Genomic DNA, 144,179 nt, shown 5'->3' with positions numbered 1-144,179 from the left:
GTCTTTGAATGAGTTTTAAATTTTGATAAAATTTCTACTTCATGGTCAGTACTTTTGGGGTTAGAAAGAAAGAAATCTAATTAACCAATCAGATGGTTGATGCCTCTTTCCACTCACTTCGATGAATGGTTTTTATGATAAACCGAACCCGTTTTACCTGGGAAAAGGAAATGCAGAACATTTGATTATTTCCATTGCTTATTTATATAAAAAGGATTTGGGGAAGCGGGTCTGAGGAGGATGTACTGCAGAAATCATCTTCAGGAGTATTTTGCTGAAAACAGTAGTAAGGCCGTGAGAATCCTTAAGATTGAGACAATGTAGGAGGGCGAGTTCTGTAGGTGTGGCCCTGAACGAGTCACCTGGGGCGTTTGAGGAACCGATTGTTCTGTGGACAGGTGGGCGTGGAGGTGCCTTACCAGTCTGTTTGCAGGATCCGGATCTCATTCTCCTCGCGACTTTGTTAAACTCCACGGCTTTTCGAGTCAGTAGCGCGCTGTCTTTCCACAGGTGTTATTAAGCTCATTGCAGACTGAAGAAAATTTGGCAGAACATTCTCGAATAAGTTGGCAGTGCCCTCTCTTTTACCAGATACTAAGGGTTACCTAAATTAATCTAAGTGATGACTGTCCCCCAGAGGAAAAAAAAAACTTTAAATCCACCCATCATGCTTTCTGCCTGTGTGCTTAGGCTCCAGTGGAGAAGGTTTCTTGGATGCACTTTCATTATCTTAGGCAAATAAGCAGCAGGGGCTTCTGTGTAAATATGCAAATGAACAGGCTGAATTAAGGCGTATTGTTTGCTCAGTTAATATGTGGTTTGGAGGAGGCATTATTTGCTTATAAAGCTCTGCAACCCCTTTGTAGATCTATCATCGTGGCTGACAGCCCTGAGAGGTGGAAGGTGATGGAGTGCTCTCTGCAGCAGCCCCGCTTGAAGGGCCATGGGCACGGCTGGAGGAGAGGGGGCCGCTAATGGGAGATGCTTCTTTCTGTCACCCTGGCAATGGCACAACCAGAAATAGCAGACAGCAAGTGAGGAGATGATGACAGAGCATGAGGGGTGCGCGGAATGAAAATTACCCAGAATACGGCAGGCCTTCTGAATAACTGAGGCCTCGCCGGACAGCCACTCACAGAGAGGCACAGGGTGGGGATCTGTCCACGGGTGTGCTCACAGGATTACTCCCCATGTCCAGCAGAGAGGGAGTATGTGAAGGGGCATCGACTGCTTCCTGTGTGTTTCTACCCACCTCATGGTTTTGGAAGAATGACAGGGATGAGAGCTTCTTCTTTCCCTGAATTATGGCCATCTGGCTATGATAAGCATAGACAATTAGAGACAATCACTATTCCTTTTCTCCTGTCTTCCAGAAGTTGGCATGCGGAAATCTGGGCTTGTGGCCTGGTGTGCGGAAGCCCAGCAGGTGCATCTTGAGTCCCTCCATGGAAAGAAATATGGCCTCGTAAGAGCACTGTAGATATTCAGGCCAGATTAACGATCTCTAGGTGATCAAAACCTCGGTCCTATGTGGTTGAATGTCATCTTCACCTAAGTCAGGAGCACTAGGTTTTATTTTAATGGCGGGGAACTTGAAATCAAGAAGTGCTTGAACAAAAGCACTAGTGCGGGTTGTCCCCTACGGACGTTCACTTAAATGGCTGGCAGCTCCATTTAAGGGAACAGTGCACACACATCCTTTTTTTCTCAAGCTTCCTTTTACCTCTTCCTCTGGTGCATGTTCAAGAATACAGAGGTTGTTATAACAATGCAGAAGTAGTTTGAATAAAAAGTGAAGGGTAGAAAGAGCGAACCGACTCCCTTTGATGGATTTGCTGGGAAAAGTATAACCGACTGTGGCACAGTTCTTTTTCGGGCCAATTTGTTTGAGACAAAGTTATAGAGTCAAAAGTTTTGAAAAGTGTGACACACCAAGTGAATTCAGGAGCCAACTTTGTCTCCGAAACAAAGCTTCAAGGCACAAAAGCACAAAGCGCGGCTTCTGTGCCTGCCACGGGCTCACTCCCTTGAAGTTGTCCTGTTGCTTTTATAAGCTAAATTGCAGCCTAGCCAATGGGCAGATAGAAGCAGGGAGGGTCCCACTGTGGACATGTCTATCTGCAGGCCATTAGGGGTCTGCACCAGCCACCCTGTGTCCTTCTTATTAAACACTAATCAAAAGACTGAGGCTTTTTTTTTTGCAATGCTCCCTGCTTCTTTTAATGCACCTGCAAATAAAATGAAATGGGCCTAATAGACTGAGGCTTTGACTGATTTGTGGAGCTCTGCTGCATGGTCACTAGTTGCTTCTCTTGGTTATTTACAAGGTTTCCTGCTGTGTGATAAAACACAGGTGCCCGGGCTGTCATCCAGAGGCATGATTTATTAGCATGAGTGGTACCACAGACCTCTGGCAGCAGGCACTAAATCACGATAATATATACTGAAATAATACGTTTTCCAATGGTGACCCATGGCGACTCTTTAGCTGTTCATGCCCTTTACCCACTGCTGTTGGCTTTGCCATTCCTCCTCATTATTTTAAAGCCCACAGGATTCACTTCCTGTCTTAATTTCTCACCTGCCAGGATGGCCTCACCACCAGCGTTATTGCTATAGATTTCTGCTTGATCCCCCACACTACCAAAGAGATCCCGCTAATGAGGAGGGGAAAGGGAACCTTGGGATTTTTCAGGCTCAGACACACTTCGAATTCCTATTTTGGGCTTTCCTTTGATATGGTTGCCAGACAATAAAAGCTCACACTGTCCTTTTGAAAAACACTTCTTTGAGGTTAACTGTGTCTGGACATTCATTTGGAACATTTCATCAACTGAATATTGCTTCATGAAAATTTGTTAAGAAGTCCATCCTTCCCGTTTTTGTGACAGTGGCCATCAATCAAAGTGACTTCTTGTTGATTGTCAGAGAGCTCTATGAACAGATGAGGGGAATCTTTAATTACTATTAAATGCCTGCCAGACATGAGCAGAGGGAAGAACCACTCAGTCAATCAAAGCGAAGCCTGGAGTGGACTCTGAATTTTAATGAGAGGACAGATCAGAAGTGGAAAGGGAGTTCTATTAGGTAAGAGAGCAAATATAGGGAGCAAAATGTTCAAAATCACTCTGAAAACTGAAGAAGCAGAACACACAAAGCAGGACTAGAACAGAAAAGCCGATGATGGAAGATATTAAGTAAGATAACAAAAGTACACACTCATTATGTAGGATAGATTTTAAAAATCCAGAACTTCGCCCCACACAGGCCACACTAGGGAGCTCTGAAGCTCTGGCCAAAGCCGTGGGGAGGCGGTGGCCCCCGCCTGGCATGTGTAGCTGTGGGGTGACAGGTGCAGAGTGGGTGCCACAGGTCTGCGGGCGTCGCAGGGTGACGACGCTCACAGCTGAGCATCCTGGGATTTGCCAGCAGCCAAGTGAGTAGACAAGTGGTGAGGATGGTGAGGATGGTGAGGATGGCAGTGCCTTCCCAGGCCATGGCCACCCAACTGTGAAAGGGAAGAAGTGAAACCTATGAAGTCTGTTCAGAAGGTGTCCAGCCATGTAATTTGAAAAATAGGGACATTTGTTGAGGAGGATGCAAGATACAAGAAACATTGTACACAGGACAATGACACCTCAGTCCCCTTCAAAGTAGGCACCTTGGGAGCTCACACAGTTCTCCCAATTGTCACTAGCTGCCCCATTATATTTTCCTGAATCTCATCGACTCTCTGAGACAAATCTCTTCCACTTTCCTGACAAATCTCTTCCCTTTCAAAGGTGGTTTTAGTTTTGGGAAAAGCCAGAAGTCGCAGGGTATGAAATCTGGGGTGGAGGGAGCTACGTCACCTGGGTGATTGGAAGTTTCACTGAAAAACTCTGCGTGAGACGTGATGCGCGAGTGGTCGCCTTGTTGTGATGAAGCTGCCAGTCACCAGGTGCCCATAGTTGTGGCCTTCTGAGTCATGAAAATAGTTTCTGCAGAGGAATGTTCGAGCTTAACACAAAACTGAATGCAGATTTGTTGCTCTACATGCTCAGTCATTTTGAATGTGATGGCCACACAGTGCACATGCTCACTCAACAGCATCTACCGCTCCCACTGAACAGTACTGACCAACCAGTGAGGTTGTCATTGTTCACACATGCGCATTCCAGTCCACCCTGCTTGGCTGCCAGCTTACATCAAGTCATACAAACCGTTCTTGTTATATTTAAAATGGTTGGACTTTTTCTGGACAGACTTTGTATATGATTCCCCAAGGTGATATTCCAAATGCTCAGCATTGGTGAGGAATGGCCCGGGGCCCTTCAGAATGGGTGGCGGCCATGCCCAGGAGCAGGTTCTGGGTGTTAACCCAGGGTGGCTGAGTCATGGGAAGGCTGAGAGTCCTGGGTGAGGGCTGGGCAGTTGGGACTGTGAGGGGCTCTCAGGAGTCTCAAGGCCGGGCCCCCTGTCCACCGTAAAGAAAAGATCTCAACCTGTGGACATGTTTTCACCAGTGTGAGTTGCTTGACCTTTAGTGCTATCCAGTTTCTCTTTTATGAATGTGCATTCATGATATTACAGACAATCTCCCTTTCATCTTTTCCTCTTAAATATGTAATGATGAACGGAAATAACTTAGATGTTCTAAGGAGCAAATAAACACTGCAAGGCAATGACTTTCCTGTTCCAGCTCTCTAGATGCCCAACGCCAAAGCAACAGGAGGGCTGTGGTGCCCTCAGGACAGCCCTCGGGCATGCCCCACCGAATCCAAGCCCGATCTTTCCTGAAAAGCCCATGACTCTTCTTCGCTCTTTTCGGTTGGTTTTTAGGTTGAAGATGAATTCTCCTCTTATACCAGATATGTTAACTTTTCTTAAATGGTAGCAAACACCCATCTTCACTGAATTCAAGTAAGGAAATTGAATAAAAGAGCTGGAAGGGACCTTGAGAAGCTATTTTTATACTTTTCTAATGGCCATTGTACAGAACAGACACTGAGAAATACTTGTTGAGTAAGTAAATGGGTAACTTATTGCAGTGGAATTAGGTGTAAGTTACACAATCAGAGAGTAACTATCATCATCTATTTTATGTCATTTTTGTATCATGAAGTCAAACAAACAAGTGATAAGAAGTATAAGCAACACAGAGATACCCTATTTTCTTTACTGCATGGGCTTCCCATAAAGCAGAGAATTATGTTTTGTGTTAATATAACCTACTTCTTCTCATTGATAGACATTTGAATTATATCAGATTTTCAACTTTCTCAACAATGCTACAGTGTTCATTTTTTGGAACTTGTTCAAGTATTTCTGTAAATAAATTCTGGGAGGGTAATTGACATGAAAAGGTATAACACATTTAAAAGTGTAAACATATTATCAGATCAGTCTCAAAAAAGTAATACTAATTTATACCTTAACCGGAAGTTTATGAAAATACTTGTTTCTCCATATTATCAACAATAATACTCTTGTGATACTCTTTAAAAAAATTGCCAGTCCAGGAGGTGAACGAACAAGTGTAACTCTCTATTGTTTAGTTTAAATATTTCCAACTATTAGTGAAGTTGAAGGTCTTTGCCTGTGTTTAGTGACATTCATGCTTCTTCCAAGCATTTTTAGCTTATGGCTTATTTCTACCCGCCTTTGGCTTTGGATTAATGTGTTTCTGTTGTTAGGCATAGCTTTGAGAAGCACTGATGTGGTTCTTTGTGGTTTCCTTGGCTTAAGATTTCCCCTCACTCTTGAAAGTATTGTCCTTTTAAAATAAATTTCATTCTAATTTCTCCTGAAATCTCAGGATGGCTAATTTCTTTAGATAGTATTTCAAGTTTCTAGAAGTCATCTTGGTACCAAGTCAAAATGGTTCTTTTTGAATATATATGGCTCAGTCCCTCAGTCAGGGGCCCGCACGTTTGGCCCGCAAAATAATCTCCCAAGAGTCAGCGTCTCCTCTGCATCTTTCAGCAACTGGAGGGCCAGCCTTAAATTCTGCTTACACACCCTGTCTCTTGTCAGTTCTCATTTCATTCCTTTTTGAACCCACAGGTCCCTAAAGACTCTAGGTTTCCTTATAACGTGGCGTAGCGTTATCAATTTCTTAAATAAGACAAAGGATCAAAATTTCTGGGCATTCCAGCTGCTGAAAAAGCTGGGTGAGCCTGCTGCGTGGTGTCAAACACCTGAGCTGCGAGGTTTTCCTTTTCCTTCTGGGAAGCCATAGATAAGGTCGGCATGACTCACTAGCAGTGCTCTTGGAGTGGGATGTTTCCCCGGGGGAATTGTACGGGCAGGGCAGATAGGTGAAGAGTATTTGGCCCTTTGTTAGCGACTAGTGCAGAGGTGGGTAGGCCCGTGATGATTTGGACTGGGAAGATGGGTGAAGTGTGGTGGGGCTTTTGGAGAGAAGTGCCTCTTGCTGCTGTCAGATGGGAACGAGGAAGCATTTAGCCTTACTCACAGCACTGCTGCTGCCTCCGTCTTCCCGTGAAGGCTTAGCTCAGGAGAGCCCTGGCCTTCCTGCTGACGATGATGTGGACGGGTGGGATTTGGACCCACAGAGGTGCAGGGATTCTGTAGAACTAGGGGCAGAGGTGTGAGTGAGAAAGGTTGAAGTGTGTGTGCAGTCAGCCAGTAGTCCTCTCCAGACCCATCCATCCAGCATCTGAGATCCATGTGCGATAAATAATGTTTGTGAAGTGTTTAGCTCTCTTAACTTAAGGAGTGAGTTTATTATTCTTTCTGAGCTTTATAAATTTGAACATGGTAGGAGAAGTCAATTGTTTGTGGTTGATCACTATCTTTAATGGTTACTCAATTTGGAGATTTTAAGACATTGCTGTATTGGGAGTTATATTGGAGTTTCCATCACAGTCTCTAAGCCGACTGCTTTCTGCCACAGCCAGGTGTTGTGGGAGGAGCTTTGGGAAGAGTGACCTGTGGCTTTGAGTCCCACCTTTCGGTTATGTGGTAGGTGTGACAGCTAACTTCTGAATGGCATTTCCTTCTACTACCCCTAAACAGTCTTTTCTTTTGTTAAAATAAATGATATCTGTTCATGTAGTAATTTTCAAAGTCCCTTGAATCAAGATTTGACCTATTATTTTAGGTGTTTTCCTGGGACGTTGGACCCTTTTTTAGGGTTTTCAGGGAGAGATGGCTCTGAGAAAAGAGTTTATCATGTTACAGGATGGTGAGGTTTTTACTTTTGAGGATCTGGGCAAATTCCACTTGCTGTATTTGTACTCTGTCTTATTAAAATCTATACAATTAAAAAATTAACCACTCTCAGGTGTTTACATGTGATTTTTTTCTTATATTATACTCCTTGTTTTACTGAATGGTTTTCAGCTAGCAGGAATGTGAGCTAAATGAATAGAAGAATTTTTTCAGGGTTTTGTTCACTTTGGCATAACTAATACCCACAAGAGTGCCTGAAGCAGAGTTAGCTCAGTAAATGTTTGCTGTAGGAATAAATTAATTACTCAGCACTATTACACTCCACATGAGAGCTAGTTTATTTTCATGTTGGGAAGAATGACTTCTTCATCTCTATAATTTATTAATTGAACTTAATTGTTGTTTGAAATTTATTTTCTGGATGACAAACCATTATATAAAACACTTAAACTCTGTGAACATTTGTTTACTAAATTTCAAAATAAATATATATTTTGATAATAGCACTCTAACCCTCCCCCACACAGAGAGAATATCTCCTTTGTTAAGAAGCTGTAGTTGAACTAGAGTAATAGCTTAGTTTAAGTTAGACTGCCTAAAGCCCATTCTGATGTGCTTTCTGTTATAAAATTGGTTAATTCCACTTGCTAGTCCTTACCTAGATGTACTTAATCTCCTTGGCTGCTGTTGTCACCTCAATATTTAGATTCAAAAGTATTAAAGATGAGGAAAATGTCAGTTTAGCAGAACGAAGTCTCTTCTCTACTTGTCCTATCAATGGGAAAAAAAAACCAAGAAAAAAAAGAACAAAGAAAAAATAATGAATTCTCCAATGGCGCCTTAACTGAAACAGAAATACTTGAAAGAATAAACGTCTCCCGGTGCCTGGATGTCCCCTCTGCCTGCCTTGCTCTGAACCAGGGCCACTCTGAGTGCGCGCGGGGACAATGCCGTGGCTGCGCTGTGCGGATGGAGAAGGCAGACATCTCGACGGGAAACAAGGGACCGGGGACGTGGTAAGATCTCACTGAGGAATCTGGGACTTAACTCTTCTGCAGTTTGGAGTGAGACCAGATTCAGAGCCGAAGCAGGACTCCATAAGCATAGTTCCCTGAAATGAGAGAGTGAGACAAGGCTCTTTTTGTTGTCCTTTGCAGGGGTAAATTTTCCCCGAAGCTACAGCAATGTCCCTTTCCAGCATCTGATGAAGTGTGCTTGTGTAATAAGCATCCCCGTAACATCTGCTTCTTGAACCCAGACAGCTCCGCTAGGGGTCCCAGGCCAGGACATGCAGCTCCCACGCACCTTGGGAGCTCAGGTGATGGAGGGCCTGTCAGCGAGGAATCTCGTGGAACACGGGTCCTGGCAGGTGTTTGAGGAAATGGAATTGGTGTTGCGTTTAACACATATGTGTATACATATTTCTTTTAGATTCTGTGTAATTGAATTATATTGGCATATATGTGTCTCCTCTCCGTGTGGAAATCTCCTATTAGCGCTCCTGTTTGCTGCAACCTCATGGGGAAACCTGAGGAATTGGAATTGTTACAGGTAGGCACAGGTGTTTAAAGAAGTTCAAACTCTGGAAACTTGCAAAGAGGTTGGAGAAAACCTTGCTCCAAATCTTGGAATAGTCCTGAGTGGAAGGGGAAGCCAGTGACCCCCTTGTTGTGTGGCTGTGCTGCTTGGTTACTTTCTGTATTTCGATTCTGGAGGAAAGTGAACACCAGGCCTCTTGTAGGTTTGGTTGAGAAGATCTGGGCGTGGTGAGTCATGTGTGAGTAGCATCGTGTACTGGAAACTTTGGATAAGCTGCCAGCCTCACTCACCTGCACATCAGTGTTAGAAGCTACTTCCAGACTGTCATTCTAGCCTCTGTGTGGCACTATTGCAGTGTCATAAATAGCATCATGATTGCCTACCAAGTAACGCTCCAGTCTCTTAGACTGCCTTTCGTGACCTCTGGGACAGGTCTTAGTGTCCTTTGCCCCGCCTCACATTCAGACTCCCAGGCGTTTGTGTGTGCAGCGTGTGTGCCAGACCAGTGGCTGTCACGTGCCCCGTCTATTTATTTAGAGTTTACTTTCTTCCCCACAACTTCGTGCCTCCGACTCTCGTGACAAACCACCATCCTTATTGTGCTGTGTGTCTGCAGCTTCCTCCCGTCTTCCCCTCCGTGTCCTCCGTCCTGTGTGGCTCTGCTGCTCCAGCTGTTTTCTGGCCCTTCGGCTGTGGCCTCGAAGGTCGAGCTGGGAGGGTCCCCCCTGATGCCTGGCTCCCTTTGTTTTGGCCGCCCCTGTGACACATCCTTTTCTCCTGGTGTTACTGTTGTTCTGTACCTGTGTCCTCTCCCTTGAGGGCAGAGCTGGTGAGGGATGTTCTGTCAAGCTTGGTGCTCGTGCTGTATATTCAGTGCTGTTTCTCCACTTTTACTGAGCATATATGTAAACAGGCTCTGCTTTCTGAGAATGCTGGCAGTGGGTTTGGGATGTACTTACATACATACCATGTATACATACAATTCAAGTACCTAGAGGGATGTGGGAAGGAGGGCCTGGGTGATCACGAAGAGGATACAAAAGTACAGTGCCCCCTGTGGCGGAATAGGATCATAGCATCTTTGTGAAAAATTTGTGATTTCCGTCTTAGAAGAGTACTCTTATAGACTAAACAGAGAGAGAAGGTTCGGGGGAAAATCAAAGATAAAAAGATTAATTTTTAATGTCATGTGATGTCTCTGAAAGGAGATAGTTCAGATTTCAGCTACACCTTTTCTTTCCCGGTTTGGCTTATCAGCACAGTGTTGGGGGCGGGGTGGGAAAAAGCCTGAGTTCTCCGATGTTTCAATCACACAAGAGGCGGGGATGTTAGGGAATTCTTTATTTGCATTTCTAGTTGTTTGAAATGTGTCTGTAAAACTTCATTCAGAAAATCGGGACATATTTAAGGGGATACAGCGTGAGCTCTGGTGGCCGTTAGAAACACAAATAACTTGAGCGTGTTTGCAAATTGTGTGTCAGCCACAAGGAACAATATGAGGTTTAGTCCGGTGTGGATGGGCACGCTCAGTAAGCGGTCTCTTGCACCATATCGACAGCTCCTTTTACAATGTCGTTGTAAGGCAGACGGGTGCACAGCAGGTGTTGGTGACCCTTTATTCCGACAGAGCTTGCCGCCACCAGCTGCCCCTTGTTCTGTGAGCAGCGGCTGTCCCCTTGGTGGAGGGGTCCTGGAGGGTGGGTCACAGTCACCACACACTAGCATTCCTGCCAGGTTGAAGCAGTGTTGGCATTGCCTAATTTCACATGTGGTGTGCTTGCGGGGGAGAATTTGGATGAATACTGACTGGTGAGAAGCTGATGAATGTCACGATGACCAGTTTGTGTGTTCCCTTCCCTCGCTCTGTAACAATTGTCTTCCTGAGAAGCAGTAAATGAGATATGGAAATGTTGCAGTACTATGTGAGAAGCCTGACGCATACTCTCTTCTCTACCACAGAATGCATTCTGCTGCTGGTCAAAATTTCTCCTGTGCTCTGTGGTTCTATACTCACACATCACCGCAGCGCTTGCTTAGTGAGAGCACTGAGCTTGCACTTGGCCGTGATGAAAGCAATATTTGGAGACTTTTTGCATTGGATGTAAAAGCCAGTCAATTAGTCTGGTGATGAATCCGCCTGCCCTGTCCCCTTGCCGAGCCAGCATGGCACTCACCGAAGACAGTGCCTGAGCCTGCAGCAGCCCTTTTCCGGTGAGGCATGTCTTCACAGTCGCCGTTTTCTCTTTTCTGGGGTCACTTTTGTGCATGTACTCAACCGTCTTAATGGCTTTGTTTTTTACTGTAAAAATGTCAGTGACACTGTATTGGGAACATAATGTAAAAATTAACCCTATTTTAATGTGGCTGGCAGTCGTGGGGACAGTGCTTCATCCCACAGGAAAGATGCTGTACAGGGGTAATATCTTTCATGTGCAAGACACAAACAGAGATGCTGCTTTAATCAGTTGAGAGGGTGTTTGGCTGCAGATCATGGAAAACCCTACTGCTGGGTTTGCACATGCACTGTCATTCCCAGGCTGTAGAGTGACAGAAATTTCAGTTGCCAGCTGATTGCTGCACCCCCAGAATCCTGTCTGGGTCCCAGGCAGGAAGGACAAAGGAGGATCAGGGGGTGCTAGAATCTGCATGGGGAAGTCATAACTCCCTGGGATTCTCAGTTCTTGTCCCACTACCCAGTGGGCTAGCCCCAGCCACCATGGGACCTGGGGGGTACCACTCCAAGTCAGGTCTTGAGCCTGCATCCGATGAGAAGGGGGTAATGAGAATGAGTCAGTTAATAAATAGTATGTGCTATGGCTTAAATAGGATTTTAAAATAAAGGAGTGAGAGTCGTGTTGGCAGTTGCTCTTCGATGTTGTGGAATCTCACTCTGCTGGGCTGAATGTTTCTGAGAATGCACCGGGCAGGCAGGAGTTGGTGAGAACCACAGCAAAGAACAAGTGTTGGAGAGGTGGAGAAAAAAGAACCCTCGTGCACTGTTGGTGGGATTGCAGACTGGTACAACCACTATGGAAAACAGTATGGAATTTTTCCCAGAAAACTAAAAATGGATCTGCCTTTTGACCCAGCAATTCCACTGCTACAATTATATCCTAAGAACCCTGGAACACCAATCCAAAAGAACTTATGCACCCCAGTGTTCATAGCAGCACAATTTACAATAGCCAAATGCTGGAAGCAACCTAGGTGCCCATCAGTAAATGAATGGATCCAAAAACTATGGTACATTTACACAATGGAATTCTATGCTGCAGAAAGAAAGAAGGAGCTCCTACCATTTGTGGACAGCATAGATGGAACTGGAAAGCATTATGTTGAGTGAAATAAGCCAGGCGGTGAAAGACAAATACCATATGATCTCATCTTTAACAGGAACCTAAACAACAAAACAAACAAGCAAGCAAAATATAACCAAAGACTCTGAAATAGAGAATAGGCTGACAGTGTCCAAAGGGGAGAGGGGAGGGAATTTCAGGGGAAATAGGGGAGGGATTTAGAGGAACTGGTACAAAGGACATATGGACAAAAACAAGGGGCAGGGTGGAAATGGGAGGGAGGTGGGAGGAGCTGTGGGGCGGGGTGAGCTGGGATGGGAGTCAAAGTCAGAAAACTGTACTTGAACAGCAATTAAAATAAAATAAAATAAAAAAGAGTTGGTGAGAACTAGAAGTGGGCACAGATGGCTGCTGTTAGTTCCCAGGTTGTTTCGACCTAGAAACTAAGGAAACAGAAAGAATAACCCCTGGTGACCGAACCTGTGACTCCTTATTTTCACCCTTTTTCCCCTTGCATGCACTCCAGCCCTCTCCTTGATATAGGGAAGCTTACAAAGATCGCCACTTCATTTCTCATGACCTGCCTTATGAAGACAAATATTTTGAAAAGATAGACAGTGTTTAGATAAGAAAATCCTCAACTAACACCTCCTGGGTGAGAAAGAAAAGGAAAGGAGAATAAAAGGAGAAAAAACATGAATGCTGGCAAATATGACCTGCCAGGACATTTCTGTTTGTAAACTTTTGCCTGGTTTTATTTTCGATGTTTATGATTTTGTTATATTACAGAACCCTGGACGTTACCTCATTGTCATTCTGAGTAGTTTCCCGGTGAAAGGCAGGCGAGTGATGAACTGCTTTAGGGAAAAGTCATTCATTGGTGTCAAATCAGATTTTCACAGTTAATTTTATATTTTGACAATTACATAAATTAATCTGGTAAATCCAACAAGGCTTATCAGGATTTATCTGGATTTGTCATGAACATTAAAATGTCATCAGCATACATGGTAATTTGCGCTGCCTATGATGAACGGTAATCCTTCTGAGACTCGAAGCTCCCGAGCTAATGACTTTGCTGCTAAAACAAACGCAGAGGGTCTGAACAACCACTCTCCTTTGCAGCTTCAGAAAGTTGTCTGATGCGTGTATTTTCATCGTGCACATTTTTCTGAAGACTATCCACTACTTATTCCTATTCCAAGTAAAAGAGCTTTAATCCATCACAGAATACATGGCTTCATTAGGTGAGTTATACGGGTAGTGTTTTATATAGTGAATATCTAGAATGCGCACATTTCTTCAAGTGGATCCGTAACTGTAATCTTGACACATAATGTGTTAAGCCACTGTTAATGAAATTACTGGTTTTGTTACCTCCGCTGGTTATGGAGATAACAATAGTGAGAGGGTTGTGCTAGCTCTCGCAGCTCTTCCGTGCGAAACTGAAAACAAAGCACAAAACCGTTTCCCACATTTTCCAAGTTAGATGGAGCTTGTGGCAAACTGGCAGGCAAAACATGGGCCACCCTTTCACCCCTTACTGCCCTCAGCTCGGTGCCCTTGTGCAGAGCCCAGGTTGCTCACGCTTGGGAACTACCCCGACGGTAACAGTCTCTAGTAGGTGGCAGCACCACTGGATAACCACATTGGAGAGAGAATGTTGTGTTGCAAAAATCAGTACATGATCTGTCTATTTGCTGTGTAAAAACCATACAGATATTTTGATGTTGCAAAGGCTATGCAGCCTCTTTTTCTTTTTATTTATTTTATTCTTAGAGAGGGGACTGGAAGGAGAAAGAGTGGGAGAGAGACATCAGTGTGTGGATGCCTCTCATGTGTCCCCCACTGGGGACCTGGCCCTCAACCCAGGCATGTGCCCTGACTGGGAATCGAACCAGCAACCCCCCGCTTCACAGGCCCACACTCAATCCACTGAGCCACACCAGCCAGGGCTCTTTTTCTTTTTTTGAACTATACCCCACCCCAGATTCTTATGAGTCATATGTCAGAAACTTTCTATATACACAATCTCATTTACCATTTGCAATGAACCTCATTTTATAAATAACGGAACCTAGGCTTAGGAAAATCCGTGGGAAAGGGCTCCCCGGTGAGCCTGGGCTGCTGGAACCCTTCCTGTTTCCTCAGTCTTCCATCCTGCCTGCCGGATCCCGGGAGATGGCCTCTGAGCCTTGGGAGGGTCCTACCTACTGAGATAGTCTCTGCGGGCTTGTGACCTTAAGCCACAGCAGACAGTTCATGCCCACGTGCGGTGTTCGGCACATCCCTGTTTTCGTATGTCTGGAGATGTGGGCCACTTTGCCTCCACTCAGGAGGCTGTGGGGCTGTGGTCTGAGGAGCCCAGGTTAGTCACGAGGTGTCTGTTGTGACGCATTCTCTGTGACTGTCCCCTACTATAAGTCTCTGAACAGTAAGACCCTGACACACAGGTCACGTGACCCGTTTGGTCACGCAGATGACTGTGGCACACCGAGGAGTGAACAGCAACGAGATGGAGAGAGTGGGGCGTCACTTGAGACTCTGTAGCACGTCAGAGCACAATCGAGGGACGCCACGGACATCTTTATGCTGGCAGACTAAATAATCCGGGCAAAGAAAAAACACAAGGACTGAATCATCCAAGTAGAAATAGAGAATCTAAGTAGTCCCCCACCGATTAAATGTTAAATTCATAGAATATTTTCTACAAAAGAAAATGCAAGACTTAGATTTAAGAGAAATTCTATCAAATATCTAGAGAAGAAATAAAAGAAATCTTACACGGATTCAGAAAATAGAAGAGGAAATACCTCCTCATTCACTTTATGATACCAATATTGAACTGGCACAAAAAAACTAAACACATTTTTATAAGAAAATAAAGTTAAGGATCAATATTCCCAATGACTATAGATACAAAAGTGCCCAACCAGATAATAGTGAATCAAATGCAGCAACACAGAAAAGTGATGTGGAAGCAGCCGAGTGGGGTTTACACCAGCCCTGCAGCGGTTTGAAAAGGAGCCCGTCGGTGCCATTCACCGTATTAACAGACTGGGGGAGAAACCCCATGTGATGGTTTCGATAGATGTGGGAAAGGTATCTGGCATCCTTCAACCACCGCACATAATCGGAATCTCCCAGGACTCACAGCAGGAACTACAGCAATGGGTCCTTCCTCAAATGGATAAAGGGAACCCGTGGAAACCTACAGCAAACACAGTGCTTAGTGGAAAAAGGACAGACTGCTTTCCCACGGAAACAGAGGAACATGTCCATTCTTACTGCCCCTTTTGTATAACATTGTACTAGAGGATCTAGCCAGTGTATCAGTGTTAGAAAAAGCAGTTAAAGCCATAAAGATTGAACAGGAGCAATTGATACTCTCTGTATTGCTCTGTATTCACAGAGGGTATAAGAGTGAACTAGAAAAAATTTAAATAATCATAAAAGGGTAACAATAAATATATGAATTTAGGGTCTCAGGATGCAAGGCCAATATGAAACAGGCAGTTGTATTTTTAATATTTGTAACAACAAATTGGAAATGGAAATGAAAAATATCACTGCAATAGCTCTGACGTATGAAATATCTAAGGATGACCGTAACGTAATATGTGTAAGAACCGTACACTGAAAACCACAAGGCAAGGATGGCCACTGTCTACCACCGCTATTTAGCATTGTCCTGGAAATTTTAACCAGAGCAGTCAGGCAAGAAAAACCAGCAAAAGGCAACCAAGCAAAGTGGAAGAAACAAGTAAACATGCAGGTGTTAGCAGATGACATGACCCTATATTTAGAAGATCCTAACAACCTGCAAAAGTATGGCTAGAACTGGAGCGACTTCCGAAGAGTCACAGGGCACAGGATCAACGCACAGAAGTCAGTCGTATTTCCACACACTAACAATGGAAAATCTAGAAAGGAACTGAAGAAAACGACTCCATTTACACCTGCATGAAAAAAACAAAATGCTTAAAAGAATTTAACCAAAGAGGTGCAAGACCTCCACACTGGAAACGTCAAAACATTGCCGAAGTGAATTTTTAAAAAGGCCCCAAATGGAAAGGCAACTTTTGTTTGTGGATGGTGAGACTTAATATCGTTAACATTGAAGTTTTCCCCAAAGCAATTTCCATATTCAGTCCAATCCCCTATCAAAATCTCAATGGCCTTTTTAGCAGAAGTAGAAAAGCTGACTCTAAAATTTGTGTGGAATTCCAAGGGACCTCAACTAGCGTTCTTTAATAGTCTCATCCAAAGATTTGGTTCTTTCATAGCATGGCATGTAAGTCTGCTGCGTGGATGACATCATGCTGAGAAATAAGAAGCAAGAAATAACTTAAATGCCTCAGAAACCCTCATAAAATTGTAAGGAGCCTGTACACGGTTGGAGGTTCTCGAGTGTTAGTAGTCGGGGAAGACTGACAATTTCACTCAAGATGAAGGACAAATTGTTACATCTCCCACCCTCCACCACCAAGGAAAAGAGCAGACTCATTAGCTATGAGAAGACAGTGAGGGGTTAATGTAAGTGAATGACAAGAAGCAGCTCGTGTTTTATAAATACATTTATTGCTAAGGATATAGATTGGATTAGAGGTGACAGAAGAGATGGCAGGGAGTTGATTGCAGGTTATTGTAATAATCCAGCTAGGAGATAGTGGTGATGGCAGAGGAGTTGGAGGAAAGGCCAAACGGGTGGGTCGGAAATAGAGTCATGGATGGAATGAACAAGACTTGGTGATGGGCTCTGCGTTAGAAGTGAGGAAGAGGAGGAATCCATGACATTTCCCAGGCTTCTGGACGAAAACTGGGAAAATGGAAGGACCATTTACTGAGATGTGGGGACAGGAAGTCAAGCAGGTTCGAATTGGGTTAATTGAGGACTTGTTATTTTTGATATGCTTGGTGAGATATCAAGTAGAGATACCCAGCAGACATTTGGATTTGTGAATTCTAGTCTGGATCATGGATTCCTGGTAAAAAATACTTTTGGAATCGCTGAGGATAAAAGGGGTCCGCTGAGGAGACAGAAAAGTCAAAGGTGGTGAACAGACAGAGCCCCATGGAGCCCAACACTGTGAAGAGGAGAAGAGGCAAATGAAGTTCAACGGGGGAGAACACTTTCGCTAACTGAATCATAAATTGTAACTCCATACGTATGTCATATAGCTTATGTTAGTAAATAATGATTGTATAGCATATATCATCATAGTGTATAATGTATAATTACATAATTGCATAAAAGACCCCAGTGTTGACTCAGACTAATATACTGTGTGTGATAAGTATTTTTGCCAACATAATTGTTCCTTTAAGAGTTCAGCATTTTGATTTAGAGTGAGAAACTGGAGTGCACATTCTGCCTATGGTGCTTAGTAGCTCTGCGATCTTGCAAGCTGATTAACCTTTTGAGACCTCAGTTTTATTGTATGTAAAATAGACATACTAATATGTCATGTAAGCATTAGAAGAGTTACCATTTAGTTATAAATCGCATTGGCAGGTGCATCAGCAAGTACTTTGAAAACGGTTTCACTATTATTGTGTTGGCATTGTTGTGTTCCGGTTGTCACCTTCAGAATCGAGCGGTTGCCTGCTCCTCTGTGGTGACGGTGTCGTCTGGACTAAGGCAGCCACAGGCCTGCCGTGTTCCTGCTGGCTCCTTTTATTGCAACCTTCTTAAAATATGCACTGCATCACTTTAATACTCTCTTTAAACATTTCCAATGGCTTCTGTATTTACTTAGGACAAAACCCAAACTCCTGAATGAGGCCCAGAGGCCTTGTATTATGTAGATGCTGCATAATTCTCACACCACGTTGTATGCCACTGTCTCCCTTGCTCAGCACTCTTTAGCCACACTGTGTCTTCCAGAACACATCAAACTCCCCCTCGCACCAGGGCTTTTTAGCTTGCCCTTCTCTGTGTCTGGAACTTAGTGTCCCCTCGTGCGACAGGCTAGACCCCTTTCTAGTCCTTCAGTCTCAGCTCAGAAGTCATCCCTCGTAGTGAACTTGCCCAGTCTGAAGTATCCCCTCCCACCCCTTGAGTTACTCTCTCTCTTATCTTAATTACTAATAATATGCTGTTTTCCTGTCTCTTCACTCAACTGTGAGCTCCATTGGCCACTGCTGTATCTTTACCATAATGCCTGGCACATACTAGGAGCTTAATAAATGTGTGTTGCATATAGGGATGGTTATTGGGACCCCTTGGAATCCCCAAGGGCATGTAGTCATCTTTTTAACCACTGGATTGCTAACACCTAGCACATTGACCAGCACACAGTAACTACTCAGCACAGGACTGTTGAATGAAACAGTGCATGCATAAATGAATGAATGAATGAGTCAAGTGATTTTCCCGTCTCAGCATGTCCAATAGTTGAGACTGCCCCTTTCATCACAAATGATGACTACGTCAGCCAACCGGAAGAGGAGAAGCAACACCAGCAGTGTTTAAAATCACCGGGTAAAATATGAAGCGGGCGTGTCCCCACGATGAGCTCAGCTCTTTGATAACAAGAAAAGCTTTTCCCCTTGTCCATCACCCATTCCGGCTCTCGCCATACAGCCCCATGCAGCATCTCCCTCTCCAGCTGCCCTGTACACACAGAGGAAGTGTAGCTCTTATCACGGTGCAACTTTCGACATGTTTTCTCGGAAGTGCCTTTGAATGAGTGGCTTCTGCGCAATCAGGGAATATATTGACCCACATTTCTGGGCAGTGTCTTTATCACCTGGGACTGTCATTCAAACAATGTGATTCTTTCACAGACTGGAAACACCAAAAAGGGCAGAGAATCAAAAAACTCTCAGCCGGAACCTTTTATGTGCTACAGATATTTCTACAGCTAGTGCAGGGTAGGTTGTTTTAAAAATAAATTGCAGGTGTAAAAGAAAAAGTTCAAATTAAGAACACAGTCAGGTAGGCCTGGCTGGTGTAGCTCAGTGGATTGAGCAGGGGCCTGCAAACCACACAATCTCGGTTCGATTCCCAGTCAGGGCACATGCCTGGGTTGCAGGCCAGTTCCCAGCAGGGGACTCACGGGAGGCAACCGTACACTGATATTTCTCTCCTTCTCTCCTTCCCTTCCTCTCTAAAGACAAATAAATAAAATCTTACAAAAAAAAAAAAAGAACACAGTCAGGTATAGATCTAGATTAAATCCCTTACCAATTTGTACTTGCTGACGTTGATCGTGGCTATTGTGACCCGTGTTCCTTTGTTTGATTTAATAGAAAGGCAACATCTCGTGTGCAAGGAGTTGTATTACACTCCGGTCAGTGCACGGTTTAGAACCTCTCAAAGCCCGGTTCAGGTGTGCTCTGAAGTTTCTCTGACTTAAAAGGAATTCTTGACTTGATTGTGCTAAACTTTATAACTGCTGCTGGAATGGTATGATTTTCTCAGGTTTAATTCTCTGATTTTGGGCTCCGCCTCCAAGAATTTTCTCTTCATCAAGAACATCTAGCCTTAGACCTCTCTGCACTGACAGGTATGTTCTGAGAATTAAAGTTAATGTTTAAAAAACCCCGAAATTCCATAGAGAAAATATGGTTTTTGGGTTCAACACATTAGTGGTCCAGCTGAATCTTTCTGGTTATAAAAATTGAATCAAATGTGTTTACCGGATCAGTGCTTCCGGTGTGAATGCTACCCACACATTTTAATATATCGAGCATATGCATGACTTATTAAAATATCTTACAGATGCAGTTGGATGAAAATGTTACATTTGAAATTTAATAACATTTAATTTACCGAGTACTTCTTCACAGTCCTGGCATAAAAGACCTCACATTCTGTTTGGTAGATTTAGCAATAGAACTTCAGTAATAGAGCTAAATCTTCTAGATAATTTAGTCCTCTTATATCACTCTGTCCTCCTGGTAGAAACTGCATCTTTCGTTGGGAAACTTTTTTACTCAACTTTAAGACCAATCTATATGATAATAACAGTCTGCTGTTCTCAACGTGACACACTCTTTCTGTGCCTCACCTGTGTTCTTTTAATTTATTCTGCTGGTGTTTTCTGAGTTGATCCGATATTTTATTTCAAATGTGCCGCAGAAGATTGTGTTTCTTTAGACTCTGAAAATCAAGAGTAATTTTTTTTGATGTTTAGCACAGCATCATGTATGCAAACAGGGAAGTTATTAGCATCTTACAGATTACAAATTAGGCACAGCTGGAAACTGTATCCATTTCCTTAGGCTAATTAAAATAGAGAAGCAATAATTTGCTAATAGTGCTGAACTTTGCCCACTGTTGAATAGGCGTGGAGTAGAATGATCTAGATCCTTTTTCTTCTTATTCTGTGTGTTTCCTTTAGGACAGAGGAGGAGATTTTTAAGGCCTGAAGTAACTCACGTGCCTCTAAAACCATGAAACAGTTCAGGGTGGGAGAGTCAGGCTCTGTAGATTCTATTATGAGGGACATTTTAGTCATTAGGTAAGAAAATATACATGAATAAATATTAAAGGAATGTAAATATGCTCAAACAAGGAAGTACCTACTTAAAGATGTTGTCATCTTGAGTTGAAAAAAGCCTAAATAGAACTATTTCACTTCTTTGAAAAGATAGTCTGTAGTTGATTTGCTTTAGATGTTGAATTCACAGGGTCTTCTTTGGTTAGCCTTTAATAAAATGTTTGTATTGTACCTGTAAAATAGTCCATCTCATTGAATATTATTATCATGCATGTTAATAATATCAAACATTTATTTTCTTGCATAATGCTTGGCACATAGTAAGCATGAAACAAACAATGCATGAATTCATTGAATTATATTAAATAAAATCAATTTTTAATATAAAAGATAGCACTAAGGGTGTTTATAGCTAAATGCAAAGAATATATCTAACATTAAAATCTGGTTAGTCTGTTTATCTTAGAAAACATGCTTTTGAGAACAGTTGTATTTTGGACTCAAATATTACTCATTTTTCCTACTACTTCAGTGTTATAGGTCAACTTTGCACATGTTTGAAGAATGAATTTAGGAGCTTGAGTTAGGTTCCTGGGTTCATGAACAAAGCATCTGCCTTAACAGTTTAAGGAGCTGTTAAAACCTCAAAGGAATCATGAATTTTTTCAGAAAAAAAAAGATTCTATATCTAAATAATTTTGGGTCATGTTGTCTACCATAGCTATCGCCTAGTGAGTCATGATGCATTAGTATATTAAATCTCCAAGCACATGTATATTATATGTATATAATATATATATATATATTATATATATGTGTGTATATGTATTTATCCCAACATTCCTTAAAGTATATTTGACTACGCAAGCCTTTTTACAAGTAAGTCCCATTACTACCCCAAGGATCTCATGTTCTCTTCAGCATATTTTGGGCAATGCTGTCTTAAGGAGCTATTAATAATTCACAGCACTAGTGAAAGCAAGATGAAGGAGGAGTGAACTGGAAGACTTTTAACACTGGGAAAGATAGCAGGGCGTGCCCTTGAGGAGGCAAAGAGAAGCAAAGGTGTGTCTGTGGGCGTGACAGAGACCAGCTTCCCAGTTCATCAAGTGTCCGTCTGCCGAGACTTCGTAACTGTCGACCAGCACGATATTTCCACGTTGGGGATCTCCTATGATGCAGGAATTATTGTCCCTGGTGATTCAGAAATCAAATTAATTTGAACCAAAGGGCTAAGAAGTTTAGGACAGTTTAATTTGTAACATGAATAGAATCTAAATGGAGATGAGCACAGTAGACAGATAGTGTAAAAAAGACAGATAGTGTAGGTGGGGTTAGGGGTGGAGGGATCCAGCCAAAAGGAGGAAGGACTCATGGACACAGACAACAGTGTGGCAACGGGGGGGGGGGGGTATAAGGGGACTAAATGGTACTGGAAAAATCTACAGTAAAGATTGAAAATATCACAATGCTGGAGGAGGCCTTTTAAAGATTCTATTCCATCTCTGTGCTATTTTGGAAGTTATTTAAAACAAACACACCCAATTACTATGTTGATAAGTTCTCCCAATTTTCATAACTGTTATGCCACTAGATTCTTTATAATATCAAATCCAAATACTTTCTCTTACAACATAAGCCTGTTCCCTCATGTCTTCCCTTTGTGTGCGTATGGATTTACTGCCACTTCACGGAATTTTGTCGTTTTCTATCTGAAAATGTAAGCCTTCTTCATTCCTAAAAAAGGACTTATTGTAGAAAGTGTTCTGAAGCTAAATTTCCGTCCTAGAGAAATGGCAGCGGTGCCTTCTTCATCTCTGACTGGGGGGTGTTCAGAGCCTCCCACCCAAAACAGGAGACAATGATTCCTAAGTGCCCATGTGCCAGGAAGACGATAAAGAGGTTTGCAGTAATGTATTTAAGGAAGAGCTTGGATTTCTCTGTATTTGCACCTGGAAACGCAAAAGCAGTTTATGTGAGGGTGAGTTACTAACGTAATACCTGCCCAGGTGAATAAAGTTAGGCAGCACGCGGATTTTCAGTTCTCTTTCAAGTCAAGTCTCTGGTCGAAAAGGAGGGACCTTTGCTGGAGTCAGGGGTGTGACCAGGGCAGGGAAAGTGGGCACAGGTGCTCAGAAGGGTTTCTGGAGCGAGACTCTGCTCCCATAGCGCTCCTGAACGCCGGGAAGAATGCCTTCACTGCCTCCAGTTCAGTGATTACCATCAGTGCTCCTAGGACTTCTCTTAGGACAACACGTTCAGGCCACTGCAGACTCTCAAAGGATTCCATTTAAGGCATGTCAGTTCATGGCATACTTTGGTCTTGATGGGTATATTATGTCTAATAGTGACACGAAGTGGAGGTGGTTTTTGAAAAGTTAGGGGAATTTTTATGACCTCCACAAAATAAGAGACAGTGGTCTATCTGACACAGTATTTTACTTACATTTTTGTGAATCACGAAAAAGGAGATCAAAGCATTCAAATGACGGGCACAGACAGCACTACCGAACGAACGGGGCTCTAATCGGGAGCCAGGGGACCAGTTTGCACCTGACATGGAAGGTGGCTTTGCCTTCCGAACTCTGGAATGGCCTCTCCTGGAGGCAGCTGCCCTCAGAAGGGATTTCAGTCCAGAATCCCAACTGAATTCCAGGGAAATTCTGAAATGGAAGCCACCTCATGGGGAGGAGGAAGCACCCCTCTTCCCTGCAAGCAGCATGCTCCCCCTGTCGCCTTCACCAGGCCGTGAGGAGTGAGGTGCTGTGGCCGTGGCGGACAGAGCTCTGTCCCCTGGGGTTTTTCTCAGGGGTTCTGTTTCTGCAAATTTCTGCTTCAGAATCTTGCACGTGCTTCCCTTTGCATGTGAAGGCTGTTTTACTTAGTATATAAAGGGGACAGTCATCAGATGTGGTGTGTGCTGGATAGGGTTTTCCACCACTCATATTTTCCACCATATTTTCAAATTCATCTTTCATATTTTAGGTGTTAAAATTGATGTGAACAATATACTTACACTGGTAACTTGATTTTTTCTGTTTTTCATCCTGTCGTTCATAGATAGAGAAGGTGTTCATTCTGAAAGAGACCTCTGTGATCACGTGTCCAGGGCATTATTTTTAACCAGTGCGGTGAATTTATTTATTTGCCTCAGGTCGCGTGATAGCTCATTAAGAGAGCGGCAGTTAGAATGTGGATGGCTTGAAGTTATCTGCAGTCACAAACTGTTGGAATGCTTATTCTGAACTGAAGAAACAGTCTTAAAATTAGCTGCTTGTGATACTCCAGCAGTGTTGGCACGTGAGTTCTTACTCAATATTCGTAGACTGAATGAATACTTGACAGATATTGAATAATAGCTGACTTTAATCATGATTTTTGTGTACTTGTTTTCATTTAATATTCTAAACCATCCTTCAGCCATTTATTTTTCTGCATAAATTAATAAACTCACTTTCTGCAGAAATTCATATCTTTAACCTCTTCACAATCATAAAATTAAACTCTTTTGTATGGATACAAAAGGGCCAACCACAGTCTTTTCTTGATTTGAGTAAATTGCTTCTCGCATGTTCATCTTGTCTGTGCCGGCCGGCTTGGCAGCAAACACCCACTCACAAGCAGAGGAACCAGCCTTCCTTGGGGGGGAGGGTAATATCCTTCCCACACTGGGGAGAGTCTGTTTGCAAATGAGAAGATGAAGGGTGACCTCAGTGGCAGCTAGTTCTCCTTCGATACTTAAAATGTTGCCTAGGTTCATGTGAACCTTTATATGTATTTCAAATAAGAAAACAAGCTTTCAATGAGAACCTTATATATTTGGTTCAGAAGTTTATAAAGGCATTTTTCTTTCTGTTCCGCAATTACAGCCTGACGCTAATATGACAAAGTCACCAGGAGGAGAGCAATGGCATCCCTGGTGCAGACAGGCCTCCTGGGTAGTTAACGATGAGATGTTGTGGAAAAGGGAAAGGTTTGTAGTCCATTTGCATGATGTTCTATATATCCACTGGAGGTACAGCGTTTATTGTTCACGTGAAATATGTCTGACCTGACACAAGAGGTTAGAATCATCTATCTTTTCATGACTGTCTTTATGAAGACATTTATACATTCAGTAATAGAGGTGGGTAATTAAAGGTATATTGATTTCAGTAATATTTTATGGATTGCAACCAAGCTCCCGAACTTCATATCATTTCTGATTCTCAAAACCTTGGTTTGAAGTATTCAAGATTGTTCATGAAATGACCCACTTCTATTCCTCTTTGCTTTTATGTTTTGCAAGTGCCATCATTAACTTCTCTTTGAACTTCATGTGCTCTCTCAGACCTCTTCTTCGTGATGTCCTCAGCATCATCAATTTCAAAACTGAGATGCACCTTCTTGTGTTTAATTTGGTCTTACTCCGAGGTCATGAATGCTATTTTTGCTTTTAAGTCCTTTATACCTTACTGTGTGTTCTCTCATTCTCACATAAACTGGTGTGCGAACTGAAGTAGATCCTGTTGTGTGGAAAGAGTCAATTAATCCACGCTTGGATTTAATGAAATAGGCTCTGTCCCCAGGTAGGATTTATGGGCATGTCAGCAAATTCTCTCACTCTAGCCCAGTAAAGTCCTCCCAGTTCAAGCTATTGGGCATTTGAAAATCTCTTCCAGAGCCTGGCTTCCCAAACTTCCATGGTGTAAATGATCCCTTTTTAAATCTAAAATGTACTTGAGATAGTTCTGAAAAGTGTTCTCGATATAGACTGTGTTTAATTGAAGATGGTGCTGGAGTTCAAATGCATTCTCCTGAGTTGTCATCAGGGACCTGAAACAGCAGGCAGTAACCTGTCTCCTCTCAGCTCAGCACCTGTGAAAGCTACTGGCTGTGTTGGTTGTAAACCTAGCCCGTTGGAGAGAAGCCATTCCCGACTGACGCATCAATCATACATACCACCGTTTTGACCTACACTTTCCATGTAGTCATATCCTTGTAGTTTCCTTTGAAAAATGATCTAACCCATCTATTTTCAACTCCCCCTGTTTTGAACCTACCTAATGTACTTTGTGGACAAAAGTGTAGAACAACATACTTCCCTGTTTATAGAGACATCGTATTCTCAAAGGTCATTTGTAAGGGAGGGGTTTGAGATGATGTTGTTCCCCCCAAAACAAGGCTGTGCTATTGTTGCTAAGTCTCCCTCAGCCATCTTCAGGATTTTATCTTTGTAATTTACCATAACACCTGCTGGGTACATAGTAGGTACTAAAAAAATTTGCGGCATGAATGACCGAATGTAATGCTCATGCTGTGAAACTCAATCACAATGTAGAAAACCATTGCTACAAGAAAATGTTTTCAAAGTCCTACCTTGGGATGGTGCCTGTGAGACCCTGGACTTCAGAGCTCTCACTGATTTCCCGCACTAGAGAGCGGAAACGCCGTGGGCTCTGGTCCATCCGCCTGCCTGGGAGCCTCTCAGGCCCTGCGTGGCCCGCTCTCCTCCCTTTCCTTCGGCTGGCTCCGTCAGTCGGTGGACTTCCCTGCTTCCTGGCCCTTTACGTGGTTTTGCCTATTTTTATTTGAACTACTATTCCTGGAATAAGGGGACAAGTGTATTTCACGAGGGGTTGTCTTCTTCCCTCCTGTGTTAATGAGAAAGTAAAGTACATCAAATATTTAAAAATAAGAAAAACATCACAAAAAAGCCTCTACGCCCCCTTCTATATTTACTCTTTATATTTTCTTTTCTGGTTGTTTACAATAAGGACGTAGCATTCTACATAAGCTCTGCAAGGCGCAGGTATTTCCACTCTCCAAGGACCATTAAAAGCGTTTTCTGTTTAGAGTATCTGTGGTCAGGCTGCCCTGGGCCAGGGCCCAGCAGCTGAAGGTTGAGACGTTGTCGGTCTCAAAGTGTATCAGGTGACTCTGGCTAAACTGACACTGATTAAAAGCCACTCTGAAACTCAGTGACAGGCAACAAGGAACCATTTTTTCCCTTGTCCCTGCATCTGGGATTTGGCTGAGGCTCAGCTGATCGAGACTGGGCTTGGCAGCAGACTGCAGATGAGGTTTCGATCTGCCATACATGTGTCTCATTTTTCTAGGGCCCCTGGGCCACACCCGGCGTGTTGTTCTCATGCCCGGGGCAGAGCACAAGGGGACAAACCTAGACGCATAAGCACATCTCCAGCCTCTGCTTGTTGATATTCCACTGGCTAAAGGAAGTCACATGGCCCAGGCCCCAAGTCAGTGCTGGGAAGTAAACCCCTTCTCTTGCAAGAGGAACTGCAAAGTCAAAGGGCAAAGGGTGTGTACGGAGAAGGGAGCAGAATCGAGAACAGCAAAGCGATCTGGTCTCAGACTGGATGGCTCAGAGGTGCTTGCCTCAGGGAGGTTTGTGATCGGCACTGTTCAAACCTCATGTTCTTTAAATAGCTGTTTAGTATTATTTTAGTGGAGGGAGAGAGAAATGGATGTCTATTGGAACAAACTGTGCAAAGAAACATTTACTCAGAAATTTGCTTAGGCTTGCCAAACTAGTGTTGATATTTTGTAAAACAAAAAAAGACAAAAATAATGTCATAGTTAGGAGTGCATGTTCTGAGCCAAATTGCCCAGATTTAAACACCAGCTCTGCTCCTTACTAGTTGAGTTATGTGAGCAAAATCATTTAAACTCAGGTGAGATATAGTTATTATTAATATGGTTGCTGTTTTCTCTCTCTGACTTCCTTTTTCTATATGCCAAGCCAGATAACTTCTTAGAAGGCAGAGAATTTAAAATGTAGGCACTAAAAGAAATTGCACTTCAATAAACTTGCATCACTCCATTTTTGGAAGTTCAGCTGATGGCAACTGACTTTTTATCTGCCTATAACTTCAAATGTTCATTAAAAATATTCTCAGTAGATCGAGGTCTTCAGTAGAGAGGGTGTTTAACTTGAGGACATTATGTGCTTTCAATAGAGGATGGATTTAACATCTGACAATTTATCTCAGTGTTCTTTTAGCGCCCTTACAGATGGACCCCTCTTGCAGCTCTTGGTGTGACTTTCCTCTCAGTCTCGCTGTGATTCTCCTGGTCCCAGATGAGGGAAGAGAGCAGAGTTGGGTTAAGATACTGATCAGCCAGGGTGGATACTGACTGCCCACCCATGAGAGGTTTTGTGATATTGCTGGTCAGAGACGAAAGTGCACTCTTTTGAGCTGGAAGGTGCTTGGAGTGGGAGGCAAGATTACAAAAGACACATTTGAATGATGAAGCTGAATTCTCCTACAAGGAAAGAGAACTTGGTTATCCTGGGATTTTAATTTGTGTGTGTGTGTGAGAGACGTGGAGGTGGGAGACGAGGGCTGAATTGTGAGGGACAGTAGAGGCTGGACCCGCTTTCAGTGGAAGTCAGAGGAGGACCATGGAGACTGCAGCGTGCTCTCCTGTAAGAGGTGGTCACGTAGTTAAATGGAGTTTGTTGAAAGCCGCATCAATTTCTTAAGCCTTTTCCAGTCACCGGGTGTCTTTGTTCATCCCTGCTATGTGTCTTACTCTGCTCCTTTTCGTGGCCGTCCTGCTCATTTGACCGTGGGCCGAGGGGAGAATGATGCTGTGGAAAGTGTGGCAGCTGCACTATCAAACACCCACCAAACTGCTCTTGTGTTCTAGATATTCTTCAATACACTAAAGAGGAAAAATAAAAACAAACCATTCCTGTTTTCAGCAGACTAATAGTTTAATAGCAGAGTTTATCATGTAAGCCAGTTACTCCACACAAACTGACAAATTGGTCATTTACTGAAGACTTAGCTCCCGGCTGAAGTATTCGTCTCCATTGCCATTCCTGTGTCAAAGGCCATCAGGAAGATGCGATCCCAGCTTTGACCTGAGAGCTGGACCCGGGCACTGGGAGGCTCCCACCCCTCCTCTGTGCTTGGAATGTGTGCTCTGTGGGCCTTCTCTGCACCAGAAGCTGCCCAAGGACACGACCTTGAGATAGGAATGTGGTAATGAGACTGGAATGAGACTGAACCCTCTGGTAATGAGACTGAACCCTGTGAGGGCCTCTGCATAAACTTTCAAGGTACTGGCAGGTAGGTGTGGAAAAATGTCTCGTGGCCACCTAAGACAAGCTGGGTAAGTAAGTTCCCTTGCTTATGGAACCTGTCACCCACCAATCTGGGGTGGCCTGCCCTTTTCTTCAGTCTCTCCCCGTCCTCCACATGTTGGGGCTGGTTTCAGATTCTACCTGGGAAGCTTTCAAGGAGGTTGCAAAGCAACAACTTCTTTCAGATTCTGATAATTACCGCCTAGACAATCCAACCATACCTGGCCAGTCTGCCTTGACTTCTATGCCTCCTATGATCCTGTCCTCCTCATCACCCACTTTCAAGGTCACACCCTAAACCCTGTCCATGGCAGTAGTGGTCTCAATCCAAAATGTCGAGTTCAAGCATCCCATGCAGAGCCATCACTTCCTGCCTTTTAACTCACTTTTCTGAAGTATTCCCACTTCATCTGTCCTTGACCCTAGCAGGACCTTTAATCCGTCAACCATCCCCCACTTCTATTTCTGTTGGTTCTTTCTTCACACGCTCAGCCATGTCCTCACTTCTCTCCTTGTCTAGCTTCGAGTCGAAGTAACCTTTAACCACCCTCCTGCATGCACCCTCAGCTCCCCTGGTTTTCTCTTACCTGGCCAAACGCTCACCCTGTTAAACGTAACTCTACTTCATTTCATGACTGGAAGCAGATAGCTGACTGGGGCCGAGGGAAATACCCAGCTGGGCCTATGGGTCTCTGTAGATTTATGACCACAGGTCTCAGGTGAGCACTCCACCCTACACAACAAGCCCATGATGTTTCTCTAGTACATTCATTTTACCTTCTGGTACCTTCTCTCTGAGGTGATGGTTTCACACTTTGTTCTCTCTTTCTAAACATCTGGTGCTTCTTATCTCACCCTTATTTTGACAGAAGTGCTCCGTGAGCCCTGCCCCCTCTTCCCGTCAGAAAATCTGCCTACGTCTCTCCTCCTTTCTCATTTCTCTCCAGTGTCTGTGGATGAACTCTCCCTGCTCCCCCCGCCCCCCCGCAGCCAGCTCCGTCACGGTGGTGCTGGCTCCTCTGTTCCCTCTATTTCCTGGCATTCTCTGCCACTGCAGTAGCCCATTTGCTTCTTCAGTATTTTTTTCCTACTGTGCCATTCCTATCAGTTTGTAGGTGTGGTGTGACAATTTTCTTTTTTTTAAAATATATTTTATTTATTTTAGACAGAGGGGACAGGAAGGAGAAAGAGAGGGAGAGAAACATCAACATGTGGTTGCTTCTCCTGTGTCCCCTACTGGGGACTTGGCCTGCAACCCAGGCATGTGCCCTGACTGGGAATCGAACCAGCGACCTTTTACTTCATAGGCCCATGCTCAATCCACTGAGCTACACCAGCCAGGGCGACAATTTTCATCTTTAAGAGAAAAACCCTTTTATGACTTTCCCTTTCTGCTATCACTCCATTTCTGTGCCCCCTTGACAGTACAATTTCTTGAAAAAGTTGCCTGGACTTGGTGTATCTATTACTTTTCCTCTCATTTCCTCTCTCTCTCTTTTTTTTTTACATTCTTTTTTAAAAAAATTATTTAATTATTTTTCAAGTACAGTTTTCTGTCTATTACTCCCATCCATCCCACCCCCCATGCTCCCCCCTCCCTCTCATTTCCACCCTTCTCAGTTGTTGTCCATATATCCTTTATATATGTTCCTCTAAATCCCTCCCCTATTTCCCCTGAAATTCCTTCCCCTCTTCCTGCTGGTCACTGTCAGCCTGTTCTCTATTTCAGTGTCTTTGGTTATATTTTGCTTGCTTGTTTGTTTTGTTGTTTAGCTTCCTGTTAAAGGTGAGATCGTATGGTATTTGTCCTTCAACACCTGGCTTATTTCACTCAGCATAATGCTTTCCAGTTCCATCCATGTTGTTGCAAAAGGTAGGAGCTCCTTCTTTCTTTCTGTGGCATAGAATTCCATTGTGTGTATGTACCATCAGAGAGATGCAAATTAAAACCACAGTGAGATACGACTTTACACCAGTGAGAATGGCTATCATAAACAAAGCAATAAACAACAAATGTTGGAGAGGGTGTGGGGAAAAGGGGACTCTGGTCCACTGTTGGTGGGAGGGCAGACTGGTACAACCATTATGGAAAACAGTATGGAATTTTCCCAGAAAACTAAAATTGGACCTGCCTTTTGACCCAGCAATTCCACTGCTAGAATTGTATCCTAAGAGCCCTAAAACACCAATCCCAAAGAACATATGCACCCCAATGTTCATAGCAGCACAATTTACAATAGCCAAGAGTTGGAAGCAACCTAGGTGCCCATCAGTAAATGAATGGATTATTTCTCTTTTTAAAAATGTACTTTAATGACTATTTTCTTTTATATTTGAATTTATATTTGCAACTCACTTATATTTTATTTTTTAAAAATATTTTATTTATTTGTGTTTAGAGGGGAAGGGAAGGAGAGAGGGAGAGAAACATCAATGTACAGTTGCCTCTGGTGTGTCCCCTGCTGGGAACTGGCCTGCAACCCAGGCATGTGCCCTGACTGGGAATCGAACTGTGATCGTGTGGTTCTCAGGCCCGCGCTCAGTCCACTGAGCTACCCCAACCAGGGCTTGCATTTCACTTATATTTTAAATTATAATTATATGTTTGATGTTTGTATCTTAACTTTTATAAATCTTTTCTTACCACTATATATTTTTTACTAATCAAACATAGCTTAACTTAATGAGAAGAATTTCTATGTTACGTCTGTATTTCCAGCTTGCTTGGAGGGAGGGCGTGTCTCATCAAACCACTCGACCAGTCTCTTTGAAAAAGCTCCGTAATGTTTCATCCTGTGTGTGTTATGGATGTTATGAATGTCCTTGTGCAAATTTAAGTTCATAGGCATAATTACTGGGTCAAAGACTATCTGCATTACATTGTAAAGCCCTTCAATATATGGTCCTGGGGCTTTATTTAGAAGCCTCGCAGAAAAGGATTGGTTCCAGTTGAAGGGTCGGTATGAGAACAGGAAATTGGGCTGCTCGGTATCATCCTCTGGATGAGGCTTTCCTTGCCCTGCCCTGCATTCTCCCTCCTTCAGTACCAGTGCTTTTTGGAGAGAAGGCTGTGCTGTGATGAAGAATATTTCAAAGTTTTTTTGTGGGCTCCTGGGAGCAAAAGGGGTTCTACTTTGTAGTCTTATTACATGGTGATGTGAGGAAACTGTCCAGGCACAGTGAAGCAGGATGAGTCTGTGCGTTGATTCAGTGGCTAGAGTATCACCGGCTCCGTTTAGGATCGGCATTTGGGGTACAGAACGGGGGAGGGGAAAGTGGTTGGTGCCTGTCACCCGTGTGGAAGCCTGCACAGAACCCGGTGGGTTGTCTGGCCTTCCTCTGTTGAACAGAACTTGAGGACCTAATTGGTGAGAGGGGTGTCTGGGAGCCGAAGTTGGTCTGTACAGTAAAGAGCCTTTCTGGGTAGGGCGGTGGGGGGGAGGGTGGAGAGGAGAGCTGGACTGGAAAAGGCATGAGAGACCACGGGGAAGCTGTTGTGTTTGGGAAAGTTGCAGGAGAGATGGAGAAAGAAGATGGGTTTTCCCGCATCTCCTGAGTATTTCTAAGAGGCCACAACTAAACTGCTTTAATTGTTCATCAGTTGTTACACTCTCGTGTTTTGGGGTGGGGCATTCTGTGGCTGGCTTCCAAGTAGAGTAAACTGGCCTGGATTCATGTACCATTATGATCAGAAATATTTATCCTGGCGACTTTAAACAGGGTAGAAGTTCAAGCAGTGACTATTTTGGTTTTGTCTTTGGGACTTAATTGCACCTTCAGGTTGGTGAGATCTGGGGAAATGGTATACTCACAACCACTGACATTTACAACTGTTAAGAGAGATATGCATATTGTACCAATAAAAGAGTATATTCTGTGTTTTCAATTTATATTATACCATCGGCACACTATTTTTAAAAATTGCACATTTTATCCATTTTGATGAATACATGTGTTTATGAATGCCAAGAAAAATAGCCGTGATTTCATAACAAATTTTAATTAAAAGTCAGCTAATAGCACAATATTTAGAATTATGATCTACTTGGCCAGGTAGAGTTTTGAAAGCTTGAGGAAAAATTAATGGATTTAAAGAATAGTACTGAATAAACAGGCTGAGCCAAACACTTTATTAATTTACTGATGACAGTTATTATAATTATATTTTTAAAAAGAAGTATCTTGATAAATGCTTATTTAATTTGCCTTCATGGGAACAAGACTTTAAAGTAGGAATGAAGATATATTAAATAAAGGATATAGTGCATCACGATTTGGTAGCAAATTAACAATCAAAAGTGGGAATTTTTGGAATTTCATAAATATATCCTGTTTTTTGTACCTCAGTGACATTATCTGTATTTGAAATGATGTGATGCAGATAAACCCAAGGCATGATGAGCGTTTTGAGTCCTGAACTGCAGACCAGAGTGACTTGTTTTTTTTCTGAGATGCAAATAAGGAGAGCAAGCCCTTGGGCCCTCCATCACCTTGTACGTCCAGATCACCTGAGTGAGCTGGGGAGAGCCTGCGCTTAATACCTGGGAGCAGCCGGTTTCCGAAATGTCACGATTGGAGATTCCATGGTGTCACTTCATGTGAGATAAAACACAGAGGGCTTTCAGGGGAAGCCTGTCTGTCTGTGGACGTGACAGCAGGCCTCGCCCGGCTGTGCAGTAGGTGAAGGCCCAGGGCCTTCGTGGCCCACCTTGTCATGTTGTGCCTGTCAGCCACTCTCAACCGCTCCCTCCTCTGGTTCTCAGAAACGCCTGCTCCTGGACCCACCTTTGGTTCAACTCAGCAGGTATTTGTTATCGCTTTAAATTCTGCTGGGAAAGAGCATGAAACATATTTCACTCAAAAGTATACATGAGATTCTATGGAGGACTCTAATGAAATCGGGTACATGGGCCAGCCCTCCCAAGAATGCACGAATTAATTGGGAGACAAGATCTCGAAACATGAAAGAGTCAAATAATAAAAAAGTTTATGTGGTTGAGCGGGAAAATGATGTTATGTGTGAATGTTATTATAGGAGTGCAGCGTGGGGGAGAATGTGCTCTGGTCGGAGGTGGTTATGAAAGGTTGATGCGTATTTGACTCCAGGGCTAACGCTTGGGTGGGGTTTCTGTCGGAAGCGAGGTGGGGGAGTGGCTTTGTAGAGATGGGCGTAATGTGTGAACAGAGCTAGTAAGGCAGGTGTCTTTGGATGCGAGGTAGCGACAGCTAGTGATACAAATACATCTATGTTAATGTGCTTCTGAAATGATTCTGAAGAAGATGTGCTCTTGAGTTTGTTTTTATTCACTAGTGATCACAAGGGTGGAATGACATGCCAGATGGAAGGGCAGGTGACCCCAATAACGCGGAGAGCAGTTTTCTGGCAGTTTGGAGGTCTGAATGTTCATCCCCCCGCCTTTGCTTCACTTCCGTTGTAGTGACTTAAGACACGTCACTTTATTTCTCCTCATCTGTTAGATGATGTTGTTGGGCAGGATGCTTTCAAGGTCCCTTCGGGCTCTGGGATTTTATGACTTGGTTTATAGTGGGTGGTGGAAAGGGGTTTCTGGCCCAAAGAATCATTAGTCACCTTTTAATCTGTGCTGTTCAAGTGACCTCTTATTATGTGTGATCGAGAAAGAACTGTTCCTCTCGCCCCCCAGAAAGGTGGTAGATGTCCCAGAGGACGTTGCATTTTGCCCTTTCAGCCTAACTGGACTGTTAAGTTTAGCAAGCTGATGTAAGATTTCCCTTTCGGTTACTCTGCAAGAGGAATGAGGTTGCTTTTACTCTCTTTATAAGAGAACCCTTTGAGAATAAAACAGCTTTAATGTTTCATAGGGTCAACCAATTTTGAAAAGCCCGGAGTGCATTATTCTTATCACGGCTTAGCAGGTGTCCCAGAGTCAGAAGACTCTCTAAATGTTTAATGCGAAGCTGGAGAAGGCTGGTCTGTTTTCTCCTCTTGGACCAGTGACATCCTTAGTATTTATTAAGAAATGTATGTGTGTTCAGATTTATAAAGTTTTATTACCTAAATTTGGTTCTACTGTCAGCATCAGAAACATTTATTGATTGTCCACTGTTTCTCTGGCATTGCATTATGCATTAGGGATCCTGCGTATTAAGGTCTTTTTTTCCAAGGACTCTGAAATCATTCTTTTTAGGTTAGAAATAGGAACTAGAACGGTGGGATAATAGTAAAACCAATGACCCAATAGGGCATTGCAAGGTTTATATTCTTTTATCATTATTTGATATATTGTATTCATCCACATATATATAATTATCTCTTTGTATATTCAATTTATTCTCCTGTTATTTAAATGTGGCAGCTGTAACTAATTTGGATATCAGCCACCTGCTATGTTGTACACATCTCTAGAAAGCTTTATTCTACAATCTGGAATATATCTAAAAATATTCAGAAGTAACTATATCATCATTAACCTGTCATATACAGTGACAGCCTGACAGAAATGTAAAATGAAAGCAAAGTAATGAATTGTGAGGTAGCAGCCCTAAATGAGTCCCTAATTCTGCATCTGACCTAGGAGGTCTGCTAGGAGGCAGGCAGGCAGGCAGGCAGGCAGGAAGCTGGTCATAATCTCTCTTGCGTTAAGTCTCTGTGTAGCCACACAAGGTGCGGTGTTGTGATGACATTGTGTCTCATCAGTTAGTGGCTTCCATCAGAACGAGGACAAACACCGAGGGATGTGCTTCTTCCTTGGGGTGGGCGCAGTGCGGAAATGAACGAGTCGCATGTCCTCCGTCACGTGTACACAGGGGACCCAACTCCAAATATCAAGGTCCTCTTCGAAGCCAGTGATACTAGAATTAAAAGAAATCATTCTTCTATGGCCCAATGATGAGTATGCCACCAGCCAGATTCTATTGCCCTTTATTTTTTACAGTTCTTATGTCCTTATTGAAATCACTCGTTTTGAGGCTTTCAGCACTGTTGGCCATTCTTCTTTTTTTTTTAAACAAAATTTCTCCCTTAGAATAAACAAGTCCTCATTAATAACATTAGAAAATATGGCTGAAAAACTAAAATAAGATACTGGCCCATAATGTTACCACTCCCAGCAAGTGCCACTGTAGCAAGTATGGACAGAGACTTTCTCGTGATTTCTGCTGAAAGTGGTGACAGATGTGGAGTCCAGCAAAGGGGACTCTACCGAATTTGATGCAAACTCCTCATGACCAGGCAAAACTGATATTTTGTGAAAAGTTTTTGTGATTTTAAAGCATCATACTATGATAAACCTGATCTTTTGTCTTCTGAAGGATTTTCCTAGTGGGCCACAGAAGCAGTGTTACTGCTTAATTCAACTATGTAAGAAGGCTATTAAAATCTCAGTAGTTTTAATAAATAAGTGAAATGTAATATCTTTAATAAACATTTATTAAGGATGATGGTAGTTTACATTGAGAATTATGCAAGAATTAGATTTATGGTTGTTGTCTCTTTATCAATAACATTATGGTTATTTTATCACCATGGATTGGCACAGTGTTTTAGTAGGTATCATGGTCTTCATTTTATAGATGAAGGATCTAAGGTTCAGAGAAGTTCAGTGTTATCGTCAACCTTTGAAATTAACTGTGTTTTGGGTCCAGGCCCTTACAATAGGGCATGGGCTCATGGTTGTTTTCATACAAATGACCTCATTTGCATAGATAAAGATTTAGTTGAGTTTTATTACTACTTTTTAATAAAGATTTTATTTATTTATCTTTAGAGGGAAAGGGAAGGAGAGAGGGAGAGAAATACTGATGTATGGCTGCCTCTCGTGCATCCCCTGATGGGAACTGGCCTGCAACCCAGGCATGTGCCCTGATTGGGAATCACACAGCGATCCTCTGGTTCACAGGCCCGAGCTCAATCCACTGAGCTACACCAGCCAGGGCTATAATACTTCCTGAAGCTCTCAGAATGTCAAAATTCATTTCAGCCAACAAAACTCGCTGTAAACTTATGGTACAGTTGTTAGTATATCTCAGTGCTTCTCAGAATCCACATGTCCTGTTGTCCTGCAAATGAGCAGATTAAAGGAACATGAACTACAAAATCATTCCTAGGAAAGCAAACTGCGATGAAAACTTTATCAAAAGGAGCTTGAAATAAAGAATACAGTAAATAAACCTCTTTGGATTTTGGCATGTTTTTCTTAAGTTTACCTTGATTTTTTTGACTAAACATTTCCATATTTGATATGTGCAAAAAACATATGCAATGTGCATACAAACTATGTCAGCAAATTCTCAAAACCAGCCCGCTCCTCCGACCCTGAGCCTGATAAGGCTGAGGGCCACTGGGGACCCCCAGCCTGCCTCCTGCCTCCCACCCAGAGGAAGATGCCACTGTGAATTCGTGTTTATCTAACTTCCTAGCTTTACAGACAATGCATCCCTGAAAAAATAGTGTCTATTTCTTCATGTTTCTGAATGTTACAAAAATGGTAATATATAATATCTGGTTTTGTGTGTCCTGCTTTTCCTACATTATCTTTTATAGATTTGTTTGTGTTTCTTCCTTTTGTTAGTTTGTTTCAAACACGGTGGATAATTTGCCTCATACTTCCTTTATTTATTTGCTTATCTTTCTAGTCTATTTTATTTTTGTCACAGCTCATATGTATATGACAAATTTGTATATAATCTTCAGTATAAATGAAAAATGTGTATATATTTTAAGTGTACAGTATGATTAATATATGTACATGTTGTAAAGTGATTAATTAATGGGAAGATGTACATACTTTAGAAAGGAATATTTTTAATGTTTTTCCATTTAAACTGGTTTTTGCTCAAGTCACCCTTAATTGAATTAAGTGCCTTTTTAGTCCAAGTTTTTAAGATCGTATTTAAAAAAAATTCTGTGTAGTTTTGAATTTTATCAAATCATTTTCTGTGTCTATTGAGAAGACAATGATTTTTTTCCTTTTAATATGTAAATGTGATATCTTACATTTGTAGCTCTTCTAATGTTAAAATTCCTCCCATTTCTGGACAAAAACTAATTGGGGCTAATGTATTATTTTTGAAATACTAGTAGGTATTCAGCCTCCCTTTATTCTCCTTTGTAATTTTTCTACTGTGTTCATTTGTGAGGTTGGGCTAAAAATTTTCTCTTTCTGTCTGTGTCTGGCTTTGGTATTAGGGTTATACTAATCTTAACAAATGAGTTATCTAAGTATTACCTCTTTTTCTATTCTGTGGAAGAGTTCATAAAATTTTGGAATAGTTCTTTGAAAATTTAATATTATTCATTGGTTAAACTTTCTGGGCCTGCCAGGTTCTTTGTATAAAAGAAATTGAACTCCTGTTTCAATTTCTTTATAATTAGGAAACTATTAAGACTTTTAAAAATTTATTCTTGAGTCAGTTTTTGCTGTTAGTTTTTGCTTTAGTTTTTCTTGAAGTTTAGTCATTTTATGTGTTTTCACATTTATTAGGGTAATTTTTATAATGTTTTTATTCTTTCTATCATCGCTGTGGTCAATTCTTTTCATTTCTCATATTTTTGAAAATTTTTATGAATTGTGTCATTGAAATGTGTCTATTTTTATAGTCTATTCAAGTGATTAATTTTAAACTTTGTATTTGAAATAAGCACTTTTTAAAAAGTAGCTATAATAGCCCAGAGAACATTTGATTTATCGTTCATTATCCCCCGACACAAACACAATTACTTTTTTCAGAACCATTTGAAATAAGGTTGCATATACTGCATTTGTGTAGTTCTCAAAACATTGGTGTGGCTTTCCTAGGACCAAGGGTATTCTCTTCTGTGGCCACAGTGTAGTATCTGATTCAGGAGATTTCACAGAATTCTTTGATTTCATCTGTAGTCCACACTCCACCTGTAGAACCTGTAAAATTGGCTATGATATTTTTATTCTATAATTTCTATTTTTTTTGCAGTTTGGTCATGTTGCTTATTCATTTCTAAAAACAGCCTGTGGTTTAGATGCCATAAACTTCATCCCCTGCGCCTGTGCAGTGTGACGGTTTTTAGGAAATGCATCGTGTTGTGCGGTGGTGAGCCCAATCCAGGTTTAGAACATTTCCATCAACCCCAAAGGGTCCTGGCCTCTCTTGCCTCACCCTGGGCCTGGCTCTGCCAAAGACAGCTTCAACCCACTCTGGACTTCTCCACTGACCGTGGGCATCGGGCTCATCTTGCTTCTCATGCCAGTGGCCCCAAGGTGCAGTCTCCTGGGACTCCTTTAATTCCTTCCCAGGTTCCTGCCTTAGCGCAGGGTCTCCAGGTCACTTCTCTCACACAAGAGGCCTAAGAGCTCAGTTTCCCAATGTCAGTGACTTACAAGCATCTATATTCTTGTACAATGTGGCCTTCGGTTGCTTATAGCTCATTTCCATTCAGCCCATATTCTCTTTGTGGTTCTTTGTTTGAGAGTCCCCTTGTGTTCCCACAAATCATCAGTATGTTGAAAAATACATTATTTACCTAGGATTTAATTTTATTATAATGAGAGAAGCCCTCAAATATGTAGCCAATAGAATGTTTGTATTGGTGATACCTACCTTCCTCAAAGACTGTTATTTTTGTATTTCATTTAACTACAAAAATATACCTTAACATTTTAAAAACCAGAATTTATTTTTTTTCCAGAATGATTAGTAGATTAAAAATGTAGACAAAAGGTTGAGCAATAAATATTTGCCAAGTGATTGGTTTGACCTTAAATAATAGAACAAATTTTATTTGCACTCATTCATTGGTCCTCGAAATAGTCCTGTTAAGTGCTTGGTGATTTTCTTCCTTGCCTATGATTAAGTCCCTGCTAAGCAGGGGCACCTGGGCATGCTCACAGCATGCTGATTTGCTTTCTTAAGGTACTTTGCTCACAAGCAGGGTTTATGGATGTGGTATATGCTCTGAAACTCAAGAAAAATGAAATGTGAAGACTTGCTTATAAGGTAGAGCAGAGTTACAATTTCACCCTCAACCTATGGTGAATAAATACTCTAATTATTAAACGTTCTACTTCAGTGATAATACAAATGAAAAACCGTTGATTTAATTAAGAAACCAAAGTATTTTTGCTGAAATATCTAAACTTTGGTTAGGGAAAAACAGGAGAGAGAAACTTAAAATGACCTTTTATCATTTAAAGAACAAAAGCAGGCTCACTTAGCCCAAGTTCCATTTCCTTCTAATAACATTGACTGCCTGGGCCCCAGTGTCCCTCCTTTTAGAGAGAGGCTTTGGACTGGAGGGTGTCTAGGGTGACCTGTGAGGCGTCGTGATAGGGTGCTCATAGCCAGGGACAGGCAGGCCCAGCTGCAGACAGAGCTCCGCACCACCGGGTAAGTGAACTTGCACTAGTTACCTAGCGTGGCCAGCCCGAGCCTCGCCGTGAGACACTGCAGGCAGTAACAGCCTGACCTTAGTAGAGTGCTTTGAGAATTAAGTGGAATACCTCATGAAAAGTGCTGAGCGGAGTGGCTGATACAGTGTTGATGTCCAATAAATATTTATTCCATATTATCGTCGCTGTTCCCTTGGCTCAGGGAATTTACGCCAAGTCGGGTATAGGCCCGGAGTGTTGCAATCCCTGTGAGGCAGTGCTCTGCATCTCGTCACTGAATGGGAGAAATAAGACGCCTCATACACATTTTCTGGGGTAGCTGGCATTTGAATATTTCATTAACGACGTTATGTTGCAACCACCTTGTTGAAAAGCACTTTCCATAGCTCAACTGTTGTGAGTGTTACCTGCCGATAGAACTAAGCGAGTCCAATTATTGTGCTTCAGAGGGAAATGTAAACATTTTGGTCAGCATTGTTTGCTTATGCAGACAAAACTGGATGTTGATTTTAAGTGATTGAGATAACCAACTGTATTCTAATCATGTTCCTCATCTTACTGAAGTCAAAAAACCGTGCACCTCGTTATGCTCGTCTGAGTGTTTGGAGGACTATAACCAGCGTATTGCGAGAGCAGGCCTTCTGCTCATTTCCCAGCACCACTCAGGGGCCGAGAGAGAGCCATTGGTTCAGCTCAGTCACTGACATTCATTTCAGATCTCCGAGAAGCTTGATAGAAATGTTTCAGAAAAATGTGACAGGAAAAGGCTTAGAATACCAATTTTGATAACTTTGGGACCTGGATAGAGAGTGGTTCTCTCCTAAAAGGGTTGGTAAATGCAAAAAGATTTTTGTATGTAAAATTTATATATTATATATGTGAGGTCTATCCAAAAGGTATCCAGCTATGTACTATAAAAAATAGAGACATTTATTGAAGCTATAAGATAGAAAAACATTGTAAATAGGACAGTGATGCCTCATCCCCTTCAAAGTAGGCACTTTGGGACCTCACACAGTCCTCCCATTCGCCATCAGCCACCCTATTATATTTTCATGAATCTAATGAATGGTCTCAAATCTCTTCCCTTTCAAAGGTGATTTTTGTTTTGGGAAAAGCTAGAAGTTATAGGGCACCAAATCTGGGCTGTAGGGGTTGCTGAGTCACCTGAGTGATTTGATGTTTTGCCAAAAATCTCTGCATGAGACATGATGCATGAGTGGGTGCTTAGTTGTGATGGAGCTGCTGATCACCAGGTGGCCACAGCTGCAGCCTTTGGATCATCCAAATAGTTTCCGCAGAAGAATGGTCAAGCTTAATGCAAAATTTGATGCAGGTTCTTGCTCTACTTGCTCAGTCATTTTGAATGCGACGGCCACACAGTACACAGGCTCACTCAATAGCATCTACCACCCCCACTGACTAGTGCAGTAAAGTTATCATTCACATATGTGCATTCCAGTCCACTCTCTTTGGCTGCCGGGTTACACTGATGTCATGCAAACTGTCCTCATTATATTAATAGTGGCTGGACTTTTAGTGGCTGGACAGACCTCAATATATAAATATATGATATTAAGATGTATATTGAATATAAACATATAAAATATTTACATATAATTATATTACATAGTATTTTACATATGTCTGTATACATGTGTATGCATGTGTATATGTATATGTATATCTATATTTCTCCACTGGGCACAGGAAGCTGTTTTTCAAACAATCAGCTTTAAGTTGTTGGGAGCCTCGTGATCGCCAGGTAATTGACTTCACTTCTGGGCCAAGCCAAATTGCGTTAATTGAGTTGATCACAAATAATAGTCTCAAGCACCACTGCGTCATGTGAATAATTACTTCAGGTACACAATACTATAATTAAGATTCTAGTTTTAAGTCACACTTAACCAATTTGTTCTCGCTTCTTGCTAAGTGAGGCATCTCAAGTGGCTTAAACATGGCAGCTGATGCCGTGGGGTTGTCACTAGGGTGGAGAGGAAGAGCCATTTTGCTGGACGTAGGGGGATCCGTGGGCATAGCCCTGAAAGACAGGTGAAGCGCCTTAGTGAGGTGCAGGACGACCTGTCGGCAGGGGTGAAACCAAACCCTGCACCTGGGCAGTCTCCAAAGCCAGTTCCTGAAAAGTACCATGAGCTTCTATATCCGCCCCCAATTCCGATGGCTTTTAAAACCCCAGTCAGTCTTGGATATTTTCGCATACAGGCCCCAGTGGTTTTTTTGATGGTAACAGAGGCGTATTCCCTGGTGGGGGTCCCTGTCCTCCCCGCTTCAGCTTCTCTCCCCAAAGCTGCACAGCATGTGGTGGACTGGACGGAGCAGCTGGGGCTGTCATTGGGCTCCTGCACCCACCAGCTAGGGGGCGTGGCGGCGTGATGTAGCTCTTGTGAGTCTTGGTTCCTCAGGTGGAAAAGGGGATTATTAGGATAGTGGTTTTTTGTTTGTTTTTTTGAACAGTGAAGTAATTGGGACTAACATGAGAACAGTATAAAATAATGGGTGTGAAACCCTTTATGCAAATAATATCTTTTAAATGCTATACCATAATTTTGTCTGTTTGTCTAATTAGTTTACTTCTCTGCCCACTGCCAAGCTACCCACCCCTTTGACTTTGGCCCTCTGACCCTGATCCCGATTCAGTCCTGTCAGCCTGGGATGGACTCCCGACCCCGAGTTACATGTGGTGTGAGGAATGAGCCAAGGTTTTTGTTGGTTGGTTTGTTTTTAAAAGATGTACAGTTATTCCAGAACTCTGTACTGAAAATACTGTCCTTTTCCCATAGAGTATCCTTGGTAACTGTAAACAATCAATGGGTCGTATCGATCCGGGTCTATTGCTGCCCTCAGCATGTCCACCCTCACATCCACACCACACTGTCTTGACTCCTGTAGTTTAAGAAAGCCTTTGACTCAGATTGTATGTCCTCTAAATTTGTTTTTCTTTGATAACATTGTTTTAATCATTCCAGATCCTTTGGGTAATACATAGTTTGGAAGTGACTTGCTGATTTCTCCCAAACGCCTATTGAAATTTTTAATGCAATTGCATTTCATTATAGATCAATTTGGGGAAAAATTGTTATCTTAACAGTATTGAGTCTTTTAATCAATAAATATGGTATCTCCATTTTCAAAGGTGTTTTAAAACTTTTTCAGCAATGTTTTTAGTTTTTATTATACAGGTCTGAATATCATTTATTAATTATTTTACTTTTATTCCATTTTTAATATTACGTTTTATTATAGATGGAATTTTTAAGTTTCAATTTCAGGTTGTTGCTAATAAAACAGCTACTTTTTTGTGTATTGATTTATTATTCTGTGACCTTGAAAAATCCTCATTTTTAAAGCTTTTCTTATAGATTCCTTAATACTGTCTATGTGCAGCACCTTGTTGTCTGCAAAAAAATTTTTATTTAAAAATTGTGTCTTTTATGTACTTTTTTTCTGTTATTGCACTCACTAGGACCTTTAGTAAAATATTGAATATAAGTGGGGAAGCAGAGATGCCTGTTTTTTCTTCTGGTATTAGTCTAAATGCACTCTAGTTAAATGGAATATTAACTGTAGGTTTTTTCACAAATGCTCTTCATTGGGATGAGAAAGTTCCCTTTCATTTTCTGCTAAGAATTTTTAGTGAGAATGGATATTGCGTTGTGCTGGATTCAGTTTGCTAATACTTTTGTGAAAGATACTTGCATCCATTTTAATGAAGGATGTTGGGTTCTAGTTTTCTTCTGTTATCATGTCTTTGTCAAATTCATAATGGCCTGATTAGGTGAATTAGAATTTCTTTCTCCTTGTCTATTTTCCGAATCTTTTTTGGGTTGGGTTGGTATTATTTCTTGCTCACACGTTTGGTAGACTTCATGGGTGAAGTCATTTGGGCCTGATCCTTCCTGGCCACTCCCTGTGTTTCTCGTCAACCAGCTTTTCTCAGTTCCTGAAAGACATACCTTCCCGACTGCCTAGGACCACTCCATTATGTGCTTCCAAGCACGTCGTGTCTCTCCGTGGCTCNATGGCCTGATTAGGTGAATTAGAATTTCTTTCTCCTTGTCTATTTTCCGAATCTTTTTTGGGTTGGGTTGGTATTATTTCTTGCTCACACGTTTGGTAGACTTCATGGGTGAAGTCATTTGGGCCTGATCCTTCCTGGCCACTCCCTGTGTTTCTCGTCAACCAGCTTTTCTCAGTTCCTGAAAGACATACCTTCCCGACTGCCTACGACCACCCCATTATGTGCTTCCAAGCACGTCGTGTCTCTCCATGGCTCCTATCATGTTTATCCCCTAGTTATTTGTTGGATGGTTTCTCCCCTAGTGTGTGGGCTCCACCCCCGAGGACCTGTGTCTGTTTTGTGCACCATCCTATCAACAATCTCTTTCAGGACACGAAGCACACATTTGCTCTCCATAAAATTTCTGTATGAATGAATGCAAAACAAAAACATACCACGTTGGTACTTATTTGTCTCACTGCATTTATGTAGTGTTTCTGATTCACTATGCAATTACTAAGATTAGAGAAAATCGCAGTATTACACAACCAGGCTTGTCCGAAGGTTACCACTGTGCAACGTGGCAAACTCTACACTGCCACCTCCTGGTTGCAGACAGGTCTCCCCATCCCTAGCCCGGCTCTTGCACCTTTTCTGTTTCTTTCTGATGCTTTGTAACTCTCACTTGGGGTTGGCTGGGAAGGAAGTTTCCACTATGGAATAGTGGAAATAACTCCCACTATTTGCAGACTTGTTCTGGGTATTTATTTCTCAACAATTCTCCTTCATGTCTTTATTCTCTTTAGAAAATTCAATTTTAATTCTGTTCAATATGGAAATTTCTCCCTTTGAGGCTTAGCACATGCTACTATCTACTGAACAGCCAAAACACACAGACAGTGACACTAGCAAATTCCACTTATTAGTTGTGTGACCGTCAGCCAGTTTCCAAACCCTTGTACAGTCGCGTCACCTGTACGATGGTGGGAATGATGGCACCTACTACACAGAGTATGAAGTGCTTAGAAGAGTGTTGGACACTTACTGAATACTTCATAAGTGTGGGCTTACATTTAAAGTCTGGGTCTCTAGTTAGTTTCTCTTGCAATACCTTACGGTTCCTCTCCCCCACTCCCCAATTATAGGACCTAGTTGTCACTTCATTGAACAGAACCAGAAATCTTGGGGGACAGGAATCCATATCTTCATCCCTCGATTAGATTACATATTTTCTGAAAGTAGGGACCATGCCCTATCACAGTGCCTAGTATATAAAGAGAGAGAGAGAGAGAGAGTATAAAATTTGTTAATGGGTATCTATAGAAATATTATCTAATTTCTACTTTTCATTCAAACTTTCCCTCAATAACTTTAATGTAGTGTATTCTATCCCATCAGAAAACCCCAAATTAGTAGAAGTTAGAGTAGGCTAATGTCAGGGGGTCATACCTTTTTAATTAGCACTAATTATGGAGATTATTTGCCACTAATAAGCAAGGAAAACACGGGTTAACCTGTGGGCTCTTTAAATCTTCTTGCTGAAATTCCACTCATTAAAATGTTTAAAATACCAAGGATCATGAGACTGCCTTGTTTCGTTTGGCATCAAAGCAAGGCCGAACAAAACAAAAAGAGACATGGATAAAAGAGATTTCAGCTTCAAATAGAGTAACCAGCTGCTGTGAACCCCTTTCAGTCAGTCGGTGTTATGAACCAATCACACAGCACATAGCAGCTGAGTAGAGGTGAGCAAAAATCGGGTCAAGCAATTGAGCTACTTTAACAGAGTCGTTGGAGTGTAAGAGAAAAAAGAAAGAACTGAACTTGGTATTCTGGCATCTGTTGGACAGGAAGCTGAAGTCAAGTGTGCCTTTGTTGTCATTAAGTTGACGCACATTTGACAAATTTGGAAATTTTTCTGTGTCTCTAATTGGTTGGTGTTGTACCGCTAGGCCCTACCGTACTCTTATGGCCACTTTTCACTCCTCTCCCCAGTCGGAAGCACTCATAGCAGAAGCTGGAGAGAGGAATAATAGAGAGGCTTGGCTTGGTTTGCTCTGGTCTCTGAACTTTTAGTTCTCCATAGGGGAACAGCGCTGATCGAGAAAGAAAGGGACCTATGGAGCCAAAGAGAAGGACATTGGCATCTGTCGGAATCACACCTCCTTATGCTGCTTTAATCAGGGAAAAGAGCTTGTGGGGGAGGAAAAATTTTTCCCCTGCCTTTCCAGGTTCTTTCAGCTGGTCTAACAATGAAATCAATATGAGACAGATGAGTAAGAGAAAATATCCAAATTAATTACATGCATATGTTTGGGGATCCCACACACATGAGAGAGTCAGAGATCCCCACACATGTGAGAAGTTCAGAGACAGGAAGGGAAAGTAGAGTATATGCATCATCTTGAGCTATGGAATGAGGTAAAGTACCCGGGGGCTTCAGAGGAGTGGAGAGTAATTTGCAGAATTATAAGAGCAGATGTTCAGTAATTAGATGTTTGCCCTGCCATACAGATCGATCACAAAATGTTATTCCTGGTGATGACTCTTATTATGGGCAAGGACTCTAATTTAAATTCTTGAAGGGAGAGGCAAGGTCTCGGTTGCCTTCAGCTCAAAATAAGCCGCATTCGGAAGTGGGGAGGCTCCCTTTCAGCTCTTGGGAGGTGAGAGCAATTTTCCACCTTCTGTTTTCCCCTGTATGTTATTTATCATGTATTCTCCCTGAAATTAAGAAGAAAAATTCCATTTTCCCTTGTAACTCAAATCTAAAAAGTGACTTTTATTTTTTAAATTTTTCTTCAACTTTCTTTCTATGATTTACACGAGTTCTGTGCTTCTTTAAAAGAATAATTCTACATCCCCTCTCCATGGCCATTCAATTTTCCCTTCCACTCTATTTAAACACATTTTCTGAGAATGTGATAAGGATGGTCAAAAAGTAAAACTGTAATCGCTAACTTCAAGTAAATCATGGGAGATTAACTTTATCTTTCTGTAAAAAATGGAATAGTGTGCGAAATGGGCAATTTGAATATTTTCAGGAAAAGAAGACTCTTGCCTTACTTGATTGCTTTAAACCAATTGGAGAGAGAAAAAGCATCGAACACTGGACCCCCAGCTCTTCTCCCCCCAGGCACTCTCCTTTCTGAAGTATACACTGACAACATAATGAACACACCGCACAGCTGTCAAAGGAAATGCTTGAGCTCTTGTGAAATTACGGGCTGCTGCAGAAATGACTTAAGCATGCCATTACCTCTTGCTGCATTTAGAACAAATATGCAACCTGCCCTTAGGTGTTATCTGATCGTTTGAATAGACTGCTCGGTAGCCCCGCATAGAAGACTGCGAATGTTCGCTGGTACAATTCTGCTCCAACAAAAGGAGCTTCAGCACCTCGCAAACCCTCTCCTCAGTGCTTTCCTCTCTGACTCAGCCTTTGCCTATGTTATAGAGACAGTCACGGGTCTGTCCCCTGTGTGAAAAGAAGCCTGTTTTCGTGATTGTGGTTATCTGAATCCTTGTCCTGGGCTGCTGGGTCTATGAGCTGTGGTAGTTTGACTTTAAACTTGTGTGTCCTCTACCCCTAAGGCAAATTGTTTGGACTCTTCCACATCACGACTAAAAGCCCTTTGTTACCAGACATGGACTGAATCTCAGAAATGTCCTACAGTGGCATCAACAATCTGAAATGGGTAAATGAACCAGGGCACTGTGGTTGCATGGCCACAGCGAAGATCTCAGCAGGGAAGACCCCTTGAGGTCTGTGTCCTCAGGAGCACTGCCCCTGCCTTTCTGTGTTCTTGGCCAGCCCCCTGGTTCAAGGGCACGAAGTCCTGCTTGCCTCAGCCAGGGTCCCGGCAAGAAACCAAGGGCATGCTGAAAGGATGTAGATGGAGGGGAGTTTGAGAAAGCATTTTTTTTGCTAAGGCATGGGAAACCCTCAGCATCATGTGGTACCTTGGATACTGGGGTGGCTACTGTTACCACCCCTGGGACCAGAGGGGTAAGGAGAGGGAAGGTCCTGGACCTCAGAGGGAGGCAGATGGGTATGGGGCTGGGCTGTGGAAGGGGCAGGAGCTGTGATCTTCGAACAGGACAGGTCACGGACAGCCCGAGGTAGCCTTTCAGGGAGGGAGCTGAGGGAATACAGGGTGGGCAAAGGTAGATTTACAGCTATTTGTATGGAAATCATGACAATAATTAACAAGTGATAATACAAGGATAAACTGTTTCTGTGTGCTCACAGCAGCACACCTACTTTTGCTCCCCCTATATACTTCCCGCTCACTCTCTGGCTTCCCCCAGTTATCTGTGGGTCCCCCCTACTGGCTGAACTTAATCAGAAATCTGGCAGGCAAGGGGGTGGGCAGTGCGGCCCCTCTCAGATAAGTGCGCAGGAGGAGATGTGTGGAGAGTGGTCCCGAGGGCAAATGGAGGACACTCAGCTTGCTTCCTCGGAAGGTTAACTATATTGTACACGGTTCCATTGGTTCCCAATGATATGCTTCTTTGTCACCTCCCTTAATTTATCCTTTACACTGCAGCCAAAGTATTACTGTTGGAGCACAGCTGATTCCATTCCGTTCCTACCGAAAGGCCTTGGCATGGCTCATTCCTTAGGGCATTGAGTTCAAGTTCTTTATCATGAAATTTAAGGCCACACCAATCTTTCTAACCATGTTCAGAACCATTGCCAACCACCTCCCTTTTCTCCCAATCTATTTCTTTTACCTGCTAGTGTCCCACACTCCCCCATCCCATTCCTTGATTCACTCTATTCTGTTCATCTAGATACTCATGTTGCTCTTGATAGCTTCCTTCTACTGTAAGAAAATCACAAACATCAGATTTCCATGAATCCGCCTTCTGTCACCCTAGTCAGAAATAATCCTTCTCTCCAATATGCTACCATGTATTTTTGTTTGTTTGTTTTCTTATAACATTATAACACATTCTGTCTTATGATTAATTGTGGGTATGTCTGCACATGTCTCTTGGTAGACTGTGAACTCTGTACCACATTCACGTTGAGGCTGGGGTCTGATTAGAAAGAATTGCTGTTCACGTGGAAAGAATGGTACTGCCTGGAGAGATGGCAGGAGTGGCCAGAGACGGTGGAATTCATGGATGAAGCCAGGCCAGGACTGAGTACATGGAAAGAGGGAGTAGACGACCACGTTAGTCTGAGGAGGGAGCGGAGAACTGAATACGGGATGGTGGGCGGGGAAGCCAACAGGGAATCAGCTATTGGAGTAGCTCTGGAAACCAGGAGTGTTCGAGTCCGTGAAAGAACACAACTCCTGGGCACGGACAGTGCCGTGGTGTCTAAAACCACGCTCAGCATCGCCTCTCTGCCCACCTGAGATGAGAAGAGTGGGGTTGGCCCGTGAACCTGAGCTGTGTGAAGGCAGGGGCCATGTTTTATTCATCCTTGTAATTATCTGTCTCTCTCCCCGCCCCCCGCGCTCCCTTAACATAGTGTCTGGAGTTTAGCAGGTGCACTAACTATGTTTGTTGCATTGACAGGAAGTCAGCAGATTTTATTTATATAAAAATATTGTATGGAATGCGAAAAGATATGTGTGTACATAATGATGATATTTTAAGAACAGTGAAAAGATAGCCCAGTGTAAATAATTGTCAGAAGTGCATCTTTTGTATTTTCAGTGTAGGCTGTGGTACCTGCCTCAGGTAAACTTGGCTTCAGTGCGTCCGTGTAATCGAGGTGCGTTGGGTATCTGACATCCGTACCCATCAAGTCTCACGTGGAGTCAGAGTTACAGGGGGTGGGGAGGAAATGAGAAAGTGGGTTTTATCATTGTGGATTTGAACAGGTCGATGACGTGGGAAACCTCTGCCTGTTTCTCACATGTCTTCACCCCCTGGCGTGATGGTGTGAGGGGTGAGGGAATAAGAATTCCATGGGTCAATGCTGCCTGAATCAAAATTGCCCGGAATGGGCCCTGATGAAAATATTGGCCTCTGAACCCCAGGCTATGCTTCAGAATCAGAATTTAGGAAAATTTCTATGAACACTAAAGCTTATAAATCTTTGCCCAGGACCACTGGGGGCCCTGAGAACCACCCGAGGAGATTTAGACAATATCGGTGCCCAAGTCCTCCCTCTCTCCCTTCCACTGAGTCTCAGGTGGGGGCTCTGGGTGGATTTCCCAGCATGTGCAGTCCCCGAGCTGTCTGCAGTCACAGCATGTCTCATGTGGGTCTTGGAGGTCTGCCCCACTGCGCGCAGGCCCTAACCTCACAGGGATGTACAGGAAAGCGAACGAGGTGGGAGAAACAGAGCACAGCCGCGTGCATCACTGCGTTCGGGGCTCTGTGGTCCGGAGCCTGGGTCCCCATGTGGCTCTGCCTCTGAGCAGCTCTGGGGGGCAGGCATCTCTGTGCACCTCCTTGGGATCAGACTGATGTGCACTTCAGAGGTTGTTCTAAGGATTCATACACGTCGGTAGGAGTAATACGAATGCAGTACTCAGAGTCAGTCATATAGTAAGGGCTCCGTACATGCCCGCCGTTGTTATTGTCAGTAATTACAGGGCCGTTACAGTTTCTGAATGTGGTAACGCGAAGATCTGGCGTAGTAAAAGGATGTCAGAAGGGCTAGAGGTTGTGCATATTTTGGGAGACCGGTGGTCAGAAACAGGAGCAAAAAGCGGCCGCTGTGGGGAGTGGGATGCGGACTGTTGCACAGAGGAGCCCGACGCCCGCGGCCGTCTGCACTGGGGAGTGAGAGCTATGGGGGCCGGGAGGGCTCCGCGCGGAAACACCGGAGAACAAGTTGATCGACCAGTTCCTCGGAACTCTGCGGAGAAAAGTCACTTAACGGGTGGTGATTTGGACTATAAATGCCATTGCTAAGCCCTGAAAATGCTTTTGAAACTCTAAACGCGCTAAAGCCCAATTATTTATTATTACTGTCATAGTTACCTCTTGGATCTGGCTCTGAGAGTCCACAGTTCTGCGTTTTGCTCCTAGTTTTTGGAAATCGTTTTGGTTGCTTTTCTTCAAATCTTGTGGGAGGACGTGGAGGAGGAACATCCTAAGGGTGGGAATGTGTTGGCGGCTTTCCTGCTGCCGTCACTATGACACGTGACCACAGCTGGGTCCGAACAGGCGTAAGAGCGGATGCCGCATGTGCCAGAGGCTGCTCAGAAGAACAAAATTGAGTCATGTGGCAATGGACCACTCTGTCTGATTCTATTTACTTATTTATTTATTTTGTAAAGATTTTATTTATTCGTCTTTAGAGGGGAAGGGAGGAGAGAAGGAGAGAAATGTCAGTGTATGGTTGCTTTTCGTGAGTCCCCTGCTGGGAACTGGCCTGCAACCCAGGCATGTGCCCTGACTGGGAATCAAACCTTGATCCTGTGGTTCGCAGGCCCACGCTCAATCCACTGAGCTACGCCAGCCAGGGCTATGATTTTAATTAAATAGTGTATTAGATGCAGCTCCCCATGGGTCCCAGCTCTTAGAGCTGTGTCTTTCACCATAGTTCATTTATCTCAGATCCCAAACACAAGCAGAACTTCATTAGACCTCTCTTATTTGTTTGGAAGGGTGGATGGAGTAACAGGGGAAAGTAAATGGGAATGAAGTTGAGTGTAAGTGTGTGTGTGTGTGTGTGTGTGTGTGACTTTGTGCATACTGTGGATTGTGTTGTGTCTCCTGAAAATTCCTCTGTGGAAGCCCTAATTCCCAGTGTGATGGCATTGAGAGATGGGACCTTTGGGAGGTAATTAGGATTAGGCGATGTCTTGGGTGGGTGGCCCTTTCGTAGGACTAGTTAGTAGCTGTTGGTTTGTAAATTGGCCCCTGTACACAGAGAGCAAGGAGAGACCACAGGAAGAGGCAGACCACTCTAGGTTGGTAGGTTGTGACAGTTTACTAAGAATGGGACTTACATACAAGGTGGGCAAAAGTCGATTTATAGTTGTGAGTATGTGAAACACAGAGTTCATTCTGGTATTATTTTTAAAATTAATTATTGTATTATTTTCCATGCAAACAAGAGTAAACCTACTTTGCTCCACCCTGCATGGGGCAACAGGAGAAGAAGATCCATGCGCCGGCCCACCGGAAAGAATAGTAAAAGTTTACATAGAGGCCTTAACTGAGTTCAGTCCCATCTGCCATCCAGATGCTCTCAACCCCACGTTACTCTCTCAAGATTGCGTCCTTGAAACCAATTTCTACTCAGGGGACTGTGGGAAGAACCCAGTAGCTTCGGTTGGGAAGGTTGAAATATGCGTATGGCAAGCTGGTGTCAGAATGGAGGTTAAAAAAAAGGAGAGGAAAAATTCGTAAGAACAGAGCTGAGCTCTGTCAGACGTTTGTCGTATTCTCATGGCATCTTCTGCTGAGTCAGTTGTCCCTTTCCCTATACGCCCAAAGCAGTTTGTCATTGGAAGAAGGACAGCATGGTGCTTTCCCCGTGTTCTCTCTTTGCCTTGTCTGCTCCACCAGCTCTGTGAGCACCTCGACACTGGGACAGTAGTGCTCATTGTGTGCTTCTAGGGGACATGTGATGCCTGGAATATATGGCTTATTTCCTGTAATATTTGCCAAATGGGGAATAGAATGAATGATATGGAATACCCGAAATTTTGCAAAATAAAAAGGAGAGATCAATAATATAGGGTTGTTGAACAGAACTTGCGTGCAGTAGTAGTTCATTTGGGGACTTGAGAGAAGGCAGAACATGGTTGAAGGCTCCAGGGAAATATCACATTGACATGTATTTTTCAGAGCATAGAACACTTGCTGGGGGAAGGAGGAAGAGTCCTTGGCAAACAAGTGATCTCGGGGTCTAAGCAGGGAGCAAACAGGGTGAAAACAATGGGCGTGCAGTAAGCACTCGTCTCCGGTGCTTGATGAAATGTGATGGAGAGTCCTACTTAAGATAGAACTCTACAGTTTGAAGAGTGATTTCCATGGAAGAGTTGTTTCCATTGGAAAAAAAAATACTCCTACTAACTCGTGGACACCTGGAACATAGTTTTCTAATCAACTTACCATTTTCTTAATGAGTCACATGTGAGGATCAGGAGATGCTGTGAGGGTCAGGACCAGTGCTGAGAATCCAGGAAGTGCCCACTTAGGCACCGGCAGCTAGTTTTGCGAGGGGCTCCTGGGGGCCGTCCCCATTTGTATGTGTATTGCAGCCTTTCAGGGTTAGGGGTAGACTGCACTTGTGTTGCAACGAGAAGGGCTTGTTCTACTAAGTGATTGGCTTTATTCCATCAGCTGCCGCTGCATCGTATCCCATGCTGAAAACAATCTGCTTCTGTCCGTTGTCATTTCCCAATTACTTGCTAGCACTTTCTTCTGCTGTGTCTGTTGAGACAAAAATCAAAAATATGCAGAATTCATAGCTCCTAGTTAAAAAAAGGAGACTGAAATGTTGAGAAATCGAGGCTTTCATCTGGCAGGAAAAACCCTCCAATTCTAATTTGAATTAGGCCAGAGATACCCTGTGTAATTGGAGGAGCTGCTGGTTAATAAGCTCCGGTTTACTGGTTGGGCCTCCGCATGCTTCCTCGAGAGCGTGTTCGCTGTCTAAGTGGTATACTCTCATTATAACCTCAGCCCGAGGAGCAGCCCACTGGGAGGCGATGTAATGATGGGGTGTTATACATGGCCAAAGCGAGAGAGAGAACAGGAACTGGCAGTTCAGCTCGACTCTCCCCTGCCAGGGCAGGCTGGCTCCCCTCAATGTGTCTTTGAGTGCTTTGGTCCAGTCCTCTTTGAAATGACCCGGGACACGGAGCTCAGCCTCCCTTGAGGCCATTCGGCAGTCTAGGAGGCTTCGCTGTTAGCCAACTCCCCCTCCCCTGCGGCCTGAGTTTCCCTTTGCTCGATTCCATCTCGTGACTGCTGTGATTCTGCCGCTGTGCACCCCAAACCATCCCTCTCTGTCCTTCATGTTTACCAGGTTCCTTGGCTGGCGAATGTTTTCTCCATCCCTCTTAGTCATTGTCAGGCCACAGAATGTTTGCCACAGTCTTTTAAAACCTTCCACTCTTCCTCCATCCACATTTGCGACTCCCCCGTGAGTTCTTCCCTCTTTGTTCAAAACTTGGCCGATTTGTCAGGGCCAGGAGCAGCATACTGTATTTCATACGAGACGATGTTCCTCGGGGCGACATTGGGGCGTTCTTCCCCTTCTCTGTGATGGGTGCCTTATGGACACAGCCTGAAATTGCATGGCTTCTCTCAGCTGCCAAACCACACTAGGGAAGCAGAGGCCTGGTGCACCACAGGGGCGCACACTCTGTGAAACCAGAGGGAAGAGTTACGCACCCGGAAGTGGCGACTGGGCACGTGCATTCGGCCATTTTTCTTTTCAAAAGTCTGCTTTAGGCTCTTTGGCTTGATTACAGTTTGATTAAGGACCAAAGAGAAAAACAAATTGTCCAAATAACAACTTTGAAAACGTTGTTCTCTGACGCAGAGCATTTATTATTATTATTTAGCCTATAATTGCAGTGTGATGATGACAAAGTGAGTTAGCTCTAACTGTACCTGCTCTCCTTCCTTCCTGGAAGGAAGAAAGAAAGCGCAGTGTTGGAAAAGCTATTCTTTCCCTAAAAACGTCGCTGTTTCCCAGTTTGAAAAGACTGGCAAATCAGAGCAGAAGAGAAAGGAGAAGTTATTAAAACTCACCTTCCTTTTGCTGGTCAAAGATGACTTCATGAGTATGTCTAGGCCAGACTCCAACTGAAAATATTCTCAGAAGTATTTTGCTGAACTTAAATTTTATTTCATGGAGGGTAAATATGCATTTAATAAAATAACATATATTACAACATAATCTGACGGATATTACAGGGGTGTGTTAGTTATAAACAGTACTGCTTATACTCCAGGAACCATAATATAATGAAGCAAACGCTGTTTGTTATTTATTGCTGCTTGTGATTCTGCCTCTTTGCCTGAAGCACAGTTGGCCTCATTTGTTCGATGGAGTTCGCTTACTTTTGGGGTTTCGTCCTAGACTGATTTGTCTATAATTTCTAGTGATGTGGCATCACTTGAAACAATAGTCAGGATAAATCTCGTACTTACTTTTTTCAGATCTGCCTTAGCTTACCAGGCAGGCAGGTGAATGGGGGGTTGGGACTTAAACCCTTTGAGAGTTATTTTATAGCAAGAATAGCTGCAGCCCCGGAAGTCTGACGATGGAAGCTGACATCCGTGTGTCACCTCTGCTTAAAGTGACTGACAGATGATTGACAATGGGATTGAAGTACCACCTTGGGTTATGCTGCTCAGCGACCGGACATACGATATTGCAGTCCACTGGGACTGTGCTGGTCACTCTTGGGTCGTTCCGAGAAGGATAGGCTTTCAACTTGACCCCAAAGAGATTCAAATTTCTTGTTAAAGGCAAGGTCGATACATGGAAAACTTGAAAATGATAAATGATAGTAAACCTAATGTTCTAGAAGTTCACAGTCTTGTATAGTAAGCGGCACAGGAAAGCCTGAAAGTGTAGCTGCTGGTGAGGAGAGGGAGTGATCTTGGGACGTAGGCCTTCCAGCCGTATGAGTGTTTACTGAAGGCTTGCTGCTTGCTAAGAATGGTGCTAAGGACTGTAGATGGATCCTGTCTTTGAATCTTACAAAAAGAAAGTCGCATTTTTACTGATGCATCTCAGAGGAGAAGTCACTTGACTAAATTCATATAGGAATGAACAGTGAAGTGTAGGTTTATACGTGGGGCTTTTCCAGTGCAGAACTTATGCTACTAATTGCACTAAAAGAAGGATGGACATGGGCCTTCAAGTGCGACTATTACTAGTAATGCAAGTGAGGGCTTTATGGTAGCAACTGGCATCTGACCAAGGAATCTCATCGTCCGTGACGTCTTCCTCAAGCCTACAGCTCTGTCTTTTCTCGTGAGACCCCAAGGGAGAGACGTGAATGAGAAATAATGGAACACAGCAAGTGAGACCTCGTCCTGCCGGTGGCATGCAGCTCTGTGCACGTGGCATTTGTGCATGTGGCCCAGCACAAATGGAGCCCTTCCTCCATCTGCATCCAAATCTTTTTAAAAAAATACTTTATTTATTTGATTTTTAGACGAGGGGAAGGGAGGGAGAAAGGGAGGAAGAGAAATATCAATGTGTGTTTGTCTTTCATGGCCCCCTTCTGGGGACCTGGCTGCAGCCCGGGCATGTGCTCTGACTGGGAGTCAAACCAGGGACGCTTTCGTTTGCAGGACGGCAGTCAATCCACTGAGCCACACCAGCCAGGGCTGTTTCCAAATCTTAATCCCATCTGGACACAGATCAATTGCCAGGTGGGAAGAAGGAGGGAAGAAGAAGACAAAGATGGCTAGGTTTATCCCATGATCCAGGTCCTGGCTCAGGCAACCCTGTGGGGTGTGGGGTCTCAGAGAGTGCCAGAGAGAGAGGCAAGTCCCACCTATGGGAGCCATTAATGCCCTGTGGCCAGATAACCACTGTGGCCCAGCTAGGAACATGACGTCTGATTCCACTCAGAGGAACGTGTTCAGGAGAGAAAGGTGGGTAGAAGCAGTTCTCCTTCGCCTTAGACTTGTGATGACAGGGAGGAGGAGAGGGGACCAGGCATCCCCGGCTGGGGAACTGTGGATATCAGCTCTCTCAGACACGGGAGAGTCTCTGGTTTGAACACACAGAAGTCGAAGGCCACTGCGTCACCAGAGTGGAGACGTCATGGAGGTGGTGACTAGACCTACAGAGTTGTGGAGCCGGGGCTTGAGGTGCAGGTGAGGACGTCATTTGCACAGAGATGCCAGGGAGGAGCAGAGGGCAAATGGGCTCAGCTTTCGGGGGAATTGGCTGCCAAGGGCTCACTAGTGGGAAGACAGTCCAGCAGGAGGGATGTAGGAAAACGGTAGTAGATGTTGAAACTTAGCCCTAATGTGACGGTATTAAAAGGGGGGCCTTTGGGTCATGAGGAGGGAGGCCTCCTAAATGAGACTAGTGCCCTTATAAAAGAGACCTGAGGGTCCTTTGTGGCTCTTCCTGCCCCGTGAGGACACAGAGAGCACCCGGAAGTGGGTCCTCACCAGACTCCAAACCTGCCAAGGCCCTGACCTTTGACTTCCCATGCTATAGAACTGAGGAGCCAATGTTTGTTTTTAAGCCACCCAGTTTATGGCATTTTCTTTTCATAGCAGACCTAGTGGACGGAGACAGAGGGGTGTTAGAATATTGGGGATGGACAGTTGGACTCCCTGCCTTTTTTAATCTCCTCTAACACTTCCTCACACACATCCATGCTGAGTAAAGAGAAAGGAAACGCATTTGTCCAGTGGGGTGGAGAGCAATTTGTGAGCAACTTCTATCTGGGAAATTTGTGCCCAGTCTTTGATGGATTATCTTGCTTTCTATTCCACTGTTAATCCCCAACTTCTCTCTTCCTCCGCAAAGTTTGGGTCACACTTGGGCTGCCTTAGAGTGCGACCTTACCCTCCTGCTGTGTTATGCTTTCATAAACCTCCCAGGGTTTCCCAGAGAGGGTTAAGATGGTGAATTTCCCACTCTGGGCACTGTCTCCCCGAGAAGCCTCCCAAGCTGTTTTGTCTTGCTGGAAAGGCAGGGACCTGGATTCTCCCAGGGAGAGGGACCGGGTGATGGGAGGCAAGGAAGTGCTCGGAGGAGAGGGAGGAAGGGAGAGACGAGTGGGAGCATGGGCCAGCAGTGCAAGAAGGAAACGCACACAGCAAAAGTCTCCAGCTGGTAGACAAGGCTTAGGTGGGTGTTAGGGTGAGTGGCATGGCTGAGATTTGCTCCAAAAAGTTTTTGTGAGGAATAGTCGGAGGCGAGATGCTCTCTGATGGGCACTTCTTTGAACAGGTGAGCAAGATGGATGGGTAGGGTGCACTGAAGGAGTCAGGAGGGTGGAGCGAAGCTTGACCAGGTGCCTGCCATGTGGCAGACAGGTAGATATTGAGCATATTATCTAATCTTTTGCAGCATGGGTTAGTCGTGATTCCTATTTCACACATGAGGAAAATTAGATGCATAAAGTCAAATGACTTTATGCTTCGTGTTACGGAGCCGTAAATTGAGTTTCAACTAAAGCTGAGCTTATTCCAAGTCCCCTGTGTTTTTCTCTGCGCGTTGGTGCTTCCAGAGAATGAGGAAGCATTTGGAGGGCAAGGAAATTGGAGAGCGTGGTAAGAGATTTGTATGAGCGCTTGGGTGTAGGTCGGTATTACAGGCTGGGAAGTCTGCCCTAAAAGGCAGCCGAGGGGTCCCTGGAGGTAGTGTTGCCCCTCAGCTCTCCGGTCTGCCCTTGACCCTGCGAGACGTGGGCTGCTTCTGGGGTGGGAACAGCCGCGTCCCTGCACTGGAGGTCGCTCGTGTGACACAGGCCCTCTAAGCGGGGTGTCAGCAAGGCAACTGTGCTTCCCACGGGGTCTTGGCCTCCGGATGTCTTCGTTGTGGGGTCGACACCAGCTTCTAGGGTCACAGGAGCCTGAGCAGAGATGTCTCATCGAGAAGGATGTAGCGAAGCCTTCGGGCAGACAGAGGTCAGGAGAGGAGGGCGCCATTCCACGGAAACGGAAGTCACTGTCCGGAAGCACTTGAAAATGTTCACGTTAGGGCCTCCAGAGGAGACATATCCATTCACTGTTTCTGAAAAAACAAACAATTTAAATTTGGCTGTGAGGCTTTTTCCTCCTCTGATTAATTTTGCAGAAAAGAATAGTGTATTTCCAAAGTCAGAGTCTAATATTCCTTTGTTAATCCTCTATCAGGAAAGCAGATCTTAATAAAAAAATAAAAGGCCAGAAATGGTATTTTCATATATTTCATTTTTACTTTGAAATCAACATTAAAAAGTTGTGGAAATCAAAGTAAACATTTTGGGAATGGGGAATGTGTACCATGAGTCAAATTAGCAAGTCCAGTTTGTCAAACATGTTTCAGGTGATATCATTCATTCATCCATCCATTCATTCAGCCGAGTAAACACCAGTAGATACAATCTGGTATAACCACTAGAGTGAAACGTGAGTCCTGCACAGCTTTTTTGCACTTTTCTGTGATACGAGGACACACAGTTTCATACTGTCACGTGATCTTCAGTGTGTGTGCACGTGTGTATGTGAACTTTCCTTCAAATATCAACTTTTCTCCCCCACTAGAAGCTCTGGCAAACCTAACTATCACCAGGGCTAGAGTAAAGCAGGCTTCCTGCTTCTGTTTCTTCTCGGCTGAACATCTGGCTCCCCAGCGCATTTATCTTTCTTACGTGTTTGTTTGTTTATGTGTGTCCAATAACTAAAGGTATATAGAAAAGCAATAATTTTTGCTCTTTGCAATTTTTCTGGGATGCCAGGTTCTGTGAGAGACCTGGGTTATTAATGTACCTGACTTTTCCAGCATTTATCACAAATGTAAATGAACAGTCGCGGTGTAGCCTGTTTTCAGGATTGCTCTGATGATCTCGTTGCTATGGTGATAACAGAGCATACAGGTTTGTGAGACAGTATTAGTAACGCAGCAGCTTGAAACTTAATCAGCACACTGCGACTTCTCCCCCATATTTCAATATCACTTCAGCAAATTGAATTCCAGGCAGTTGTCAGTCCAATGTATTCCCTGTGGTTTCTCCTCTGCAAAATTGCCTCTTTATTCTATACACTGATGATCATGGAGTAATTGAAATCTGCAGCTGTTTGTCATGCTATTTATACAACTCTGTCTTGTAGCCAGCAACCTTTGTGTGGTGTGCACTGCAGGTGACAATTAGATCTAGAAGCCTTTTCTTGGCTGAACAAGAGAATGATTGTTTTCCCCCAATACCCCTGATTTTGGATACTTTATGTGATACCTTGTTTTGTGGGGGGAAGTTCAGCCAGGGTTTAATCACATTCTATTACGGCTGTGGGACAGGGCTCTGCGTTCTTTGCTTCCATGGATTGTGAGACACCTGGCATGTTGAGAAAAAGGGCTCCCTCCTCAGGGAAGGCACCCCCCTGGTCCCCCAACAATCTGCTCTCTAGCCGTGTCAGCAACCGGACTCTCCAGCCCCTAGTGGTCCTGAAAGATTTGCAACAATAGATGTGAAAGCGCAATTCAGTGTGGAGAAGAAAGCACCGACTGGGGTTGTGGCGAGGATCGGGGATGAACAATGCCTCCTCTTCCCACTGCTTTGTAAGTGGGAAACCTAGCCCTTTGCTCACCCCCAGCCAGTGGTTCCATTGTCAGGTCTTCCTGTGGCCGTTTGGGGTTGTTCTGAGGGTCACTACGTGAGGTTTTTTTTTCCTGAGTCTGAACTCCGAGGGAACATTAACTGGGCTTTATTTGGAATCCAGTGGGTAGAAAGTGTCCCTGCTCCTCTCTGTAATGCATGCTGACCTAAGTGGGAAGTCGTTGCCTCCGTCCCCTCCCAAGGAAGGTATATGATTTCATTTTATGTGTCCTTGCCATCAAAAAAGTGGGCAGGACAGCATGAGGTGGGGATGGAGGACTTCCTGTTTTTATAAAATAAAATAGGGACTGGAGCAAAGCTGGTCTTTAGAAACTCAGGAGGGATCTGCTCTTCTTGTCTCCCTGTGACCCATCAGTAGTCTTCCCCGCCACCCTCTGTCCTTTTCCTGCATTGACCGAGGACCACAGTGACCGCTTCCAGCTGAGCCCCTTCCTGGCTGAGGGCATTCTTCTCAGCTCTTCCTTCCAGCCGCCGCCCCTCCCCCTCCCATCTCCTCCCTCTTGCTGTTGGATTCAGACATTGACATTGTCTGGGGGTCCTTTGTACTGCTGAAAAGTTGCAGAAGGTCAGTCTGTGAACAATCTTCTTGTTGTTGTGGAATACCGACTCGGTATAGAGAAGAAAGGGAAGTTGTTAGAGGCTCTGAATGGAATAATCAGCCACAAACAGTGATGGCCCCTCTGCCCTGAACGGCCAGGGAAAATATGAGAGCTAAGTTCTGCACTGTTTTGAAAGATCAGGGTCTTTGTTCCCCCTGATTTATCGAGACAGTCGCCCAGCAACTTGACAGTGTCCTTACTTAGTTAGCTATTGCTGTCTGGCCAAGAGGTGTGCCATCCCATCCTTATCTCTTTACAACGTTCGGCTGTGGGCGCTCATAGGAGAGCTGATGATAAGCTGCAGTGTAGGGGGTTGGTGGTCGCTGGTGACCCGGGGAATCTCTCTTTAGCATCAGTTAAATTTGTCCTTTATTTCCTGAAAGAAAGTCTTCACAAGCATTGCCCCCTCCTCGATCCCTTGAATAACACTTTAGTGCCAATGCCAATGCAACAAATTCCAAGGGTGAAGCTATAATGAAGGCGGAAAGCACAAAAATTCAGAAGATACCCACGTTTAGAATAACGTTTAAGAAGATTACCACCTATGCATGCTTACAGCCTATGCACTTCCTCAGCATCTCGGGAGCAACAGATCTTAATACCTACTTAGCAAGGACAGTCGGCTGAAACGGGAAGCCAACAGATGGCCCGGCCTTGTTAATGATGCCCTTCTGACAGCTGCACCATGAATCACGGAGCTGGGGCTCCAGGTGGCAAAATTAAACATGAGGCTGTTTAAAGTTTTTATTTTTTAAAAATAAACAATTACCAACATGCCAAGTGGGGACATTCTTTTGTGTTGTATGCTCAGCGTTGCTCAGTTGCACGGATTTTGCTGACAGTCTCACCTGCGTTCCTGGGGCTGCAGCTCCCGAGATCGGGACAGTGTGCGACATGCACGACACTGGCACGTTCACCATGCATTTATTTGTTCGTTCATTCATTCCCTTGCTCACTCATTCGTTCACTGCACACACGTACTGTGCTGCGTCCTAGGCACTGGGAGTGCGTTAAGGGCAAAATTGTCCAAACCCCTGTCTCATGGCCCCTGTAGCCCGGTCAGAGGAGGCAGACAATACACAGCACAACTAAGTACCGTATATGTCATGTAATATGATGATAGTCAAGGAGGAAAATAAAGCAGGGGTGGAGATGTGAAGTAGGAGAGGATGGATAACATTAGAGCAAACTACAAGGAACAAGGACAAGTGTGGCTTCGGGAAATGTGTGTTTCAGTTGTATATTATATACGCTCATATAAATTACATACACATAGAGGTTCGTTTGTACTGGGTCAGAAGGTAAAATGCATTTCTTAATTTAGAGCAAGGTCAGAAAGTTTGGAAGACACCGTAGGGTTTATTGATGGGAGTGAATAGCTGAGGATTAGGTTCATTGGAGGTGTGTGCATGCCCCGAATAGTCTGGAGAAAGCCAGCTAATTCCTGAGCCAGTTGTGTGTGGTGGAAGTTAAAACCGCGGCACACCCATGCCCAACAGTGGTATACTCCTCAGGGACTCTGTTGTCAAGTGTGCAAGTCTTCTTCGAAACTAAATACCTTTAAAGTGATTCTTTTCTTTTTCTGTCTCTTACAAGTACAGATTTCTTTAAAAGTTAAATACAAAGCTAGTCCTTTGTATTATTATATTTTATAGTTTATGCTATTACAGTTGTATTGTATTGAAACTTCTACATTCCCTGAATGTATTCAGTGACTGCCACAGGCACACACACACACGCACACGCACACACACACCCCACTCTGATTTCCTTTTAGCCGAAACCAAATTTCCCAGTTGTGTGTTTCTTTTTATGGACAAATTAACATTATTTCTAAAACACATGAACTTTCTGAGATTGAAAATGAAGTGTTACTGGATGCCTCTATGACAAAACTTAATGACATATAAAAAACTGTACACCTTAGCCAGTGGGGTATATCCTATTTAAACAAGTAAAGTTTCTAAAATCAATTTTTATGGAAAGTATTTGAAATTTAACAGGTCTCCATGTTGTCATTTGATGGTTGACTTTTCAGGCCAGGCTGTGGGATCTGATACCCCTGTGATATGAGCAAAACAGACTCAGTTACTTCTGCGTCCCTTTGCTCCCTGGGAGGTGGAAGTGGGTGTGGGTGGCGGGGTGATTTTAGGCCAGGATCAGTAGGGGCTGGGAGTGTTTTAATTTCCTAGGCCTTCTGCAACAAGGTACATAAACTAGGATGGCTTAAAGCAATAGACGTGTATTCTGGCATCATCTAGAAGCTGGAAATCCAACACTGAGACATCAACAGGGTGCTGCCTCTGAGACTGAGGGGAAACATTCCTGTCTCTTCTTCACTTTTCGGGGCGGCTACTCGCACGGCTGTCATCTCCCACTGCACCTGTGTTGTGTAAGGATGCTCATCCTATTGGATTCAGGGCTCATTTCAATACAGGACGATCTAATATTAATGCATTGCATCTGTGATGATCCTATTTCCAAATAGGGTCACGTCCCGAGACCTGGGGAGTGAGGACTTTAACATAGCTTTTTGAGGAACACAGGTGAACCCCTAACAGTGAGCAGCTGGGGAGCCCTGCAGGCTCTGACGGGCAGAAACCCAGCGTGGAGGGTCTGGTGCATTGGAGGCAGGGCCCAGAGAGCATTAGCTGTTTGGATGTGTAGGTCACTCGTGAGCCCGCAAAGTCATGGATGCTTCTGTTGTAAAGGTCAGTCACACAGGTGGAAGTAAGTGAGAGAGTTATATGTTTAAAGGGGTTAAATTCACAGTCTATAAAGTCTTCATTTGAACTGTGTCCTCAAGGGTTTCGTTTCCCTTCCAAGGATCTAACAGTGTCCCCAGCAGAGTGAGCTGTGATGTTAGGGCAAGAAGACGATGGCTTCGGGGGGGGAGGTTATGAAAAAGTGAGGTCCTTATGTAGCACCTGGGGGGCTGCAGGGTGAGGGGAACATGACCGCTGACTGTGAGCCAAAGGCCACGCTTAGCGCGTGGCTGCTGGGCCGTGGACTGGAGGAGGCGTGGTAAGAGCAGGGGTAAGGCCTTTGAAGCAAATTTACTTCTCTGCAAACATTGTTTTCCTCCCAGGCTCACCTCACTGCAGATGGGTGTCCCGAGAAAGTGCATTTCAAGGCCTGATTTTTAATGTTGGACCCATTCTGTAGATGCTGCACTAATGGTCATTGTCAGCAGCAAATTTCGGGACCAAAAGACACTAAGGATTATGGTTCAGACAGGGGAACATGGACGTTAATGTTAAGGCAGCTTTTATTCTCCACTGGTGTCTTAGACAATTTTTATTTTTATTTTTTAATGTAACAGGACCCTGAGGTCCCGTGGTCACTTCCTGGTTCCTAGGCAGCAGGATCGGTTGCTTGGCCAGGAAAGGAGCATGATTCGCTGACAACCAGACTCTTTCTCCTCCAGTGGCCAATCCCAAGTGTTTAAAAGATGGCGGTCAGCAGGACCAGCGGAGAAAGCCAGGTGATGGGGCACCCCTGTGTTGGGCCTGGAGACTCCTGGGGAGCCACCTGTGGGAAGCACACCCAAACTGCAGTTAGCAAGGGAGAATTATCTGGGATTCGAGATTTATTTTTCTCATTAGAAAAAAGGAAGACTGGCCTGAGAGGTGATCCTTATATGGATAAGAACTTAAAAAGCCGGTGATGGAGAGAGTCCTCATTAAAATGCCCCCCTGAGTGCTTCGGTCCTCCTGGGGAAACCACCAACCCAGAGGCAGGGTCTGGCGTGCTCGGGAAATTCCAAACCACATCCATTACTCCCACAAAACCCAGAATCCAGTTTCTGGTTTAAAACGTTGAAACTCGAGCAGGGCTTTTTGCCCTGGCAGTGTGGACCCCAACGACAAGGTGTTATGAAAGGTTATTGCAGCCGGGCCTGTGAAAGCCCTCAAGATTGAGAGGGAGGAAAATGCAGGTAGACGTGATAAAAGATTGCTTTCTGTGCTCCTAATGAGCACTTTTGGTTTCGGTTTTCCTGAATGCTCAGGAAAGAACGCGAGCTCACAGGAAAGGGATTTGTTGTAAAAGAATAATTGCCTGGTACATTACGCCGCACAGTAGGGTTATAATGAGTATGGGAAAGTGCAGTATCCACTCAAGCCTTAGAGTTACTGCTACAGTTTGATTCAACTTCTGATACAGAATGCTGAGCGACCGGATAGTTTTGCCCAAAGGATAGGACTGCAATTGTTTTGAAAATTTCTTGGGGGAAATGCAATTAGAGGAAAGATTTAATAATGCCGGAACGGGTGAATGTGAGGAGATGAGCCAGCCATTCTTTTGCTCTTTCTATGTAATGTAAGAAAATAGCAAGAAAACGATTACATTATAACTAAATGAATTAAACAAAGCTCCAAAACATAAATTAGAATTTAACTACGCCATTAAAAACTAATTTAATTTGCAAGCCATCATTACTAGATAATAAAGGCCCATTGCAAAATGTACAACAATATCTTGTGAACATGTAAAAAAACCAAGTAATAAATCTCATTGAACAGATGAGTTTCTGTTACATTAGCAGATAAAAATGCTGAATGGAAGTTTCAGTCTATGATGAAAACCAGCAAGTAATGGAACAATTGGTTTGCCCATTTTTTGGTGGCCACACAGGGTGTTATAGTTAAAGGAAGTCCTCAGGGAACGTCAGAGAAGCACACGTAGTGTATAGATTTGGTAAAATAAATCCTGTTCTCAAACCAAGATAAAGAAGGCATTTCAACACTGTTTGCTCACATCTGAAATATGTTGTACTCGGCTTCGTTCAAGTGCCAACAGTACCTTGTTTCGCTAATTGAAAATCTGATGGCAAACACAGCCTTTTCCCTATAGTGTATCTGATTAAATTGTGATGAGAATAACAAGGTATACATAAAAAATTCAAGAGATACGAATGAAAAATGAGTTTAGTTCCAGGGTTACTATTTTGAAACTTACTAAGAAAATATCATTAACATTTCCTTATCTGATTAGGATGCAACACAAACAGGTTTCAGTGAACTCATTTTATTGAAAATGAGTTTTAAATGTATGTTCTTTAATGAAATAGCTCACCATAAGCATCCCGCCCTCCCCACCTGCGGTGCGGTTATTGCTTGCAGAGCCACGTGCGAGCCTGCAGGTAGAATCCAGCACCCTCACCGCCGGTCATGCTGAGNTCCAGGGTTACTATTTTGAAACTTACTAAGAAAATATCATTAACATTTCCTTATCTGATTAGGATGCAACACAAACAGGTTTCAGTGAACTCATTTTATTGAAAATGAGTTTTAAATGTATGTTCTTTAATGAAATAGCTCACCATAAGCATCCCGCCCTCCCCACCTGTGGTGCGGTTATTGCTTGCAGAGCCACGTGCTAGCCTGCAGGTAGAATCCAGCACCCTCACCGCCGGTCATGCTGAGTGCCGCCAGCAGATGGCAGTAAAACCCCGCCGTTCCGGCCCTGCCTGCTCCAGCATGGGCAGTTCTTACCATTTTTACAACATCACAGCATTAACATGGGGTGGAGATGAAAGGGATGGGTTTGCCCTGGTTCTCTCCTTCCCTCTGAGGCCGTGCAGCGACCCTGTCCAGGGTCTGCCTCAGAAGGAAGGGACTGACTCTTCCACGGACTGATGCTCCCATGTAGATTTTCACACATGGTCACATGCCCAATTCATGTGGTCACGATTTTATTAAACTGCTTGGTGACTTGACACAGTGGATGTGCTCGGTGATGTGGTCTGAGGCTCGTGTCTCTCCCACTTCACACTCCCTGCCCCCAGTCAGGTGTTTCCGCCCTGTTCTCAGTGGGGTGGTGTTGGGAGCTGAGGGCTGTGCGGAGGCCCATAGAGCCCTGGTGAGGGGTTTGTGCCCTGAGAAGGAGAGGAGCAGACGCCAGAGATCCTCTCTCTACCACGTGAGGGGGTAGCAAGGAGCTGGACATCTGCACCTTGATCTTGCACTTAGAGTCTCCAGAACTTGGGGAAACCAGTATCTGTGGTTTAAGCCCCTCCACCTACGGCATCTGGTTAGAGCACCCCAAACTGACCGAGATGTTCATCTGTGTCTTATGTTCCATTGTGAAGTCTCCACGTTAAGAAAGGCCAACTTTAGCCTGAGCATCACCTCCTCCAGACCACAGTCCCTGAACAACCCCCTGGGCTGGTGCCCCCGTCGTGTGCTTCCTCAAGATTTCCTGTGTGTGCACCTGCCTTCCCACTAGGCTAGGTTCTTCCCAAGGACAAGCCTTCCGTCTTAGTTCCCGAGTCCCTGGCACCCCCTCACAGGGCTTCGCAGTGTGCAGTCACCCAAAAATTCTTGTTGGACTGACTCGAGTCTGTGTGAAGGCTTGCAGGAAGTTAGTTTTTATACTAACTTTATGGTTTTTTATACATCGCTCCATTTGACAGAGCAGCCAAAGGGTGTCTTGCAGTAGAAGCCAGAAATTCTTTCTCTACAAAGAGAAGCCAGGAACTCCTACCTGTAATTTTGCTGAGCATACAAACAAGAAACTTTACTGATTATAGTAATTAATAAAAAAATGATATATTGAGTTGCATTGCCCGACTCTGAAATGGGGCCACTTTCCTACCATTCATTCCCAAGAATGAAAAGTTTTAAATCGAATGAAATGGCAGGGGAGACAGAAGGTCGATACTGAGGTGAAATGAACCTTTAAATGCAGAATTATCAATAAACGTGCTATTGATTTGGGGAGAGCAGTCATAGATACAGTCATTTATTTGTGAAGCCACTGACTTTTCGTTAATGATTTATCGCAGAAGAAGTGAGGAAGGACTCCATTTCATTTCACAATTCTGGATGCAAAGAGATGAAATAATTATCCAAATGACCCTACGTGCACTGCATTTCCTTTCTTTATATTACTTTTCATGTCGCACAGCATTCTTCATTACATGTGTACTAAATGATAGCTTAAAATGTCTAAGCCGAAAGACTCCATCTAGAAACCATTATTAACACGCAAGTGTTTACAGAGCCCGTGGGGACGTTCAGCTGGAGAACGTTTCCCCCCACAACTCACGCTGACTTGTCTCCACGACCAGATTTACTGGTTTCCTCGGGCACAGAGGGAGCTCCGCGCTGTGCTGGCCACATTTCTCACTGCAGCGGCATCTTGCTAGGTCTGGTCCCAGGACCCTCCTGTCTTCAGAGGAGACAGATTCTTCTGGCAGAGGATTTTGCTGTCAGCCTCCAGGCAGACCGGGGGTAGGGGCTGGGTTACAGGTCCCGGGCGCATCTGCGGGGCTGGGTGTGGGTATTCCACACTCAGGTGACACACTCATTCACGCAGCCTTAGGTTTTGTCTCGGTGGGTCTTCTCTTTGACATCATTCATTCAAATGAATGCATGAGAGAGGAGGGACAGACTGCCGCATTAGACACACCGACTTCGCCTTGTCCGTCTGCATCTGAAAAGCATCTGGCTGTTGATTTCTGCGACTGGGCTTCATCCAGGCCGGTGTTGTTAGTACGAGCGAAGGGTTTGGCAGGCCCTATTTCACGGAGGGGAAAGTGGTCGTTGGCGTTTTGTGTATCCTTGGTCTATCCGTAGTAGAAATGGGGGCGAAAATCACCCACCTCTCTCTCTTTTTCCCTAATGAGCAAGTACACAATGGAAATTAAAAAATGCTTCAGATACGAGTGGGAGGGTTCACAGTGTCACCGTGCTGTGACTCACTTTGAGGCCAAGCCCTGGGGGCAGATGAACCAAGTTCCATGTCCCAGGCCTCATGATGGAGGAGCAGGGACTCGGTGAGTCCCGACTCCTGCCACTGTGATGTGAAGGGGACACCATGCTCAGGTTCTACCACCTTTCCCAGGGGACAAGCTAGAGTGTACTTCAGTGACAGCCCACATGACAGGGCTGTTTTCAGAGCCCCGCTCCCAGTGCTGTGGATCTGCTGGGTGGGTGGGTGGGTGGGGGAGCTCTATTATGCTGGAAATAATTTTCTCTTGTTCTGGGCTTCTTAGTGACAAAGGTCATCAGCAGCAGGGAGTGCTTGGTAATCTAGAGGCCCCGGCTTATTTTTGTTACCACATTAATTTGCACTAAAGAAGCCAGCTTTACCTTCCTTTGTTCCTCACCGGGGGACTCTGCATTCAGGCGGTGTGTTCAGCAGCAGGTTCCGCTGTTTCTTCTTCGTGCTGGTGGTCCGTTGGTATTGCTCCTCACAGAGTTCAATTGCGGTAGAGAAATGCGAAAAGAAAGCTCAAAGATGCTGTCTTGCATGGAGCATAATGCACAGTTATAACAAACAGAGCTTGATAAAATACCAGCAGCAGGGGAGCGCAGTTATTTATTGCTTCAAGGGAAAATCAAGTAAAATAGCTATAAATTGTTTAAACTACATTTCTCCCCATCTTTCTTGAGTTTCAGTCTCTTTGGCTGGGAAACAGAAAAGACCTTTGTTATTTCCTGAGCCAGGGTTTTCAGTCCTTGGTGTGCAGTGCCTGCCTTGGCTTCCTGGGAAGGAATGAACCCAAGGCAGCCTCCGAGAGCATTGTCCGAGGACCGCTGCTCACCACATGCAGAGAGCGGGTGTGCGCTCCTGGCCAAACGCCCCGCAGCCTGGGCGTGTGAGCTGGGGTTTGGGAGTTACCTCATTACACCGTCCAGTCACCTTCGCGCTTTCCACCATGTCTTGGGACCCTTGGCCAGGATCCTGGAGATGGACAATGTCAAAGCAGAAGGAGAGTTGGGTGCCGAGTCAAGGGAACAAAACCTCTGGGGGAAGTGTCTGTAGCATGGGGAATCTCTGATGTCTGTCCTTCCCATCGCTTCTGATCCACATGGCATCACTACATTATTCTACAAGACAGCGACCGCCTTACACAGAGGCATGGCCCCTTCGCAGAGAACGTTGCATCCCAGAAATGTTCTAAGAATACTTGGTGCTTCACTGAGGCGGACGGCTTCAAAGATCTCTAGAACTAGGAGGAAGGGTGCCCCTATGTGTCTGAAGGCTCACCATCGTGGTGCGAGGGTGTGTGGTGATGCCCACAGTCAGTGACTGCGGCAGAGGACCACAGCTGGTGACTGCCGACAGCTTGGGTGATGTATTCTACCAGTCGCTTCACTTGGCCTTCTTCTCATAAAGTCAATTAGAGTGTGGTTATTAAAAGGAGAGAATAAAGGGAAATAGAGTTAATGATAGTGACTGGCAATGTATGGAGACCGGTAAAGTCACTGAACATTAAATTCGTATGTTTGCAGGCTGATGGGGAGTCTCTCAGGAAACATAGCATGCTGCCAATGCTGTACATTTGCAATTAATTCTCAAATAAATATGAAGGCTCAGAAAAGCAAAGATCCAGCCCTGGCTGGTGTGGCTCAGTGGATTGAGTGTCAGCTTGCAAACCAAAAGGTCATTGGTTTGATTCCCAGTCAGGGCACATGTCTGTGTTGTGGGGCCAGGTCCCCAGAAGGGGGTGTGCAAGAGGCAAGCACACAGTAACGTTTCTCTCCCTGTCGTTCTCCCTCCCTTTCCCTTTGTTTAAAGATAAATAAATAAATAAATAAACAAAATCTTTTTTTTTAAAAAAAGCAAAGATCCAGAGATACTGTTCTAGGCTGACTTCAGCGACCAGCTGCTACAAACTGCACTGGGCTGGATCCACCAGACAAGGCCGAGAAGTGTGGACCGACCTTCGGGGTGCACATGCTGCCGTTGCACAACATCAGTACCGCCGACCTCGGTTTGTCCAGCTTCCTGCAGTGGGAACAGGGTAAAGCTTTCTGCAGAAGTGAACGGGAAGGCGGTGACAGCCTTCTCAGAGCGTGGAGAGTGCCTGCCTGAGACAGCACAGCCAGCGAATGGCGGAGGAGTGGAGGCGAAGGCGGACACGGAGCATCACTCGGCGCAAGCCAGTCAGGGCTTCTCAGCGCGACACGGGTTCACGTGAAGTTACTGGCGGGACGCCGCGTCCATCTGGACAACCGCCATGCCTCGGCGTGGGGAAACGGTGTCTCTCTGAGGTGCTTATCTACCACCACAGATTACTGGTGGGGGTTGGGTCGGTGGGGTCCATCCAGGGTCCATTCCTGTAGGAATGGCTCACAGGTTATTCTTCCACAAGCATTGATTGAATTGCATGCTCGGGGCTGCTGGGATTACAAAAATGCTTAGCACTCGGTCCCTGTTCTTGAGGAACTTACAGCTTAGTAGAAATACAAAAACAAAGTGTCTGATGATGAATAATTCAAAGAAGTGTATCATTAGCAACTATAGGCAGACCCTGCAGGCTTTGGGCAGTCCTGTTTAGAACAAAAGCCACGGACGGATGGGTGATCAGCCACTGGCCTGTGGTTTGACCTTAGCAGGTTACGTAACTCTTTGTGGCCAAATTTTATATATTTGAAATGGATAGTATAATATTTTTGTGAGTATCAAATAATATGCCACATGAAAAAATGTTCTGTAGGCACTTTGCCATGCTCTGGACTACAGTTAGACTTCAGACGAGGGCAACGTTCATCTGATTGAGATTTCACTAAGGGGAATGCTTAATTGGCTGCCTCCAAATTAGTAGAGTCGTATAGTAGTTTGCCTTTTATGGCTGACTTGTTTTAGTTAGCATAATGTCTTCAAAGTCCATCCATGCTGTCCTGCATGTCAGAATGTCCTTACTTTTAAAGGCCAATTAATATCCCATTGCATGAGTATAGCACATTTTGTCTGTCCCCTACCTGTTGAGGGACACATGGGTTGCTCCCTTGTTTCAGCCATTGGGCGTAACGCTGCTGGGAGCAGGGCTGTATGAATGTCACTTTGAGATCCTGCTTTTGTACTTTTGAGTCGGCGGGGTTCCTTATGTACTCTGAATACTAAGCCCTGATCAGATGTATAATTTTCAAGTATTTCTCCCATTCTGTAGGTCACTTTTTACTCTGTTGATGGGGTCCTTTCTTACATAAAAAAATTAAAATTTGGTGCAATCCAATTTGTCTCTTTTCTTTGGTGGCCTGTGCTTTTGGTGTTATATCCAAAAAAATTGTCTAATCCATCATCAGGAAGGTGTTCCCTCTGTTTTCTTTTAATATTTCTTGTAGCTTTAGCTCTTAGTATTTAGATCTATGATCCATTTCGATTTAATTTTTGTGTATGCTGCAAGGTAAGGCTATAACTTTACTCATTAGCATGTGGGTGTATAGTTGTCACAACGAATGAAATGTTTTTGGAGAACGGAACATGCACAGAGTAATTAAGGATCAAGGCGAGGATCAAGTGTTGGGCCATATTCTAGGCTGAGTGTTGGGCTCGGTAGTTTGGACTTAACTTGGACGAGACTAAGGCATCATTAATCAGGGCTGTGACTTAGGGAAACAAGTCTGTTGGCCAACGTCTGATGAATTAGAGCGGATGGGAGTGTATGGTGTATGTTTGGAAGCACAAGAGCATATTGTAGAAATGTATTCTTTTCTTCGTTAACACCCATCACATCTAGTATAGAAACTCTTACAAATGTTATTGACTGAAACTTTCACACTTTTATGACCTATAAAGCACTTTAAATAAATGTTTTCACTTTGAATTATTTTTTTTTCATCAACAGCTTTATTGCTCATAATTTAGAACTTGGAAACTACAGCATGGCATGAAGAAAAAACCCAAATCGCCATCAATTGTACAATCCAGATGCTGGATTATTGAATCCAATATTACTGCTAATATTGGCTGCCTGCAATTCCCATTTCATAAACATATGCATTTTATATGACTAAGAGTAATATTGAATGTGAAGTTTTACATCCTTTCTTTTCCTTTTATTTTACTTGGCATTGTTCTGGAACACATTTCCTTGCCATTTTAATGAGTTTTAAAGTGTGCTTAAGTAGTAAGTGTTGCAAAGGGGGGCTGGAGAACTGGCTCTAATCTCCCTAATAGGCAGACTGGCTCTGTGACCTTTGCCAGTCGCAGCCTTACTTGTTCTGCCTGCAAAATTGGATAATACTTGCTCCCTATTCCCTGGGCACATGGTGAAGAGCAATGAGGTAATGCTTGGGGGTGGCTTTTCTTCCCTGTAAGCAAGGTGCTGTGCACGTAGAGATTGTTCTTTCACAGCAGGCCCTTGCTGAGCCTACGGAGGAGTGAGGGAGGAACCGCTTTCTTTCCTTCTCCACCATCAGCCCCTGCGTCCTATCTCTGTGAGCTTATGGGCCCGCCTTCTGTATGAAGGGCTTATCACATAAACACACAGCTGCATTGTGTTTCTGCAGCTACAGAAAATATTTATGGCTTAGAAAGCGGTCGTCCTCGGTGATGTGATTAGTGTGTTATGAACACACAGACAGTATCAGGAGCACCAGTAGCATCTCAGTATTCCAGTTTCATCTGTTCCTCTCGTCGTGTTTGTCACTGTTGCTTAAACCTGAGGTGGCTGCTGCCACCTCTGCTGACAGTGTTTCTGTAAGTGCGGCTGTGACCTGCCGTCCTTGCCTCACTCCCCGACGGTGTCATTTCTCTGCTCGTTGCAGGGCCAGCATCTGTTAGGGTGTCTTCCTCTTGCCACTTAACCGGGTGGACAAGATGATTGTTCACGCCTTTCTCCTATGACAGGATTCCAGGATGACCTTTCGCCATTGCCTGCATACCACGCCCGTAACGATACGGCTCTCACGTCTTCCTGGAGTGGATTTCTTTTGGGGAAGTTGACTCCATTACTCATTTTGTGAGACCAGGGTTTTTGGGTTCTCAGCAAACTTCTTTCCCCTCTGAATCCACGTATTGCTCTGTTTTCCATGGATGGTAACTCAATGATTTCTCTGTAGTCTTCATGAAATTGGAAGGCACTAGATAGCCAATCTCCTTCTAACAAGCCTCTTACACTGAGTGCTTGCAGTCGACAGCTTCTTTAGAATCCTTTTCTGTCACCCTCTAAACAGCCTGTGGCAGAGGGTCACAGAAGAGTGTTTTAAAGATGAGGGCACGTAGGTCTCCAAAACGGAAGACTTGCTTTGTGTAAGTGGCTGAATGAGAATGCCTACTCAGGGCTCCCAGCTCCAGCCCAGTTCTCTTCCCACTGTGGAGAGAGAGGATATACATGATATTCTAAGCCGGGCAATTAGAAATAAGGAATCAAAACGAGAATGTTGGGTGGCTGTATGCTCATGCAGCACTTCCGTCTTTCCCCTAGTTTGTGTGATGTCAGTCAGCAGCGGGTCTTGCCTGCTCACTTGGTATATCTTAGAGCATCTGAAGCAACACTCGAGGTGGTCTGCAAGGGCTTAAGGTATTATTCTGTCCTCCAGATGAAGCAGTGAGCTGTTTGTTTTTGCTACAGAGGCCTTTGAAAACCCCACACATGTGAACAAAGCCTCCAGCATCTACAGAAATCGGCCCAAGTATCAAGAACACTTGAAAGAGCATTTCTGAATAGCAGTCTTTATGCTTTCTACCTGTATTCTTCATCTGTGCATGTTGAAATGCCTTCGCAGCCCAGTTTTGTTAGTCCTCCCCCATCAAACGTGGGGAAGGGAACCCCCCCCTTTGTCTCCATTCCACAGGTGTGCAGCCTGAGACCTTAGGCATCTGCTGTACAGTGTCTAATGCTGACACCCCTCCTGCTCAAGGCGACCTTCAGTTTGCTTTCTCCGCCAGAAGAAGACATTTCCATTTTTTATTTTTGGATGATAGTTTCAAGTTTCATTTGCACTGTCAGTCTCATAAATTTGTTCGTTCTGTAGGTCGAAGTGGCCTCTCTTTTCCGGTATGTGGGGTGGCAGGTAGGGGGATAATCTGGTAGATAGCAAGACCTGCACAAAAACGAATAATTTTCATTGCTTTTAACTGCACTTAGTTTATCATATGCTGTGGGCTTATATTTAGATTTAAAACAACTGACAATGATATTCGTGATAATGGCATTTTAAGGTATAATGTAATACCTAAGTTATTTTTATCTCCCAGTGCTGCTTATAAACATCTAAGTATAAATACACCGATCTTAAAAAATTAACTGGAAATTAGAAAATATATTCACTAAGGTTTTTCTTTTCTTTTCTTTTAGTTGTGCTCAAACAGCTAACAACTATTTTTCATTACAAATCTACAATGAATTAGTTTTGCAAACTGGCTCTTGCTGGCCCTTATGCTATAAAATGGGTGTTTTGTCTACTTTGATTTTTTCATGTGAAGCAAAACCACAGCTGAATAGCCACGATGTGGTTCGCAGGCCCGTGCTCAATCCACTGAGCTACAGCAGCCAGGCCCACGACGTGGCACGCTCGATGACCCAGCAGTCGAGCCATCCTGTCCGCAGCTCTGGGCCGTGTTCGGTCAACGCATGCTGCAGGGGCGAATGAATGACGGAGTCAGACGAAGAAAGCTGATAGAAATAGACTGGACATTGGAGGGCAGTTCCTGTGATACTTTTTAGAGATCAGCAGGGACAGCCACCAAGACTGTACTGACTGACAGAGGGAAGCCCAGTGGGAAAAGCTGTAAACCTGCAGGTGGCGTGTAAGAGTGAATTTCCACGGAGGGGTCATAATCTAGGGAAACGGCAAAGGCGTCAAGCCCAGGAGGGCAGGCACGGCTCCCCCGGGCTCGTTTACCTAGCGGCAAGCGTGCACCGGCTGTCTGTTCTGTGTAGCACCGTGGTTGCGCCTGCAAAAGTCAGTCCACTCGGGGCTTCTGTCCTGAGCTCAAATCCAACGGAATAAACAGACCTGAAATCGACCACTAGCAGTATAACATTATGATGGACACAGTAGAACTGTCTATAAGATTTGTTAAGTTATATAGAAAGGGACTGATCAATTTTGCTTGGCAGAGTTACAGAAGGTTTTACAGAGAAAGAACAGGAAGGCTTTTTGTTTTGTTTTGTTTTGTTTTTGTTTCCTTTGTAATTTTCTGTTTGTAGGCAGCCTACCTTGAGGACCCTGGATGGGTTCTGTACGGCCAGCCTCTTTAACCTCACCACTCCACAGTTCCCTCTTTGTGAACAAGACAGCCGAGGCCCCAGGAGCCAAGTAAGGCATCCAGGATTACCCAGCGAATGAGTGCATCCCACCCTGGGGTCAGCTGCAAAGCCCGGGTTCCTGCTACTCCGCCACTGGGGTCTGGAAGCACCAAGGGGGATCCGTCTGGCAGGTACAGAGCAGGAAGTGGGAATTCCCGGCAGTGGCACCTTCGAGTGAGGGAGGCAAGCACAATGAGAGCTCGGAGGGTCTGAGCCTTGGATTTGAAGGGAGGGAATGCATTCCATGCACAGCTGTCTGAGAAGTAGTAAAGGGGTTTTAATGCTCCTTCAGCCTGGAGGCCTTATCACAGGTAAGAAATTATCACTAACCTCAAAGGGCTTATTACAACCTTCACTAATTTGCCCAATATTATTAAGAACCTACTATTGGCCAGGCACTGCTCTAGGTGCTGGTGATACAGAAAAAGACCCTGCTCTTACGGAGCTTACACATAGAGGGAAACAGGGGCCAAACACAGGAGCAAACAAAGAAACAAGCATGGCTAGAGAGTGAGAATTACCGTGGAGCCAAAAAGCAGAGAAAGAGGATGAAAGCAAATGGTGTGGGTAACACAGGAAAGTCATGCAAGGCCTCCATAATTGACATTTGAGCGATATTATCTTGGAGAGGAGATTGGACATGTATATAAGTGACCACAGAATAAGACAGTATGTGATATGTGCTGAAAAGAACATACATCAAATTTATAGAAAAAAGTAACATTGGAATATGCAGTGTGTTGGAGAACACTCACAATATGCCTAAACGCCATCGTCTGTCCCAGTTTCACAGATTAAAAAAACCCTGATAATTGGAGAGGTGGGTAACTTCTCTCATGGCCCATGGCTGGATCCGAGCTGTTCGGTCTTGTCTGAGCCCAAAGCCTGAACTGCACCTTATTCAGGACGAAAGAGCCTTCTCCTGGGGTGAGGATGGGGGACTTAGAGGAAGGTTTCTTGGTATCGGGATGGCGTTAGGCCTCAGGGGATGAGTGGGACTTCGATATGAGAAAATGATGAAGGTGAATGGGAATGGAACACCCAAAGCAACAGATAACAGATGGCAAAAGTTCAGAGTTTATCTAAAAGCAAGTTGGTTGAACCCACAGGCTAAGCTGGTTGGACCCACAGGGAGAGAGAAGCTAGGAATGGGACCAGATTTCAGAACAAACCAGAAGTGGGAACAGATGCCTGGGACCCAGAGAGCACTTTGGAGGAGTCTCCGCTCTATTTAGGAGGCAGTGGGGAGCCGCTGCAGGTGTTTCTCAGGGGCAAGATGCTGCTCGATCGGGTGGATAAACCCGTTGGGGAAACTCTCGTAGTTCTGTTTCCCCGATTGTTTTACTAAACTCACCAGATGGAGCTGCTTGTCCTGAGTGTTATCCGCACTTGCTCACTTCAAGATTAGGTCCAGCTTTAACCTGATGCAATGTTACATCAGAGAAAGGTATTTGGACATAGCTTTGCGTGAAAAGCCTCAGGTGTGCCAATCCTCGAGAAACAGCATTGTCCCAGATGTCACATTGCTAGGTGTGAAGTTCTTGGATGAACTCCATTTGGCTGATGCAACCCCCCTCCCCCCCCCCCCGCCTTGATGAGATGCTGACAGATGGGGGGGCAGAGGCTGGAAGTGCTGGCATCACAGTGAGCCATCGGGGGATGTTATTCATGAGAGAAGAAAGAGCACCACTCAATTCACCTTTGCTCCCAGTTGGAGAGCGGATTACATTCTTCACAGCGAGGCCATGACTCTGGCCACCCGCAGAGGAGGGAAAACAGGCTGGGGCGAGCTCTTTATGGAAGAACTCAATGGTATCACGAGAATCCGATATATGCCAGCAGGATGCCAGGCAGGGTCAGAGCCCTAGAGTGTCCCCGGGGCATTTTGGGTGGCTATTAGTGGCCTGCCTGTTTTGTGCTTTCTGTTCAATTTTCCCCTGTGTATTGTACATCCCAGTCTCTGTATAGCAAGCTCCCATATGCCAAAGGCGACAGCCAATGTGTGTGCGAAAATCACCTTTCAGTTAGATTTTTTTATTCAGAGACTGGGATGCATTGTAATGCGTTGTAATACAAAGGTTCAGCCTATGAATAGGCTTTGGAGAGAGGTCTGCATACTCTTGTGATTATTTACAAATTTTTGTATTTATGTGTGTTTCCAGGTGAGTAGTCCTGAACCTTTCAAAGATGCTATTACCCTGTTAAGGTCAAACCCCTTCTCTTGGGGTTATCTTTCCCCCTTCCCTCCCTCCATTTTTCTTCCTTTCCCTTCAACTTGCTAACTGACTTACTAATTACTTTTTAGTTAACTTCTCAATTTTCTTTATTTCTTCTCTCAATTAATTCTTCAACTCCCTCTTTTTCCTTGTGGTACAGAGTGGGGATACTGGGGATTCAGAAAGGAAGGAGAGTAGAAGAAATGAGAGTAAGTAAAAGTTGTAGGAAGTCATGCAGTCATGGGTCAGATTTGAGCAACAAAATATTAGTTTTCACTTCGTTTCTCCAGTACTTTTCACCCTCACTTCCTTTGGTGAAGATAGGCTCTCAGAAGAGGGAGTGGAGGCCTAAATACTGCTCCGTAGATTGACAATGGATGAAAGGACACAGTGCGTTGTGATTTAGGGCTAGAAGTGGTAAGTTTTCTTATTTGACATAAGGGTTAGGATTTCAGGTGCGTCAAAAGAAATGATGTTTGAAACAGTTCTGAAAGAATCAATGGATAGAAGACAGAAATTGGGTGTAAGGAGGAAAAACCCGGGGAAAAAGAACTCTAGTTACTTGGGATTAAACATATCACAAAATACATTATTCTTACCAAAGAGACTGTATGTTCTCTCTTCCAGTCAAAATTCCTCTAGAATTGTTCTCTAATTTCAGGGATTATCATGTATTTCTCTGCTTACAAGATCTTGGTATGTTGATAATATTGTAAACTTGAAAACTCATATTATTTGTGTATTAAATGAGAATAATTAGAAATGGCTAAGGAGAAACTGGTTAGATTACACAGACCCAGTTTTGAGTCCCGGGGCTGACAGTCGCGCTCACCCTTGCTGTCGGAAAGAAGAGCGCCCCCCAGTGAAACCTTTCGGAAGCTGGACTGCTGCACAGTGGAGGCAGTTGCCATGGCTCTACGTGGAAAAACAGACCCACAAAGTAACCTACCAAAAACTACCAATTAACACCGAACCCCCCAAGTGACAGTCGTGTGCAGTCAAGTGGGGCCTCTCTCGCGGGTGTGTGGCTGCCTGTATCCTGCCTTCCTGCAAACCAGACACTGAACGCGATCATTGTTTTTGTCCTAAAGAGGAACATCCTGTTTGGTTTTATTTCAGTTCGCAGCCACAGGTACTGAGGTAGGTCTTCCGTAAACGTGGAGGGCCCTAACGCAAACTTCCAAAGAGTGGGGACACCTGTACTGTTGTTATGCTATGGACATTAAACTTTGCATACCTTGATTTCTTTACATATGAAACAGGACTAAGAATGTTGAATCCGCCAAGTTGGTGTGGAATTGAAATACAATGAGCTGCACAGGCGTGTGCCAATGATCCTTTACTGTTTGCTCATATGGCAGAGACAACCAGAAACAAGACGAACACACACACTTTAAAATAAGTCAACCCTCTTTTGTATGATCTGGTAGTTTTCTCAATAATCCAGAATTTTGACCTTGGCCACGTGTTTTAACACTAAAGGTATGCAATGGTGGATTAGGTTTTCCTTTCTGACTCGGGTTCAGAACGTCTCTAGGCTGCTTTAGCTATTCTTTTTCCCCAATTTTTCTCCGTCTCACTGTTTCAAAGAAGAGATAGTGAAGGGGATGTGAGTCGCAATCACAGAATGTCCACTCTCGGTCTCCTTTTTCTAGCGTTATTCACCCTACTTCCTGCCACATGGAGAGAGTTCAAAACACATTTGCTGTTATTATTATTGTTGTTATCGCTCCATTTTTCCATGCAGCAAAATTAGGAAGATAAGAAATATGCAAGTAATGCTATGGGGCTCGTGAGCAGGGTGGAGACCCTCCACCTGCTCTTCCTCCAGTTGGAAGGAGAGGGCGCTCCTGGGGCTCCAGGGCCAGGGGAGCCGCCCCTCCCATCCCTTTCTCTGACATGGGCCATTTTTTATGCAGTAGTTTGTATACACTTTACCCAGAACAAAATACTCTGAACAAAAATGTTAATGCACATTTTTGAACGAGGGTTTTAACTTCCTTTTTAATGGCTAAAGCACACGTGTGGCTTTAGATGCCCGGTTCCTTCGGAACGACTGTGAGACCCCTCTGATGCTGGGACATTTCTGAAAATACGGCTCTTCAGCCCAGAGCAGCTCCAAGAGCCTGTGTGAGGCTGCCCATCAGTCAAACCACAGCCCGTCTGGGATGCAGGTTTCAGGGGCCACGTGACAGAAGCCATCCATCCTCTCCCTCTCAGCCCGTTGTAGTTCGTATTTCTTCCCACACCTCTGACTCTTCTTTCGTCTTCCGAATCTCATTCTGGGAATAGGAACATTCAAATTTGCCACAGACTTCTCAATGGAGGTTTTTTTAGTTTTTGCTTTCAGCCTTTGTTTATAATTGTAAATGTGAGGAAAGTTGAAGTCTTTTTCTCCTCCATTCTACTTTCTGTCAGTGGAAATATTTTCCATGGCGTTACATGTTAATTGGATCCATAGTAGTAGTTTTATCATTCTGTGGAGTTCATCTAGCTGGCCTGACTCAAGCTTTTATATGGTTTCTTTTATATTTCTCAAGAGCATACACTCACCACAGAATCCCCCAAACGACCAATATTTCAGCCATTTGTCCCCTTGCACAGAATGACCGCCAGTGGTACGAGTGTTCTCTTTCTCAACATGTGGAAAACAAAATAAAAGATAGCTTCTTTTATTTTTCTGAGGAAAACAATTGGAAAACTATGGCCCATCAAAGTTTCAGTTTGTTTTTCTTCTCTGTTGCTCTTTAGATTAACTTTGTTTACTCTTTCCCAAAATCCAATAGCACAAGGCACTTTCTGGTCTCTAATTCTTGCCTACCTAAGTCACTGTTAGTTTTATTGTTTTCCTGACACGTATTGGCTAAATATCTCTACTTTGTATCATCAGCACATTTCAAAATGCTCACCATATTCTTCTTCTTTTAGGTCAGCAAAGTAACTAAAATCAATACTGATGCTGGTCCTCATGACATGCCATAGGTCATTGCCTTCCACTTGGCTCTGCGTCCACTCACAATACACCTTGGGCTTCTGTATCGTATTCAGGTCATTATCCACTTCAGCGACTTGTTTCTTCTCGTTCACAGTACGTCTGCCCACCGTGCGCATAGCTCAAAGGAGAGCAGGCTTCTTTTTAAAGAGACTCTCATGGCTAGAATCAGAGACCCTTTCAAACACAATATAAATACCTTTGAGAGAGCAATGGTCATACAAGAGCATGTTACTTCTCAAGGGAAAAAATAAAAAATCAATGATACTTCAATAAGATGGTGAATATTTATAGGGTAGAATTCAGGAATAGGAGACAAGTTATGTAGATGCCAGAATAGTTTCTGAATCTTCCTTCGCCACTGGTGAACTCAGGAAAGCCACTTAAATATTTATTTGTTTGATTTTATTCTGTTAAGATTGTGTTGGGTTGCTGTTCAATATCGATGCAATAATAATGCATTGAGAACAACACCTATAAGCAGAGGAATTGACTGCTCACCATCAGAGAGAGAAAGAACTGCCTTCCTCTTAGGGAAGGGGTTTCACAGGCCTTTATTATAAAATATTACTGTACCTGAAGTCTGGACAAGCCTACCCATTTAATGTAGACCCAGGAATTGTAAATAACAATTCTGAAGCTTTCTCAAGAATTCAGTGAATTCTCTCAGATGTCATAACTAATGAATAGAAACTTAAGGTATTTGCTGACTTTTCCTACTTTTGCAAATGTTTCCCAAGAGTTTAAAAATAAAATACCCAAGAGTTTCCAAGGCTGCATTTCTCACTCTCATGTCACTGATAATATTGTGGATTTTCAATACTCTGAGCAGTAGATTTTATGATTTTAAAAAATTCCATCTATTGTGATGTTTTGAATGTGGTTTATGATATATACAACCTGGCACACTTCATTTGCCATAAAGATCAATGTCCATTGTGCAAAATTCTATCATGTCTATAAATCACCACTTTGCTTCAATTTCATCAAGATCAAAGGGATGGATGACTGACTACTTCCGCATTAAAAAAATCACAGTGGTTGTGCGATTTAGCCTGCAGTCTTGTAGACAGAGGATTTTGTAGCATGTGTACCATATTGACTCAGTCAAACTCTTATTAGTGTAATTCTGATGAAAACAAAGGACAAAGCCCGAATTCTGAAGGCACCGGATCCGAAACCCAGAAGGAAAACAAGGGCCGGCGGGCGCAGAGGAGAGCGGAGGTGATCTGTATGTGACCGGCAGGGACAACACACTCCCCTTCCTCCCTCCGGTCAGGCACGGCTGGATTAGGGTCTGTCTGCCTCTAATCATTTCAGCTGTTGCTCTAATGAATGTCAAATTACAGCCGTCTCCTAAGAGTTCAGTTAGGAAGACCTTCCAATGAATCTTTTACCTTGTTTCCTTTGAGTGCGGCAGGAATTATAATGAAGGAATTAAATCATTCTTCCTAGACAATAGGAGTACGCTCCCAAAAGCTTTTATGATTTGATGTCCTCTGGCAGCAGCGTTTACTGAGTCTCGGATCTGTATTTTCTATTTTGAAAGATGGCTTTTTCAGGATAAAAATAAGTTTCTGAAATAACAATGTCCTTAACATGACTACAAATCCCCATGTTTCTGTATTACTCAATAATTGATGACTCAGTCCCATAGAGATACCCGGCATACATGATGCCTTTGTTTACAATGAAGAAAAAGCTAAAAGATACTTAATTTTTATATGGAAAATACTGGTTGAGTGTCATGTTACAGGGATTGTGGTAAGTGCCAAGTGTAGATGGAACAGGACAAATATATCTGCCTTTCAGAAGGCTGGGTTACAGTGGTGGGGGAGGAGTTGCAGAAACACAAACAGAATGACAGAAACTGTGAAAGGGAACTAGGTATAAGGCCCCCTGGGACTACCCAGGAAGGGCATGACTCAGCCTGGATTGGGGGCTTGGGGAAGGCTTTCTGCAGGTGGTGGCAGGTAAATCGAACCTGGAGGAAGACTTGGAGAGCAGTGCTCTCGCCACGAACCTGTGGGGAAGTTTAAGAGAGCATGCGGGGCAGAGAGAGTGAGTGTGACTCGGTGGGACTGAATGGGGGTGATAACGGTAGTGGTGTTGATGGCAGAGTGGGGAGGGTGGAGAGGTGGCCAACGTCGCCTCTGTCACAGGGCACGTCAGGGAGACCGAACTTCATCCTGCTGCAGGGGACTGATATGGAGAGGGTTATAGGGGAAGATGGCATACTTCTATTTATTTCAAAAGATCAGTAAAATCATTAAGCCATATGTAGCAAGAAGCAGAGTCGTAGAGCGGAATACATGGACTATAGATTTTTTGATTCTAGTTTTTTAACAGTCTTTTTTTTAAACAGTCCGTATAAATGAACTGTTTTTAGCAGTAAGGCAATTGAGGTTCGTTGACAGACCTTCTGGCTAAAAACAATGGAAAACCTGTATTATACTAAGAAGTTCTGGTAAGGAATTAAGAAATTCTCAGGCAAAAGCTAAGCAAAAATGAGAACTCAGGTAACTGGAACAACAGGGCCAACTTTCACTCTGAGAATATTGCTGAGTCGAGGTGGTCTAATTTTAGTTTTTATGTCCCCTCAGGGCACAGATAATGGGAGAAAAACTCTAAGGCCTACTAAACATTGGGATTTGAAAAAGGCGCCCCATATAAAAATGGGGCCCTAAAGCCCTGCATCCCCAGTGAAAGGATGAAGTAAAACTTCGAACCAATACTCCTCACCTTGCCACGCTTCCCACAGCCGTGAAGCTCTCCGAGTCTGGTTCGAAGGACAAGGAGTCTGTTTGAAACTTCTGGCCATAGGACGCTCCTAGGATAGGTTTGAAATAGTGCGAGTTTGATGTGCTTTAGGAGGAAGAAAATACAATAATCTCTGAAGGAAGTCAATAAATTCTCAAAGAATTCCTGTGGATATCCCAAGGAAATACGCGAGCTTACAGCCCAAGTCCCAGAGCACAAAGAACAAAATAAGAAAGTGAGAGCTATCAGGAACAGTAGACAGTAGGATCAGGTTCAAATGGCCTTCAGGTATCGATAGTGTTAGAGAACGCACAGAAAATAAGAATGTTTAATTGTTTATAGAAATAAAACATGTTAAAATGAATAATGAGCAAGATAATAAAAATTACTAAGCAAATATGAAAGAATAGACTTTCTAGAAATGGCAAATGCAATGGTTTGAGTTAAAAACTCAGTGAGCACATTCAGTACCAGATTGGACACAGTAAAAGAGAAAATCAGTGGTTTGGAAGACAGAGCTGAAGAAGTGATACAGGATGAGGTTCTAAGAGACGAAGCCATGAGAAACACGAGGCCTCGGGGTGTGGCATACAGAGTGAGAAGGGGCAGGAGATTGTCTAGTCAACACTCCAGAAGGAGAGAACTCAGAAGACGAGGAGATGCAATATATACGTCAAAAATGATGGCTGTAAATTCCTCAGAAGTGATAAGATACCAATGCTCAAATCATGGAAGGCTAGTGAATCCATTCAAGAGGGGTAAATAAAATCTGTATCTAGATTTGTCATTATAAAACTACAGAATAAAAATGTGAATATATTAATTCAATATAAAAAGTTTTTTAGGATAAATTTTATCCATATCAATGTTATAAATTATTATATATAGAGATTCCCCCATATTAACATAGTAATTAATTTTGACTAATTTTCTGATCAGAGAATGTCTTGGGTAAGACTTTGGCTCTACACCATTCATTTATTTATCCATATTTATTTATCATTTTATTTTAGATCATACCTAATTTTTAACCACATGATTATATGGTAATAGAACTAGGACTCCTAGAATGAAAAGAAATCATAAAGGTCATTTATTCTAATTCTTTTTTTTAAATGAGGTGCTAGCATTACTGCTTTCCTGTATTTCAGAGCCACTGAATAATTGCAGAAACATGTTTCAAATTAAAAGTAATTCTCAGTGATAATTACTGGTTGGTGCCATTTCCTTTCTTTGGTCTGATGGAGTCAATATGACACTGACAGGACTCATGTAATAGGTTATTATTCTTTGCTGAGACAGTGTTGGTGAAACTGAGGGAAAACTGGAGTCTTTTAAAATAGGAATTTTATGGACATAGTAGAAAGAAATATTGCTTTTTTGCTCCAAGTCACAGATTGAATTTTGACTAACCACTAAATAACGATATGAAGGGTGGGGACCGGAATTACAGTCCCCGGAAACTCCTGTCCTCAAGACTGAGGACAGGACAAAGGCATTTTGTCTCTCAATGTTCCATGTGGACTGCATTCTATTTCTAAATTAAACTTACATTCTAAATTAAACAGCTGCATGTCCAAAACCACCAATAACATACTGCAGTCATTCCTGTTTTCTGGCTGTACCTGGCTGTCCCTGGCCTCTGTATTGATGGAAACACCAACACCCTGTTTTTTTAAATCTTCCATCTCCATAAGTTCTAGGAGTCTCATACTTTCTCCACTTTTGGCTTTTTAAACAGCTATAATTATTTTTGTTTTCCTAATATTCTAGGCTATTTTAATTTTATATATGTGGAACATCATCATGACTTGAGTTAGGCAAACGGCAAAAACATTTTTTAAAGGAAATGTTAAATTATGCTGTAAGGAAGAAACATCATACACGTGTGGGAAGAAATAGGCGCGCCGATTCTAGGTTCAGAGGCCCAAAGGCGACCCGCCCGTGAGGCTGGCCGGGTCTGAGCAAGGGCGTTTCCCACGAGGCAGGCACCCACACCAGCTCCGGCGCACCTGCCAGGCAAGCATCTTGCTAGGAGATAACTACTTTTCGCAACGTCCCTTTGTCCCCACCAAGGCCAAGTTTCTGTTGGAACAAAGGGGAGGTGGAGGTGACCCTGCCCAGGGAACGCACAGGAAAATTACTGGCCAGGCTGGTTGAGCTCACAGCTGGCTACCATCACTTCTCCCGCTAGATGGCAGTGGCCCCCTTTCATTCTGAGGCTGTTTTGCCTTTTTTGAAATAAATCCGTCCTCACTCTCCTGGATAATTTTGTTCTCCGATCTGCTGGGCAATGATTTAAACAATGCTTTGATGCTGTAAGATGTTGCTGTTCACAAATCAGGTCTCTCTTTTTCTTTTGTCTAAAAAGATAATACACTGCCTTTTCAAAGTCAATTAACACGTAGGGCAAATGAAATGGGGGAGCATAGGCCACTTTCTAAAGGGTGGCCTTTGGATGTCATTCAGGTTTCGTCCAGGAATTGCAAAGCATTGGGAAAAGAAAGGAAATAATAATGAGTTCATTTTGTTTCTTGATAACACCCAATAAGATGACTCAATATGGCTTTTTTGCCTTATTTCCTAGCAATGCCAGGGGTGTGTGCAGAGTGCTAGATGGTAATTTCTCTGTGTCTTGTAGTCACGAAGGCAATCAGGATGCTTTGGGGACAACTTCTGCCTCGGGAGGGGGCTGAGGGAGAGATCCGCTGAAATTTCTGCAGTGCGCTGTAGTTCAGTATGTTTTTATACAAGAAAAAGGTCCAGATCGTGGCACGGCAGAAGGTAGGGAGGCGACAGTGGGAATGGCAAAAAATATAGGCCTCTCTTTCAACACAGCCGGCATCAACTCCTCCCCGAAAATGCCACGGACGGAGCTGAGGCGCCAGGGGGGGTGGCCACAGAGGAGGCCTCGCGGTTAGGTCAGAGGTGGACTCGCAGTCTTTGCTTCAGGATCGGGGCTTCTCCCATCAGCACCTCGGAATGTGATAGCTCAAGGTCGTAATAACTTATTTGAGTTTTATTCAGAAAACAAGCCTGGGCACCCAGAACAACAAGCAGATAATAAGAAATAACCAACCACGTTGCAAATGAGGTCATTAACAAATTGACTTTTATACCGACTGCTGGCAAGGTGCCAGTCAGGACAGGCCGAGGGAGCTGCGGGCCGCCCACACCCTGGCACTGCCCTCAGGCACAGGAGGCAGTCACGTTCCTTCTCTGTTTTTCTGTTTTTGTTTTTGTTTTTACTTTAGTACAGAAAAGACCTTCACTGGGTTTAATAACCTTTTCCTTCCTGAATAAGGAGTTTCTGTTTGCAATCACATGAATAGGAAAAGACCCGCTCAGGAAACTCCAGGAGATTATTTCATGCTTAGCTACAAAAACAAGGTTTTGAAAGAGTAGAAGGGATGGAATAATGACATAATGAGCAAATCCTTGTGAGGTGAATTATTACTCAAGGTGTTTGAACCGATCTTTTAAAAAAAGCAAATCATAATAATTACAGCGCTGCAAACCCCATTGCCCAGTGAGAGACCAGTGAGGCTTTGCTGGAAACACCACCCTGGCCTGCGCCTCGTCCTTCCTTCCCGGAGCCGAGCCGGAATCACTGCGGACCCAGGGAAAGACCTGTGGTCCCCCAGCCGGCACATTTTCTTACTTTGATTCTGCCTACATTTCTAGCTGCTCTGGACCACTCCCATTATGTGTTTCTTTCCCCTAGATGGGTCGGAGTCCTGTTTGAGGCTTCAGGTAAAGTAGGAGCCAGTAGAAGGGTCGGTCCAAAGATTTCTGACCGCCACGGTCTTACCAGCTGTCGGGTCATTGAAACCAGCTGCAGGGGCAGAGGACAGGGCCTGGCCCTCCTCCTTGGTCCGGTGTTCCCATTGGGGTTTCTGCTCCCCTGGCCTTGGGCCTTGGACCTTCCCACTGCTTCCTTTCACCTCTGCTGGGACCAGCGTGATCCCCACTCTGGAAACCTTTAATGATGACAAAAATCCCTCCTTGCATTCCGTGGAAGCTTTCAGCTGTTTTGGCAGAGAGCTGGTTCGGGCAGTTAGAAGGTCTGGTGGGAGGTGGGTGTGTGGGGGGAGGACGACTCTCTACCAGCAGCGAGGGAGGTGGCCGCTGACCTGAGGCAGCAGCTCGTGGGGCTCTCGACTCCTCCTGGCCCAACCACGCGCTCTCTCCCCGCCGTCACGAGAACTTCTGTGTCTGCCTTCCCCTCAGCTCCCACACAAAGCACATCCAGGACACGTGGCACGAGACTGTCATCAGAATCGGCCTGGCTTCCCCTTGGCCAAAGGACCATCAGACCCTGACCCCCTTTTCCTGAGGGACCCAGGCTCTGGCAGGGGTTACAAGTTCAAACTGAATTTTGTGGCAACTGCTCCTGGAACCTCTGAGACGGCCCCACGTGCCCGGGATGAGGGGGACAGCGAGAAAGCTGCCCGTCGTGGCCCTGTGCCGGCACCCACTCCTCTCTCTGGACATGGTCCATTTTGCGTACAAAAAAGTTGTTTTATCTTACGTGAAAAAAAAAGTTATTTTCTTCCTCTGGCTTTTTAATGCATTGTTCACCATTTTATAATCACGCAGCATCATCATTAAGGGGTAAACTTAAAACGTTACTCCTACTTATGTTTTCTCCAGGTACCAACACACCTCAGCAAGCTTGCAGACAACAGTCACCTAGCAACAGTGTGTTCATACATCAAGTGATTTCAAACTCTCACTGTTCCCTCCACGAGAGTTCTGAATTTCACCTTCTCTCTCTCTCTCTTTCTGAAAGGAGCAACCAAGGGGCGGGGGGTGGGGGGTGGGGGGGGGAGTATATTCCGTTTCATCCTGAAGTATCAGTTCTAAACGATTGCTTTTAACTGTGTAAATGTTTTCTGTCATAGTTTGCTAATCTGCTTGTGACTTTTTNGCCCTGTGCCGGCACCCACTCCTCTCTCTGGACATGGTCCATTTTGCGTACAAAAAAGTTGTTTTATCTTACGTGAAAAAAAAAGTTATTTTCTTCCTCTGGCTTTTTAATGCATTGTTCACCATTTTATAATCACGCAGCATCATCATTAAGGGGTAAACTTAAAACGTTACTCCTACTTATGTTTTCTCCAGGTACCAACATACCTCAGCAAGCTTGCAGACAACAGTCACCTAGCAACAGTGTGTTCATACATCAAGTGATTTCAAACTCTCACAGTTCCCTCCACGAGAGTTCTGAGTTTCACCTTCTCTCTCTCTCTCTTTCTGAAAGGAGCAACCAAGGGGCGGGGGGGGGGGGGGGGAGTATATTCCGTTTCATCCTGAAGTATCAGTTCTAAACGATTGCTTTTAACTGTGTAAATGTTTTCTGTCATAGTTCGCTAATCCACTGTGACTTTTTCTTTAAGTGGCCAGGTATTCTTTGGGATGAAGTCCCACTGCAAGAGATGGAAACACCCAGTGCAGTGAGTTCAGCCGGGAGGAATGGGGCTCAAGTCATCATGGGCTGCCCAGCCTCATTGTTTCTGATCCGTCTGCCATCCTCACCTGTTTCTTTGTGGCCGAGGTAGCTGTTGGGCGCCCAGTCATTGTACCCTCACTTCAGTTGTCAGGAACAGGAAAAGAGAAAAAGAAACACTTACTCCTGCAATTTAAGGTTACTTCCCAGGAATTTCACAAGTTGTTTCTGCATACGTTCATTCCGTTGGCCAGTGCGTCATCACAGGTCCCACGGAACCTCAGTGCGGTCTGGGTTTGGGGCCCTGTGCCACCAGCCACTATGCAGGGACTCTGTGCCTGGGAGGAAAGGGAGCGCGGATGTTGAAGAATGACTAATAGACTCTGCTACTGTCTGAATACTAAAATTAGGTACACTTCAGAATTTATGTTTATCACTAGGTCTTTCGTTCTTCTGGAAGAAATACTTTTTTTCATCCCTCGAGAGGAATAATGGCAGAGATGACAATGTAAATGTGAAATGAGTTGTAATGTGGTGGGTTTGGAAGACACCCCAGGGCTTTTCCAGGGGCCTGAACGATGCTGGAAGGATGTCGCGCCGATAAACAACATGAGCGCTTGACTGTGCCTCTTGTCACCCTGAGGAAGTCAGGGCGAGGTCTCGCTGGGTGCCCATCCGAGGGCATTTTCATGAACTATCTTACAAAAAGAATGTCCTGGGACCCACTGTCACAGTGTGGAGACAAGGTCAAAGAGTTCCGATTGTTAAAGAAAACTGATCTGGACGGAGGATGTGTGCTGACCACCACCTGGGGTTTTAAGGAAATGCTGAAGACGTTTAATAATACACTTGGGTTTAAAGACAGGAAGGGCTAAAGCTTACTTATGGAATGTGGCTTGGCACCTGGTTTTTACCAGCCAGCTGCCTGTTTCCTGGGCCAGCAGGACCATCCCTTCATTAGTTGAATCCTTTCCAGCGGTTAGATCTATACAATTAAAACATACATTAGTATACAGATGCCTAGTCCTCTCCCCAGAGATGCTGATTTATTGGTCTGGAATAGGTCCAAACAGGGCTATTTTTTTTTAGAAGTTCCCCAGATAATTCTGGCACTGAGCGAGGCTGGAGGTGGAATGGATTAAACGCCTCCAAACCAGAGTCCCACGAACTCAGACAGCATTCATGTAGGAAGTGCTATCAAACCAAACAGTGATGCCATGGATGACTTCCTTGTCTTTGAAAGGTGGCTCAGTCCATGCATTAAATAATTTATTATCATGTTTATGTCTTTGGAGATTCAGTAATAGTTGAAACAAAGACGTGGAGTCACATCTGTGTGTATCCAAAACTGAGTTCTACCAATCAGTAGCTGTGTGATTGGAAACAACCATTTAATGTTTGTATGGTTTCCTTTCCTTACCTGAAAAAATTGGGTTTTCTTACCTGAAATGGGGTTTGTGTGATAATTAAATAAATCATTTAAGCAAAATTGCTTAATGAACTGCCTGACATCATGCAAGAGCTATTCAAACAATGTTTAATTTTTCCATAATTATGTTTTATAGTATGTCTTTAAGATAACTAGGACAGCTATCATTAGTACACTGTGGTGACTAAATAAACACAGAAGTTAAATACCTTACTCTGGGTATTTGATTGATCGTATTGTTTCATCTCTCTAGTGTGAAAATCCTGACTGCTTTGGGCCCTATGAGAATATAAACTATGTTGTGCTCTCTGGTGCGGTCATGTGGGTAAGTCACGCATATGGGAGGGAGAGAGAAGTGTATACCTAGTGGAGATTGAACATTAACCACTAGGTCTATTTTCACTCTGTTCTATTTTGGAGCATAATGATGGAGTACTTCTAAGTTTCTCTTGTAGTTATTGTAGTCGGATGAGTTAATTCTTGCAATTGGAATGTGAGTAAAAGTGTCACATGTCACTTTTGGGTTCGGACCTTAATTTATTGGGTGCACCTTGCTGCTTTCACCTGGTGGAACCTACATGTGGCAGAGTCCCAGCTTTGACCATGTGGGAAATAGTGTCCTAAAGAGCAGTGGGACAACAGAATGGACACATTCTGTATCCTGCATGTGACAATCCTAATGTGAGATGCCCTGGGTCCTTGTACAAGAGAAAAAATTAGCGTTGTTCTCTAAGTGGCTGAACTATTGTGTTTCTTTGATAGGAATGTATAGCCTTACTCTGATGGGTAGTGTGTACGCAGCTCCTGATCACGTGGTCACACGTTCTACTCACAGTGATTCTGTAGAGCCGTGGTTCTCAAAGTGAGCTTCACGGGGCAGCAGGATCAGCGGCAGGATCAGCAGCACCTGTGAGTCTGTTAGAAATGTGACTTTGTTAGAATCTCAACCAGAAACTGGAGGGTGGGGTTCAGTAGTCAGTGTTTTGACACCCTCCAGGTCACTTTACAACATTACTAAAATTTGAAAACCACTGTCCTAGGAGACGGTAGGAGCGTAGAGGGCACAGAAGCACTTGAAGAAAATGGACATTGGAAATTGAATGCCTGGGTTTGAATGCGGGCTCTGCCAACCTACTCTCGGGATGACCTCGGGCAGGTCAGTCTCTCTGTTTCTCAGTTTCTTTGTCTGTAGGTGGGGTGATAACTGTATGAAGATGATAGAATTGTTGTGAGATTAAGTGGGTCAACATGCATAGCGCATTTAGAACAGAGCCGGGCATGTACCGAGTGTTAGCTATGATTGTTATTAAAGCAGTGGAGTTGTGTTGATGAGTGGAAAATCGGTATGAACAAAGGGGTAGAGGTAGGTCATGTAACTTGTCTGTGGAAAACAGTGGGTCTAAGATTATTTAATAATTTAATCTACATTTATTTCCCTTTTCGTACTTCAAGGGCATAACTCAGGAATTTCTTTGTTGTCGACTCTTCCTAACATTGATTGGAATGTCCATCCCTTATCTAGTCCTGATTCTTCAAAGTTTCAGGGAATAAATTTGATTCTTTCACATAGGCAATCATTCTTTTAGAATAATGGTGGTAGTAGTTAGTCCAAGAGAATCCATCTATTTATCATGACAATAGTCCAGTCTCATTTTTTAAAGAAATAGCTTCGCCCTCCCTCTCTACCAACCATTCCGCCACACCCAGTCAGCTTCTATATGGCTTCTTTCCTTCCAGGTCTCAAAGCCTGGTCACATTACCTTGATACATCCCAAATGCTGGCGCCTTGTGGGGGTCTCTAAGCAAGATTTAAGCATTAAGGTTCCGGGGAAGATGCACCACATTCCCACACTTACTTTTGGACTGTGTAACAGAGTTGTTAGGCTTCGGGGGTCACCTTGCCAAGCCCTTTGTCCCGTAGGTCTGCTGCCCTCTTGTGGATGGCTGGCAGGCCAGAGCCAAGCGCCCAGTGTGGACTCACTGCTTGGCATTCTCAGAGGCCCTACTACGCAACATTTTGGCGCTGCACTGGAAGTGAGTCATAGGGTGTTGTGTCATCAGTCTCTCAGAGGTCCCCTTCCACTCCCAAACAACAGTCTTACAAGTCCTCTTGTTTTCTCCTTCTTGTCACACCCAAGTCCTGGTTGGTTTCTTTCCATTTCGAGATGTCTCCCACCCACAAAAGAAAGAAAAAAAGCACCTTCCTTTGACCCCAATGCTTCCCTCAGCCACCACGTCCCCGTGTAGCAAAATTTCTTCAAAGAAACTTTTGTCCATGCTGTTTCTACTTCTCATCTCTTATTCTTTTGGTGTAAAAATACATTATTTGTTGAGCATTAGCTCTATGCAAGACACTGTGTAAGGTGCTGGGGTAAGTAAAGAGTAAAAATGAAAACAGATCAGATGTCAAGAGCTTTAAAAATGGCTTCTCTGACTCCTAACTCTGACTTAGATGCCACTGTCTTGAATGATCCAACATCTGTAATTCTAGCCAATTTCTAGTCAGTTTCAAAATGTGGTTGTCAATCATTCACGTATTCATCAGAAGACACACCAGGGGTCTAGAGTTACAAAGCACTAAGGTATTTAACTGCTTATCTATCTGATTTTAATGTTCTATAAAAGCTACTTTTTCATAGAAAAATCTGGGCTTTTACATCAAGTGATTTGACATTAATGCATACACCTCCTCAGAAGTAATCAAAGACTGAGGTTTCCTATCAAAGTACCTGATTGCACTTTAAACTTTATTTTTCTATGACATGGCATGAATGGAGAACACTTTGTATGATTTAGGAATGATAATGCTCTTCTCTGTTCCACCCTATTCTGTATGTAGCAAATAATAAAGGTCAGGTTCACAGGCACTGTAAACCCATCCCAGACGAGGATTTCCAAGGTTTGGTATGAAGCACAGTTTATTGTTCCTGCTGGGAAGGTATATATTTTAACATTAAAAAGTCCTTGCTCATTTATTTGAGACTAAAACATTAGCAAATGTACACAAAAGATGCCATAAAATTTCCATCTCCTCAGCAGAATTTAGTCAAATATTAGAATCTTCGCTCTGCTCTGATCTTGCTTATAGATGCAGGAGGTAGTGTTTTCCTAGGAGACTCGTGCTTTTTCTTATTAGAAGCTCAACATCTGTTCTTCTGCGGCTAGAAAGAATGTGGCTAATGGATTAAAAAAGGAAGAAAACTGAAATCAAGAGCAACTTCAAATCTCAGCAATTAGAGCGCAGGCCTCTGTGACTTGGCAGCCTTGGAACACGTACGGTGAAGTAGAATAAGGGAGGAAAAAGATTTAGGTTGAATATCAGGAAAAAACTCAGAAGAGCAGCACGTATGCAAAAGCAGTAAAAGTCTCCTGAGTCGTAGAGGACACACAGACTAAACCAAGTGTGGAGTAACAGGCTGAAGAAGTCCTCTTGACCAGTAGACACAGCGTACTGTGACTCGAAAGATAATTTCTCGTGATTAATAGGAGGGTTTCTAAGGAATTTTTAGGAATCTAAAAATCTATCTGGTCTGAGATGCCTGTAACTACTTTGAGAAAAATGTGGGCACTTACTGTAAACTTTCACTGTTGCTCTTTCCTTAGATTTGAGTGAAATTCCCCAAAGTTGGGGAGGAAGCCCAGGGGTCTGGGTGTGGATTTGTTCTGATTTACGGCTTTGGGGAGTGACATTGCAGGCTCCCGCACTGGGTTGAGGCAGCCTTTGCTTTTCAATTAATGCAGGATCCCAGGCCCAGTGTGACTGCAGTATTAACAACTCAGCGTTACCAATCAAAGCAAAAATCTCTTCCGGAGATTTTACAAAATCTTCCTTCTAGTTTACAAAATTGAGAGCAAAGCAGCGCATTTGTACATTCTCAGCCAGACTTGGTCCTCAAAACATTGCCTCGTTAGGTTTACCGCCTTCCGTTTACAACTGCTCATGGCTCCGTGCCTACCAAAATGGGGGTAAGCGCGTGGGGATTTCATGCTCAGTCTGGTCTCCACATCCTCAGTGGCTTCCTTTACTACCTGTTAAAGTTCTAACCGCTTCTCAAGGTCCACTCCAAACACCACCCTCCCCGAAAAGCCTCTCCTCGTCTGTAACTACTGCAAGCCACCTAGTCTGCTTGTTTCCCCTCCACCTCCCATTGTTTACAGCCTCCTGATTGCCCTTCTCAGAGTTTCCTTTTTATGTTTACTGAGTCTCTCTCCAGCAGATTATATGAGCTGGAGACCCGGGTCTTATTCACGCTGCCCACGGCACCCAGCACAGCCTTGTGCCTGGACCTTGCGTCTGATCTTGCACCCACTCTCCAATTGCAATGAGTATGGGCTGTATTCCAGGCACGGACAGGCACAATGAAAGACCATAAATTATGACCCTCAAAAGTGATCAAACTGGTACGTAGTGAAGACTTGTGGAAAAGATAACTATTGTAGGAGAAGAAAATAAGAGAAATCAAATGAAGGGTAATAAACACCATAGGTATTCACACAGTGGAGGGATTGTTATGTGCGTGGTATAGTAAGCGTGGAGTAGGCACCGAGTATCCAAGGAAACGTGAAGGAGGAAATGCCAGCTAGTCCGCAGAGGATGCTAAGGACAGGAATCGACAGAGGGGCCAGAATCCCATGCAGAAAGGCCTAAAGGAGCAAAAGACCAAGCTGGCTGACTGAGTGTATTCAAAGTTTGTACAGGTTTGGGGATAAGCTTATACGGCGTCCTTGGTGCCTCTCAGAAACTGCTGGAATATCCCGTCACAGGAAGATTCATCTGGTGTTTGTGTGTAAAGTGTTTCCAAGGGAGGTGGGGCTGGTCACGTTAATATGTTGCCCACATGACGGGCAGTCCTTGTAACACACATCGAAGGCAGCTCTTCATGTAAGGAATAACAATTACTTGTGCTTATACAGTAGAAATATTCACAAAGGATTCATTGCTTTCTAAGAGGCTTAATGCAACATTCTTTTAAGAACAGTGAGCACTGTGGTGAGCATGAAATTATTTGCCTTCAACTTTTACAGAACTCAGAGATACAACTAGTGTAACACGAGGCACATAAGCGTGTGCTGTGTTAGTGCACAGTGTGAGTGTGGTTCACGAGGAAGAGAGTCCTGGGCGAAGGCTCCCGCGAGGTTTCACTTAGGTTGCAAGTCTTTCTCAGAGGCTAGACTTCAAAGATCTCACAAGTAAATATTCTGAGCTGCACTGAAATAGATAGGACAAAGTGCGGAAGCTTCAAAACTCACAGATTTTTCTTGAAAACATGTTGCAATGACTTCTAAACTTCCCCGAGATAGATGAGATTCACAAGGCCCACTCAGCCATCTGTTTTGCTTGATTTCAGACCATTTCCATTTTTCCCCAAGACACAGAGGCAAATAAAGTATGTGCATACGTGTGCATGCGAATGCACACGCACAGAGTGTAGGCTGTGTTCTCCATATCGAGTTTCAGGAACTGTTCTTTTCGTGGGGTTTTGTCTCACCACTTACCCATAATATTTGCTTTTAAAGTTATTGTTATTTCAAAAATACAGAAACTTTTTTATACCTTTTTCCCTCTCTTAACAGCAAAAAAGCAGCTTGTGTGATTATAGCAGAGTTTGTGTCAGTATTACTAAGTATCCAGAATTATTTAGTTTTTATTTTATACAGCGTTCAGAAGTTTTGGGGAGATGCTGTTGAAAAAGCTCTTATTAAGAATTAGGAGCTTTGCATCTAAATGTGTATTATGAGAGAATTATTTATGGCTTGAATTATGTTCCTCCAAAGGGTATTTTGTAGGTCTAGCCTCCTGGTACTCAGGATGTAACCCTATTTGGAAACAGAGTCTTTGTAGAAGTAATCGAGTTAAGCGGTGGTCTTCGGGGTGTCGTGAGAAGGAGAGACGAGGCGGCACAGCCACCACACAGAGAGAGGCAGCCCTGTGAAGGCGCAGGGAGGCGCCACGTGAAATCAGATGCCGGGGTTGACTGGAGTGAAGCGCCCATAAACCAGGGATGCAGAGGCTTGCCAGAAAACGTCAGAAAAACGTATTCCTTGATCCTTCAGAGAAATCCGCATCTTGCCAACACCTTGGTTTTGCACTTCTAGCCTCCCAAACTGCCTGCGAATAGATTTCTGTCGTTTTGAGCTATTCTCATCAGTAGGACTTCAATGTGGCGGCCCCGGGAACCTCATACAGAGAGCGATTACAGTGCAGCTCTGAACATGGATGGAGCTGAGAATTCCATAGCAGATGGCACTTCTACGCATACAGTTGGGAAGAGCACAGGAAGCCTTTCCCATGGGGACCTCCCACACCACTGATGCTTCCGCTCTGATCTAAAGTAGAGGAGAGTTGTCAGAGCACCAACACTAGCTAACATTGAGCACTAACGTGCCAAGTTCTGTTCTGAGCACTCTGTGTGCATCATCGGATTTAATTCCACAACTACCCATGTGAGAGAGATACTACGACCATCCCCTCTACAAATAGAAGGACGCAGGTTAAATAACCCGCCCAAAGTTACAGCGCTGGGAGAGCTGTGGTTGGAACCCAGACAGACAGTTTAGCTCCTGAGCTTGCCGTCCTGCCCAGAGTTCACTGCTTTATTACTCTTTCCAGAACCCCACAGCATTAGAAAGAGGGAAAGCAGTGCTTACCAAGTTCCATTGAAATGAGCGACATACTTGGATATGGTGTCTTATTTTATTACTTAATCCTCATATCAACTCTTCAAGGCAGTTCTCATTTGTGTAGTTTACAAACAAGCACAGCCGTCTCTGGGAGTCTCGAGAATGAAGCCTCAGACAGGAAGAAAATTCTTGAGGGTGTCCCAGCTGCTGGAAGCCTGCTTGCTCTGAGTTGCTGTGTGATGCTGTGAAGAGAAGCACCTGCCTGTGGGATGAGCAGACTGTGGACCACACAAAGCTGGCTTTGGTTAAGAGAGAGGGTGTGAGAAGAGTGAGGAAGGGCATGGGCTCAGGGTCAGGCTGCCAGAGTAAATGGGTACGGAGCTGTCCAGAGGCAGGACAAATGCATCCCTGGGAGGGAACATGACGGGTGAGGCTGGGCTAGGTTCTGGCTTTGGAGAAGGTAGTTCCCATGGACACAGCTGGGACTGAAAGTTTGATCCTGAGGTAGAAACCATCGGCTTTTCTTTGTCGGTCCCTTCATCAGTCTAGGTCAGACTGGCCCTGGTCTGAGGCAGGGGTCATTTGCCTGTGCATGGCTGACAGGGTGAGCAGCCAGTTTCTGTGACCCTCAAATGTCCTAGGGTTCCAAGTGTCAGACTGGATTCTGCATATGTTTCTATTGCTCCAGGAACCCTAAGTGTGTAGCTGTTGAATGAGGTTCCCGGTGTCAACGACGGGCACAACTTCCGCCTTCCAGGTGGGAAGCTGAGACTTCAAGAGATCCAGCATCTTGTCCAGGTTTAGATAACGAATAATGGCAAGGCCAGGGTTTGCAGCCTGGTCCATCGATGACATGATGTATGTCAGAGTACAGCGACATACTTTCCTGCTTGGAGAGTTTCTCACCTTTCTTGCTGGTATAATTTTTATTTCAGCAGTTTCTTTTGTTATTAAAACTTTATGTGCAGCTATCCCAGCAAGCTTGTGTAATGGAGAATAGTGTCAAATAAATGTTGGCCAGTCTATGTTTAGAAACTATTTTGGGTGCTACTCATCCTTAAACTATTGCAGAATTTTTCTGCACATTCCCTGGTCTTCAACTTTCTTTGCTTCACAGAAAATTGTCAGGAAGAAAATTGTTAAAACAGATCAAATCACAAAAACCTGTAGTGACTCACCACTGCCAATAATAATTGTTTCTGGCATCTGTGCCCATAAGACTCAGCTCTGGAACATTTTGAACGCTTTGGTTAAGAGAGAGGGTGTGAAAAGGGTGAGAGAAGGAACATTGGCTCAGGGTCATGCTACCCTAAGCCGGTGTTTCGCCCTGGACAGATGCTTTTAAGCTGAGTACTGAGCAGACAGGTAAAATTTACATATGTAATTTTTTTATTATAAAGGCTTTAATTATATAACTTATAAATTATAAAGGCTTCTATGTACATGGTAATCTCCCCTTCCCCCCCAAAACTCCCAGCATCAAAGGACATAACATGACAATCAAAAGTCTGTATCTTACTTTCAAAACCATTTCCAGGCCAGAAGCACCTTCTTGCTGGGCCAACTTTGGTTCCTTTGACAATTAGCTCCCAGTGTGAGGTGATGGCTTTCATAAGAAAATGCTTCCTCACTGGATCTGACTCACACTGCAGATTGCTACACATGGGTTAGAAAATGAGAAGCGAGCTCCCTGAACTGACATTCAAAGCTTAGTCTTTAACTACCAAGGAGTGTCCATCCTGCAGCCCATGGGCTCTTGGGCTATATGCAGCTCAGGATGGCTAAGAATGTGGCCCAACACAAAATTGTGAATTTACTTAAAACATTATGAGATTTTCTTTTGTGATTACACATTGCAATATATTTAGTGTATGGCCCAAGAAAACTTCTTCTTCCAGTGTGGCCCAGACATGCCAAAAGGCTGGACACCCCTGGTTACATCTTTTTCTGGGCCTGATGTCCTAGGCATTTTCCAGGTTCCAATGTCTTTTTTTTTTTAAGCATTCTTTTTTTAAATATTTTATTTTATTTATCTTTAGGGGGGAAGGGAAGGAGAGAGGAAGGAAACATCAATGTATGGTTGCTTCTCGTGCATCCCCTGCAGGGAACTGGCCCCTGCCAGAAACTGGCCTGCAACCCAAGCATGTGCCCTGACTGGGAATTGAACCCCGATCGTCTGATTCGCAGGCCCGCGCTCAATCCACTGAGCTACACCAGCCAGGGCTCAGGTTCCAATGTCTTTATTCACATTGTTCTTCTCTCAGAGTGGTTTGTCTTAACCTCCATTCTCAGGTCATTTTACCATTACTTGCAGAGCACTGATTTTATTCGACTCAGAACCATTCGATGACATTATGTGCCATGCTCATGGGACTCACGAGAATCGAACTGCAGGCCTTTAGAAGGAGAAAGAGCAGGAGGTGAGGAGAAGGAGGAACTGCTGCTCCTGCAGTAGGAGTTGTTCTTCTGGTGCCTGTCACGGTGCCGATCCTTGTGAAGGTTTTACAGTTTGGCTGCACTCAGTGTCCACGCCCCATGCTGCCTTTAGAACCCCGTCTCCCCAACACAACACTAGTCCCAGCGATTCCGTGTTTGCATGTGGCGCAACCCCTTATTTTCCCACGGTTGAATACCTGCACCCATGCACCCCAGTGCTTTCCAGTTCGGAAGCCCCCTTATCTCTCAGTTCCTTGGGAAAGGAAGGGACTGCGGAGTATAGCTGGGTGGTCGAAGTTCCAGGCTCTGGGGTTGCCCTGCTTGGGACTGAGCCTCACCTGCACCTCCTCCTTGGGTAGAATGACACACATTCTAGTTTGTCCAGGACAGCCTCTTGTTACCCTTACTGTCCTGGCTCCCTGTCCAGTTAGTGCCTCCCTTCACTCTCCAGAATGTTCTGATTTAGATGATGAACTACCATCACCCTGCTTTGATGTATCTTAGTCTCTTTAAGCCTCAGCTTTTTGCTTGTAAAGTGATCTCTTCTTAAAGTCTTATTGCTAAAGCATGAAGAACAGAGCCTTGCCCATAGTGGCATTTTGCTAAGTTATTTTCACGTGGGGTATGTGTCTAAGTCACACAGTCTAGAACTCATCCATTAGCAGTTGTGGCTACAGCTTCCTCATACAATACCACTTCCTTACAGGAACTTCCTTACTTTCAACTCTCTGAAAACTGTAAGATAGACAAATTTTATTAGAACATGACATTTCATTACCGCATACCAAAAATCATCATTCTGGTTATGTGCATATGTAAACACATGTACACCTACTTATCTAATCTGTCTGTAGATATACTCGTATGGACACACGTACAAAGATGAATTCTTAAGCTCTTAATGTGAATACCCCTGCACTCATAAATAGCTTTCCCTCTTGTGCTATAAAATATGTGTGACTCAGCTTAGCGGTCTGCCATGTCCAAACTGAAGAATATGGATAACAAAACATAACCAGCCTTTTGTGGCTTTATGAGCCCAACTTTCAAATGTTTTTAAGAACTAAAGGAATTGAAGAAATCAGAAGTCAAAATTACCTATACCTAGTGAAATACTAACTAGTGTTTGGGTTTTATAGAATTGTGCTGAGAAGCACTTTGGGGAACTACCCTGTGAAGAATACAAGGCAGAGAACAAGTCAATGATTAATTAGGTCATAAGTTTGTCAACATAAAACTTTGTATGAGATTTATAGGTTTCTTGGCTACTTACCAGACCTAAGTAAGCAGTTGAGGGCCTGAACTGTAAGGAATGAAACTCACTTAAACAAGTAATTACCAAGGTCACAGCAAAGGTCTTTGCTTCACAAACCTTGCCCTGCATGCCTTTGGGCTTGAGGTAGAAGCCTTCTAGAAGGCAGCCTCATTCCTAAGCCCCGAGAAGCAGGCCATCGCTTCTTCCACTTGAGAGAGAAGCCTGCCCATCAAGCAAGCTTCTTTTGCAGTTCCTGGAGGGGAGGAGTAAGACATTAAGTTTTTTTCTTTTTTATTGAATTTACCGGGTGACATTGGTTAATAAAATTGTATAGGTTTCAGGGGAACACATCAGTAATGCATCATCTGTATGTTGCTGTGTTGTGTGTTCACCACCCCAAGTCAAGTCTCCTTCCACCGCCATCTACATATCCCTGCTCTGCCCTCCTCCACCTGCCCCTGCCCTGTCTTCCCTTTGGTGATCGCCATATTGTTGTCTGTGTCGATGATGGCTCTTTTTCTTAATCTCTTCACCTTTTAAGTATCACTGTCTTTTATTCGTGCTAGTACTTTATCCGATGTGTCCATTAACCAGTACACCCTCTAACTGGGGCCAAACTGAGATGAAAGCACCCTCCTGGGAGCCCACAGTGTCTGCTGCAGCCATGAGCTTCCGAGAATGAGTCTCCAACCACAGCCCAGTGCAGGCGCGTGCCTGGTGAGGGATCTGCACACAGCCCACCCTAGTGAAGGGTCCGAGGGAGCTCGGATGTTCGCTGGTTCTCTCATGTCCCTTGTTCTACCTTAAGAAGTCAGGGGGCTTCATTTCTCCTTTTCCAATGACAGATGTGACACCGCATCTTGGGATTCAGATCTTGATTTTTCAGTTCCTTTCTTCATGTCGTGATAAAAGATTCTGGGGAATAGAGTGCCCGCTTCCTTTCAGATTCATCATTTCAATATTTTCATCTGCTACAACTGTTTAATTAGGAGACGCTCCTTTTGGTGGGCTCCTTTTGTATAACTTTAATGAAACTGAAGAGCATGAAATGTGGTTTCCCTGCTTTTAAATGAAGCCACTTTTATAGAAATAAGATGAGAAATGGAGAAATTGCTGAAGTCACAGTGCATGAAATTAAGGGAGCCCACGCTGTATTGGCAATAGTGCTTCCTCTTCCCCCTTATGTCGATGTTTTGAGGACCAAGGTTGTGGTTGGTAATGAACAGAGCTGGTGCTGTTTTGCTTTTTGTTTTTTTCAAGTTGATAGACTTCTGAAAGACATGCCTTAAAGATTTAATTTGTTGTTGTCTAGGCAAATTGTATAAAGCAAACTGTGTGAGATAGAGGGCTATTTTCAAACAACACAAAAGTAAATTAATGATGGCACCTAGGCACGAGGTAAAACCTGAGATTTGCTGGATTTCATGTGCAGCAAGAATTACTGTGTAGAATTGGAAGAGAATAATTACAGACAATTTCAAGCAACTTGTGCTATAATCATGAGCCATGTATAGTACTAGGAGGCCCCACCAAACCAAGAGGGGGTTAGTTTTGTAGATGTTCTAGTCATCATCAAATTTATGTCACACAATTTTGTATCTACAGCTGCAGAGGGAAGAGATAAAACAACAATTTTCTTATGTGTTAATTAATGTAACAACCACTTTGGAAATTCAGGTCTCAAATTCAGGTAGTCTGCATCACCTCACTATGCAACTTCGACTAATTTGATAACGGGCAATTTGGGGGGAGGATGGAGAAGCAGACTTTAAAACTTGTTTTGAGTGCCATTTTCAAATGATGAAGACAGAGTGAGCTTTCCCTACTGACCTAGAATAGGTAACTAATACTCTTTGAACAAGGAGGTGATAAGTAACCCCAAGTTTAAAGAGAAAAGCTCCGAGAACTATTGACAATAGGGGCCAGAAAATCCCATTGGCAATTATTAGCCCACAAACCCCAATCTGCACCCCAGCCCCCTCCAACCCCCATGCAAGACCGAACCACATAAAACTGAGGGCCAAAGACAGCAGGTGGAAGGGCTTGTGTTTTGGGGCTGCACCATGTCCCTTTCTTCCCAAGAAGCAGCCAGGTGTTTGTCAGTTTCCTTCCCGTCCATCTTGTCTTGTGGGGACTCAGGAGCTGAGGAGTTGGGGCGTCAGACCAGCCGCATTTTCCTCTGTCAGAGAACTGAGAAGTGTGGAGACTTCCCTGAGCCTCCTGGTATGTTGGGAGGCACAACCCCCCAGCCAGCACTTGGACTTCTGGCATTGGGGAACGACAGAGGGTCGGTGGTTTGGGGTTTGCGGGACAGCGAGGATGAGCACCCGGCGGGAGGCGACAGTCATGGCAGTCAGGACATCGCTGCACCTCCTTTCCCTCGTCTCTCCCACCTCCTCTAGCCCCAGAGAAGTGAAGTTGTGAAGGGAGATTGCTGAACTAGTTTCCCTTCCCTCCTGCACTGACAGATGCTGAGTAAGAGTGACGGAGCTGACCTTGGTCTCCATGGCCAAGCGTCTGGAGCCGTAGGCTGGGCCCCGGTGCAGGGAAGGGAAGACATAGACCCTGCTGTGGGCCACAGTGTGCAGGAGGTGTGTCTGTACATACTCGGGACTGTGATGCAGCCCTCCCAGAGACCGCAGTGGCTCTTCAGAGTCGCCCTGAAGTGCCATCCAGGCTGGGCCTTTATCACCCTCTGCACAGACCAGTCTTGGATGCAGGGCACCCTTGGGAAGGGAGTGGGGCCTGGCTGCATGGAGAGTCTCAGTGGCCAGCGCTCCCAGCAGCATTGGGCTGGTGAACCACTCTCCTGGAAAAAGGAAAGCACAGAACCCCAAACCCAAGGAGCGCTCCTGTGCCGACTTTGCCTGCTTACCAGTGTCAATAGCCCTATCTCGGTTGGTTTCATTTTTGACTACTGAAGGAAGGTTCGGGAGAGGTGCTGCAGGGCATTAGCTCAGTCCCCGGGAGGGGGGTCTTGGGTGTCCAACGGCATCTACCTCAATTACTTCTTTTCAGGTAAAGAAATACTTGCAAAGCTTTAAGTATTTTCAGCTACATTGGGTACATCATAAGGAATAGTTGCAAGTTTCCACTCGGTGAAATTAAATCGCCCAGAGTGAGAAAGTCATTTACATTCCATGATCTCCCAACGGCCTCTTCTCGTTTGGCAGTGTCAGGCTCTGAACCAACAACAACATCTGCTGGCAATTTATTCCAGATTATTTTCTGCCTCTTACTTAACCCTACTGGATCCGACCATCTATGTTCACTGTTCCCCATGCACTTGTAAGTTGGGGTGCTCACTTGTAAAAACGGAAATGTAGTTTTGGAAATTTTTCATATCCTGATTGGAATGTCTTTATAAAGATTTCAAATATATAATAATAATCTTTTCCAATCTGCCGCTGCCCTTGGCCAATAAATAATTTATTTCTCTATGATTGCAGCCTGATTGAATTTCCAAAAACTTAGGAAGGGTGACTAGTACGAAAGGATTGTTGAAAACTAGAAACTGAAGGGAGACGTGTGGCTTGGTGGTGCACCCAATGAGCATTTTGCCTTCCTGGGACCCGCAGTGACGGCTGGCCCCAAGCCCTCTTTTCTCTTCTCTCACATTCATCAGAGGTCGGGCCGTCTTCTGTCCCAGACACTTTCTTCCCTTGTCTACTGTGGAATTGAGCGGGGTAACAGACCGGCTCTCATTTGTGTCTCTGATCTAAGAAAACATGGCGTGTTTGCAGTGTATAAGATGCACAATAAATACATACTGTCTTAGTGGGATTTTCACTCTTTATAATGGCACTCATCTCTAGTCTCATTGGAGTGCAAAGTAGATCCCAATTTGATTTCTCACCCTAGAACTGACCCCCCTCAGACAAGAAAGCCCAGAAGTCCCCAAGAAGGGACAGACACGGCCATGGCATATTACGCTGTCGTAACAAAGGAGACAGTCCAGGTCAGGGTGACAGGGGAGCCATGCTTCACTAACAACAGAGTCCGTGAAGATCCTGTGTACCTCCTGTCTCACTCTGCCCTGTACGCCATCCTCTGGGTGGCTCTCCCAACTGGCAGGGTCGCTGCTGCGATCGGGAACGGCAATGTGTGGCTGTGTCCCAGTTCATGAAAAGGGGGGAAGTCCAGAGCAAGACATTTCTGTTTAAAAAAGTGACAGTGAAGTTTTAGAATGCAAACGTCATGTCTATTCACATTCCACTGGAAATGTGGGCTGGAAAATGTCACTTCTAGCTGGATGGCGTGAAAAGTATGTGAGGACAGATTCTGGGGGAGAGCTAGCAGCCTGCCACTCCGGCCCTCTAAATATTCATGCATATGTTCCTTACCATCTTCCCCAACCTGTGCGGCATCAGACAGATCAAAGCTCTGGAACTCAAGTTGATAGCGGATGGTTGGTTCTCTTTAACAGGCCCCGATAAAGTTCTCTGATCTGGTGGCTATAGATCAAGAGATAAATTACCCAACGAAAATATGCAATTCAAAACTGTCAGAGAAAGACAAATACTATACGATTTTATTCCTATGTGAAATGTAAAGAACAAAACAAATGAAGAAACTAGACTCATACATACAAAGGTCAGACTAATTGTTGCTGCAAGGGAAGAGGATTGGGGACTGGGATGTAAGGTGCAACATAAAATACAGTCAACAATATTGTAATAACCATGAACGGTGCCAAGTAATTACTTGAAACGGCAAGGGGACCACTTTGTAAAGTATATGATTGTCCAACCACTATGCTGTACATCCGCCCCTAATGCAAAATAATATCGAATGTAAACTAATTTTTTAAAAAACCTCTCACTCAAAAAATGGAAGAATTGGAAAAGTCCTTAGTTATTACAAAGACCTTTACCCTACCAGTGGGGGATGGTCTGCAGGTCACCCACGTGCCTGCCTTCCGGGAGAGCTCCCTGTCCACGTCCTCCGTGGACCCCAGCTTTGTCCTGTGTGGGTGTCTCACTTGTCAGTGTTTCTCTCTCTGAAGTGGGTGTTGACAAGTTCTGCCATCTGCTCCGGCTGAAGTCAGCCCGCGGCCTCGAGTTTTGCCAGGCTTGTGCTTTCTTTGGTGATACAATTCCCTAAATAAAGACATGGACTTTTAATGTGTTTGCTTCCAGCCATTTCTATTGTCAGATAATCTCACGTAAAGACTTTTTTCTAGACTCTGTCCTCATGCCAGCAGATACCCTTTGATCTGCTGGCATCTCTCTCCAGTCCTGCTGCCCATCCCTGCCCATCTCTGCCGCCCTGCTGTTGGGGGGGCCTGGGCTGGAACACTGCGCTGTTTCACTGATTGCTCCAAGGGCTGTATTTCATGCCAAGACACCGTTACGGGAGGTGTTTGAGAGAGACCTCAGGTAACGGGCTTACGTTCTGCCCTTCTCAGGTGTGGACCAATCCTGTGTTTCTGGTCCCGTGCATCCCCGAGTTCCGGATTCTCAGGTGGTTTACATCTCAGGCTGCAGGCAGAAAGTGTCACTGCAGACTGAAAGTCACTTAGCAGATGTGCAGCTTCTTCCCTGTCCGCCTCCCAGCCACATGATTCTTGCTTGAGTTTACTTCCTTCTTAGATATCTTATTAAAAGTGACAAGGAACAACGAATCCTTACATTTCTGGTGGTTTCCCGTCACTTTCTCTAGAGCGAAAGGCTCCTGGGGCCTGCTTTCCGAGTTGACAGGTAAGAGTTTTGCTAATTGTTCTACTGGCCACAGCAAGGGGTACAGAGGGCCAGCGGGTGGTCTAGTTCTTCACTGGCTCCCGCCCAATTTCTAAACCAGCCTAGAAATAGGTCTCGGGTTTTGTGACTTAGTATCCTGCTGCCAGGTGCTAACTTCTGTGTCAGCCGAGCGAAGCCCAGGGGAAGGTTCTGTGCAGTCCCCACACGTGACTTACATGCGGAGGATGAGTCTGGCTGGGCTGGGCCCTGAGGGTCACGCTGCTGATCGGGGTCACGGATAGACCCAGGTTTCTTCCACTTTGTCGTTTGCCAACCCCCACCCGTGTCTCAAGATTAATTAATCTCTTAGAAATGACCACACTATGCTGTTAATCTAATTTCCCTCCCGTTTCACAAATAATAAGGATCTTAAGCCATTTTCCACAAATGCCTTTTTTTGGACTGGAATCATGAAATTATCCACTGTTTCTTAATTGGAGGTAGTCAAGCCCCTTTAGTGGGCACTGGTGGGGATGTTTCGGGTAGTTAAGATGTCTGGCGACAGCTATAAGCATTTAATGACCAAGAGGCCTGAGTTTACGGTGAGGGACCTGGCTTCAGAATTAAGCATGCACCACCCAAAGTGTGTAAAAAATTAAATTTCCTGACCCACAGCCCTCATTTCCAGGTCATTAGTTTCAGAATTGAGACAAGAATACAGATTTTCTAACTATCTGTTAGGCTCACTTTCGAAAATCCAGTCCCTTAAGAATGGTCTTGAGGGAAATTACACTTAAAATTTTTTTTTTTTTACTGTGCTATTGGTTCCTACCTATTCTACAGTAGCAGAAACTTACCTGCAGGATTCTGTCTTTTCTTACTGTATTTAAGGAGTGAAAAATATGTTAAAAATAGAATGACAGTTGCAGAAGCAGGAAATACAGATGTAAACACAGTATCGCTATATGTGTATATAAATAGGAGTATAAACAGAAACTAGAGACTGACTATAAAGCCATAAGACTTTATTTTGGTTTGAGATTTGTGAAACCAACCTTGTTGCTTTCTATTCAGCCTGACGGCCGTAAAGGCAGGTGCTTTTCCTATTTAAATAAAGAAGGCTCAGGAGTGAAGAGTGGAAGCTTTGGACGGGAGCAATCGAGACCACGGGCCCTGGGCAGAAAGAAGCCTGTGGATTGAGTGTTAGGCTGCAGACTCAGTGTCTACAAGGCTGAGACTAAGCAGCCAAGGGACAGAGAAGCAAGGGAGACCCTGAGCCAGGAAGCCCACAGGGACCAGCACAGAAGCAGGTGGGCTGCAGGCTTGCGTCCAGCCAAGTGCGGAGAAAACGAGCAGCTGGCCCCAGGCAAAGGAGGTCTGTGCACCGAGTAACAGGGTGCAGCCACACCCACCTCCTGTGTTTCCCGCTGCACACCATTAACACCAGCAACAAAATAGGGGTAGAAATAGGGTGTAATGTAATGTCAGCGATCATCATAAACACTGTAACAGGATCCCAGGGAAAGCCGACATGCCGCCTACGAGAATAAATAAGGAGCAGTCGATCTGTTACCCTGACCGCAGGCATGGAAGTCCAAGGGCAAATTGCACCGCAATCTTAGCCTGCTCGTTGAGTGTGCCCTCAGAGAGCCCACTGTGACCGCAGATCAGACAATGGCCCCGAGGAGGGACATTATACTATTTGGTCTAGCAGTTTTGTGCTCTTCTCCTTCAGGTGTACTTTAAACAATGAAAAAAAGTCTGTCAAGAATAGAGATGACAGGTTTTGGAGAAGAGAACATAAAACTCACTATAGTTTGTGTATATGCTTAAGCAGGATTACAAACACAGAAAGATGGAAGAAGACCATGCCAACGATGGCGGAATCAGCCCTGAATGCTGGTGCGAAGAGGCATCTTCTGTGTAGGTCCCTGGGCTGCTTATTTTCATCGGGGCATCCCTGAGAGGGTTGGAAATTTGTGACCTTGCTCACTCTGCTTTGAGTCTCAGACTGTCAGTCTCTGGAGCTCCTCCGAGTTCCCTATAATGATCTGATTTCGAGTAATTTCACGTATTGTTAAAAAGGAGTGTAACTTATTGATGGCCTCCTATCTTTCCTGCTGTCCCAACTTCACTGTTGTACAGACTCTACGAAGCGGCAATTTCAAGTCGATCCGGGGAAGGTCGGCTGCGCACACTTTCTGTGACTTACTCCTCACTTCAGAGCCCAAGCTCACCTGGGCTCTACCCCTTCCCTGTGGATGTCGTCCTCCCATCCCTAAGCACAGAAGCTTTACTTCTTTTTGTTGGTTGAAGATATCTTTAGTTTAGCAACTTAGCAGACGTGTTTGGAAGATGAGCTGGCTCGGCACTTCTCCGTCCACAGACTGAACTCCTGGGTTTGTGTTGTCTAATCCAGCATTCCAGAGTTTACACTGGGGGGAGGGGGGACATCAGGGAGGCAAGATCATTCTTTTCCTTCTCCGAATTGCTGCGGTTTCTTACTACCTTGACCTTCCCAGGCACAGTTGGCTCATGACAGGGAGGGTGGCAATAAATAACATGTCGCCAAAGTCACGTCCATCTCATCCTTGCGCCGTGTGTGCCACAACGGCTCTGGTCACCCAGCGATTTCTGTGCCTTTCTGCAGCTGGATTGCAGCCTGTGCTGTGGCTGGTGGTCTCTCTGGCTGCTGAGAGAGAATCAGGAGAGAGACTCTTGGAAAGTTAGAGCTTTAAGGGGACTTACGGACTATCTGGTTTACCTCTCCATGTGCAAAGTGGGGGAAGGAATCTCGGGAGGCACTAGCTGGGAAGCTAGCGAGGGCAGCACCAGTCCTGGGACCCACGTCTCCTCTGGTCCTTTGGCCACGACTGGCTCCTCACCATCCTCGGGAGACTGCATGGTGCTATCCGAGTGTTTGCTCTATAAGTAGACACTTCTTGGGGTGCTTTATTCTTCATGTTCTATAAAATAATGCTGTCGCCAGCAGCCATTTTCTGCCACCACACAGTTAGCAAACAGAAGAATGAAAAATCTTTCTCCCCTTCTTTTCTTCCTGTTTTGTGACTTTTCTCCAAGGAAGACCTGAATTGAATGGAAAAAAGAGGAGGGGTGTTTGAACCCATCTTCTTTGCCCTGTGTAATTTCTGTATTTAGAAATAAAAGTTGTATTCTTGTTCCAATTCTCTGAGAAGACTGTGGATTCTACTGCGCCCACTGGAAAGTTCCTTCTTTTCCCTTCACAGAAGCATCCTCTCAGATTTAACCTCGAAGGGCTAAGCACTGTCTGACTGCCTGGCTGAGATCTTGAGTAGTTCCAGGCCACTGTAACTGGACTCAGGGAAGTCACTCCTCACAGGTGGCTGCGTCCTCCTCTGTCCGTGACTACGTTCCAGCTAACGTGCATTCCAGGGGGGGTTCCTGATGGGTGCTTGGGCTTGTGACTGCCTTATGTGTCAAAAGCGACATGTGCATCACTCTCTCTTGGGTAATAAGTCCCTGAAAAAGGCATCCATTAAAGATTTGTGGGCACCCGGGTGTCTGGGTGTGCAGACATAATGTGATAAGCTTTTTAGTTGTCCACTTATTCATGCTTATTTTCATTGGGCAGATTTTTAGTGTGTTCCCTCCTGGGCTGGGGTTCCTGCATTGACCAAGACACACGCACAGCTCTGCAGGAGCTCAGGACCTCGTTGGGGAGATGGGCAGAGATGGGTCTTATTACCTAATCGAGTGTGATAATCACTCTGGAAAAGGCATACTGAGAGAGTCAGAGGAAGCACAAAGAAAGTGTGTTTCACTTCATCCATGAAGACAGAGAAATCTCGCGGGCATGGTGATGCTTTGGTAGGTGTTTAAGGATAGGGAGCAGTGGGCCAGCCGTCAGGACAGAGGAGAAACCCTGGCAGGGAGCAGAGCACGTGCAATAGGTAGCACCGAGGGGCCTTATCTCTCACGAAGACGTGTCTTCTGGGGGAACTGCAGTGTTTTGGTATGGCAGAGGGGGACCATGTGAGAGACAAGGCTGGGAAGTCAGGAGAGGCCAAGGTCACCCCCATCCTTCTTATTCAAACTTGAACTTTGACTTTACTGTGATTTTCATGGGAGCTATGGGAGCATCATGCTATCAGATCTCTGGATTAGAAAGCAGACCCAGGCCTCGGGTTGGTTTTGCGGGGCGTGTGGGGGGGGTGTTGTGAAACCAAAGGCAAAGAGGTGGGTTAAGAATTAGCTGTAGTTGTTGACACAGGAATGTTGGTGACTTGAAACAAGGCTGCAATAGCTGGGGGTTGATGCACCGGGCCCGGAGCCGTGGTAGTGGCAGAATTGGGAGGACTTGGAACTGGCCGGCCATGGAGTGGGAGGCAGACCAGCCGTGCCATTCAGCAGCTGAGCTGGTGCATTCACTGTGCTAGGGAGTGGAGAGGCAGGTGGCCGGAGGCGGGTAAGGTAGGGGTTGGGGCTCACGAAGTGCAGTGCCTGTGGTCCCTGTCAGTGGACCCGGCCAGGAGGCAGTGGAGCACACAGGTTTGCAACGCAGTAGAAATACTAGACCAGAGATACAGGCTTGTTGGCTATTGGTGCCTGAATATTTACATGTGGATACAGTAACCGGGAAGAAAAATAGGTGTGAATAAAATAGTGGGTATGAATCTGGTATCCTGGATTCTAATCCTTGCCCTGCCACTCATGGGCTGTGTGACTCTGGGTACCTCACTTCCCTTCCCTGAGCCTTGGTTTTCTTATTGTAAAATGGGGATAATCATGGTAACCACCTCATTCATCATCTGAAGTCCTCAGTCAAGTGCCTGGCACATTGGAAATGCCAATTGACATTGGTTACCATTATTGATATTAGTAAATTGAGGCTCTAAAGTGGGGGCAGAAACAAGGATTGCAGATGAGAGATAGTCAGCATTTCAGAGAGAAGCACAGTGAGAGTGACAGCAGGAGAGTTGGAGTGAGCCGTGAGCGGCTTAGAACCAGGGAGGAGAAAACGTTCGGAAGTGAGGGGCCACTGATGTCAAATATGACTCTGAGCACAAGAAGGAGCAGGTTTTGCAAACAGTGAGATACTTTTCAAGGACAAACACATAGAAAACAGACCCTAGTAGATCTGAAAGTAAATGGGTGATGGAGATGAGTATAGAAGACTGTTTAGATCAGCTTGGCTATAATAGTAAAGAGAACGTTAGTATCTAGAGGAGGTTTTGAAGAAGACAGAGGACTTTTGTAAAGTTGGCAGGAAACTGGCATGTGCGTAAACTGAAGGAAAATAAATATGTACAGGATGGTCAGATCCAGGTTAATACTCAGAGTTGTTCTCTCTTTCCTATGCTAGTTGATGTGTGTTCTTTCCTGAAGTCCAAGGTCAAGGGAGAAAAGAAAAGAGAACCAGCTTTAGCTTATTTCCAGGCATTGTACAAGGTGCTTTTCATTCAATTGCACATGTAATCTTCATGGAGACTTGACAAGAGAGTTGCCCACTAAAATTTTTTATTTCCACCCAGAGAAACTGAGACTTACAGAGAGTAGGTAATTCACCCAAGGTCACAAATAAAACTCAGGATTGGATCATGCTCTGTTGCTTTTGAAGTATGTGTGGTGCCTTCTGAGCTATTCAATGATTTCATTTACACGATAGATTTTGGAGAGTGCATGTTTACAGTGATGGATGGTGGTAGCCGACAGCACCAGCTCCGCCCTCTTCCCTGGGGTCCTTTCACACTTTCCCCGCACACTGGCTCTTACTGCTTTCCTTCCCTGCAGCTGGCACCTGCGCCTCTTTGTTGGAAGGCTGTCCTTAGGCTGTGAGAGTGTAATTTACTGAGTAGAAAGTAGGAAATTCCCAGAAAATTAGCTTCTCTGCTGCCTCTCCATACTCCTGGTCCTTCAGCAATGTTTGGAGGATGCCATGGCCTAATACCCAGCTCTCTAGTCCTCAGTGTAACAACTGGGGTGTGACTTACACCACCAACAGACTTCCTGCCGGGCGTTCCTCTGGTGACCCTCCAGAATCCTTCCCTTGACCTCTGTAAGCTTCCTGTTGTGGTTGTAACAGCATCATGATTTTAGTGATTTAGAACTACAAAAGCTCATCATGTTATAGTTCTGAAGATGTCCTGTCGGGGGGTCTCGCTAGGTTGGTTGGCAGCACTGTTTCTTTTTGTAGGTGCCATGGCAGCAGTCCCCAACCTTTTGGCACCAGGGACCAGTTCCGTGGGAGACAATTTTTCACAGATTGGGGGGGATGGATTAGAGATGATTCGAGCACATTACATTTATTGTGCGCTTTATTTCTACTATTATTACATTATAATATATAATGAAATAATCATACAACTCACCACAAGCCATGGTTAGCATGTGGGCTCACCAAAACTGTGACTGAGACAAATTTGCAGTGCAGGAAAGAGGTGTGGATGAAAATGGTAAATAAAATAATGGGTGGGCCACATGCGTGGACTAAAGTAAGTGCTGGATTCTGACTTAGAACCTGTCACCAGATGCAGCTGCACCATGGAAGTCCATGAACTCACTTGTCACTGTAAAGCCTGCCACCAGACGCAGCTTAGCTGTCACTGGCCACTCACCGATAGGGTTTTGATATGAGTCTGCAAGCAATGGACTCATTCTGGTCTCCGGGCCATCAAACCTCTCTGCTAATGATAATCTGTATTTGCAGCTGCTCCCCAGCGCTAACATCACCGCCTCAGCCCCACCTCAGATCCTCAGGCCGTGGAGCCTCAGAAGGAGCGCGCAAGCTGGATCCCTCAGGTACACAGCTCACAGCAGGGTTCACGATCCTCTGAGAATCCAATGCCAGCTCTCATCTGACAGGAGACAGAGCCCAGGCAGTGATGTGAGTGATGGGGAGTGGCTGTAAATTCACATGAAGCTTTGCTTGCTCACCTGCCACTCGCCTCCTGCTGTGTGGCCTGGGAGTGTGGGAAGGGGGTTGCTGACCACAGCTCTATGGAAGAACCCTTTTCCTTGCAGAAATTCAGTTCCCACATGTGGCTGAGGTCCTGTGCCCCCACTGGCTATCAGTAAGGCCCCACCTTTATCTCCTTGAGGCCTGTCTCTGGTCCCTGGACACAGGCCCCAGCACCTGAGAGCCAGCACGGGGGCAGCAGACCCTTCTCATGTTGCTCTCTCCCTGACCTGCTCCCCGGCCATCTCCTTTCACATTTAAGGGCTCTTACGATTAGATTGGGCCCATTCATATAATCGAGCGTGATCTCCCTATTTTGTGATCAGCTGATTAGGAACCTTAATTCTATTTCAAACATCACTGGAGGGAAAATGACAAAATGGAAGCTGTCCTACTTTGGGCACATCAAGAGACGGCAGGTTCTTTGGAAAAGACAATAATGCTGGAAAAAAAGAAGGCAGCAGGCAAAGGGGAAGACCAAATATGAGATGGGCTGAGTTTATAAAAGAAGGCCTAGGCATGAGTCTTTGGGAACCGAAGCCAGGCTGTTGAGGACAGGCATTGCGGGTGTCTCTCATTCATATGGTCAGAGCCTACTTTACAGGATGTCACAACACCTTTCTTCTCTTTTGCCATATAATACAGGGCCTCCAACCCCTGGGCCGAGGATGGGCACCAGTCTGTGGTCTGTTAGGAACCTAGCCACCCAGCGGGAGGTGAGTGGTGGGCGAGAGCAAATCTTCGCTCAAATGACCGCCTGAGATCCACCTCCTGTACCCCCTTCTACATGCGTGGAAACATTGTCTTCCACGGAACCGGTCCCTGGTGCCAAAAAGGCTGGGGACAGCTGATATAACACATTCATAAGTTCTGAGTATTGGAAGGTGGACACTGTGGTGGAGGAGGGGGGTGCATTGTTCTGCTATCACAATCTCCTTGTGGTTCCTCTCCCCTTACTAGGTTTTTTTTTTCTTTTTTTTTCTGGGAACAGTTCCTAATTAGTTGTTTTCACAGGAACCGTTGCCTTAGGGTCTGCTTTTGGGGAATTGCACCCAAGATAATGATGAATGCTCTGAATTCAAGAGTTGTTTGGTGGCTGGCGAGGGGTTTAGGCCAGTGTTCCTGGTGCAGGCGGCAAACCTCCACTGCCGAGCCGGTGTGCGAGCCTGCTGGGCTCGCTGGCCTTCTGGCAGGCAGACGCGAAGACCAGGGGAGGCGTGGCTAATGGCATCTCCCGCTCACTGGAAATCCTCTGCCCATCAGTAGTGTGGCCTGCTCGGTGGCCTTGCCCACCGGCGAGTCTCCGTGCTCGGCGTTCATAGCAACATGGGCATGGCCCTGCCACTCTGTCCAGGTGGCTGCCCGTCCGTGAGCAGCAGGCACCAGCCAGGGCTGGCCCGGCCCGGATCCGAAGTGCGGAGTCTCAGAGCAGGAACATGCCACCCAGCTCGGGGTCAAGGTGCAAAACGAGAAAGGGAAAAAACGGAAGCTTGACAGCCCCTCGTGATGATTATGAGCCGCATTCCAGGTTCCTGTGGGCTCCATGTAGCCAGTCAGTGTTCTGTCACCGTTCTTTGCCTTGGCTGTGTGCATCGTCGGGCGCCCAGTTCCCGGCCCTGTAGAGGCACAGGCCCTTCCATTCTGTCCCCCGCAGCAGGGCCCCTCGTGGTGGGGACACAAGTGTTTAAACCTCGGCCCTTTCCTGGGGTGTGAGCCAGGTTAATCACAGGCTCTGCCAGTTGACAAAAGGAGGAGGGGGCCCAGAGCACACCCCGCTGAGCAGAGCTTGCCTCCTGTCCTTGAACAGCGCACTTCAGAAGGCATTAGCTGGATGGCTGTGCCTGAAGGAGGCCTCTGTGTTCCTGGCTGTGATATGCGCCCCATGCTTGCCTTCACTCCCTTTCTCTCACCAACCTAAAGCTCCAATTCATACTTCCACTTCCCTTTAAAACGTAATCCTCACTCCCTGAAATTTACACCTACATCCCCACTCCACACGACAGCTCCGTTCATAATGCCACGCATGAAAAGGCTTTTATGATCTTGAATTTTATACTCCTCAACATTTTTTTACCAGCACTTTCAAAATATACATTCTTAATATCCCAACAAAGGGGAGCAGATTAAAAAGAGAAATACCAGAAAGTAATTCAGTGAAGACCTAATAAAAGATGCAATCAATCCAGGGAGTGACAGTAGCAGTTTCTTTCAAGATCAAATCTGATGGTTTCTTTTCCTCGTACAAAAGTGCTCCATTAACAGTGTGAGCCTTTCATTTCGGTAATTCACACAAGTGGTTGCCAGACGTAGTTTATTTTCAGGAGGGCACACTAACAGAAGCAGCACACTGAGCGGAGACGGAGTGTCTCCACCTCACGCACTCTCTGGGTGACCTTTCGGAGTGAAAATAGCAGTGAAATCCTAAAACCGAAACTCTCAAAATCAGATCCAAGGAGCACTTCACATTTAACGTGATGGTGGGGTGTCAGGGCGAGTCTGCAGAGAACTGAGGAGTGAGGCTTTGCCTCGCCAGCAACCCTCGGTGCACAGCCTTGGTTTGGGCGGGGAAGGGGTGCCCCTGCCCCTCCTGCCAGATCCATCCACCAGCCCGCCTCCTGCTTCCTGTCCGTCCTGACTTGCTCACTGCAATCAAAACTCACCTGTTGGAGCCCTCTTTCCTTCTAATGCTTCTTTTCTACTAGGTACTTCAATCAACTAATGTTTGCTAACATATTCACTCTGTGATCAGTGAGCTCCTACTCACAGAGTGTCCATTAGGAAAGGACACCTTCCGAAGATGCTGCCTTTCACCCCAGAGATGTGGCTACAATGGTGTCAGGTAGAGGGGGAAATAAGTGGGCTTGTTTCCGGAGAGACGTGGGTGGGGATTCAGACTTGTTAGGCTTTTGCTAGTGCTTCTGGAGATGTTATCCATGTCCTGTGTTGATGAAAGTGTGTGTAATAGTGCCCACATTTTCTTCCTTCCCTCAAAAATATATGCTGAGTACTATGTTTAGTGACAAATGAGAAGAAGTAGACTAAATATTTAATACAACACCCGTCTAACTTTTCTGTGTAACTTGTCTCCTTGCATTCAGGTCGAGTTCACTGCTTACTCCACTGGGCAAGGGGCCTGGCTCTGGGTGACATGTACCAAAGATGCTTCAGTAGACATTTGGAGACACTGAAATCTAATTCTAGTGAAACACAGTAGACAGTTCTCCCCCAGGAAACGTCCTCCTGTCACTGAGAAGATAGGCAAGTTCCCTGAAGACTGTTTATGAGCGGATGAATGCATGGGTTCTTATGTGAATAACTTTGGGGCCCCACAGAAATAGGGGTAGAGTGGTTATATTAGTAAATAATTATATGCCCTAAGAAAGATCATTCATACTTTCCGTGCCTTATTTTCTTTATTTGTAAAGAATATTTATTTGGCACATAGCAGGTTGTCTCTAAGATTGTTTCCAGGTCTTGAAGTCTCTGCAAATCTTGTTCTCATAAATTCCTTCGATGTCGCATTGTAGGATCTGCCATTGTACAGAGTCCATTGAAATCAGGCCTTGGTGAAAGCCATGTAAGGCCGTCCACTTCTTTCACCATTCACTGGGCTGGCTCTTCTCCCTTTTTCCTTTTATTACCTTCTCTCACTCTTTCTAGTGAATCTCCTGTGCCGGGCAGGTTAAGCTGTGAACAGAGTTCACTTTCTACAGGGCAAATGCAGTCGCATCCTTGAGGGATTCCATTTTTAGTGTAAAGACAAATGAGTGGGATGCATTACACGAATGGGAAGAGGGGGCTTATACACAGTCAGCATTTTGGGCTGAGGACAAAGTCCTGTGCTGAAGGTGAGCAGAAGGAGGAGAAGCAGGTCAAAGCTTTGTGACTGCCCAGTGGGGCCTAAGGGAAAAGGCCAATGGTGACTGAGTTTTCACGCTGTAGAAGGGACTGTGCTAAGTGCTTTACTAAAATCTTCAGAAGAAGACACTTTTAGTAATCATACACAGATGAGGAAACCAATGTCCCGAAAATGGAATTTTGTTATTCCAAATCAGACAAGGAGCGGTATGGCCAACAAATATGTTCAACTCCTTTGGTTCCAATGTCGGGGCCGTTTGCTACGATAGGTGCTGTCCAGGCCACGGAAATACGAGTTGGAAAGAAGTGAGGTATAAACCCTACATGGTATTCACTTAAATTTGACAGAGAGGCACTGAGCCAATCAAACAGCAACAATCAGGCTGAGTTGCATTAGACTGGGAAGGACACTGTTTTCTGTCACTGTAGATGCCTTTGGGGCCGGGGAGAGGGGGGTTGCCTTATCTGCTGCTTATGTGAATGGGGAACATACAGTACACCTTAACATCGCAGGTTTTCTGAGGTCAGTTAGCCATAGCAGCATGGAAAAACAGCGCATTTTAAATAAAAAGAGTGTGTGTGTGTATTTGCCGAAGTGTTATTTGGATGACTCACTAAGAAGATAGGTTAATGCATTCACTGAGTTTTCAGTTATTTAAAGGCTGATCTACTTTCTCACCTTGTGCCTCACTAAAAGGGCTTCCTAAATAGTCACGTACAAAGTAAAATGAAACCTGCCAAACTGTGTTGTCCTTGAACCTCTCTTCATACATGTGTTTGAAATTAATATGCTTAAATAGAACCTCCCCCGCCCCCCGCCATCAGTGGCACCCAGTGGCTTCGGCTACATGGACGGTCCCTGCCAATAACCAGGGAACGTGGTTGCTGCCACGCTCACTTTGTTACCCGCCCCCCCCAGTGGGGTCCTCACTGTCCCAGGCTCCCTCCCAGCTAATGAAGGCAGAGTGAGACGCACATATTTATTCCTCCTCCCTCAGTCCTCTGCCCTGTCATCTCCAAGCCACAGAACCTGCCTGGAGTGTTCACTCCAGTAAGCCAATTTCTTCGTTTTCTAAGTGACAACTTTTAAATTAGTGGGGATCGATGCCAGTTTTTCAAAGGGGGGTATCTCTCCATGTTACTCTCTCACAATGAGGTTTTAATTAGCAAGGTCATTGCTAATTTTAAGAGAGTACAACAGGGCACGTCTCCTCTCCCTCCCTGCTTCGGTAATGTCTGGTTGGTAGTGAAATGTTACGTTTCACCAGGACGCACCTAGACAATGTCGACAATGTCAACAAGGAAGTAAGCTGGACTAGTCCCATCCGTACTTGCACATGGATTTCCTCTTTCATTGTAACCCTGCCCTGTGTGTGTGTTCTGCCTCTGTGAATTGCGGAGAAGACTTTGCAAAGTTGTGTGCTTTTTATAATTTATTTTTTCACTCCATTGAAATAGTTTAGCACTGTTCAGAAAGAAGCAATAAAGTGTGGCATTGAGTCTGGGGAAAAACCACAAGGAGGTTTACAAACCAGAGTTGTGTAAAGACAACAGTCGGTTCTCTACTGGGGACTCAAGCAGGGGCTGAGTCAGCCCAAGGCTGTGCGCTGGGGCCCCTTGGCCATCTGAGTCCTTTCCAGATTCAAGGGCAGTTCAGGGGTGGTAGTGTGAGCAATGAGGTTCTCCTTTGTCCTCCACAGTCCACACAGAATTTTGTCCTCCCAGCTACTTCTACAGCCTCTGACCATCAGCACCCCTGCCCCACGCATGCTGTGGCCGGTGGGCTCTCCACATCTCTTTGTGCACAGCCCTCGCAGCATGTGAAGGCTTTTGCATTGGCCAATCATACTGAGCTTTGGGGCTGGCATATGTCATTATAAACCTCGCTTCTGAGGGCTTAGCTACAGCTGGGAAGGGCAGGCCAGCGCTCTAACTGGCAAAGCAAAAATATACAAGTTCAAAAGGAGTTTGTCTCTCATATAACAGTTCAGGCAGGTGTTCCCAGTTTTATGCTTTTTTCAGAATCATCCCATAAATCCAACTTCATGTGTAACTCCTAGTTATGAAAGATTATATTAAAAAACCCGAGCATTTCCAGTCTGCTGCCATATGTACCCTCTTCTTTGAAAGTCTGCAAAAACACTTTGATGTACAGTGTTTGAAGTTCATTGCGGTGCTGTTGTGCTGTTGAAACAAAACTGAAGCCTCGATTTGACTCACACACCATCACCGTGAGCTGCTGTGGGACAGGAGTGGTCGACGGCGTGGCTCAGCACCCAGCTCCCAGAAATGGGCATTTGGAACTGAAAGGCCGTCCTTCTAGCCTGGAGGAATAGATCATGCGTGGGTGTTACTGAAAAGGAGTTTGTGACTGCAAATTAGAGAATTGCTCTGAGATCAGAGTCAACTTTCTATTGGTTTTTAATGCATGTTTTCTTACTTGGAGCCTTGTCTTTGTTACTAAGGTGATTTTTGAAAATGAGTGGAAAAGCTTGTGTGTATTGAGATTTAGTGGGGGAGTGACTTGCCTGTATCTTGTGTTGTGGAGATGGCCAGCTGTTGAAGAGATTTCGTCACCAAGTTATTTTTCATGAAGGCCCCAGTGTTTGGGGGTCTCTGGTGGCTCTTCCTGGCTGCGTGACTCAAAGGGAGTACAACGGTGACTGCGATTTGTCAGAAAAGAATGCCAGCCTAGGGTTTCAATGCAACACCGACAACTTTCATTTCGACAGCATCATTCAGCCCTCGCTGCAAACTCTCTAATTAGCTCCAGCTCCGCTGAAATCTGACTTGTATTATTTGGATCTTGTTTATGATTAATTATTGTGCTTTCCAGACCCATCTTGTTGAAATACCAGATGCATATTTGTAAGTAAAGTTGGCAACTTTTCTGCTTTCACGACTGCTAATAATCCTTCCCATAATAAGAAGCCACATCTTGCTGCTCTTAAGGACGCCTGTCATTTCCTCCCAAGAAGGCTGAGCGTTGTCACAGAACCTGACTGCACGGGCAGGCAAAAGCATGCGGAGAGCAGGAAGCCAGAGCCCTGTGTCTCGTGTGTGGGCGTTCCCACTGCGGTCACTGTTACTGGACTCCTGAAACCGATCAGTCTGCTCTGTGAAACTGGTGAAGGATGGATCCCAGCCCAGAAGCAATTCTGAGTTAAAAAAAGCAACACGATGTTATAAGAAGGGCTTTTGTCTGAAGGGACAGACACATAGGCGATGGTGCCCAGTGACAAAGCTGAACTCGAACATGGTTGAATACAAAGTTGGACCTGTTGAGAAGGGACTTCAGACTGTCATCTTTGTGAAGCGAGTTGATGTTTATCAGGCAGCCTGGCAAATGAAATGTTCCCCCTCCACAGCCATGGCAAGAGCTCCACGGCAGTGAGTAGTTCAGGAAGTCGACAAGTATGCATTGACCAACTAGTATGAGAAAACCACCTGCGTAAATGAAAAAATGACCTAATATTTTCTTCAAGGTTAAAAAAAGTAAGACATAACCTATGGTATCAAGGTATTATAAACCTAACAAGAATAAGACTGGTAAGCAAAAGAATATAGCAAGGTACAATATGACATGTCCTTATACTCCATGCAAGCATATACTGATGGACATTGAAAGGGAATCATGAAGAATATTTATATAGTTAGATTCAACATCAACTCCTACAGGGCAAAGGCTGTCCTTATGTCCTATGTAACATGAAGAACTCAACACAGATGACATGTTTTGTAAGTTTTTCAAATCGCCGAGGCTGTATTTATTCAATGTTCATTAGTAACTGTTACACCAAGAAATAAGTGGAAAACAAAAACAGTTTATGTAAAAAGTTGGATTTGCCCCAGTGAAGAATACCTCTAGGACTTTATTTCCCAGATTTAGTTCTAGGGCCATTTTAGGTACTTAAAAATATCTTTAAGGTATTCTAAGAGAGTTACTTCTGTTTAGGCATCTTGATAGTTTCCTTATGACGATTACAGTGGATTGAGTTTCAAGGGCAAACATGGAGTCAAATTAGAATTCCCGAGTCCTGCGAAGCAGGGACACCCTGGGATTGAGTGAGCCTTGAAGAAGTGGTGGGGTTCGGGTTTTTGCATCTAAACATTAACCTGCCTGCAGTCAGAGGTCCCAGTGCGTGGTGATCCTGAAGCAACCTTTGCTGGGCCTTCTGAACCACGGTTACTTGGGTTACTGCTACTCTTTCAATTAATCCAGCAGTTGCTCCCTGTCTAATGTGTGTGTTTATTTCTGAATGAATATTGAAAGTTCTACTGGAAATATATATCTTGGAGTGCCCTGGAGCTGAACTTATGAAATACCTGGAAAGGCAGGTGGAGGGTCTCATACTTTAGCTTTAAAACTCTAAGTTATTTGAGTGCAAGGACTGGACTTCTTATTTTACTAACACTCCCAACAATATAATTCAATAAATATTCACATGGACCCAAAAATGTCAGAGGTGGGGCATTTCTACGTTGGATGTCAAATCCATGGAACACCAACACTTTGCTCCAGCTCTTAATGGAACTTTTTAATTTATTTGAATTTATTTTCTTTACTGATCAAACAGCCCATAGATTCTTTTCATCTTTGAAGGAATCATTGTATTGCATCAGACAAACTTTGGACTTTGTAAGTCTATTTTCCTCATACACTACGTCCTAATCAAGCTGGTGGGAAAGGGAGATGACACAATGATATAATAAGGCATTGAGTTCAAATGATAGAATTCAAAGTGAAATTATTAAACTAAATGTGAGGTTGAATCAGGATGTGCTTATTGTTGGCTAATAAATCACATTATTCCACTTGCTGCTCTGATTTTAAGAAGTAGCAGTTGGAAAATAGGAACATAAAAAATAAGCTTGGAATGAATTTTAAGGAATAATCTAGTTCATTTTTCTACCATTGACAGAGTTTGGCTAAATTCTCCCATAGTGGGGAGGATCTTTCCTATTTAAAAACACCTGCTTGGAAGGAAACCTTAGTATTCCCTGTAATACCACTTATGATCCACGCAAACAACTTTTTTTCCTTCCAAAATACATAGTTTTCTGTGAGTTACTTTGTTTTTGGCAGTGTCCATTTCAGGAGAAATAAATTCCAGTGTAAGTGCCACTTTAAAAAAAAGGTTTTAGTTGAGTCTATTAGATGGAGAGAAATATGTATTCAACAGTGAAGAAAAGTTTTTTCTTCCAGATCAAGGTTAAGTCTAATAAGAAAATAGAAGGTCCATTACTAATGCCTTTGCATTAAAGCTCACTTCCTCTTGAGTGAACCTGAAGGATGTTCTTGAATGTCAATGTTATATGAAATGCTTTCATTATCTCTGCAGTTTTGTTTATTCAAATATTATTCCCACATGTGATCTCTTTATGTATAAACGAAATAGATGCAAATACATGTCTTTTAAGAAGTCTGTAAATCTTTCGTTAATGAAGGTGCCCTTCAGTGCATTGGGCCTATTTGGGGAATGTTCAGATAGGTTTACGTTCCTTAATTTTTTTTTTAGTTTAATCAGAGATGACAAAGTACAGATCAAATGGAAAGAAGATTTCTCCTTTTGATATGATTCAAGACTCTTCAACTTCATGGTGTTTTAGATAGCAAATTGTTCCCAACCCAGCAGGATTTTGGCCTTTATGGAAGAAAAAGTTAGCTTTATCTGATCCTGGTGACCAAGGAGAACTGCTTGCATTAAGCAGAGAAAAGAATTGTTACTGGGTTAGTTGGCTGTATAATTTAAGTCATTAACCATGGAAGCATGGCAATGTGCTGTGACTAAAAAGCAAATAAGTCACTATTGTCAAAAACATGTAGTGGGTTTTTTTTCCTAGCTGTGAAATTAACCATCAATTCATATGCAATTCCAGATTTAAAAAAATGGTGGTGAACCAGAAGCACCGGTGCATAAGAATGGAAGTAATTGTTTGTGGTTTTCATGAGAAGATTGCCAGTTTGCAGCATTTAAATTACACACAAACTGCTTTTTACATCTCTAATTGCAGCTCTGTTGTTTCCAGGGAGGGTTGAATTGACACTGACAAACATGCACTCAGAAAGAACACAAAGACATGAAAACAGCACTAAATTTGTCCCGAAGAGTGATCAGTGAATAACGCTGCAATGTTCATTCTATCTTTTCTTTGAAATGCACACATTTTCTCTTCTCCCCCTAAGGAGCAACGCAAGTTAATGAGAAGAAGTGACTGCAGAGATGTTGAGTAAAGCAAGCACGTGACTTTCATGAATTATTTGTATGCCTGCTCTTTTTAAGAATTGCTTAAATTTGATGTAATCTGTCGACTGTTCCTTTTCTTCAACCCTTCAAATTCTCCCTTTACTTTCAGCATTTCATTCATCGGTACCAGCTTTTCCTCATTCAAATCTTGGCTTTGATAATATTTTAGTTATGGGGAAGGGTAGAGACAGGGTCCTATTAATATTCTACTCATCAATTTTTGCTCTAATCCCTGACTTTTCTATAAAAATAAGGCCACTAACCTCTTGGGCCAAAGATTTAAAAGCTGGCTAATCAGAGGAACAAAACCACAGAAATAAAGAGATAATTTAGATTTTGAATTTGTAAAGCCAACTGAGTGTACGGTGTTAATTCTAGTGTACAATGGAGATCAGTTTCTGATCTCCAATTCAGTCTACAATTCAGTATTGGTTTCTTTTGAAACATGTTTTGCTCCTAACTGGTCATACTGAGTGAAATATGCAATAATAAAGATAAACAGTAGCTTAGCCAGAGAGATTTCAAGAAACATATATTGGGCCAAAGGGCCATTTTAAAAAGCAGAAAACACATGAAGAAAAATAAAAAACCTACATCTGGGCCACACTGTAAGGAAAGTTGCCCATATTTTGTTTGGCACAAGCTTTTGCAAGTTCATGCGGTGAGAATCACTAGCAGAGGCCACGTATGTGTGTGTGTGCCCTTCCTGAAGAGCCGGCCAAGCCACTTGCAGAGAGGACTGTGCTGGGGAAAGAGTTGTCTCTTCCCTCACAACTCGAAGGAAAGCAGGAGTCCAGGGTTGCGTAATGCTCAGGAACTCTGGAGGAACTAGAGATGTTGGGTACTTGTTTTAGGCACCTCTTACATCTTAAATTTTCATTAGCTTTTTGCAACAAAGCTTTCAATGAACCCGTTTTGGAATTTTGAAGCCTTTTGGAAACTTCTGCATGACAGTTAAAATAGGTACCCCATTCTGTTTGTTTAATTTGAAAAATCCTACCTTTAAGTGCTCTTCTTAGGTGATCTTATCCATTTGGAATGTTCCTCTTAACAGCAATTATAATTTCCCTGTGGGCTGGCACAGTTTGGCAGGGCGCTTAGTTGCTGATCGAGTCCAACCCACTTTCCTGTCCGACAATGTCTGACTGCAAATGGGGTCAGCCCACATTTCCTCCTGGCCGTATTTTGGGGCCACCAACCTGATGGTGAATAAATTAAGCTCTCAGGACATGAAACAATCTTAGTAAGATCTTGCTATTTTAATAAATATTTACAGCTTACTGAACCTAGTGAAATAAGCAGGTGTACTTATCTTACATGTAAAATACGCAGGTGTGCTGAAGGGTGTAGGATCTGGATTTAGGTTCTTTTTTTTTTATGTGGATGCTGAGGTGTTCTGGCACCATTTGCTGATTGGACTGTCTTTGTTCCATTGTATGGCATTTTCTCCTTTGTCAGCCACCAGCTAACTATGTGTGTCTGTTCATCGACTCTATTTTGTTGCATTGATCTATATGCCTGTTCTGTCACCGGTATCACCCCGTTGCTTTAAAGAAAGTCTTGAAGTCAGGTAGGATCAGTCCTTCAAGTTTGCTCTTCTCCAGTGATGTGTTGGCTATTCATTTTTTTTGTTTTGCCTTTCCATGTACACTTTCGAATCACTTTGTCAATAATACTTATAAATTAACATTCTGAGATTTGATTGGAATTCTCTTGGATCTATAGATCAAGTTGGAAAGAACTGACCTCTTGACAATGTTGAGTTTTGGTATCCAGATGCGTGAAATATATCTCCATTCACTCAGTTCATTGATTTCATTAATTAGGGTTTTGTAATTTTTATCATAAAGATCTTATTTATATTTGGCTGCAATTGTGAGTACTTGAAATGCAGAATTTAGTCTTCATTTTCACTTATTAATTATTACCTTGTTTATTTCTATTACAACTGTAAATCGCCTTCTGCCCGCCCCTGTAGGTCTCACCTCTGGAAGGAGGAATGTAAACGTCAATTATAAAGGCCCATGTAATGTGCTGTATATCGTTAAGGCATTTATGACAAATATTATCGAGGCCTGGTGTGTGTAGATAGCTCGAGATCAGGAGAGGACCCAGTGGGTGCTAACAGTGCATACTTTCCAGAGAAAGACAGCCGAAAGCTGGAAACTGTTCAATGTTCTGTAATAAACTTTTCAGCTATTTTGGAGAAAGTGACATTCTCCTGAATTAAAAAGAAATCTTCATCAAAAGTGACTTTATTTCATAGACATGTAATTAATTTGTCTTGTAATAGAGATATTACACATTGTCATGATTTATATCTACCAATTTCATCTCCAGATACTTTGTTATATTTTCTACTTTTCCTATTTTTCTCATCTATATTAATATTTTTTGATATCTGGGATGGGAGAATACCATGAAAGTTTTAAGTAGAATTCTTAGACTGGAAAGTGAAATTCATGTTTTATATATTGAATTTTAATGTCTAGAAGATGCATCCATAACTGGTTAAAGTGTAGTATTTTGAAATTTCCTCAGTGAAAGAAATATAACTATTCTTATCTTTACTTTCTCTTTTTCTGTATCAGGCTGCTTTAGGCTACAGTCCCTCCCGGTGGCTTAACTCACGAAGATATCCATTACCTTATTAATAAGAATTTGAGAAACTGGACCTTTCAGGGTGCGTCAGGCCAGGGCCGTGGCTGCTTCTCCAGGGAGCTGTCAGCTCTGCCTCCTTGGTGCTGGGTGATGCCCAGCCCAGTAGCAGTATGGATGCAGCAGTTCTAGGCTTCCCATACATTGGAAAGCTCAAAGAAATGATCTCTTCTTGTGTCCACAATGTGCCTTTGCCAGCATGTCTTCTAGTTGGAATCGCACACTTGGAGCTCCTTTAGATTGGCTTCTTTCATTTACTCATAGAGAGTTAAGTTTCCTTCATGTCTTTTCATGGCTGACTAGCTCCTTTCTTTTTTTTTGGTTGAGTAGTATTTTGTTGTCTAGATTTACCAGTTTATTTAGTCATTTGGCTTCTCAGAGATATCTTGTCTGCTTTTAAGTTTTGGTAATTGTGCATAAAGCGGCTATAAACACCTGTGTGCTGGTTTTGCATGCATGGACATAAATTTTTAATGATTTGCATCAATACCAAGCAGTGAGATTCCTGGATCGTGTGGCAAGAGTTTGTTTAGTTTTGTAAGAAACCTGTCAAGTGTCTTCCAAGGCCCTGCTCCATCTGCATCCCCAGCGGCACTGAAGGAGAGTCCCTGTTGCTCCACGTCCTCGTCAGCATCTGGTGTCGTCAGTGCTCAGGATTCTGGTCATTCCAATAGATGGGCAGTGCTGACACATCGCTTTATTGTTATTTATATTGATGAGAGAGAGAGAGGNATTTGCATCAATACCAAGCAGTGAGATTCCTGGATCGTGTGGCAAGAGTTTGTTTAGTTTTGTAAGAAACCTGTCAAGTGTCTTCCAAGGCCCTGCTCCATCTGCATCCCCAGCGGCACTGAAGGAGAGCCCCTGTTGCTCCACGTCCTCGTCAGCATCTGGTGTCGTCAGTGCTCAGGATTCTGGTCATTCCAATAGATGGGCGGTGCTGACACATCGCTTTATTTTTATTTATATTGATGAGAGAGGGAGAGGGAGAGAGAGGGAGGGAGGGGGAGAGGGAGAGAGAGAAACATCAATTTGTTGTTTACCCATTTATGCATTGATTGGTTGGTTCTTGTATGTTCCCTGACCAGGGATCAAACCCACAACCCTGGCATACTGGAACGATGCTCTACCCACCTGAGCTACCCAGCCAGGGCTCTTTGTTGTATTAATATATATTTTCTTGATGACATGTGATGTGGAGCATCTTTTGTATGCTTACTTGCCATTTGTGTATCTTCTTCAGTGAGGTGTCTGTTAAGGTCTTTGGCTTAGTTTTTAAGTGGGCTGTTTGTTTTGCCATTGTTGAGTTTTAGGAGTTCTTTGTATGTTTTAAATAGCATTCCATCAGATATGTGTTTTGTAAATATTTTTCCCAGTCTGCAGCTTGTTTTCTAATTTTTTAAATACTGTCTATCATAGAACAGAAGTGTTTAATTTTAATGAAGTCTAACTTATCAATTATTTCTTTCAGGGATCAGATCTTTGGTGTTCTATCTAAAAAGACATCTCAAGGTCATGTAAGATTTTTCCTATGGTATCTTCTAGGAGTTTTATCTTTTCATGCTTTACTTTTGGTTTGTGATTCATTTTGCCTTGATTTTTGTGAAGAATGGAGGGTCTGTGCTTTATTTATTTATTTGTTTATTCATTCATTCATTTATTTACTTATTTATTTGCTGAGGTGTTCCATCACCGTTTGTTGAAAAGACTCTCTCTGTCAAACATCAATGATCTATATTTAGGTGGGTCTATTTCTCAGCTTTCTATTTTGTTTTATTGATCTATTCGTCTGTTCTTTCACCAATGCCACATTATAGGTTTAAAGTAAGTCTCGGAGTCAGGTAGCGTCAGTCCTCTGACTTTGCTCTTCTCCAGCGATGTGTTGGCACATTGGGTTCTTTTGCCTTTCCATGTAAACTTTAGGATCAGTCTGTCAATAATATTTATAAAGTAACTCTCTGAGACTTGATTGGAATTCTGTTGGATCTATGAATCACGTTGGAAAGAACTGACATCTTGACAATGCCGAGTCTTTCTGTTCAGATGCATAAACTATATCTCCATTCAGTCAGTTCCTTGAGTTCACTAAACAGATTTTATAGTTTCTGTCGCATCGATCTTGTATATATTTTGTTAGATTTATACCTAAGCATTTTATTTTATGAGATGCTAATGTAAATAGTATTGTGTTATTTCAGTTTCCATTTGTTCATTGTAGGTATTTAGGAAAGCAGTGAACTATTGTGTATTAACCTTACATCCTGCAACCTTACTCTGTGTGTTTATTAGTTCCAGAAGAATTTGGGCTGCTGATGATGACTGGGAGAACTGTTTGAGGTTCCAAGTGGCCTCCTTTAAGGGCATTGAAGCACCATTGTCTGATAATGTTTCTTGTGTCTTGTATCTTCTTCAGTAAATATTTCTATTTTCATATTCCATGGCTGGACAGTTTATAGACAGACCTATTGTATGATCATGTTACCTGCAAATAAAGGTAGTGTTATGACTTTTCCCCCATAATTTGTATACCTTTCATTATCTTTTCTTGCTTTATCACATTAGCAAGGACTTCCAGTACAATGCTGAAAAGATGTGATGAAAGAGGACATCCTTGCCTTGAAACTGATATTACTGGGATATTTTCTGGTTTCTTACTATTGAGTATGATGTTAGTTTTAGGGTTTTTTGTAGATAGTATTTATCAAGTTGAGAAAATTCTCCTCTATCCCTAATTTACTGAGAGTTTTTATTATAAATGGGTGTTACATCTTGTCTAATGATTTTTCTGCATTTATAGGTGTTATACTATTTTTCTTTTGTAGTCTACTGTTTGATGGATTAAAGAAAGGAATTGGTTTTTGGATGCTGAACAAGCCTTGCATACCTGGGGTAAGTTTACTTGTCATGGTGTATAATTCTTTTAATACTTTTTGGATTCAGTTTGCTAATATTTTGCTGAGGATGTATATTCATGAGGATGGTATATGGTTTTCTTGTAATGTCTTCATCTTGTTTTGGTATTAGGGTAATGCTGGCCTCAAATAATTAGTTAGGGAGTATTTTTTCTTCTGTTTGTATTCTTTTAATGAGATTTTAGGAAACTAGTGTGGTTTCTTCTGTAAAGAAAGAAGAATTTACCAGTGAACCTATCTGGGCCTGGTTCTTTCTTTTTTGGAAGGTTATTAATTAAATTTATTTAATATATAGGTCTATTCAGATTGTTTATTTTGTCTTGTGTGAGTTTTAGTGGTTTGCGTCTTTTAAGAAATAGTTCCCTTTTATTTAGGTTATAAAACTTTTGGACATAGAGTTGTTCACTGTATTCATATATGGTCCTTCTAATGATCATGATATCACGGTGACGTCCTCTCTTTCATTTCTCATATTGGCAATTTATGTCCCCTCTCTGTTTTCTTGGTTGTCCTGGTTTGTCAGGTTTTTGTTTGCTTTTTTTTTTTTTTTGCTATTTTCGAAGAACCAACTTTTAATGTTTTTGATTTTTCTTCTTTGATTTATTGTTTTCAAATTCACTGATTTCTGCTATACTTACTATTTATTTTCTTCTGCTTACTTTGGATTTAAATTTCCTCTTCTTTTTCTAGTTTCCTAAGGTGGAACCAGATCATTGATTTTAGATGTTTCTTGTTTTTCAATGTAATGCATTTAATGCTATAAAATTCTCTTTAAGCTCTCCTTTTACTGCATCTCACAAATTTTGATAAATTGTTTTTTTTATTATCATTTAGTTAGGAATATTTAATTTCACTTGAGATTTCTTTCTTGACTCATATGTTGTTTAGTGGAGTGCTGCTTAATCTCCATGTTTGGGGGAATTTTCAAGTTATCTTTCTGTTATTCATTTATAGTTTAGTTCCTTTGTGGTCTGAGGGTAGGTATTGTATAATTTCTATTCTTTTATGTTTGGTAAGGTGTGTTTTATGGCCCAGAATGTGTTACTTTGGTTTGATTTTTATTAGCAGGTCATTCTCAATCTAAGCAGAGACCAATGCAGGTGAAGTAGAACTATTTTCAGAGAAGACCTAGGTTCCTAGGAATGTCTAGGGTTCACTATTGGGGTGTGTGGGTGGAGGGGGCATTGATTTAAGTGTGTTCTAATTAGGATTTTTTAGAAAAGAGCATGTGTAAACTACCTTCTACTCCAGGATGAACTGGTCATAGCAAGTTGGAAAACCTATTTACTAGGTGAAAATGCAGTGAAGATCTGGTCTAAAAATGTAATTGTGAGAAACAGTATTAGTTGCTGGACGACAGGCAGTCTAGGTACATATTTGCCAGGAATCTAGATGTCTAAAGTTTCACCACTCACTGATGTCTGAGTGTTTGCAAACTACATACTTAAGTTGTGCCCTTTCCACTTCTCTTGGAGTTGCTGTCACCAAGGCATTCTTTGTCCTTTTGCCCTCCCCAGGTTCCTACAAATGCTGTATATGAAGCAGTTCTGTGCACATCCCCTTGTGCAGAGTGTAGAGATGTTGCTGACAATGATGTCAGCCCCATCCCTCTGGTAGGTGTATCAATTTCAGCATGAGATTCGGCATGAAAATTCTCTCACTTTTTAGTACCTGGAGTGTTTTTTAAACTTATGGCTGATGATAATTTCTTCCAGGACCATATTTTCATATATAACTCTATGTAGACTTCAAGTAAAACATCTCAGACTAACAGGAAACCTGTGGCTGAAACAGAGATAGCAGCTGGGTACACCTCTGTCACCTGTGCAGGGGGGAGAATCTCAGGTTCTGCTTAGTTTACTGGAATCCGCCTGAACACCTATAGGAGTCTCACTGGTTCCAGGAACCAGGAGCCTAGAGTCAAGTTTGTGGTATGGTGTTACCTTTTACAGCTTATATTCCTTGACCTAATGATTCTGTCCCCATGTTACCTTTTCTCTGAATTCTGTGTCTTTAAAAACTACAGACACAAAATCTTATTATATGCTAAAATTTCTAGAAAATGCTTCAAATACTTTTTTGGTTTTAGGAAGGGCAAAGTATAATTTGATAATTACAAATATCTCTAGGTTTGTGACCAAGAATTCACCAAAGATGTGGAATAAGCTCATTATGTAACAGTTTTATCAGCATGACAAGCCCTCGGCCGGAGCCTTCCATGAGTATTCTAAACCACAGGGAAACACACAGATCAGCACCTATATTTTAAAAGTGTCGGCTGGCCTCCCTGTCACCTGAAGGCACAGCTGATGAAAGGTGAGAGCTGTAGGTGGAGGCTTCTTCACCTTATAAAAGTTATTCTTATTTCTTTCATGGAGTTGTTTTTCTTTCCCACTTGAGATTCAAAAATGGTATTCATTCTACCTTCCTGTGTTCTCATGAAGCTGGATGGAATTTTAGCTGGTAGTGTGCTCCATTCTTCCCTCTATTCGCTTTCATCACAGGAGCGGCAGACCTTGAGGGGTTTTCTCCAGATCTGCCTGGGATTTTGCTTCTGCTGTTTTAAAGACTTAACTTCCATGAAAGCGTTCGGAACCTGTGCCATGCAAACCACCAGGCGCACAGTTTTGACCCTCTTCACTGTAGCATTTCTGTAATGCTGACATCTGTAAAAACCCAGTCTCTTTGGAATCAATGAAAAGTATTGTTAAAGTCTTTTTTTATGGGGCTGGGGGGAGAGCAATATGCAGATATCCTAGTAAATCCAGCCGACTCTGGAATAGGCACGGGGAGGTTCAGACAAGGTGTCCTGAGTGATGGTTGGGGTGGGAGATACATGTGCACTGGGGCAGGGGCTACCTCACTGACATCCCTTCCTCCTGGTTGACACCTGCTTTACCTAATAGCCCAGCGTTCACCCCGTGGGGGCCCAGGGAGGGTTTGCATGTGTCGGCAGCATGACCTCACTTCTGTCTCTGGTTCCAGTGGCTTCTGTGTTTCTGGGTGAATAAATGAAATAATGAAAATAGGCTCTTCATTCCTAGATTTGATATTCTCTCCGGCTGAACGGCTGTATTCAAAGAGTGACACATAATAGATGTATTGAACCTGGGCAGAGAGCTAATATGCAGGATAATGGGATCCAGAACACTTTCATTTCAACACACTCCCAGAATAGCTGCACTATCTGAATAAAAAATAGTGGTGGCATTAGCTGTTTTACTAGAGACAGTGGTAAACCAGAAGTGTCTGAAAGACAGAGTTCAGGATGGGAAAACACAGGAAAATACCACAGGAGGAAAAGGTGAAAAGAGCTCATTGTTTTTACCTACCATCCCCTGCTTAACGGAAAAGTACATGTATGTCTCTGGGGCATGTGTGTTTGTTTGTGTGTGTTTGTATGTTTGTGTGTACTGATATGCAGGGAAGGTGGAGAGACAGTTTTGAGAGCCTGCATGCAGAGGAAGTAGAAAAGGCATCAGATGTACACTATGTGGTTTCAGAGGCTGCCTGTGTCTATCTAGCTATCATCTATCTGTCTTTCAGTCAGTCTGTCTGTCTCTCTGTTGTCTACCTATCTATCCGTAGCTGTATTTTTCTTTAGTGATTAGTCGATAACAAATGGGAAGCTCTTCCTCAGAAAAGCTCAGTTGACGATCTATCGGTGAATTTACAGTCACTGCCGATTTTCAGTGATTTTGGGGCTGCTCTTAGAGGTCCTGTGGAGGGCAGCCTGCTTACGAGACGGTCCAGTGAACTCAAACTGAGTACTGAGCTACCACGCTTTTTTAGTTCTGACTGACATTTTTATTCCTGATTTCATCTGGCTAGAGTTGTGTGGGTGCGAAACAGGTATGACTGTGATTTTCTGCCCAGTGTGTTCTTAGACGCTGATACAAAATTATGATTGTTTTGGGACTTTTTGGTGATCATAGGGGTTTGAGACAGCTGGAACCTTCTTTCTGTCATCAGAAAAGAGCTAAACATTTGCAGTGGTGGCCCCTCTTTCAAGGTGGTGGGTCGCAGTGTCTTTTTTTGGCGTGATGCTCGCATTAGCCGGCCTTTTCCCGTGATGGATTTCACAGCAGCTTCCATGTTGGTGTAGAGAATCCACTGTTTTCCTAATCATCTAAGCTACCTCCACTGGAATGGTGCAGGAGGTAGAGAGAACAAGATCCAGTATAGTCTATATGTGAACATTATTAGCAATTGCTGGAAAAGACTGGAAATTTCTTTCCCTGTCTTATGCTTTGTGAAGTCACCCAGTGTTGCCACATTGCCTGTTTCTTAAGGAACACATGCCAAAAGGCACACCTTAGCCAAAAGTACGCTATCATTTAGGTGCAGGGGTGTCCAACCTTTTGGCATCTCTGGGCCACACTGGAAGAAGAAGAGTTGTCTTGGGCCACACATTAAATACACAAACACCAATGAAAACTGTTGAGGAAAAAAAGGGTTTTGAATAAATTTATGATAGCCATCCTGGGCTGCATGTGGCCTGTGGGCCATGGCTTGGACACCCCGATAAGTCATCCAACCTATGTATCAGTCTAGATCCAAAATGACCCCCTCAAATTAGGGTAATTCAAGGAGGGTTTAATGCAGATACTTTTTGGTACTTTTTGCAAAGGTGTGGGAAGGGTGTAAGAGAAGTCAAAGGGCAGTCACAAGTCAGGGGCAAGCTCAGTGGACCTCAGACTGCCCGTAGCCTCCAGGGAGGAGGCAGGAGGCAATTACTGCCACCTGGAAGGAAGGAGCCTTGTGGAGAGCTACTTTGACGGGAACTCTAACCTCAGGGTGGGGCTGAGAGCCAGTCTGAGGGAGCTCAGCCGGGAACCCGGGGAACAGACACCCAGCCCAGTGATCCGGTCTCTCTCTTCTGCAAGACTGCCTCCTGCCCTTTTTTCTATGGCAGCCTGTGAAGCCACCCGTACGTAGAGTTTGCCTCTGATGACAGCTCCTCTACTCTTCCGTGCAACGGCCCTCCACATTCTCCCCTTGATGCTGTTCTTACAGTCAGGAAGCTCTGGTGGAGAGTGGAGGGTGGACCCAAGGGGGGGTCGGCACATCTCTGACACCCAGCGTGTGCCTGGTCTCACAGCACGAGTGGGTGGAGTCTCGGAAAGGCCTTGATCGTCCCTTCATTGTTCTCCCTGGAGCAGACCTTGTGGAACGCCCTTCTCATGGAGCCTCTTGTTGTAAATGCTTTCTGAGATGGTAATGCATGGGTAATAAATATGCAGGGGAAGGGCTGGGAGGAAGGACTTTGTTCCTCAACCTTCTCTTCCCAACAGGTCTCCTCTGCAGCGTGGTCACCCTGAGCAGCAGTTCTGGCTTCCTTGCTGACCTCTGCTGTGATGGGTTCACTTTTTCTAGGGGTAAAGTAGAAGGCCATCTTCAGTGCTTCTTCTGATTTTGGATTAAAGAAACTCAAGGTGCCACAGCCATCCTGAAATTCTCAGAAAAACCTACCTGAAATTGTGCTAATTGACCTGAAAACAGTGCTAGAGCATGAACGCACAGCTGCTTCTACTGAGTCAAGTGCTGTCTTGTTCCTGGTGGAGGACTAGCTCCATCTTCCACCTTTTGTATTTTTACCAGGAAACACCTGAAGATGCATCGGCTCACATCACCACCTGTGTGTGGCATTGGCTTCCCGTTGCTGAGTGAGAAGTCAGAGTGCTCCACTCAGCAAGGCAGGGCGAGACTTTCATCAGTAATGTCATGCAAAACACATCATACCAAGATTTTAAAAGTAGAAGGTTTTAGCATATTTTTTTGTAAGATCTGAGAGAAATCATGACTGTTTTTGAGCACTTGATGGGAATTATTAATTTTTTTAAAGCAAAAATTGGGGTGGTGGTCCGGGAAAGNAACCTGACCTGAAAACAGTGCTAGAGCATGAACGCACAGCTGCTTCTACTGAGTCAAGTGCTGTCTTGTTCCTGGTGGAGGACTAGCTCCATCTTCCACCTTTTGTATTTTTACCAGGAAACACCTGAAGATGCATCGGCTCACATCACCAGCTGTGTGTGGCATTGGCTTCCCGTTGCTGAGTGAGAAGTCAGAGTGCTCCACTCAGCAACGCAGGGTGAGACTTTCATCAGTAATGTCATGCAAAACACATCATACCAGGATTTTAAAAGTAGAAGGTTTTAGCATATTTTTTTGGTAAGATCTGAGAGAAATCATGACTGTTTTTGAGCACTTGATGGGAATTATTTATTTTTTAAAAGCAAAAATTGGGGTGGTGGTCCGGGAAAGGTGAAAGTGCATCACGGCGGTGGGGGGGGCATAGAACATTTACCAGAAGAAGACAGAACCACTCTCTTCTTCTTTCTGTTGGCCCTACTCAGTGTAGCCAGAAAATGAATGTTCTAAGGATAACACAAGGATGCCTTTGGCCTTGGTAGAGTTAGATGCATTAATAATGATTTGCATGCATTAATGTGCATGTTACTAGTACAAAGTCAAAAGTTTCATGGTATTGTACCCTGCTGCATGATACAGAAAAAAATAATCATGCTTAATTTTATACCTAAAAAAGGATTTATATAGATCTCTGGCAAGCTATGTTTTCCCCCTTTTAACCTGGATCTAGGGTTGGCAATCTTTCATGTAAAGGGCAGGTGGTAAATATTTTAGACTTTTCAGTCTATATGGTCCCTGGCATACCTACTCTGTCATTGAAGCTCACAGGCCACATGTCCAGCACACACAAGTAGGCATGCCTGTGTTCCAGATGAACTTTATTCACAGCATCAGCACGGGCTGTGCTTGGCCTGCAAGCTGTAAGTTTTGAACTCTTGACCTAGTTCTAAACATCTTTTTGTCTACCACTTTTAAATTCTATATATTCATGAACTTGGTGATATTGGATAAAAATTAGATATTTTAACAAGTTAGGATAATGAGACACATCACCATAATTCAGAATATTAGGAGATAATCATATCCTAAGGAATAACCATAAGAGAATGACACTCAGTAGGTACTGTCACATTTTAAAGATACCTCGGAACATCTTATAATTTTTGTGGTTTCAAAACAAAATGTTAAGTGATCTTATCACACACACAAATAAAATAATAATAATAATAATAATAATAATAATACATAATTAAAGAGGGTGGGAGGAAACTTTCAGAAGTGACGGATGTTTACGTCCTAAGTTTCTGGGATGGTTTCATATATGTATACTTATCTCCAAACTCATCAAGTTGTGCACATTAAATATTTACAGCTTTTTGTGATTCAGTAATATGTCCGTAAACTGGTTAAAAAGACAAAAAGTCCCGAGGACTTGTTTCAGACAAACAAAAACAAATAAACATCCAAATATGATCTTGACAATGAATGAATTAATGTGACCCAGCCACTGAGAACATAAAGACATGCATTTCATTGTATTTCAAATGGATCCATCAAAAACCAAGAAGCTGTAGTAAATATCGGTAGGGGAAATTTAGCTCTAGTGTGAGAAGAAAGCTTTCAGTCAATCATGTGTTGAAAACAAGACCTATATTTTTTTACTGAACTTCTTTCTTTTTTCTCACCTTTGCCAGTGCCCTTCAACCACAGATCCCCAGGAGCACACCTGTGGTTGAAGAAGCTAGGCTGATTCCTGATTGCAGGTGGGGACAGTCCACATGATGGGGACCGACAACCTCAATAATTGTCCCAATGTGCCTAAAGTTTAGACAGGCCACTTCCTAAACATACGCCCCTCACCTCCCTTTCCTTAGGCCATTTACTTAGAAAACTTGCTGTTATCAATTCTTTCTCTCCCCTTCGACATGTGAATCTCCCAGTCTCTTGCCAGTTTTATAACCACAGATGTCTTTCCTAAAGGCCTGATGTCCCTGTCTCTGCCTCCATAGGTGGGTGGGAAGAGCTGAACTTTGATACATGCCAGTTAGCAAGCACAGATGTTGTGGTCACATTGAACAACCTCCCACTCGTGCGCTCCAATAAATTGGTACTTTCTGACCAATTTATTCTTTTCCACCAATTTATTGAACACTCACCCACTTTTTGTTTTGTGCAATTGAGTTGAATCTCTCTCCCCTATTGCAATAGTCTTGAACAAAGTCTTTCTTGCCCATTTTAACTCCATCTGGTGCAATTTGTCTTTAATAGGAACTATGGGTGTTTCAATAAAGGGTTGCATGGTGATCTGGCTTTTGTCTCACTTCATCACGATCTCAGAGTGACCTTGTCTGATAGCGATGTTCCCTGAGACTGTGTCTGTTCAACAGAAGAACAGAATGACCTGACTGTGAGCATCAGGCCAGCGTGTAATAACATTGAGGCCTGGCTGTGAGATGTGAACAGCTCCTGAATGTGGACCGCAGCTTTTTTCTTTTTCACTTTGTTAGCCATAAAAAAAAAATATCAATGCTGCAAATATGAAGTTTTAAAAGGTTAGGAAAAAATAATGGTTTTAGAATTCACTTTTTCAGAAGGGTCCATTCAGACATGTACACATAAACATACACATTCTCTCTGTTGCTCTCTCATGTGCATAGTGGCAGCAGCGTCTGATTGACAATGGCGATGTTGAAGAACTAAGAAAGAGCTTTGCCTTAAGTGGTGGCATGAATACCATGCCCTAACAAAACTTACAAGATCCGGTCTGCTTTATCTGTGCTTACCATGTACTCTTGATCCATTTGTGTTCCTTTCAGGTTGATTACTAGCAAGTTTAGGGTTTGTTTTGACTTGGTATGACGGTTCACCAGTAAATAAAAACCCCACGAGCCCATCTGTTTTTGTTGGAGTAAACGATCACTCCCTTCAGCAAGGTCTTTACTGGAGGCGAGATGGAGCTCGTCTGGTTATGTGAAGTGCCAGACACTGGATTGTGAGCTGGTCATATTGAACCTACAATACTCATTCTGTTTGGGGAGAATTGATGTGGTCAGTTGGCTTCGACAGGCTCGGTTTGATCTTGGTAGAATGTTCTTCTTAGGCTCCTGGATATTCCATTTATTGTGTAAAAGAAACCACAGGGACTGGAGGATAAGTTATTAATTTAAACAAATAAGATTCACTTATTCATCCAAAAATATTTACAGAGCATCTCCTACATAGCAGACACTGGTCTTCCTAGAGGCCGGTAAACATGCGCTAACAAAACACACTGTCGTGGCTCTTACGGAGGCAGGCAGTAGAAAAACAAGTCAACAAATAATGCATTAGTGTTGTGAGTGACAACAAAGGAACTGGAAATAGTATATTGGACTGAGGGGTATAGAATCAGTTCTCCCTGAGAAGATAAGTTTAAGTTGAGACTTCAAAGTTGAAGAAGATTAGTTGTACAGCGAAGGAGGTGAAGGAGCTCCTTCCTTTCACTGTCCTTCGTAGTCGATGCCTCAACACTGACTTCACTAGTAGCCCGATGCCACTGTTTTGTTTTATCCACACAACAGTTGTTTGTTTGGCTGGTCTGCGACCCTCATTCAGTTTTTTGTACATTACAGTTCCCCTTACATTTTTATTACTGTCGTTCCGGTTACTGTTTGACCTGCAGTGTCTCACAGATACTGTGTTTAATTTGTGGAGGCAGGATACTCGGCCTGTCTCGCTTTTGGAATCCAGTTAGTTTTCTATGGTGTTAAGGACAGTTTTCTCTCCATCAGAGTTTCTGACAGGGAGAAGTGCCAGCTTGTATTTGTAGGTTAGATATATAGGTTAAGTTCCAACAGCTTATCACATTTTATATAAATCAATACAACTAGGAAAAGCATGAAACCATGGTTCCAAGTTGGTTTAAATCTTTTTGTCATTTCCAATGTCCTGTTGACACGTTTAGGAGCTGTCTAGTGAAAAAGGAGAAAGAAAGAGAGCAAGAGAGACAGGGAGGGAGGGAGAGAGGCAGACAGACAGACTTCCTCTGAGCCCTTTGCCCTATTGCAGTCTCTATAAATGCCAGGATCATATTTCATTTCTCTCTGATTCTAAATCTTGGTATCGGATAGGATTCTCCTTCTCCCTCACTTTGCATATTCAAATAGTCACTGAATTTGTTCACTCAATTTGTTTTTGCTTTTTTTCTATTGTGATGTCTCTATTTTGAGTCTTCTTTGTCTAGATCTGTTCTGTCCATTAGGAAAGTAATTACTCATGTGTGGCTATATAAATTTAAATTCAATAAAATTAGAAATTCAGTTCCTCAATTGCAATAGTTACCTTTCAGGTACTTAAAAGTGACATGTGGTGGGTGACAACTGTATTGGTGGAACCGTCTTCTCACTGCAGAATGTTCCGTCGGACAGTGATGCCCAGACCGAGAACAGCAGCTGCTTCCAAAATCACGTGGGTTCTCAAGCAACGCCAATCCTGTCTTGGCCTATTTCTTGCTGCCAAAGTTAATCTTTTCAAAGGGCTGATCTAGCTACCTTGCCCTCTTCATAAAAATCTTTAATGGGTTCCTCATTTCCAACAGAATTTAGTTCAAACTTTGGTCCTGGTAGTCATATTGCTCCAAGGCCTAACCCCAGTTTCCACTCAGGAAACCAGTGAACACAAATATTAAAATCGTGGCCCTTCGTTCTGGCAGAGGGAACAGCAATGTTGACATGCTGCTGGCAAAGCAGCATCTTCCTAGATATACAAATGGCAAATGTTATAAGATGTGTGAAAGTTGTATACCATTTACTGCACTAATTCATTTCTGGTAATCTGATGTGGAGTGCAGAAGGGTGTTCAACACAGTTTCACGCTTGGGAAAAAATTGGCAACACTCTAAATGGTCAACCAATAAGGACACACTTAACCAAATCCTTCTGGGTCTATACCGGTGAGCCCCAACCTTGTAATCTCGACAGCATAGAAATCTGTGTAGCTTCGTTTCTTGCCACTCTGTTCATCTCCCCATTACTTCTCTACTCCAGGCACATCTCATGCTTTTATACTAAGCCTGTTTGTTTGTCTTTTTATGTGCATGCGAGCTATTCTTTGTTTGGAATGCTTTTCAGTTCAGATTGCAAAATGTCTCTGATGCTTTAACCCCAGCTCGTATTTCATCTCTTTCATCAGTTCTTGGACTTTCAGGAGCGATAGCACTTTACTCTCTCATGGCATCGGTACTACTATATTTGCAATTCATAACTTATGTATTTATTTTTCTACTTTCTCACAAAATGTAAAATAATAAGAGTTGGGAAAAATTTTTTAAATTGATCATTGTGTGTTTAGTCCGTGACACAGTATGTGGCCGGCCCATCTTTGATACTAAGTAATGCTCCTAAATAACCGAACGCAGGGGGAAGAAATGTCGCCGTGGTCATTGGTGCCCAGGGCGGGGTCAGTGGGCACTGTGAGGCCCCACTCTTTTTTTTTACACTTGGGTTTTGGAAATCAATGTGGGAAAAGAGGAGACAACCATAGAAATGAACTGGAGGAATGTCAAAGGTTTAATTTTGTATTATTGTTAATGTTAATCCTCTTCAGGCTGTGCAAACTTTGTTTAGTTAACCAAATACTCCAGAAGACAAAGATTTTCTGTTTGCTGGGAATTCCACAGTCGCAAATGCCTGTGACTTTTCAGTGTCCTTAGGAACCTCAGCAAATAACTCAGAGATTTGCATTTTCCTTTCACCTGGAGTGAAAGGTCTCTAGGTCCCTTACTGATCAATGACATTAAATAAATACTTCAAATGCAGGCACGGAGTTAGTAGAAGGGATTTGGGTTGATCTTTGATTTTGGAATAGGTTACACACAGATACTGTAGCCCAGTAAAGAGAACAGAATTAAAATTCCATTTATAATTATATTTGTATTCACTCCATATGCACTGTCAACATAAGGTTTTATAAGTCATGACTTTTATATATCAGGCAGGTCATGTAATTTTGAAACAAATATTCAGTTTAAAGAGAAGCGAACTTATGTAGTCGAGAAAAACCCTGCAAAATCCTGATATGTAACCACTGGTAGCCTAAAAAAATTATGTTGAAAAATTCATGCATAATATTTTACCACCAAATCATCCAATTTTATAGCATATGTTTAGGGAACAGGAATGCTAAATTCATCAAACTTATCTAATTTTGGATGCTTCGTAAATAAATAATAAAAGAAAGCAGATAAATCCAAACTTCCTTCCCACATATTTATTTATATAAACTTATGCTTTCAAGAATTTCCATAACGATTTACATGGGGAAACGCTCTGCAGGGATTTTTGTCATCAATCCTTGTCAGAGTGTTTTGACTTTAGTCAAATTTATGAATTTTGTTTTACATGTGGCTAAAATGGAGACAGGAAGACGGTGATTTCCTCAAAGTCACAAATCAAGACATTGGAAGCTTGAATGGAAAAGAAGTCTTGATTTTCACTTGAAAAGAGGACATTTGCATATCAGAGTTGTTAGAAGATTGGGATGTTGACAATAAGAGAGGTTCAGGGAAGGAGGTGATTGGTCCCTGAGGCCCTGATGTACAGAAAGCACAGGTGTGAGTGGAGTTTAGTGAAAGGATGGTCTGGCTAATTTTTAACCTTCGCTGCATGGAACAAGTATTTATTTGCCTATTTTGAAATTTTAATTAGCTTTTAGTCATTTTGCTGTTTTACCTGTGTGTTTTGGTCACAAAGTGTAAGGATCCAATTCCTGATTTTTAAATTCCTTAAAATAAGTTACCCTATCTTGGGGTATCAAAGCCATTCTCTTTCTGTTCCCAAATAAGAGGCATCTGCAGCAAAACCTGAAAGATGAAGAAAAATTCTTGAGTGGATTCTTAAAAGTCTCCTTAAGAAGTAGCTTCAGCCTCAAATACAGAGGAGTAAGAATGTCACCGCAGGTCCCCACAGAGGACGTGTCCCAGTTACACACAAAGCAAAAGAGCAAGGCAGCCTTTTAGGTGCCTTGGAACGGGGGGCACACAGGCCCAGCGGTCATTCTGCAGAGGAAGCCCTGTGGCTGGCTGCTGCAGAGTTTGCCTGGAGTCAAGTTGAGTAATTGTCCCACTGGAGCACGGCTCTCCCAGAGGCGGACCATTCTCGGAGGGACACCGCTCGGCTCCTTGGAGAGTTCCTGGAGCATTTCAGAGTTTCCTAGTGGATTTGTGTTGTATAGTCTTGGCCCACTTTAGGAAATAATTCAGTATATTTTTGCCTTTAACTGCATCTGATTTTCATTACATTTCCTCGACCCAGATCCTGGAACTAGGTGGCAATTTCCCTCAGCGAGAGTCCTCTATTTCCTTTTACGCGTTGCTTCTTTGGAAAGAGGCAAAATCACTTTGCTGACAAAGTGATTTCTAAGATTTGTCTAAACTGCATTCACTGTGCATCCAGGTTATTCTTTTCTCGAAATGTTTTTCCAAATTTTGCTTTTAGCATTAAATTGCTGCTTTCTTTTATCTTCTAGTCTACATGGTTCATATTATCTGCATTATTCTAAACTTCTTCTTTTTGGTCCCTTTGTGTGGTCCTTTAAACTTATACTAAATGTCTTTTTTGTTATTTATCTCAGTTGAGTGATTTCTCACTGTTTATAGGTGCAAACCTTCTTCCAAGAAGTCTAGCTTCCTTAGTTAAAACAAAGAGCCCTCGTTCAATTAACTATGCTTCACCACCCTGATCAGTTTCTCAGTGTGACTCTATTGATCTCCAGGAAACATTTTCACTCAGGTTTCTTGGACTTTTATTTACTTTTTAATCTGGGAAGACAAAAATGTACCAAGATTTCAGTGTTGAGTATGAGGCTAGCACTGAGGCTGTCACAGGGGAAGGAAGGGGGGTTGGGCTAGAACAGCACTCACCTTCTCATGCCGACTGGACAAGCCTGAGTGGGAATTCAGACACAGGGTCCTTTAACTCAGTGTTGACCAGGGTGGAGAAAGTGGGGTCTCCGCAGGAGATCCAGAATGACCCCCTTCATTTTTCAAGACCCCTCTGTTTCTCACAGTGTAAGGGTCTTGCCATCCCAGGGTCGAGGGCTACCCATGTGGCTTTTCAGGGTGGGTTGGAAACTCATCGATTTCCTTTCATCACAGTTTTCTTTTCTTTGTCTTCTGTGGTGCTGACCGTCAAGGACTTGAATTTGTATGATTCCTCTGTGGATGAGCCTGGAGCTGTGGGAAATGACCTTGGACGAAAATGACTGAAGGTCTAGACGATAATCAGAATGTTCACAGTGTCGCATTGCTTACTTCTCAGCAGGTCCCCACATGTGCACGGAACAACAGCTCTTTCCCATTTGCACAATTGGACTGGTTCTCCTACCTTAATTTTGCTTTCGATCCCACATCCAGCTTCAAAAAGAGAGATGGGAGAAAAAAAGAAATCCTACTTACAGCACTTTTCTCCGGGGGAGATATTGTGGGAGCCCTTGGAAGTAGGACTGGTCACTGTCATGTTGGTGGGTAGAGACACCTGGTGGATTGGGTTATCATGGACACATTTAAGGAGTATATATTATATTATCACTTCCTCGATCAAAACCCTCTGATAGCTCCCGTCCCACAGACAGTGAAATCGAGCATTACCACGGTTTTCAGGACCCTGACTCCCTCCCCAGCTGTATTCTCCCCACATTTCCTCACACACTCTTCTCGGGCTCTGCTAGCCCTCTTGCCATTCCTTGAATACATCCAATGTGATCCTTTCCCAGAGTCTCGGTACTGAACTATTCTCTCTGCTTGGAAGCTTTTTCTGCTAATGTTTATCTCACCTCTCTAGTCAACTGTTACCTCCTACGAGAGGTAATTTGAGATAGAATGCTTGCATAGCTTTCTTTCCCCATCATCCTTACCATCAGCTGGGATTACATTATGTAAATCATCCATGTAGGGACTTTTTCAAATTGCCACATTTCCCAACACTTACAGCCATGCCTGGCTCCCAGGAATCAGTCAATAAGCAGTAAGTAATTTTGATTTTATTAATAGGTCACTGTATTAGCTACTACTGTGCCTCAGAAATGGGGGACGGTTGCAGTTGGTAACGCCTCAGAAATGCTGCTCTTTGTTTCTGAGAGTGATGATGG

The sequence above is a fragment of the Sturnira hondurensis genome, unplaced genomic scaffold, assembly GCF_014824575.4.
Source record: "Sturnira hondurensis isolate 20B ecotype Veracruz unplaced genomic scaffold, ASM1482457v3 Scaffold0010128, whole genome shotgun sequence".
NCBI lineage: Eukaryota > Metazoa > Chordata > Mammalia > Chiroptera > Phyllostomidae > Sturnira > Sturnira hondurensis.
The sequence above is the reverse complement of the archived record's forward strand: the minus strand, read 5'-3'. Positions refer to the sequence as shown.